This window comes from Eublepharis macularius, chromosome 4 (assembly GCF_028583425.1).
Source record: "Eublepharis macularius isolate TG4126 chromosome 4, MPM_Emac_v1.0, whole genome shotgun sequence".
NCBI lineage: Eukaryota > Metazoa > Chordata > Lepidosauria > Squamata > Eublepharidae > Eublepharis > Eublepharis macularius.
The window spans coordinates 42,021,882-42,166,060 of record NC_072793.1 but is presented as its reverse complement, the minus strand read 5'-3'; the positions used below and the strand labels follow the sequence as shown (position 1 = coordinate 42,166,060).

The 144,179-nt window shown below is 43.3% G+C and overlaps 4 protein-coding genes across 5 annotated transcripts in view; all 4 read right to left on the bottom strand.

Annotated features, from left to right (window-relative positions):
* CCDC42 (coiled-coil domain containing 42) overlaps nucleotides 1–7,573 on the bottom strand; it is an 8,693-nt gene extending 1,120 nt beyond the window's left edge. The window contains exons 1-6 of the mRNA XM_054976321.1: nucleotides 7,497–7,573; nucleotides 5,156–5,261; nucleotides 4,371–4,475; nucleotides 2,491–2,688; nucleotides 1,011–1,232; nucleotides 190–348 (exon numbers count right to left, since the gene is read on the bottom strand). Of these exons, the coding sequence (XP_054832296.1) occupies nucleotides 190–348; nucleotides 1,011–1,232; nucleotides 2,491–2,688; nucleotides 4,371–4,475; nucleotides 5,156–5,261; nucleotides 7,497–7,573 (867 nt within the window). The remainder of the gene's footprint in view (nucleotides 1–189; nucleotides 349–1,010; nucleotides 1,233–2,490; nucleotides 2,689–4,370; nucleotides 4,476–5,155; nucleotides 5,262–7,496) is intronic.
* Nucleotides 7,574–33,746: 26,173 nt separating this feature from the next.
* LOC129329334 (bMERB domain-containing protein 1-like) lies at nucleotides 33,747–60,328 on the bottom strand. Its single transcript, XM_054978849.1, has 6 exons — nucleotides 60,229–60,328; nucleotides 54,250–54,370; nucleotides 43,489–43,562; nucleotides 42,057–42,171; nucleotides 38,806–38,879; nucleotides 33,747–33,865 (listed from the first exon to the last, which is right to left on the bottom strand). Exons 1-6 carry the CDS (start codon nucleotides 60,305–60,307, stop codon nucleotides 33,747–33,749), a joined length of 582 nt encoding a protein of 193 aa, XP_054834824.1. The 5' UTR covers nucleotides 60,308–60,328.
* Nucleotides 60,329–75,385: 15,057 nt separating this feature from the next.
* Nucleotides 75,386–81,547, bottom strand: MFSD6L (major facilitator superfamily domain containing 6 like). The gene is made up of 2 exons (XM_054978160.1): nucleotides 81,489–81,547; nucleotides 75,386–77,582 (listed from the first exon to the last, which is right to left on the bottom strand). The coding sequence occupies exons 1-2, from the start codon at nucleotides 81,545–81,547 to the stop codon at nucleotides 75,635–75,637; spliced, it is 2,007 nt and encodes a 668-aa protein (XP_054834135.1). The 3' UTR covers nucleotides 75,386–75,634.
* A 3,628-nt stretch (nucleotides 81,548–85,175) lies between these two features.
* PIK3R6 (phosphoinositide-3-kinase regulatory subunit 6) lies at nucleotides 85,176–141,718 on the bottom strand. Of its 2 annotated transcripts, XM_054977796.1 has the most exons (20): nucleotides 141,273–141,718; nucleotides 121,658–121,787; nucleotides 120,934–121,017; nucleotides 119,013–119,104; nucleotides 116,759–116,827; nucleotides 113,741–113,873; nucleotides 108,546–108,615; nucleotides 107,149–107,332; nucleotides 106,063–106,216; nucleotides 105,320–105,412; nucleotides 102,968–103,397; nucleotides 99,461–99,560; nucleotides 98,981–99,103; nucleotides 98,411–98,521; nucleotides 97,986–98,076; nucleotides 97,346–97,416; nucleotides 94,279–94,369; nucleotides 92,930–93,000; nucleotides 92,038–92,150; nucleotides 85,176–86,096 (listed from the first exon to the last, which is right to left on the bottom strand). In XM_054977796.1, the coding sequence occupies exons 2-20, from the start codon at nucleotides 121,710–121,712 to the stop codon at nucleotides 85,940–85,942; spliced, it is 2,292 nt and encodes a 763-aa protein (XP_054833771.1). In that variant the 5' UTR covers nucleotides 121,713–121,787; nucleotides 141,273–141,718; the 3' UTR covers nucleotides 85,176–85,939. The 2 variants fall into 2 exon arrangements, with proteins under 2 accessions (XP_054833771.1, XP_054833772.1); XM_054977797.1 differs by lacking the exons at nucleotides 120,934–121,017; nucleotides 121,658–121,787; nucleotides 141,273–141,718 and having other exon boundaries at nucleotides 116,759–116,823; nucleotides 119,013–119,093.
* Between the last annotated feature and the right edge of the window lie 2,461 nt (nucleotides 141,719–144,179).

Genomic DNA, 144,179 nt, shown 5'->3' with positions numbered 1-144,179 from the left:
ACACGCTGGATAATGCACTTTCAATGCACTTTCGCAGTCCTTTGGAAGTGGATTTTTTGTTCCACACATGGAAAATCCATTTCAAATGTTCACTAAAGAGTATTGAAAGTGGATTACCCAACGTGTGTGGAAACAGCCATAGACTATCCGCAGCCCGTCACTTAGATAGCAAAGTTATCCATGACATACCATATCAAGCTGCTTGTGGGTGTCCTCTAAGGGCACCATTAAAGCCTCCTTCATCTGCTTGTTTACACTCTGGAAAAGGTTCAGTGTAGCCATCTTGATGGTGCCAAGCATTAGGGTTTTCTTGGCAGCAGTGTTTTGGATATGGGCCCAGCGTGACTCCTGTGAAGAAAGTAGAGGCAATGGAGACAATGCAGGAAGAACTGTGATGAAATTGATTTTCACTCACTTGTACAATAGTAACTTCAATTGAAAAAGTATTGCAGACTGTAGTTTGGGGAATCACCCTAGACTTGCAAAGCAGCCGGTTTAACTCAACTCTCTATGCTGCATTTCTTTTACACAACCTAGTGTGACACACACAAGCAAGAGATGTACCATAGGGGTGTGTACTTTTTTTTTTAAAAAAATCTGTTTTTAATATTTTTGTTTGTTTCATTTTATTGTCTGTTAATCATTTCCCATGGTTTCAATAGGAAGTACTTTCCTGGCTAAAACTGCAAACCCTTAGAGGTGCTATGAAGGCCAACCATTAACCTTCTCAACCTTGCAGTCTCAGCCAATTCCTCATTAATGACCTCTAACTCATCACACAGTTCCAAAGATTTAATGGCACTTAAGTTTTTGGAAGAGGAAGTGATGAGTTCCACCAATTTCCCCCTCCCTGCTACAGCTGGACCTGAACTTTTGTTCCAGGGGTCTTGGGAATGGAGAACATTGGACACTCAGAAACAGAATAAAGGGAGGGGTTTCAAGAACCCTTGAACTCAAAAGTAAGCCATTATTTCTCCTTGGGATGAAGAAAAACCACCACTGTCCCTTACCCAGACAATGACTTCGCTGCGTGCATGGTCAAAACGCATCTGCAGACGTGCCAGCTCATTGTTGTGTTGCAAGATCTCATCGTCTTTTTCTTCCTTGTAACGGGAAAGGCGGACCTTGGCTTGTTCTATCATCTCCAGCCCTTCCTGTGATGACTGCACGAGATCTTGGTGCATCCCTACTAGTGTCTTGTAGCGGCCAATGACCTCCCGGATCTCTTCAAACTGCAAGGGATGCCTTAGGTTACTATGCTGCACCTCAAGAAACTGATTTTTTGCTTATTTGGTAGCCCAGGAAAAATCCCAAGAACACATGGATCTTTAGAACCACTAACAGTATCTTGGACATGAAGATACTACTTGGCAGTGGACAGGTGCTGCAGGTCGTGCTAGCAGCCCAGGTGGGTTGGACTGGAAGGCTAAAGAAGCCCTAGAAAAGGGTCACATATCCATCATTGATACAGGGGTGATGAGCTGGCTGGGAAGAAAAGAGGCACCAATGTGCTCCTCCTTGCACTGCAGCTGTGTCAACGCAAGGAAAAGCTGGCCATCCCTAGGACCACGCTCCTCCTTGCCAGCTACACAGAATGAAGCTGGTGCCACTGTACCCATGCTCTTCCTGGCTGGCCACCCTATGTCCAAGCCAGCACGGCAAAGCCAGGCATTGCTACGCTTGTCACCAACTGCACAGAGCCCAGGCCAGCACAGGGGGAAGCCAGGCACTGCCATGCTCATCCTCGGTGGCCCTGCCACTAAGAGCAGTGTCCCCCCAGGATTTCTCACAGTAAAGTGAATGGCCAATCTGGCCCTGCAGCTTGGCCTGGGAAAGCTGCACACAAAAGAATAATACTGGCTGTCACCCTCTTATCATCATATAGGAGGTATCTGACCTAGGCCGTGCTACACAGTCTGGATCTACAACTTGAATGCTTGAACTCAATGAACAGTGGTAGAAGTAGTCATTCTCCAGCACTGCTTCATGAGATGCCTAAACACTTATTGCCTCAGTTCTGCAGTGCAGAACCCATGATTTGGATGGTCATCATCATTGCAAAATAGAGAGCCAGTTTGGTGTAGTGGTTAAGAGCATGGGACTCTAATCTGGAGAGCCGGGTTTGATTCCCCACTCCTCCATGAAGCCTGCTGGGTGACCTTGGGCAAGTCACGGTTCTCTGGAACTCTCTCAGCCCCACCCACCTCACAGAGTGATTTTTGTGGGGTAATAATAACACTTTGTAAACCGCTCTGAGTGGGCATTAAGTTGTCCTGAAGGGCGGTATATAAATCGAATGTTATTATTATATTAATCTCTATCTGCAAATTTGTGGTGTTCCAAAGTCAGACTCAACCAGGGCAAAGTTCCTGCTTGATCCACTTCTTCGAATTCAAAAAAACAAGCATCAAGCTAAAAAGTAAGAGCTTCTGTTTGGACAGACCCTGAGACTTGGCTTCCTTTTTTTGGCAGCCCCTCCTCCATACGTACTTCTGAAACCTCGACGACCTTCTCTAGATAGTTGTTGAAGATGGAGTACTGCTGTAGCTTGTTGTAGAGCCGCTGGTGTTGCTGCTTCAGAGTTGACATCTCCAGCTTGGCCTTGGCCAGCTCCTTCACTCGTTGCTTCTTTAGCTCCCTCTCCTTGTTGGCTTTCTTCAGGGCTCGGATACGCTTCTGATCATTCTCCTGATGTTGTGCCCCCAGACAATACATAGTTTTGAAACAAAATCAAGACAAGAGGTTACTAGGAGCAGCTGCTGCTGCTGCTTGTGGGTCTATTGCCTCCTTCTCATTCTGAATATATGGGGATGTCATGACAGAAAGCATCTGTTGCATGACCCTGCACTGGGTGAAATATTCGGATGTTGAAATGAATCTGCAGTTATATTTCCCTGATTAGTAGCTGGCGATGTCATATCTGCTGGATCTGCTGCCCTATTTATATCTACTAGTTTTACTTATTGTGTTTTACTGAATAAAATAGGCTTGCGAACCCAGCCTTGTGGGAGAGTCTTACTGAGTTAGGCTTTTATTATATGAACTGTAAAACATGAGTCAGGTTTATTTTATTTAAATGTAACGACAATTCTCTCTGGATCCAGACTAGTTCTATGCCTAGAAATGAATTGAAACACAAAGCCCCTGAGAAAGCTGGATCAAGCGAAACAAAAATTGCTAGCATTTTGTCGGGCTGGGAACAGTGTCCTCCTTGTTACTCCAGGGAAAAGAGTGCAACTTGGAACTCGTCTGCTGTTGTGGAGGCAAGGGGATTCCTTTGCACACTCAAGCCTGTGGAGGAAAGAACGTGGATTTGCACAGCACAACAGCACTTTCTTCACTTCTTCCCCACCTAAAGGAGGACCTTCCCCTACATCTTGAATGTTGACTATCAGGTTGGAACATTCTTTGGAGTTGAGAACATATTACAGACAACTTGTGGACATAGACAGAGAGACATTGTTCTGTATTGATTTCTACATATGCAATTCCACATGTAGTTCTTTATTCATTGACTGTGTATTGGTTAAAGTATTCATTGTGATAGATAAAATAGTTTTTGCTAGTGGCTGTGATTCATATATGAAGAGTGATTTAGCAGTAAGCAGACACTATTGGATTTTGGATTTTGTATACAGTTTAAAATTTTTGGGGAGACCCTTTTGGCAATGGTTTTTTACAGTCTTTCTCATAGCCTTTGTTTTTGCTAGCTTTTGAGCATTTCACGCCTGGCCTGAACTCACCTTTAAAGAGGCTTCATCCTTCCATTATCCCATGCCACTTTCAACAACAAAAATGGTGGTGGGGACAGGGCTGTTTGTCCAGCTGCTGGTGGCAGCAAGTTGTATCACTGTCTTTGACTGGATGTTCAGGTCTGGGCCTGGGAGTATATTAGCATAAGGAAGAGGGGAAACTCTAACGGAGCTTCTGGCCTGGATATCAGTGGCAGACCTGGCCAACACAGCAGCCATTTCTCAGCCTTCCAGACTGTTGCTAGTAGTGTAGTACAAGGATCATTAGAAACATGGCTGAGTAGAAGAAAAGTGTCTGACCCAACTACAATCTTCTGTAGGGACAGAACCCTGTCCTTTTGAATCTTGGGCAGGTTCTCAATGTTATATTCCTCCCTGACCTAGCAATGGGGTGAGTCAAGAATGGTTGTAGATCTTTCAAGATATTGCTGCTGAAATTCAGGGCTCCCCAGGGCAGTTATCCATTGCCACACTCAAGTTAACTCTACTGGATAGAGGGGTACAGCAGCGGTAATCTGTGTGTGTCTTCAGTCAGAGCCTGCCTAATGAGAAAAGATAAGGTAGTGGGCATTATTATGGTTTTGGAGGAGGAGCCAAGGAACGACAAGTGACCAATACCTGTATGAACTGCTCAAATTTCCTAATGTACGCTTTCAATTGGACTTCCTTTGCAGCAAGTTCCTCCCACCGGTTGTTCAGGGCTTCCATCCTTGTCTTGAATGCCTGGAATATTCAAAAAGAGAAGACGCCCGTCAGACATCTGATGCCAATGGACTTTGAAGATTCTGTATCCGCTACCGTTTCCTCCCAAGACACAGGTGCAGGTGAGGCAAAGAGATTGGTATTCTGGACCCTGTAAGATGCTGCAGCCACTCAGGAATATGCTGAGGTTATTTTTCAGGTGAACAGAGAATAACTTTATTCAGAACAGACACTAGGAAACAATAAGAAAAAGAAGTCCACCAAAGCCCTTCATTCCAGCTATCTTAGCTTCTGCCCAGAGAAAGAACCAGAGGTATAATTTGAGTTGGAACTACTCCCAGTTCTGATCCCTAGAACTGTAATAAAACATGGAATGGACTCTTGCATATAACTGTCCTGCTAGACCAGAAGACTGTTCTGGTATGGTGGATACAGATGGAATTCAACAACGTGTGATTAGCTGGCAGTTAACCATTAGTCATATGGCTCTGTGACTTATGATAGGCTGGCAATGAAGTGAGGCGGATATGGTTGGAGAGTAAAACAAGGCATCTGACAAAGAGAGCTGTGGCTCTCAAAAGCTTATGCCTCAATAAAGTTGGTTAGTCTTAAAGGTGCTACTGGACTTCTTACTATTTTGCTACTACAGACTAGCATGGATAACTTCTCTGGATCTATCATCTTTGGTTTGAGAATCTCACCTCCTTTTGAGCCTCCATTGCTTGATGCACCAATTTAGCTTCTTTTTTCTTCTCCAGGAGTCGAATGGAAGGAGATGGGGACTGCTCCTCTGATACTGGGAATTTCCTAAACACAAAGAACAATTATTTTCCCATGAAGAATGCAGACAGCTTGCCAAGTCAAAGGACTCTTGGGAATGGGCAAGTCTTGTATTGTCCGTATATCTTCCGATGGGTTGGAAAGAGAGATGCTCCAAGTAGGAGCAAACCTAGAGATGACCATCCCATGCCTTTGCCCAGAAAACAAGGCAGCGCATAATTGCAGTGAAAGAATACAACTAACAGTTCTGAGAATTATCAGGAAAGAATAAAACAACCAGATACATATGTGCCATCAAGTAGCAACCAACTTATGGTGACCCCAGCAAGGGGTTTTCAAGGCGAGTGAGAAGCAGAGGTGGTTTGTCATCACCTTCCTCTACAGAGTCTTCCTTAGTGGTCCCACATCAAGTACCCACCCTGTGGGATCAGACTATACTGTGTTGCCTTCCCTCCTGCACAATGCCTTTACATAAATATAATCGATGGTGTGACTGTATTTGGAGTACTTTCCATAGTTCTGGTCATCCCATCTCAAAAAGGATTATCATAGCAGTGAAAAGGATTCAGAAAAAAGCAGCTAAAATTATCAGGGGCTATGAAGGAGCTTACTGTGAAGAAAGGCTAAAGGGTTTGGAAGGGGGTTAGTTTACAAAAAGATATCAGAAGGATGACATGACAAAAGTTTACAAATGGCAGAGAGAGGAAGGATAAAGATTTTTCTCCCTCATTATACTGGAACTCACAGTTACCCTGTGACAGGGGTCATTTCGTAGAAAAAGAGCTGGAGGAACTCATTAGCATAACTCATTAGCACAACTTATTAGCATATGCCCCCCCCTTGCCACCACCGGAAGTGTGTCATTGGCATAACTGATTTGCATATGCCACACCCCCTAGCATCACCTGTCCTGGCTGCTTCCGTTACTGGAGCGTTCTACAGACGCTTCTGAGTTGGCCAACATAAATAAGCTTCTGTCTGATGAAAGTACGGAGACCACTCGGCAGGTAGTCAAGTTTTGCTCCCAAACAATTACACTTCGATCTTCTCACATCTTGCCTGGCAATGTTGATGAAGGATTGATTGTAATATCTAACACGTCATCTTAGCCATATTTTGTCTGGAGTTGTGCAAATCCTTATCTCCACTTATAGTAAGTCCTGATTTAAATTGTTAGATGTTAGTTGGCATATTCTGGCCTTTTAGTAGCATTGCATTAGTATGTTTTAGTTTTTGATTGGTCCTGATGGACTTCTTTTAATTTTGCAAGTTAGTGTTTGTTATGAAATTATGTATCCACATATAGTCTTGTTACACTCTTGCTGTGTTTTATATAAGCTATATTCTGGTATTCTGGTAGTTTTTATCTCATTCCTCTCTGGTCGCTGACTGAAAGAAAGAAAGAAAGAAAGAAAGAAAGAAAGAAAGAAAGAAAGAAAGAAAGAAAGAAAGAAAGAAAGAAAGAAAGAAAGAAAGAAAGAAAGAAAAAGACTCAATCCTGGCCATTCAGGGCCGAAATTGGTCAGGATTGGACCGCTGCTGAGCGGGAGAGTGATCCACCACCCATCAGAGGCCCAATCCGGGCCGTTTTGGCCCCAGTCCAGGCTGAAACGAGCCCAAAATGGTCAAGAGTCAGGTGGATGGGGCCACCTGACATGTGACCTCTTTGGGGAACTGCCAGAACTGCGTTCCTGCACATTCCCCCTCAAAATGAGCCCTGCCCTGTGAAATTGATCAAGAGTTGATTCCGAAGGTATGAAAATGGAATCACTGCCACAATATGTGGGGATAGCCACTAGCCTAAATTGCTTTTTAAAAGGGGTAGGGGATCAGACAAATTCATGGAGCACAGATCTATCAATGGCTCTTAGCCGTAATAGCTAAATAGAACATCCATGTTCAGCAGCAATTAACTTTTGAATGGCAGGTGCAGTGGGGCCATGCAGGGGAATGTGTGTTTGTTCATTCTTGCCCTGCTGGTAGGCTTCTCAGACTAACCACTGTTGGAAACAGGATGGTAGTTGGAGCCTTGGCTGGAATCTTCAGGACTCTTTTGTTATCATAAAAATGGATCTGGAAACTAATGAAGGAAGAACAGAAAGATACTTAAAATAGGGGAGTAGAGAAGAGAGGCAAGGAGATGACAAAGGTAAAATAGAGATCTGTGCTGGATGGGAAAGACATATGGAACAAGATTCCAGGTGGCACACGATTCACAGGTGGGAGATAAAGAATTGTGGAAGGGGAGATGGTTTAACTCACATCAGCAGTTTCAGCAATTTCTGCCCATATTGCATGCGAAAATACTCGTTCAGATCCTCTTCTTCCATGGTGGCCATGACGTCAGCTCACCAGGTAAACACCCCTTTATTCTTTTCAGCCAAACACTCTGGGGGGCTGAACACACCCTTTTCACCTCTCCCGTGCTCATCTGTGTAGTGAGGAGGGAAGCAGACAGATGTGACCTATCAGAGCTTGCTGCAGTTGGGACCAGAGAATCTTGAGCTATTGATATGGAAGATGCAAAAGGGTTGCTTAGCAACCAAAGAGCTTTGCTGCATTGGGAATGAAAGCACTATACTGCCCTTTTTGTATGATGGGTATCAGTGAACTCCTCAAGGCCTCTACCATTTCCCCTTTGAGGTTTACACCAAGAAACTCTGCAAAATTTCAGCCTATGTCTTCAGACCTTTCAAAATAATAGGAAGCAGCTGTCATTTGGAAAGCAGATCAAATTAACCTGTTCCTTTGACTGCGATCAAAACATAGGCCATTGTATTTCAATCAATATTGCAATACGGCATGAGTCCAGATCAACTCCCTTGAGAGCTGCATTTGGGATTCCCTTTGAAAAATGTGATCTACTGAGAGTTTCTCTACACGACCTCTTACACAAAGATGCTGAAGTGAAGGAAGATGCAATGTTAGCCGGAAAGCTGAGTTTTCAAAGACAGATCAGAGGCTCTGTCAATTCACTGGAGGCGAAGAGGAAATAAACAACCCCCCTGAGGAGCGATCTTTGTGGTTCTGTAGAGAGGGGAAATTGACAGAGCCTTCCAATCTGTCCTTGAAAACTCAGCTTCCTGGCTAACATTGTGACGCCCTTCACTTGAGCGTCCTCACATAAGAGGTCTCATGTAGAGAGACTCTTAGAGGGGAAGAAGGCTATGATTACCACAAGCTAAGTCGCACTAAATGACTTTGATGCCTCAGAGATGAAAAGTATGGCTCGGAAGGGTTCTCATTCTCTCCTCCCTGTTATATGGAAATGTTTTGTCTGAATTTGAACATCAAATTAAGTCTGCCAACAGTTTGTAGGGGATAGTTAACACCTTGAATTGAATCAAATGACTGATTGGTAACCAATGGAGTATCTGTAGAAAGGGGTGATATGCAGATTCCACTTGGTGCCTGACAGTAGCTGGGCTGAGGCATTCTGTACCAACTGTAGTTTCTAAGTTGTCTTTAAGGGCAGAGCCATGTAGAATGTGTTACAGTAGTCTAGTCTCACAGTAACTATAGCATGGATCTATGTGGCCAGGCCAGCAGGGACCAGGACCACCTTCCAGGCTAAGTGGAATGGTAGAAAGTTGGTAGTAGTTGCATCAGCTTGCTTCGCCAGCAGTAAAGTTGGCTCAGATATTATCTTAACCAAGCCAGTGAGTATTATTGTTGTTGTCTGTCTGTAGGTCTTTCTGTCTGTCTGTCTGTCTGTCTGACTGACTGACTGACTGACTGACTGACTGACTGACTGACTGACTGACTGATTGATTGATTGATTGATTGATTGATTGATTGATTGATTGATTGATTGATTGATTGATTGATAGCCTGCCCTCCACACGAGTGGCCTCAGGGCAGGTTACAACAAAAATAAGAAATACTGGCCTAACAATAAAATCACAATCTTACAATACCTCACTTCAGCAATTCACCTGCTCATCATGTATAAAAAGGGTGAAGGTGTGGATTGGTATCCTGAGTCTGCTTATACGTGGGAGGCAGGTGACCATATGCCCCCCTCACAGGTGGGAGGCTGGCAGGAAGATTCATTTGATGGATTTACAGTGCAACCCTATGGAGCGTTACTCCAGTCTGAGCCTATTGAAGTCAAGGGGATTAGACTGGAGTAACTCTCCATAGGATTGCACTGTTAATGTTGGCCTCAACCAACTGCCTGATGGAACATCTCTGTCTTGCAGGCCCGCCGAAAGGATGGATCCCATCAAAAGTGGGGAGAACCATGTCCTTCAGAACCTCAGCCTTCCTAACCAACATTACCTCTCTCTTGTCAGGATTCAGTTTTAGCTTGTTTATCCTTAACCATTTAACTACAGCTAATTCATTTTACATGTGGTCTATGGTACTGTTGTGTGACCAGTAATTGATGAAGAAGAAGGGGGGTCACACCAAGGCAAAGCAAAGAAGGAACAGCAATTGGTGCGAAGGGAGGAATTCTTTAATTATAAAGTAACCCCTACGCGTTCTACATCAGCTTCATCGGGGGAATCTATCAATAAAACAATATGTAAGTATGTAATTAATGCACCATCTTACAAATAATGAAACATATTATTAAAAAGCAGGACAATTATACAAAGCACATGCAAAGTGCAATTCATAATACATTTTTAGTATCTCAATATACCAATATTAACATACATACATTAACTCTTGTGGGACCACCGTTGTTCACTATTTTTCACTGTGATTTGGAATAAATATATTTTACATCTAAAAATGTTTGGGAACCTTTTTTCCATTCTTGAAAGTTGTGAGAGGAAGAACTGGGAAAGCAACACAGAACAACCCTGTCCCCATTAAACCCAGAACAGGGCATGGAGGCATGCAATAGAGCAGCTGCAATGAGTCTAAGTGATTCTAATTAGTGCCTAGATGGGAGGCTGGTATAAGTTGCCTTGCAAAGGGTTGCTACCCATGAAAACGGGAGAACAGCCAAACCTGTGCAACAGATTTGTGTGTTCTCCACACAAATTGTGTGTGCTCGCACACTATGAATAGTGAAGTCTATGCTTGCACTGATACTGCAAACAGCAAACCACCAGGGTTTGTGTTCCATTTTTGGACTGTGCAGCAATGCAAAATGTCACACAGAAACTGTGACATTGAGGACATGGAGGATGCCAGCCAGAACGCTCAGTAGGAGACCACACAGCTACAGGTTGGAGAAGAAGGTGGCATGGGAAGAAGGAACTGGAGCTGGTGGGGAGGAGGAAGAAAACGAGATTTCCCTTCTCCCAGAATTTGGGTTCCCCTCTTGTAAGATGTATGTTTGTTTCTGTGCTTTCTTTATTTTCTGTACAAATACTAAGTTACTTCTTTGTTTCTGAGAAATATTTACCAATGTTTTGTTTGGGTATTCAAGAGGCTGCATTCATGGTTTGAGCTTTGGTGATACAGATTTGCGAGGCAGCCAAAACCCAGTTTATGTGCCAGTGTGACATCTCTTCTATTTGCTCCAATTCTTGTGCATGTCAGTTACCCCAGTACATTGACCAAGTTAAGACAAGCACGGTGGCAGCTACGAGCGAGCGTTGTAGCAAATACATCTGAAGAACGCAGGGCCAGAAAGGATATTAGGTGGCTCATGTGTCCCAATCTCTCCACTGCATTTTCTCAGAGTCACTCAGGTGAAAATTAAAACTCTGGTGGTGGCCGCCTGATCAACCAGCATACAGTCTGTGCTTGCCTGGACTGGTTTTGTAAGTGATGAGAGCAATTCCCATGATGCATGGCAGCAACTTTGAAATAATGGGATTTTTATTCTTCAGGTGTGAAAATATCACTTCCTTCTGGAACGAGGAAGGTCTATCAGGCCCCCAAGACCTCCAGTGAGCATTCTGGAGGAAGGATGGCATCTGTGTGACCAATTTAGTCGCTGCCAGTATATTCTGTATCTGGGTATTTCTTTTCCTTTTGAAATTTTCTGTAAGTAAGTTGTGTGAAAGAGGGAAATGCTTGTTTATTTTATTCCAGTTACAGAAATTGTGTCAGGATCAGCAAGCGGTACAGAACTCAGTGTTGCTGGGAACTCGGCACTACTCAGACCTGCAGGTCCCTAGGTTGGACCAGTCAGAAAGTGATGAATCACAGACAAATGGTTAATCCACAGCAGCTATGGATTGTCTCCGGAGAGACTGATGTACTTCCATTTTGGCGATATACTAATCTTGGCTTCAGGTAGAATTTTTTTTTTTATTAAAATGTGCACATGCCAGTTTTCATCCTCAAGGGGCACCCAAAACAACTTACAAAAACCATGGAAGGGTCTCTCAGACACACATGGCCCTGGCAGGCCAGGCACAAAGTCTCTTTGTGAGAACAGAGATCTCTCTGCTGTTCTGGCCTCCTATTCTCATTTGCGTCCCTAGCATTAGTCCTCTTTGGGGTCCAGCACTATAGATGGTCTTAGCTTTTCCTTGGGCTAATCAAGCCTGGCGGTCCATGTGCTTTGATGTGCATGTGCTGCGAAATGCTTTTGTATAGAGACTGATTGTTCTCTCCTTGAACTCTATTCACTCCAGTGGCAAAGAAGGATTTGAGCTGCTTGTTTTCTTAAACAATTGCTTCAGTGCAAAACCTCAGTGGGTTATCCTTAATTGCCTTGTGCTTCACCCTCCTCTCAGCTTTATCTCTGTTTCCTCACCAAATGCTTACATCCTCAATACACTGTACACTTTTAAAAGCTCTGCTTCTTTCTCTTATGTTCTCCATGGCAACAGCATCAGCTACCCATGAATAAATTACCTCTGACACAACATCACTTATTAGAATAGAGAAAATGCCATTTCTGAGTCACGTCTTTCTGATGGGAACGTTTTTCACACACACATACACACATACACACACACCCGCCTGCCCAGTTCTCTGTGGGAAGCTAATGTCAGCTTGGCATCTCCTTGGTGGGCAGAAAGCACCTCTTTGGTCCGAGAGTGATTAAAGGCAGATAAAAGTTGCCTGGCATGACCCGAAAGTTCTACGAGTCCAGGGACCTGGCTGTGTGGGTAGCTAGTTTGGGAACAACTTATTTTTTACACTTGGATAACAGACCTAATAATCTCTGATTGCATTAACCTCAAAGTCCTTACTTTCATGGCACTATTTAATCTAAACCAAATTCCAGAGAAGTAAGTGTTAGTTTTAGGGGTGTGCCATTTGTATTCCCAAGCCAAATATATACCCAAAAATATTATTTGGGTATATCAGGATATATTTGACTTATTTGGGTATATTCAGATACAGTGGTATTTACACACCCAAACAATCTGGATATATTTGGGAATATCCAAGAGAGGGGAGGGAGGCAGCAGTACTGTGTGTGTTTGTGTTAGTGTTGCTTGCTTGCCGTATGCTGTTGCCAGGTTTGGCTGCTGCCTTGGTATTATTGGCACCCCTAGTTAGTTTGTTACAGCAAAACCAAAAAGGAATCATACGGCACTTTAAAGAGTAACAGGTTTGTTTTGGGCCAGAGCCCACTTTGTCAAATGCATGAACGTGTTGCCAAATGCCTGGAGAAAAATATCCTGTCCTTTTAATAGAGGCATAATGGGATGTTATTTATCAGGTGACGATGTTACTTACCTGCATGCCAACAAATGCTTCAACTGCCCATTCCCACATATTAAGCCTTTATTAAAGGGACGGGACATTTTCCTCTACCTCCAATGGCAACTCGGTGCATGAAGTGTTACCATCATTTGGTATAAGTCTGTACAAAAGAGCCAGTATATGGAGCAGTTCGGCCATCAGACTATGACTGGGGAAACCCATTCTGCCATGAAGCTTCCTGAGTGATTTTGGCCAGGTACTTTCTGCGAGCCAGTTTGGTGTAGCGGCTAAGAGTGCAGGACTCTAATCTGGAGAACCGTGTTTGATTCCCCACTCCTCCACTTGAAGCAGCTGGGTGACCTTGGGTCAGTCACAGCTCTTCCAGAGCTCTCTCAGCCCCACCCACCTCACAGGGTGTTTTGTTGTGGGGATAAAAATAGCATACTTTGTAAACTGCTCTGAGAGGGCATTAAGTTGTCCTGAAGGGCGGAATATAAATCGAATGTTATTGTTATTATTATTTCTCTCAGCCCATCTTACCTCACAATTGTTGTAAGGAAGAAAGGAGAGCATATATGCCACCCTGAGCTATTTAAAGAATAAAAAAAATTAAGAATTATTACAGTCTCCTTTAAATTTTTTAGCTGTGTGACTGCTGGTCACACAAAATGGATCCCTGTAGAACAACATTCATGTCTACGATAAGAACCAATTCAGCTGGTCTCTAATATGGTCCTTCTGTCTCTGTAGAGGAAAATCATGTCAAGGCAAAAGTCTCATTAATGGTGCTGAAATAGCAAACTCCACAAGGTGGAGCTGTTGCAAGGCGTCATGATGACTGTGGGCTGCAATAGATGCGCAGAAAGTTTTACTGGACAAATGTACAGTGGGATTGTGGTGCTCAGAAATGAGCAAATGTAAGGTGGGAGAGATTCTTCAAGGCTGTGTATTGAAATTTTGCTCTACAGCCCAGCTCAATCATCCTGAAGAAGCAGCAGAACACTAAATGAAGGAATGAAGACAGATCCTCACGATGGGAATGTCAAGAGAAAAGCTCTCAGATCTGCAGAGAAGGGTTGCTTCTTGAAACTGATGCTAGACAAGATGGAACTGGGAGGTAGAGAGGATGGATTGAGCTGATAATCAGTTCCCAGAACTGGGGAAGCCCTTGATTGAGGCAAACACTTCGTAAGGAACAAGCACTGTTTGCCGAGACGTTGTACAGAAATGATGTCTGGTTTCTAGATACAGTGCCATATTGAAAGCAAGTTTAATCTACAGGACCAAACTAAGTCATGTCAAAATCTCAACTTAGGTGCTGTAGTCAGGTGCTGTGGGGAGTTGAACCTGGGGCCAGTAGCTCTGGAGCCTTGTGCATGCCATCTAAGCATCAGCAAAAAGCTACTGGTCCACTATCCTCTGCATCACAGCACCTTTCCCCTCTGCCCCAAGTTCTGGTGAAGCCAACAGAGGAATTTCACCCTTCCTGGAGAGATTCAGTGATTGCTGCTAAAGGCCGATGGAGGAAGTATCCATTAATACCTAGCCTGAAGGAACAAAACTGCTGCCTCCATGTTAGGCAGACCAATGTCCATAGCATGAAGAATGTGCTACCTCTGCTGGTCCCAGTTTGGGATGCATGCAGTTTTGACCTTGTGCACCTTGACTTGGCCTCAGGGTGCTTTGTGGATTCCTGATTTCCTGACTGCAGTCATGTTTCCATCACACTCTACCAATTTGTTGCTGATCTCTGACTTCCTCATGCTTGACTCAGTTTTGGTCTTCCATTCTACCTGACCAGGCAATGGCAAAGCACCTCTGCTTCTCACTTGCCTTGAAAGCCCCAGCAGGGGTCGCCATAAGTCAGTTGTGACTCAATGGCACTTTCCACACACATTCCACTTGACCAGTCTTTGAGCCAGATAGGAATTCCTTTTTTTCCAGGTACTACCCATGAGGTCAGGGGCAGAGATGCTTCATTACCTGCCAGTGTGTTTACATTCTATCTATAAGTTACAGTAAGCACAGTTGAATGTTCAACAAACTGTATTTGAATAGTTTCCATACAGTATGTTTACTCATGTCCTCATGCTGTTCTCCCATGGCTCCCCTCACTACTAAAAATGCACCTCCATCTATTATTTGCCACATTCTTTACGTACATAAAATACTCACATTTCATTCATAATAAGTGACAGAAGTTAGGTGTCAAACTTTGTCCCCTATGGCTGCTAGATTCAGTGTATGTTAATGGCAAGGTCATACATCTGTTCAGATCGGGAACAGATTTTGCACTGCCTTATGGGAATTGGGTTGGAAAATATATATTCCAAGTCTGGATTTGTCATGGTCTCTAAAGACCTGGCCTGGTCCTGACAATGAGGATCCAACCTCCAGTTAAAAGGCACTGTGTCTAGATGCCATTTGGACAAGGCACCAGGCAGACTTTGAACCAGCTATGTATCTTGGATTGCCAGTCTCCCAATGGGGAATACCCCACCCTGACCTTCTTTCTTGCTTGGAGCAGCAATGGGAGAATTTTTTTAAAAAATGGCTATCAGGTCAATAGTATGACATCACTTCCAGGGAAAACCCAGAAGTGATGTCACACCTCTCTAGGAATTGTCAGAAACTGGAAGTGATATCACACCATTTCCTGGAAGTGACACCACACCATTTTTCCTGGAAGTGAAGTCACACTGTTGTAGCTGGCTGCCACTGCCTCCATATGTCCCCAGTCTCCTGCTGGCAGTCACACCAGTGGCTCATGTAGAGCAGCATCCAGGCTGGGCCTGGCAACCCTAGGTATCTGATCTATATAACAGTCTTCTATAATTTGAGCTTTCCTTCCAAATTTTAGCCCAGTCTCCCAGAACATTTTGTTGACATAGAACCAAGCCAAGCTGGTAAGTCGCTTAGAACTGTCTAGGACAGGACAGTTTTACTATGTTTACCTGGCTAAACACCAGAGGTGCTTAGAACATCAAAAGAGCTCTGCTGGCTCAAACCAGTGGCTCATGTAGACCAGCACTCTCTTTTACAGAGAGATCAACAGTTGCTTTGGAGGGCCAACGAACAGGTACAGAGGCCTGGTATTGCTTCCTAGCACAAGTATTCAGAGGTTTACTGCCTCTGTAAGTTGAGGTTCCCTTTAACCCCACAGCCAGTAGCCATTTCATCCTCTGTGAATTTGTCTAATCCCCTTTCACTGCAATCTATACAAATGGCCATCAATGCAACATATTGGTGAGTAAAGAAGTTCTTACTTTTGTCAGTCCAGAATCTATTTGCTGAGTATCCCCAAATTCTAATATTTCAGAAGAGGGAGAAAAAGTTCTCTCTATCCACTTTTTCTACCCCATGTGTAATTTTTTAAACCTCTATCATGCCCACACACTTAGAAGAGGAACCAAGATGATAAAATTACCTGTCCTGTGGTCAGCTGACCACATATCCCTCCTCTGAGGATGCGTGGCTTTAGAGGAGGTGCTCTGTTGAGAGACACACCCTGAAATGAAAGTCACTGTCGATGTGGCATGCAGCTTCTGGTTCTAAAACTGCCAGAGGATCTCTCAGGCCTTTCACTTTCTTAAGCAACCCAGACAGACGCCTGCTCGAAACCTTTGGAAAGGGATTTCATCAGCAATTTGCAAATTAGCCAGTTCATCTTTGCGCTTGTCTTTCTGTTAAGCTTCACCTCCATCTTGCGCATCTTCTAGACGTCGGCAGTAAATTTTAAACAAATTCCGCTCGCTAGAGAATTAGGGAGAAATGAGGTGCTGCTGTAGCTGAGGAAACTGCTACCAAGAATTCATATTCATGGCAAACATTCCTCGTTTGCTTTAATTAAAGCCTGGCAGTTCACTGTATTGAAAGAGCAAAGTAATGAGAAGGAAGCCTCTGCTGTTGCCCTTTATGCTCCTGCAGCATGGGAGGGTCTCAGCACCCAGGCATTTGCATTTGCTGTTTGCCTCTTGAGATCAAGAATGGGGGTGGGGTGGGGGGTGGCGGCGGCTTTGACTTAAGGCATCCTTTATAGAGATGTAAACTACATTATTCATTGGACAATGAGATGTATATTTGTGTTTTCTTGGAACCATCTAGATAAGGTTGTAGATTCATGATTTTTAAGACATTTTGAAAAATTAAAGCATGAAACAGCATCAGATTTTTGCACAATATTGCAAGATGTCTGGCCTTCAAGAATCCTGCCTAGTTCCTCCTATGTATTTCTGTGGCAAATGCCCAGTTAGTAGTCACTGCATAATTTTCTTGCTGCGGAACCTCTGCTCCTTTTGTAATGAAACTGACATTAGCATTGCTCGTCCTTTTTCATTCCTTCTGAATGTTCCACATCAGCTGGAGAGAAAATAGCTTGGGACTAGCCACTGTGTAGAGACAATCAAACCTCTCTTTTCTGAAGAATTGTCTAGGGTTGGAAATAATGGGCCGGAACCTGGCCAGCATGACTCAGCTTAGCTCTGATAAAGACTGCAATTTTCATTCAATTTTTGATAGCTTAGATCTGTCTACCATTGATGAGTCAAACATATATCCAAATACAGAGAAAGTGAGGGTAATAGTTCATCTTTGTTTGGAAAATAGATTTATTGGCATGCGGTCTATAGACTGCTACAGAAGTAGGTCATTATAGAGTTGTTCACATAGCAGCTGCCTGTGCTTCTGGTTTGGCTGCACATAACTGGAAGCATTTGGAAGTGTTCCCCAAAATGGGCCATTTAGTTTCTCCACAGACATAGCCCATATCAACTGTGGGATGTTTGCAACGTACTGGTCCCACAGAATCCTTGTTAGCCATATGGATAGCAGGAGACCAGAACAAGCTGGAGTCTCAGGCATCTATGGCCTACAAGGATGCTAGCTGTTCAGCTGGATTCAGTCAGCTTTTTTACTCTTTCTCACTGAATTCTCTTCCTTACGACTTCCACCGTCTCATCTGGCTTTTGTCCATGCAGATCTTATTCTCATCCCCAGCGTAGCCAGACCCTTTCACCTGTTTTCACTAGCAGAAAAACTGGTTAGATCTAACCCTTTAGATGATCACAGCGGATCCATAAATTAACTCTCATGTAGGTGCCTAGTGGCTAGAGGAGAAATAGATTTATAGAATTGTCAGGAGCAGTCATTGTAATGACAGCATTGCTTTCTCTCCACTGACAATTGTAGACTATCGGTGTATGGACACATATGCGTGAGACTGGATTTTAAAGACTCCTACCTTTTTCTATTCCATATGTCTGATGAAGGGAGTTTTGACTCTCAAAACCCTGGAAATCTAGTTGGTCTGTAAGATGCTACTGGACCCCAATCTTGTTCTTCTACTACAGACCAACATGGCTACCCACTCGAAACTGCTTCAACACAAGATTTTTAACATCTTCAAGCTTGCATAAAGTTGCAGCTATGATGCTACCACTAGACATGTACAAATGTACTCTCAGTGCTCTTGACTGGCTGAGTTGAAATCCTCCATCAGTCAGTAGGCCTGGAGAAATATGTCATTTCCTGTAAATAGAAGCTTACAGTCCAATCCTAAAAAGAATTACTCCAGTCTATTGAAATCACTATTAATAGGATATTATTACCTCCATGTTGGTTGCTTCTCTTCCCATTTATGAGGACTAGCATCAACTTGCACTTGTGAGGAGGTGTCAGTCTATGGAAAGCAGGATACTCTGATTTTGTCTCCCACCCCTTGCAGCAAGAAATCCAAGGTCTCTTGAGTCAAAGGTTCTTTATTGAGAGATTATGTATTCAGAAAGTACAAGTGTCCATAGGTTATCCAAAGGCTAAAGCAGTCTTCTGGCTGTACATAGATCTGTTGTTGAGAATGACGTATTAGGGGCTTGCTACAGCATATCAAACCCTCTAAACCATCCCCCACCCTCGGTGTCTACCCAGCTGTTCCAGAAGGTGGGAAAGTGAAAAGAGCTGTCCCAAGGCCGCTGTGGTGAGCCATCTCAGATAAGGCTGTCTCGGGAACCAAGCTGCTCCTGCTAACACACAGGGCAGCAGACCTGACAGGAGGGGAGGTAAAATGATTACCCTTAGTTACTAAAGTCCTGTACCCTTTGAAAACCTGGAATGTCCAATATACAGTTCTTTGACTGCAGTGAATTTTTAACTGTTTTTAAAACTATTCTGTCAAAAGCATCCCTTTAATTTGTGCACTCCGCTCCAATCCACTCTGTTTAGGATGAGGAATGCTAAAAGTAAGTTACAAATTCACTCAAGCAGTGATAATGAGCGTAGTATTGATTTCAAATTCTAAATAAAGAACCAGTCCATAAACAATCTACGTCAATACTGCAAACAACCAAAACTCTTACAGAATGACTCAGTGAAGCCTCCCGCCATTAGCATTCCACACCCGGGGAAACTCTTACAGAATGACTCAGCTCAACCCCACCCCTCCTGAGTAGATACAAATGACCTACATCTTTTCCACACTGTGACACTGAGAGATCTCTGTCTTTTGGTGCTACACCTCTGAAGATGCCAGCCACAGCTGCTGGCGAAACGTCAGGAACTACAATGCCAAGACCACGGCAATACAGCCCGGAAAACCCCCAACAACCAACCAAAAGGCTACTTGTCCATTGCTCAGTGAACCCAATAGAAATTGTGTAGTGGGCCTTAGGTGTAACCAGACCGTTAACATGGATGCTACAGTAATGTACTAAACATACAGTTAAGTGATGAGATGACATATCCCACACATGTTCACTTCACAGAGCAAGGATGCCAGCACTTAGGGCATAAGTGTGTCCGATGACCCTGAGTATGTTTCCTTGTTCAGGAGCATAAAAACTGCCTTGCTCGCCGCTTTTGTTGAGCATTCTGTATTCCACACTTGCCAGTCAGATACCTTCTGGGAAGCCCACAAATAGGGCAATAGCTAGTCCCTTTTGTTCATTTCCAGTTTCCAATATACAGAAGTGTACTACTCCTGAACATGGAGGTTTCATTTTGGGTTAGCTGCTTTTTCACAGCACTTCCTAGCCAGCCCCCCCCCCCAAAAGAGTAATGCAGACCTGCCTCATACAGCATGTAGTAATGGTCCACCAGAATTAGATAGATAGTCCACCCAAACTTGGTCAGTGTTCTACTGGAGGAACTTATGCCTGTTCCTGTTACAGTTTTCCTGCTTGGGGAAGACCATGATGGAATGAAGAGAGACTGAAGTTGTTGGAAGAAGATCTCAGGAACATGCTTCATCTTTTTTTTATGAGTCTTTCAGAGATGTGGTTTGTCCCCAGGAGAGGAGATGCTTCAAAGTCTCTCAAGGGACCCACCAAGTTCATTTATCCTTAAATTAGGAACACGCAGGGCTTTTTTTCACCTCTTGAAAATGGTCACATGTCTGGTGGCCCCACCCCCTGATCTCCAGACAGAGGGGAATTTAGATCGCCCTCTGCGCCATGGCGTGGAGGGCGATCTAAACTTCCCTCTGTCTGGAGATCAGGGGGCGGGGCCACTGGCCATGTGACCATTTTCACTGAGGTCAATTTAAATTTTAAACCCCTCCTTGTTCCAGCTGACCCCAAAGTGACATCATTGCGTGGTCCCGGAAGCATGTGCACACTTTGCGCGTGCACATGTGGTACCAGGGGCACCACTTCTTGCCAGGAGTTGCCCCCTGTGCTGGCAACCCACTGAGTTCCACCACCTCTTTTCCCAGAAAACTAGCCCTGGGAACATGCTATATATATCAAGTATCATATGCTGTTTTAGGCTCTTTTCTACTTTATTCATCAAGTACCAGAGGTCATTAACTAAACAACAAGGTCAAGATGGATCTCAGTGCATATTAGACCGCATTCCTCTCGCATTATTTTTGTCTAACCTGAGGAGTGCAAAAGAGTACTTAACTCAAAATCTGTTTTTTCTTCTTGTGTGCGCTGCAACTATAAAAAATTCTGTGAATTTTAAAGGTTACATAAACTGTTTGGAATTCAGAGAAACCAAGACATTAGTTTTTTAAATAGGTTTCATTTTTAAATTGGTTCTTTTCCATCTCTGGGCACACTCAGAATCCAGGAGCAGTAGGCACTCTAATTTCTAGATAAACTTCTGAAAAGAAGCTTGAGAGCTAGTCTTACCATGAAGAAATATGAAGCTGTTGCTTCAAGTCCAGACCAGGTGCAGTTTTCATATATTCACTCCCCCCACATGTGAGTGACATTTCAACATAAGTAAGGGGTGGGAAGAGGCAATTTTGACATTTCTAAGGCACTGGGAGTTTACTCTGTTTCCTGGAATTTGGAATCAGGTGCCTTAGAATCCTTTAGATAATTTTACCCCTTACCTAATACTGTGACAGCAGCTGAGTTTGCCAGCTGAACTATATTCAAATCCTGACATCATGGTGTCAACAGTTTAGGAACATACCCACTTTGGTAGCCCCACTCTGACATTCTGTGAAACCTGCAGAGTTTGACTGGACTGCATTTTTGAAGCAGAGAGAAGAGATGATTGAAGTGTTGAAATACACCCACAATTTGTTTGCCTCAGGCTTAAAGAAAACCTCACAGATCACAATATTTTGAAATGTGGTTTATTGGCTCAGTCTGGGCCCTGTCAACATTCATTCCAAAGCTCCTTATTATTATGTCAGCCTGTGGGGGAGTGATGGCGACTCATGTTTTCTGAACGGTAGGGCTCTCCAGACTAAATCTGCTGTGCTCAGCTTTGTGGCTGATTTGACAGACCAGGGACTTCTTGGGCAAAAGGTTACAGCTACATCTTTGGTCTCCCCGTAAGCTCAACACAGAGCAAAATAGCACAAATGTTATTTCTATACCAGATAAGAGATTGGAGGCGTCCATTGCTTTCTCCAGAACATGAGTGGTGCCCATATTTATTTAGCTATTTATACCCCACTTTGTTCACCCAAAGGGACCCCAAATTGTCTACTACATTATTCTCCCCTCCTCCATTTTATCCTTTCAACAAGAATCCTATGAGGTAGGATAGGGTGGGAGTAAATGGCTACATATCAGGGGTTCCCAACCTTTTTGAGCCTGTAGGCAGCTTTGGAATTCTGACACAGGTTGGTGGGCACAACTACAAAATGGCTGCCACAAGAGGTGAAGCCAACCACAAAATGGCTGCTGCAGGAGGCAGAGCCAACTGCAGAATGTCAGGGAGCAAGATTATATATAGTAACTCTTCAACATTTCAGGCAGCTTTTCTTAACAGGATGTCTTCTAATCTGCATAGCTAATCAGAAGAACCCCTGCTGGGTAAAAGCCCCATGTAGTCCCTCTCAATTTATAAAAGCACTTGGTGGGTGCTAAGGAAGGTGCCAGCAGGCACCATGGCACCCATGGGCGCCATGCTGGGGATCGTTGCTCTAGATCATCCATCGAGCTTCCACGCTGGAATTGGAATTCAAGCCTAGGTGTCCCATATCTTCACTTTTACCTCTACACCACACTGGTTGTTTCAGACTTTTGGTTTCAGACTTCAAATAGCAAAGAGACTTTCATTCTGGAGTCTGCATTTTATATTTTTACCAGCAACCATTGCCCCATATTTAGTTAACTATTAAAAAGCTACAAATGACAGGTGGTTAAACTGGATTGATTTTTGAAAGGAAAAAAATGCCACATTTCTAGATAGAGTAAATAATTAAAAGCTCCATTATTATGTTGGCTGATAGGGTGGGTAGCAATTCAGAATTATTTCAACCCACTAAATTCAGTCTTGCGAGTCATCTGAAGGACAGAGAGTGGCCAATTAATCAATGTTGTCCAGATCAGATACTCTGGTCAGCAATAAGGATTTCTTGGGTTTCTCATGCCTGGATTTATAGGGGAAAAATAATGAGCTCACATGGAAGATCAGCTTTTATTTTACTCCCATGAAAAGCAGCAAAAGTAACTGCACTGAAACATGTGAATGGATTCAGTAAACTATTGTGTTGATAGTCTTGACTGTTTCTTCACCAGTTGCGCATTATGCGTGCATTCACTAGGTGCCGGTAACACATTACAGCCGGTACAGGAGGGGTATTGGGTTACCTCCCCACCCTCTGACACACAAAACCCAATCAGACGTGAGTTGTGGATTCTCCTCAGCTACTGCACATAGTGGGTTGCCAGGTTCCCTTGCCCTCCCAGTGGGAGCAGGGACTTGGCACTCACCCTTTTAGACTCCCCATGCGAGTGCAAAGCATGTACGCACTCCCAGCACAGCGTGATGATGTCACTCCCAGAAGTGACATCATTGCACCTGTGGAGAGAGCACTGCTGTGCGGCGACCCAGGATGTTTTTTGCCTTCTGGGCCCAATCCCTAGGGCCTCCCTACACCAGCCAGCCAGCCAGTTGAGTGGTGGGTGGGGCAGAGGCTGAGAGTGGGGAATCCCCCACCCCCACTGGGGGGACTGGCAGCCCTATGCACATGCAATGCTCACTTCAGATCAAGACTGTTGTATTCAGCCTTCCCTACCCCATGCCTTTTTCCCTAGCCTGAAACAGTCTGGAGAAGTGTAGTTTGGGGAAACCTGTGTGTTTCCTGGGATGCACAAAGGTTTTCCCAACAAAGCCAATAGCTCACCCTGCTACCATAACAGGTCAGGGATACAGCAGTGGGGTGGGGTGTGTGGGAGACTTAAGCCTCTTCTGCATGTAGGACTGCCAATTCTGGCTAAGGAAATTCTTAGAGATTTAGAGGTGGTGCCGGAGGAAGGTGGAGTTTGGAGAGGGAGAGAGTTCAGTGGGGATGTGATGCCACAGATCCTACCCCCGAAGATGCCATTTCCTCCACGAGAATTGATCTCTGTAGTCTGGGGATCAACTCTAATTCCAGACATATTCCAGGCACCACCTGCAGGTTGGAAACCCTCTCTGCATGGGTGATAAGGTCAGGATCTTAACTGGGCACAGTATGCATGGACATGGAGAACCCACATATCGCACCTGACAATGTTACATCTGACAGAGGTTGAAGGCCCAAGCCCTATCCTGTGTAACGAGTGAATTGGCATTAATGCATTTAATCTAAGCGTAATCATTTATTTCTATCTGTCAAGGATTCTTTTACCTGTATATGTTGCTAGAGATGAGCTAGTAGTCTGGCTCAGTTCCAGAAGTGACATCATCATGCCAACCCCACTTCTGGGACAGGAAGCCAAGTGGGCTGGTGATTCCCACCAGTGCTGCACAGGAGGCCAGGCATCTGGGCTGGTTGGCCATTCTCACGTAGTGCCATGCAGCTGCAGGAAGTTGGGCTGGCCACTCATACTGGCACCACACAGGACACCGGGCATTCGGGCGGGCTGGCCAAACCCAGATGATGCTGCGCAGCCACAGAAGGCTGGCCTGGTGGGAGGGCTGGCCAGGTATCTGGTATTTGGAAACTGTCCAGGTGAATACTGGACACTTGGCAATCCTTGCTGGTCTGGATACATCTCCTGCCTGGAGGAGGCCTAGTGGTTGTCTCAGGGGATGGTGATGTGGGCAAGTTCTGGTAGGGTGGTTTCTGGTAATGCTGAGGTGTGGTCAGCAGGTGCCTCTGTACCATCAAGCCCTCCCTGATCAGGCTGGTCCTCCTGATTCTCTGGTCCAATCTCCTCAGGCCCTTCTACTGGATCCTCTAGGTCAGGCAATTCCAAGCCAGGATCCTCCGAGTCAGCAACTGGGATTGGTCAGAGAGCTGGGCAGAGGGGGTCATGACTAAAACAGTCTCTTAAGTGAAAGCGGGGGGGGGGGGAATCCAGGTGCTTTTTAAGCTGAACTCAAGCCCACGTGGTTGAACACAAAAGAATGGCCAGAAGAATTTCTGCTAACAGCTTGCCCTTGTATGTGGGGATAAACTACTAGAATGGTCTTCTACTGCAGACCAATATGGCTACCCACCTGAAACTTTCTTGATAGTGCTGTTATTAATCCTGATCTGGCAGCAGTTGTGTAGAAACAGCTACACAAATGGGAAAACAGGTCTTGCTGCAATACAGCTTCCTTTGGGTGGGGTGAAGTTCAATTTCTTCTTTTAAAAAGTTTGCCTTTGTGTGGCTAAAATAATGAACTCTTGTCTTTCTTCTGTTATTGTTTGCCTATGAGAGGGAATAGTTCAGATGGATCCAGTTACTTACCAGTGTGTCCAAAGTATTTCAGGCTTAAAATATTTAAGACATCTGCAAGCTTCCCTTTCCATTGGTGTTCGGACATTTCTAGCTCCTGGCACTTGATAACAGCAAAACACAGAAACAGCACCAAACCAGCACAGAAGAATATGCAACAGGTGCCAAAGAAAAATATATTGACATTATAAATCCCAACATATTTCAAGCAAATGGATCTACATTTTTTAAAAAAGAAATAATTTGCATCTGGAATAAGTTCTTAGACTTTGCTGAAATGCTTGCTATGTGTGAATAGTGGGTTTTAGTAACTTTTATGATGTTTTATGCTCTTATGTTTTATTTTGTAAGCCACCTTAGGCAGGTTCCTTGGAGAGGTGGTATGACGAACCCCCCTTCATTCTCCCCACTTTGAGTCAGATTTTCCCACCAAAATTCAGTTTCTCTGCTTCGACTGAGCAGACCCAAGTAGTGTGTTAATATTTGATGGGGAAAATCCAGAACCCTCTTCCTTTTTGTTGGAAATGGCACTAGAGACAGTATAACATTCAAAAAGAAATAACAGCTTTATTTAACAGGTAGGGATTGAGTAAGTGTAATCTGGAGATGGAAAAGCGGAGGTAAAATTTTGTTGGTACTACAGAATACACTTTGTGTAAAAGGCAAAATAGTATTATTGAAGCTTCTTTTCATAAATTCTTGGTTCTTAACAGTGAGAGGTGTTTTACTTAATAATTTAGGTACAGCAACAACGTTTCTTCGGGATGTTTCCTATGACAGTTCAGGTTTCCTGGAGTTAGTCACTTTTTTGTGCACCTAACTCATTCCTTTCTTGAAACTAGAGGATATTTCTATCTCCTGACTCTAAAAATGTTTTTCCTTCACTGCAGACCCAGGCTCCTCCTCAGAGCTAATCCCCCTTTGAAACTGGGCTAGAATTAATCTTCTCCTCAGAAGATATAACCCCTCTTCTTTTTGGCTTGAAAGAGATTCTCAACCCGCTACCCAGTCATTCTCACCAAAACGCACTCTCAGTTCTCCGGTGTCTGTGTAAAGCATACTTCAGCTTATGCTGACATTTACATTTTGAATTCTTAGAATTCTTCCTCAGGACAGTAATACAACAGTTAAGGTAATACTACATGTTCACTCTAAAGGTGAACCTGTCTAACTTCTTGTCAGACACCCTGACTCCAAATCCTGTCAGAAACCAACTGACTTCCTTCAGACTGGTTCTAACTGACCAATCAGAGAAAAAGAGGCCGCATGTCACTCAAGCTGTCCATTCTAGGGAATAGTTAACCCTCCCCTTCCTGGCTGTCTAATTTTGCTGCACTTCAGAAACCTACTGTTAAGTGCAGTCAATCACAGTTGGCATAGACATTTTCCATATAAATAAATAAATATAAAAAGAGCTGTTTACCTATTAACTGCCCCCATGATACCATGGTGATGGTAAAACCACTCCTAGCATGCAGCAGTGAAAAGAGTGTGAATAGGAGGGCCCCAGGCAGAGTGCACCAGCTTAAAGCAGCAAGCAGTATTCATTCACTGCTAAGAAGAATGCACCCGTGTCCACTTCACTGGACCAGGGCGTGGTTGGAGGCCACATGATATTGCCACCTGGTTGAAGATAGGTCGGTCTGGGTCTAGTCTGCACCTGGATGGGATAACTCCTAGGAACCCTACTGCCTTGAGTTCCATGAAGGAAAACATGTAGTATATTGACGTAATAAAATAATTCAAATTCATTGGCTGTGGGGAAAATTTCAAATTCACATTTGACCTCTCACTGCTACGCTAGGGTGGGGTTTCTTTTAGTGGCCAATGTTCCCCTTGACTTCTCTTTCCTCCATTCACATTCCATCCCCTTGAGTCTGTAAGTATGCATCAACAGAAGTTTCTTTGCTCAAGGCAGCCCCCTTCAGGAAATACCCCACGTGCTCCAAAGGGCACTAGCCAAAATCCTACCCCCAGCAATGCATACCCTATAAGCACTGGAGTCACTGGTTTTAATTATGCGCTTGATTTCCAAAACAATACATCAAAATATGTCTCTCCATTTTAGGGTGCAGTTATCATAGGTACAAAAACAACAACAGATGGACAGGTGTCAAAGAGCATTCCGTACAGATACAGGAACCAGTTTGTGCTAGGCAATACAGAAACACCAAACAGAAGATGCTCCGCCTCTTGCATCCCCAGCCACTTTAGACCTCAAAAATTTATGCTTGATATGGCAGATAATGGCACTTCTGTGGTTACAAGAAAAAGTGCTACAAGGAATTTACTTCAGAAGGGGAACAATTTAACAGGGCACAGCTGTTTGCACATTCTGTTCTTAGGAACGCTTTGTCCATACAGAGTTGAACCAGATGTGCCCTGAGCACATGGGACAGAAAATGCAATGTATTTAGCACAGGGCAGGGCTATTAAGACTGTTCACTACATGTAGGCTTTGGAACAAGATAGAAATACCAGCTCTTTTCTCAATCTCTGCCCCTCTATCTTTCACAGCGGCTTAAGTTTTAGACACGAAGAGATCACAACGTTTATTTCCATGCTGTGAAAAACTTTGCCTGTGGATTTATGTAGATCAAGATACTGTAAAAGGCCCCACATCAAACAGACCTTTTTTTGTGGACCGTATGTAACCCTGTGCGAGATCACTATGGATGAAGTGATATCTGAGGAGAAGGAGAAAGAGAGAGAGGTTGCATTGCTCGTCAGGGCTGTCAAAATACGTGGTGTGCGCTCTGGAGTAGAAGCATGTAACTGAATGAAGAATGGTGCAGGTAGAATGCGGCACAGATGACATACCTTATGGAAATTGTCCCAGCTAATGAATGACGCAAGAAGAATGATTATCTAGAATACGAATATACCTATTAGAAACAAGATCTTTGGAATGTCAGTTACACAACAGCATGTTATACATTGCCAGACTGTAAATTTCAAAGTCATGATATGAGAGGAATATTAGCAAATGTAAACATTTCAAGAAAAGTCAGACTTTCTCAAAGTCTATTTTCTGGTATCCAACTCAAGCCTAGTTTGCAGGTAGATATACTTTTGAGACATTTTCCAAGCTCACCTTCTAACACATTCTTTTCCTATATTTGAAAGCTCAAATTTGTTGGGAGCAAAATATCAGGACCGACTTGTAGCTGCACTCAACAGATAACCCCCAAACACTATCCTTTCCACATATTGCCTCACTCCACATAGTGTGAAAGCAGCTTATATAACCACAAGAGGCTCTAGCTGATGGAAATGAAAAATGTTCCTTTTTAAATTTGGGATGAGGCTAATTGGTGCTGTTTTGTGCGTGATTCTCATCTCCCAGTTGAAAGCCAAGTGCCTCAGATTCTGCACCTTCCTGTTCCATATTACAGCTTCAGATCCAAAGAATCCCCTGGTGCCTTTTTCCTGTACTGGCAGTGCATTCCATAGAACTTCAGGAGCACATGCTCCTTATTTATGCTGTTACACCGCCCTGAGCCTGTCTGACGGGGTGGGCGGTCTAGAAATGCAATAAATAAATAAATAAATAAATGGCACTTGCAGTTGGCCTGCACAATATTTTTATTCACTTTAGATAATCTATTTATAGACAATCAACTACTTTTTACCTTCTTGAACTTTTGGCAAGTGACTGCCATTTTAGAATGTATAGTTTTCCGAGACACTTCCTCATTTACAAATTAATGTAGTGTGGTGGAGATGAGCTGACCCTGCTTTTAAAACTCTGATAACATAATATTTTATGGAGTAGTTGTGGGGCAAATGACTCAAGCATACAGTAATTGATTTACAACCCGGTAGTGAAAGGAGGAGAAGGGGCAGTTTTAATCATTTGTGCATTTCTTTACCATTTGTATAGCAAGTGATAATGGAACACGGGGCAAGCTAGGGGAAAGAACAGGTATGCAGACTGTGGACCAAGTTTTGCAAAACGACCACTGGACTAAAGCAAATTGCCACATACTTTCTGCAAACCACATCCCATTTAAAGAGTCATACTTAGGGATCAAAAGGTCATTCAGAAAGCAGGCTCAATATTTTTTAGAAGAAAAGAGTGCTGGTGTCTGTGAAAAAGTTGTTTGATATCCACCCTACTGCAAGTGAGCTGACAGGCCCTTTAAGCACATCCATGCTCAACTACATAAAAAACGTAAGAAGAGCCCTGATAGATCAGATCAGAGGTCCATCTAGTCCTACATCCTGTTTCATACAGTGCCCAACCAGTTGCCCTGGAGAGCCAAACAAACAGGGTACAGAGGCCAAGGCATTCCCTTCATGCTGCCTCCTAGCACTGGTTTTCAGAGATTGCTGCCTCTGTATATTAAAGTTTCCTTTGTGCACCATGGCTAGTAGCCACTGATGGATTTATCCCCCAAGTAGTGGTCCTTCCAGAGAATAACCCCCCAAAACTAGCCAAGACATCTCCTAAAACTTCTCACATTGAACGGCCAGCAGTGCTTAAGAGGGGTTCAACCTTGTGTTTCTGTAAAATATAACAATTAATTAGTTGTCATGTTCACAACGGCTCAATTTAGCCGTTCTATCCAGATACAGAAATGTTACACATCATGGGACTCTTTCTATGTTACAGCAATAGCAATGGGCGACCTAATTTCATGTGGCTTCATCTCACATCACCGCTTAATATTCAAAAACCTAGCAGTACATAAATTAGGCCAACCAAGCAGATCCTTCTCATCTGATCTAGATGGGAGATAGTTGCATGAAAGTGTTAAGTTCAATCAGCTCTACACATATGGGACTGGGCTTTTAACTGTTACAGCATTGCTGAGGGAAGACACCGTGGAAAAGCAGTAGTTGCTGTAAAACATAAAGCCCACCTGAGGGTGAGAAGAAACGAATTTAATAATCAGCAGACCAGGTTTCACAAAGGCTAAAGAGATGTCCATTATTTCAGACACCTCTGCACAGATGGGAAGGAGCAGCTCAAAACTTTTAATAAGGTTCTTAAATTGTGTCTCCATCGTGGGCAATGAAGAACAAACTACCTGATCTATTTACACAGGGCAAAAAGCTGGCCATTAATCTTTTATAATTTAAGAATATGTATGATTTTTGTGAGAGAAGTTGGCATGTCAGTCATCAGACAAAAGATTCTGTCAGGAAACACATACTTGTTTGTGTATCTTGTGCTGGGACAGACCATCTTTATCCATTTGATCCTGTTGTGAATTTTGTTTTATATGATTGTTTCCCCTCTATGATCACAACATGTATGTACCTGCTTTTCTGAAATAATTGATAGCAGCAGGGCTTTTTTTCAGCTGGAACATGGTGGAACAGAGTTCTGGAACCTCTTGAAAACGGTCACATGACTGGTGGCCCCGCCCCCTGATCTCCAGACAGAGGGGAGTTTAGATTGCCCTCCGCACTGCTCAGCGGCGCAGAGGGCAATCTAAACTCCCCTCTGTCTGGAGATCAGGGGGCGGGGCCACCAACCATGTGACCATTTTCTCTGAGGGCAACCCACTGAGCTCCACCACCTCTTTTCCCAGAAAAAAAAGCCCTGGATAGCAGCACATTGCTTGCATAAGGGATTCCAAACCTCATAGACAGTCATTGGCCCTCATCCTCCCCTCTCCCACAGCCATTCAGAGAGAAAATAGCATGCAAATGGTACCCAAAGGTGGTACTCCTATTTGATGAAATGTTGAGATGAGCTCGGGAGAAATGTGAACATAAATGCTAGAGCATCCTGTGCTGACCATTCTGGAATAATCAAACTTTCGTCAGCCACCATGGCTCCTTATACCACTCAGACCTAACCCAAGCATCAACTGAAAAACAATCATATGACTTGCCAAGCCCCAGGGTGATCAGCCCCCCCCCCCCCGAGTATTGTTCCTCTAGCCCTTCCCCGGGCACTTTGGATGGCCATGAGGAAATATATAAATTTGGACTGCAGTCCTATGCATTGTAGCATATGAATCTTAGGGTGTGTCCACATGGGTTATTTGTCCCGAGTTTGGTGCTGTCTAGCAATTACAACTACCCTTTACAAAAATGTCACAGCCCGTATAGTACCGCAGTTATGGACTAAAATCAAGGTCACCCAGGTTCAAATCCCTACACAGTCACGAAACCTGTGTGGGACCTTGAGCCAGCCACTGTTTCTCAGCCCAACCTAGAAAACGGGATTTGTGAGGGTAAGATAGGTGACACGAGGACTGCAAGTGCTGCCATGAGCTCCTTTGAAGAATGGTTGGACTACAATAGATTCTTGGGGGGGAATTTGCAGATGGGGTTTCTGAAACCCTAAATATCCTGCCAGTTGAAGTGACACAAATGTCCCAGTCAATTAGTCATTTATCTTCCATCCTACTTCCTAGTCATCATGGCCCCTCAGCCATGCTAATCCAACGTATTAGCCTATCCTCCATGAAGCAAATATAAAGGCACAGTGCAAAGACAGAACCCCTATTTTGGAGGAAATGCAGCATGGAAATATTTTGAATGAATGAATGGCTAGCCGTGGCACTTCAGATGAAGACATGAATGCACAGTGATTCATCTACAGAGTTTCACCGGCCATTTGGCAACAGACCTCCTCAGCTAAGCTTAGGCTCATTGGTCTGGCCCTGGAATGCCCAGACAGAAACTGTGGCACTAAATGGCACAAAGATGGCCAGAGACCCAGAGAACAAATCCTGCTTCAGCCCCTTTGGATGTACATGCTCACCACCACTTTTCCTGCTGGCAGAAGCACGAGCAGTGGGCTGTTGCTGTTGAACTCCATTGGTGACTGCAGGCTGCCCAGTGTTAGGAAAGGGAAATGGGGAAGAGGAATCTGTGGGTCTTAGGTTTGCAGGGGGAGCGGGGCTATGAGGACAAAATTCCATAGGCCTACTCACCTTGGTCCATGGAGCCACATTAGTCACGTGCAGGGCTCATTTCGAGGGGGAAAGCACAGGAACGCAGTTCCGGCAGTTCCCCAAAGAGGTCACATGTCAGGTGGCCCAGCCCACCTGACCCTCAGCCATTTTGGGCCTGTTTCAGCCTGGATTGGGGCCAAAACATCCCGGATCGGGACTCTGACAGGTGGTGGATCACTCTCCCACTCAGCAGCGGCCAGATCCTGACCATTTTGGGCCGCTTTTCAGCCATTTTCAGCCCCTTTTTGCCATTTTGGCCCTGAATGGCCAGGATTGGGTCCAAAACAGCCAGGATAGGTGATGTCAGGGTGTGTGGCATATGCAAATCAGTTGTGCTAATGACACACTTCCGGTGATGTCAAGGGGTATGACATATGCTGATGAGTTATGCTAATGAGATCCTCCAGCTCTTTTTCTACAAAATGACCTCTGGTCATGTGATTTCTTTTCAAATGATATTTGGGCTGGGGTTGGGTGGTATGAGCAAGGGCAAAGAAGGAATCTTTGTCTGGGGCCCCACGGTGGCTCCTGGCAGCCCTAGTGCCCCTGTTTGCTAGGGACTGATTTCTCTGACGCTAATATTTTAAGAATATGGATGTGCTCACGTCCCACCCATTTCCAAAGGAGAAAAGTATCATGGGACTGGAGGAAGGGCTGTGAAGTAAAATGGAGCTGTTTTCAAATCAGAAGCTCCCATAAAACAGAAAAAAAAGAACAATTATTTACTTCTGAGGAGAAGTAGGGGATGCTGGTTGAAGCAATGGTTTATTTAAAGTTTTAAGGGATGGCTACCAGAGTTTTGAAACTGATTAGGAAACGGCTAGTGGTGGTGCTGTAGAAACAACCCCTGGAAGTTTCGAAAAGGAGACTGGATGTGCCATTAGGGATGGTTTAAGACTTGAGAGTGCATAATTTTTGGGAATCTTAGCACTCATTTATGCATGCTCTCCCCCCACACAGATGTAGGAAGAACATCTGTATAGCTGAGAAGACCATTCATGTGAAGGCTGTGCAAGGGCCTATATTACCACCTATATCATGTGTAGCAACTTTATGCACTTGCATATGCCTATATACACATAGCAGTATACACATGGATATCCTTGACACACATTTACCTTTATAATAATTCTGTTGAAGCATCCCTTAATTAGTCACTTTTCCTTCTCGTAATCTCCCAAGAATGAAGGACTGCTTTCTGTCTAGGATTATTACAGGGTGGTAATTAATAATGTTCTCACTTAAGCAGATTGCTGACAGTATGCCCTTTGAAGTGTTTTTTGCATTTATGATATGGAACAGGGAGGGGCTCTGTGCACTACCGTTGCTAGGTAACACCACTGGAATATGAGAGTTTGGCTGTAACCTCCTAATGAGGGAACAAATGGAGAGGGGCAGCCTTCCACATCAGTGGACAGGGGAAGGTCGTTTTGCTTATTCCTACTTTTAGATTGTCGGGAAACAGAAGGAAGAATACAGTTCTTCTGAACTGTATGGGATTGTCACATCTATAACAGTAACTTTCCACTCCCAACCCCACCAAACCTTCCTTGTTTTATTATCCTGTAGCCTGCTAGCAGATACTCTCTGGATAGATGACCATCTGCTTGTGGTATTCAGATGTGGAACAGGCAGTAATGTCAGTCTGTCTTTGAGTTTTCTTTTCTGCTCTCTGCTTGTGATCCACTGTGGTCCGAATTGTGTAGGTTGACTAGATATAGACATGAGCGCTGTGGTCTTGCCTTTGGGCTCGTGACAGTCTCCATGCTTACTTTCAAATTCCACGTCATCCACCAGGAAATCCATCTCCACAAGCTTGTGAATCTGCTATGGTTTGAATGGATCCAGTTAACTGGGGAGGGGCAGGGCTTCCCCGTGAACGTATCTTGGGTTGGGAAGACGGGGGCAACAGCCCCATTCTACATGACTGAGCAGGTGAAGCCGCAGCACTCTTTCAGGAGGGTGAGGCCTGTCTTTGTTACATAAGGGGTAGAAGTTTGCTGTCCTCTTGACATCACCTTCTTTTCTTTTGCAGGAGCTGTGGAGAAAGAACTGATTATTGTCATGGAAACAGTGGCTGTGATAGGACCCCAGTGTGAATGATGGATCAGCCTAGGATGTGGTGTGTATGTGTACACCTTGTAATGTTGTAATTTGAGCTGAGGGACCTCACCTTGAAGTTGAGGCATAACTAACTCAGGTTTGTTCTGAAGGCCATTTTCCACATTATGTGGCAGAAAGCTTGGGCAGCAACCCAAGCACGCTCAACAGTGAACTGCTACTAGTCTTGGCTTTCTGATAAGTACACTCATCCAAATTTACATTTTTAGGTGTACAATTTAAGCGCATAATGTGTGACCTGGCAGTAGGGTTACCAGTCCCCCACTGGAGGCAGGGGATTCCCTGCTCCCCTCCTCCGCCCCCTGACACTACTTACCTGGCCAGCGGGTGGGAAAGGTGAGGAACACGCATCCCAGGGCACGCTCCAGAGCAGCCCCACTGCGGAGTGCTGCTGGGAGGGCCCTAGAGAGCTCCTGCACTTCACAGCGGTCCAGTTTAGGTCCCAGATGGGCCCGATTCACTCCCAAATAGGCTGAAATTGGCCCACTGTGGAGCGTGGGAATGTTCCCAGGGGCAGCACGATGCCTGCATGATGACATCACTTCCCAGAAGTGAAATCATTGCACTGCCCGGGACAAAGGTGAGTGCTGCGTCTCTTGCCTCCCACCTGGAGGGTGAGGGGACTTGGCAACCCTACCTGGCAGCAAAATGAGTCCACTACAGGCCCATTATCAAGACAAGGACCCTGGAGGCCTCTGACTGGTTATGCCTTGTAGGCAGTCTGGGAACTCCCAAGCAAAGTCACAGACCTGATTGAAACGGTCAGTTTTTGGTACGGTCTTGAGAAAAAAACAGACTGGCGCTTCTCCATTTGCAAAGCCATTTCTTTAAAAATAACAAATGACTGTAACTATCTCAGGAACCTTTTGGTTAAGTGATTGTAAGGATCAAGCCTATTCAACCCTTAAAATCTTGGTCAATGTCACTGAACTTTTATTCATCTGTAAGTTCTTGCAGGCTGGGCTCCGGCCTAGCTGCGAAAAAATGTGCTGGTCTGTAAATTTCCAACCCTCTGGGCCTCTGCCTGTTTTCAAGGGAACTGATCTTGAGAAGCCTGGCTTTCACCCTTCCTAGCTTACTCCTTAATTTCACACCACTAGCATTGCCAATTAACCAAGTGTGCCCTGATTGGCTCTTGGCCTGATAGTATGATGTCGGCAGGGCAGAAAAGATGGCTCTCTACTGGACACTGTCCCCTTCTCAAGGCATCATTCCATTACCATCATGTGTGAGAGAAAATGGCTTCCATGCCTGTTACCAATAAGATGCCTTAACTTGCTTGGCATGGAAATGGACTCCTCTGCTAAATCTAATGGTGAGAACTTGTCAGCCGAGAAGCTATGTCAGAGAAGCTAAGATAGCAAGCTTTTAAGTGCTTACTCTGATAGGTCTGCCAACCAGGAAATAAGAGGGCTAAACCAATGAAAAAATAGAATAGTAATTCAATGTGGAATACTCAAGCAATAAAGTGCATAAGAGTGCAATTTTGCGACAATAATTTCAAAGTGCAACATAGAAGGAACAGCGGCAGCCATAGGGTACACAGAAGGAGTGCAATCAAGAAAAACCACACAAGGGCTACAAAATGGGACCCTAGGGTGGTACAATGTCTGATACTATTATACAAACTTATTTTTAACAATGTTCTTATATATTTCTTATAATCACAGGTGCAAAGAGGCAAAGCAAGGGGCACAAGCCCCCCCCCCCCCCGACTCTACAAGATGCCAGCAATAGCTTGTTTCGATCCTTCTTCCTCAGGAGTCGTGGTAACAATTACACCCGAACTGTAAAATAAAATAATTGTATCATACAACTAGTCAGCTCTACCTTACGTGGCTACCGCTGTTCCTTCTATGTTGCACTTTGAAATTATTGTAGCAAAATTGCACTCTTATGCACTTTATTGCTTGAGTATTCCACATTGAAATACTATTCTATTTTTTCATTGGTTTAGCCCTCTTATTTCCTGGTTGGTTCACTTTCTTGAGGGTTCCTCCCTGTTTGTTACTCTGATAGGTCTAGCTAGCGATAGTAAGTGATATTCGTTTTATTGTGCCTATTGCCTAAAAAATGCTTCATGCTTTGCTAACATTCTCTGTAACCTGTATCCAATAAACTAAAAGAGATTTCATTTCAGCCTGTGTCTGGACTCTGGAGTCACTTGTTGCACATAGGTAGAACCTCAGAATGGACCCTGAGACTGAAAAGTGTCACAGTTAAAATGAACAGGCACCTTCCTGCTGCCTAAGAAGTCTGGAGTGAGTGCGGTTCAGTGCCCAGAACAGGAGTTTGGGGGTGCCTGCCATGCAGTACCAGGGTCTCCTTTCCATTCAGTCACATAAAATTACTTCCCATTTTTCCTTGTGTGTGTGCGTGCGCGTGCATGCGTGCGTGCTGACTGGTTGGATGACAGAGAATTCAAATTGCTTCTTTGCAATTGCCAAGAAAAATCACAGGACACTCAGCTACCTGAGAAGGTTCGTTTTCATTTTTTTAAAAAAAGCAAGCTGCTAGCATTTATAGCTACCGCACATACTTTTCAGTGTGTGCTGAAATCTCAGAAGCCTGAAAAATGGGTTTAATAAAATTTTCAGCAGTTGTTTGGGAGCAGGGCTTTTGTGTTCTTGCCTTCCCATGATTAGAAAGATAGCATTAATTTATGCAAATGAGTAACAGCTGTGGAATCAAATTGCAAACAAAGAGAAACTATGCACATTTGATCAGTGCTGCTTAAGTTATACAGCTTTACTTAGTGCATAAATTAGTTATTTTCCTGTGTCACTTGAATAACAACTTTGTCTATATCCATCTCCCCCCAAGAAGTTGAAAAGATGCCTCATGTCCCTGAGAGAGATGGTAGTGGGCGATAATCTCTGTCCTGATAAAAGGAAGAAAGGTTAAACAGTTATGAGGTTCCCCCTCTTCTCAATCTTCTTCCAGCCAGAGTCACCCTCCTCACCATGTCACTATTTGTTCAGACTTCCTGTTGCAAAATGTCAGGTCAGTCCAACATAAAACAGTAGATACCTGGTTTGCACTGCACTGTAAGTTGCCTTTTCAGAAGTGATGGGAGGTGGTCTCCGCTTTAGTGCTGGAGACCACTGAGCTATTGGTTGGTCTTGGAGGATTTCAGTCAAGGTCCCATTGTCTGAGGCAGCACAGAACTGCATGCTGTAGCATAGTGGTTAGGTGGCTGGGCTGAGAAATGGCACTCTGCTGGTTTAAATCCCACTACTGCCATGAGCTCAGCAGGTGGCCTTGGGTAAGCCACTCCTCTCAGCCCCGGCTCCCCAGCTGTATTGTGGGGATAATAATAAAATTGACCTTGTGCGCCGCTCTGGGTGCTCTATCAAGAAGAGCGGTATATAAGCGCACTGTTGTTGCTGTTGTTGTTGATGACACCTCTAGGACTGTCCCTAATGGTCACTGGCCCCACCAATGGCCCCTCGTATTCTCTTCTGGGGGTGGTGGTTTTCTTGTTATGGACAGATCCTGTCTAATAAGGTTTGTGCTAATGGGGGTACCATGCCTCAGTAGGAATGGAGGACTCCATTAGTTGGTCCACGCTTTGAAACTGATGGATCCAGATGGCTCTTAGTTTTGCCACAAGACATGGTGGGCAGTTCTGTTCCAGGTTAGTTTCTGGAACAGAAAACAACTTGGGCAATTAACATGATCCTTCCGACACACACACACCACTAAACCAAGCCCATGTAGCATTCTAGTGTATAAGGGAGCAGTGAGGTAGGGGAGGTGTACATTACGAAGCAGCAGAGAAACATGCAAAGCAAAACTGGAGGCAGTCTTAGAATGAACATGACCAAATGCAGGCTGGAGAGACTACTCTGTGATGGTGATCGTAGCAAAATAGAATTGTTTCTCTGCCTCCATTGCAACTGTTCAGACATGTCCAACAGAATTGTTTTGAGTGGTGAAAAACCAGAAGCCGGTCATGCTGAAAGTCTTTTGAATTCTCAGTAGTGGGACATGTTTACCCAGCTCTTTGCATATAAAATAACTCAAATAAGTACTGAATTGGGCCTCTTCCCCTACAAACCTGCCTGTCTATTGACATATTCTGGAATAGATTCAAACTCTGAATCTACTGACCTTCTGAGGTAAGACAGATAGTTACTGAGGCATCTGTGCAGTGTTGGTGCCACACTTGCCCCCTCCCCACCCATAGTTCACCTGGTGTTTTCTTTGTAAGTACTTGCCTGCCAGGGAGAGACCTTATTTTAAAATCATGCTTATTTCCCCTGATTTTGCTGTACTGGCAGCCTTATTATTATGTGGAGGGCAGGGAGCTGTTCCAGTTGGCAGCAGAGGGTAGGACCCGAAACAATGGGCTTAAATTACATGCACAAAGGTACCGGCTGGATATTAGGAAGAACTTTTTCATGGTCAGATTAGTTCAAAAGAGGAATCAGCTGCCTAGGGAGGTGGTGATGAGCTCCCCTTCACTGGCAGTTTTCAAGAAGAAGCTGGATGAATATTTGTCAGAGATGCTTAGGCTGATCCTGCACTGGGCAGGGGGTTGGACTAGATACTGTATGACCCCTTCCAACTCTATGATTCTATGTTTTAGACTGTGACCCTGGTTCATCAAAAGGGCTGGAGCAGGCTTATTTTTTGTTGCCGTTTTAAAAGTTTATTCTTTTAAAAAAGATCTACACAATGCCATATTTTAACTACTATTGATCTGACTAAAGTAATTGCAGTTATGCATGTTATGCAGTTATGCATTTTTAATGCATATTGTGACAGTGTTTTCTAAATACAATAATTGTAAATCACTGTGAGCAACAGACATAAGCAGAATAGAAATATTTTAGATAAGTTTGTAATAAATACTTGTTTTCAGAAGGCAGGCTTTGGAGAACTTGTTCTTCAAAAACTCAGCCATCTCCTTGTCTTCTTCTCGTTCTCTGTGAAAGAAGGAGCATGGTTATGGTCCTGTGAGTGGGACATGAATCAAAAGCTGTCATTACATGCTGTGAAAGTGAAGGTGTCTCCAGATACACTGAAGGCTTGGAATCCAGGTCTCCTGACTAAGGGCCCTTCCTTAAAGGGACGGCATACTCACAGAACATGGGCAGCTTTTCCACTTCACTCCACACATCTCAGTTAGCAAAAAGGGTACAGGGTGTTTACCAATCATTTTCTCTAGTCTTTCTTTTTGGCACAGCTTGATGGAGCACTTTTTCTTAGTTCCTTGGCATGTGAAAGGCAAAAGAGCTCCAAGGAACCCTCTGACTGGTGCCCAGCTCCTCCCCACAAGTGCTCAGCATGCAATCATGCATGTGCAGAGCTAAAAAAATAATGAAAGGGAGGAGGGCAACAGTGATGAAAGAGCCCGACCTCCCCTCCAAACTTGTTTTGTCTAGGAACTGCTGAGGCTGCCTGTGAACACAAAGCGCAAGGTAAGCACTTGTGTGTAGGGTTGCCAGCTCCAAGTTGGAAAATTCCTGGAGATCTGGGGAGTGAAACCTGGAGAAAGTGAGGTTTGGGGAGGGAAAGGACCTTGGCATGGCATAATTCTATGGGGTTCACCCCCCAAAGTAGCCATTTTCTCCAGGTGAACTGATCTCTGTGGCCTGAAGACCAGTTGTAATTCTGGGAGATCTCCAGCCACTACCTGGAGGCTGGCAACCCTAAGTGGGTGTGAATGCTGAATTTTCAGAATAACTCAGGAAAACACACACAATAGGCGGGACAAGGGCAGGAAACAGCCGAAGACTCTTCAAATCTTCCTACAGAACAAGCTGCTGTCTTGCCCTTCTTTGGTTCACTTGGTTGCTATTTATTTAGTTTAGGTCAATAGTTCCCAGACTGAGGGTCAGGAGGACCCAAAAGTGGGTCATGTCTTTCTTGCGGGTGGTTCATGAGGCCAGGAGGGAAGACAGTGAGTTGGGAGAGGAGGCTCTGGTCATGGAGGTTTGATGGCAAATTTGGGCTTTCCTCTACATAGTGTGTGAAACAGCTATGAAATACAGTCTCTTGCTCAGTTTATGTATAAATGTTACAGATAAGCTGGTTCAATGTTAATTGATAAGAGATTTCTGTATCTGAGAAGAGGGGAAGAAACATGGAGTTGATTTTTTTAATCAGGTCCCAAAAGGGACAGTAAGTTTAAAAGTGGGTCCCACTTCAAAAAGTTTGAGTACCACAAAGGTTGTCATGCTGCAGGTATTTAAGACTGTGAGGGGCCAGAGGCTCTTCTAGCAATGGAGGGGAATTTCTGGCGGGGGTGTCTGCTAGCTGCATCTAGGATGAGCTTCTGTTTCTGTTGCCCTTTCTGTTGCAGGCATTTAAGCCTGGGCCAGGCCATCCTTTTGGTGTGAGCTGAAGAGCAAGGAAAGTCTTACATTTCCTTTCTTAGCCCATGGCTCTCAACCTATGGCCTTGTGGATCCAGCTGTATGTGGATCCAGGACCAGCTGCAGATGTAGTTTATTGTGCTCTTTTGTTAGCAGTCATACCTCTTCTCCGTACTGAAAGGACAGTTTATGAATATGGAATATCATAAACCCATTTTTCCTCATGTGCCTTAAGCAAAGTACACTGCCTGGCCAGGCAGAACAGATGCCAACCCTAGCTGGAGTTGGAAAATTACCAGAAGGTTTATCAGACTGCCCCTCCATGCCTTGGAGAAGCACTTAAGTTAAACAAAGAGGTCTTCTCAGAGTTCCTGCTTGATCTCATCAACACCCTTCCATACCTTTCCTCACCCACTTTCTAAATTAGGGCTATATCTGATAAGCCCTTCCCATCCCGCAGTCATGGGACATCAAGCACCCTTCTCATCTATAATTCCTCCCAGATATGTATAATCAAGCCTTTCCCAATTTATTGTTTAACCTCCAGACAAGCCATCAGGTTATTGTTTCGGAAGCAGAAGACATAGTTCTGCCCCAGGATATGTTTTGCTCTAAGGCTGCCCCCAGCCATGTGCTGTGTGTGTTCCTTGGATCCACATGCACACCATCAGATGTGTGTCTGAGCCTCCTTCTTGCGGCAAAGCACTGGCCGCTCATGCTGCTGACTCTACGCATGTCTTCTCTCTCCCTTTCTCCTAGACTGGTAAATATCACCCTACCCTGAACCTCTGTCCCTCTTCCTCCATGATTTTCTAGTTAGCCCTCTGTGTAAGTTGTGTATGATTTTCTATGTGTTTGCCTTTACTGCTTCTTTAATAAAAGCCATTCCTGTTGAACACCCACCTAGTTCACTCAGGGAGTTCTCTAAAGGAACAATCCTGGTATATGTTAGTGGAGATATTCTAGTTATGCCCCCTCCATGCATCTCCTTGAATGCTAATTCCCCCATCTCACAAGGAGCCCCCCCCCCCCATTTCGCATAACACTTTGATTTTTCCGTTTAATCTACTCTGGGTTCCCACTGAGAAGAAAAAATTCCTCAATAAAATTAATAAACAAAGGTACCCTTTCAGAATGCATAAAAGGTGGTGAGTCTACCCTGTATCTTTTTGCCTACTCGTGGCCCTAATCCCTGTTCCTTGTCCTTTTGACTAGGCTCCTCCAAACCATTGCAAAAGCTGCATGTCTCTCACAATAAATGACACTGTCGGAACTCTTGTGGTCTGATTTGAGTTCTTGCCTTGCCTTGCCTATTCTTCGCTACCCATTCTCATTTTCATCCCATGTCCTGTTGCTGCCTCTTGGAAAAGGCCCAAATACTTCCTTACCTACATATAATAATAAAATTCTAAAGTATGCAGATTAAAAATGATGTTTGGACGTTAATTGTGAGGGAAACAAATTCTGTCTTTGTATCAAAGATTTTTTTTTTTAAAAAAACAAGCTGCTTTGATACTCAGGCCGTGTGGTGTCGTGAGTAAAAAGGAGACCCTCAATCAAAACCTTGCTTGGCGGTGAAGCTCACCAGGCCAGGTGACACTGGGCTAGTCACCCTTTGCCAGCCTAACCTACCTTACAGGGTTATTTTGAGCATAAAATAGGATTACCCCCATGGATGCTGCCTTCAGCTCCTTTGGAAAAGGTTTGGATACAACTGTGAATAACACCAAAATCATCACTTGCTTGACTCCAGAAAACTGGCCCAGCAGTTTTTTGGCATGCGTACCTGAGCCTTTCAAACTCCACATCGTCCACAAGGAAATCCCGAGTCTCAACAAGTTTGTGAATCTGTTGTACCAACTCCTCCTCCTGCTGCTTGTCATCTTTGGATTTTTTATTCTCTGTAGAGGGGGAAATAAAATAATAGGTCATGGCAGAGGACCACGAATATGAGGACTGTGCAAATGGTCGACTTTGGAGCTGCTGTTTGTCCATGGCGGACAGCTTTCCTCAACCCCATTCGTAAGGACAATGGTCCTTCAGTCTTAAAGTCAAGTTTTTCAGATGTTCATCATAACAGTGATGGTGTAGGGAAGCAGATGGCAAGGGGCTGTGTGTTGTAACTAAATGTTTTTGTCATGAACTGGAGAAAGCAAACCGATATTGGGGGCACCATCCTATGCCAGGAAAGGGGACTGAAGCTAAATGAAATCATAAAGAAAAGGGGAGTTTAAACCCAGTGCCAAGGAACACAAAAGGCTGTGGTTCAGGATGCAGAACTTCCAGATAGTGACTTCCAATCTCAATCCATTCCAGATGGAGGTGTGTCTGCTGACAACCACCTAATAAATCGTTGCCGCCTCTGCCTTCATAGTTTCCTTTAGCAGCATGACTCTGTTTTCATAATGATCTTTCTCAGTTATAGTTTCAGTTCTAATGTTCGTTATCCCTTAGCAGGGACTGAGAGTGACAGTGGATACTACACTTAAGACAGAAGGGCCCGGGGTCAGTCCCCAGCATGTCCAGTTAAAAGGAGCTGTGATAATAGGTGATAAAAAGACCTCTACCTGAGACCCTGGAGAGCTGCTGCTAGTGAGAACCAGCTTTATTTGTTTATGTGACACAATTTGCTATGCTATGTCATTTGAAAAACAGGTATTAGGACTGCTTCGTTGTCTTGTTAATGCAGAAAGGTTTAGTTTTGACCTCTTTGTACATGTGAGATAGGTTAAACGTGCTCTGAACTTTATTTACTCTAAGGAAACCTCCTTGCTGACTGCAAAGCTTTTGCTTTCAATGATGGCTGCATCCTTCTTAAGTGGGAGCCACATTACAGAAATAAGGAGTGTGTGATAATATATAGTCACAATTACAGCATATGTTTAAGCCAGATCTGTTGCACTTGGGCTTATATTTCAAGCTTCCACCCACAACATGGTTTTCTCATAGTCTTTGGTCAACATGAACATGAAGATTATCAAGCTGGTCAAACATTCTGATGCAGAAATAGGGTTTTCTTACTTTTCTTTTAAGCCCTTTCTTGGTTTATTGGCATTTGGAGACAGGAAGTGACTGTTGCTAGGTGACTCCAAAAATGGTAAACTCTTGTCTTTGTCGAGGTTGAATTGAATTGGTAAATTTGAATTTGGATGGACCAGAGAAGAGCAAGTTCTTACATGCTGATCCCCCAAAACAGTATCCATGAATATTGGCCTTACCTGGCATTGCAATCAGTTTCTGCAACTCCTTTTTCAATCGGCTGATTTCCTTACACAGCTGTATGTCATCCATCCTATAAATGGGGGTGGGGGGGGTGTGCACAAGAGACAACACAGGCAGGATAATTGAGCACTTTTTGAGCTACAGATCTGGAATTTGCTTTCAAGCATTGTGCCTTAATAAATAGGAGAAGAGATTGTTGTGCAATGAAAGTACTATTGGCACAATAAACATGTTTTTAAAATAAAAAAGCAGGATTCCAGCAAGGTCTAATGAATGGGATTCAACCAATTTTGGGTTGCATCCCTAAGAACACTGTCCTGAGAGTAAGTTCTCTAGAATAAAATGGGACTTGCTTCTGTGTAGACCTCCTTAGGATTGTTGTTGTGGATTTTCTGACATAGAGAGATCTCTGTCTTTCGGTGCTACACCTATGAAGATGCCAGTCACAGCTGCTGGCGAAACGTCAGGAACTACAATGCCAAGACCACAGCGATACAGCCTGGAAAATCCACAACAGCCATCGTTCTCCGGCCATGAAAGCCTTCAACAATATCTCCTTAGGATTGTTCTCTTGCTTCTCTAATTGTTTATCCATCAGATGAGCTGCTGGGTGAATAATTCAAAAGAGTGTCTTTCTATAAATAAGCAGTCATTTAATTTCCCTTGGTCAACAGAGGAATCCTATGAGAGTACAGCTGCTACCCACTTAAAGCTAAACTATACAGCTTTGCAGCAGACTATGTTCTAGCACCGGAGGAGAATCTTGGAAATTTGACCATCAGCTGGTTGTCTTGATCCTGCTGGGATGGAAAGTGGGGGATGCTTTGCCTCTATAATGTTCCAGTCTTGCCCATTCCACCTGCCTGCCTGACTTCCAAAGCAGCACCTAAGCCATAATGTAGTTGACTTTAAATGGTGCATTTCCCGCCCATACCTAATGATGACCCTGGGACATCTAGTATCCAATCAAGCCAGTAAATGTGAGTGGATGTGAGTACCCATTCAGCTGCCATGCACAGATGCAAAGCTACTCAAAGTGCTGTTTATTTTGAATTGCGAGTAAAGTGTCAAGGCAGTTTTATGACATGCTCAACTTGGCACTAAGCAGATGTTGCAAACAAGCAAAGTTCCAATGTCAATCACAGTGTTTTCTCAAAGTTGTCAGCATCCCAGTTGAAGCATGGAAATAGTGCAGAGGATTAGGCTACATTAAGATACTTAATTCACCTGGGTGAGGACTAAACTTGTAAAAGTTCAGGGGATACTTTTCATACCAGCTGTAGTGCTGTTGAGAATCAATTTCCAGGTAGGCACAAGCTCCAGGGAAGCTATCGGTAACTCTAGCTGCAAATCCAGTTTGGGGGATATTGATGACTAGAAATACAATCCAGACACAAGGCCGATGGGAGCACAGATGTATTGTTAGCCCCTGGTGGTGCTAAATTCTATTTTATGACCAGCAAACCCTGTGGATTATATGAAATGGGATTATACTTGGTGTCCAAGAAATTGCATGTAAACATAGCCTCAGGTGAGTATCAGGGATATAGTGTTCCTTTTGTAATACAGCATAACTTCTGTTCCGTCACAAGATAAGAGGTCAGAGTCTAAGCATGCCTACAACAATGTCCAGTGCCACACATCATCAAGACACGTTGGGCCAAATGTTGTGGGGTTTGATAGTAAGTGCAGAGGACATTAACTACATTTGTGGTTTGCTGGACTGCATTTGGATTAGCTGTTTGTGTGTGGTTGTGTTGTTTTTTCCCTAGTATCTGCTATAGCATAATCTCTGCAAATAAAACAAGAACTCAGTGTGTAATGCACATGGACTAGATATATCAGAATTGCATCTAATCGTATTATATTATATAACTTCCTTGGCAAATGCTGCTTTCTAGAATTTTTTATTTCTCTCCAGTCTTTATGTATGCTAATTAATCCATGTAGCATAGCACAGTCCATTGTTAAAAAGCTGTGATGTTGACTGAAAGTAACATTTTATTCCTAAATATTTGATAGCCACTATGCTCATGGTAATAGAGGGTCTGCACCATTCCCTGTCCCACTCCGTTTTGTAGCCTTCAAGATTAGAAACATAACTTCTTTTTTTGCAGGAATTTCCCAGGAGGGATCAGATTCTGCATTATGAACTGTATTCCAGAATTCTTTTCTATAATATAGAGATGGTCAACTGGCAGCCCATGGACCCAGTCTAGAGTTTGGGAATAAAACTGACTTCTGGAAATAGCCTTGCAAACCAAGCAGTTATTTTGAAGTGATAAATGCCTGTCAGTCTGCATTGTTGTGTCTCCTCCCCCACTCCTCACTGGATACTCCCTGGGCATTTCATTGATACTATCTAAGGGCTTTTGCAATCAATATCTTTATTAATTCAGTAATTTCATAGTTGTTACTCTGCTGGTGCATAGAATGCAAACATCTTTCCTGTGACAATGTTGTTCTCCATTACTCTCCCTTGCTCCAAACTAACGTTCGTTGTGATTGCAAATGTTTTAGGGGGCATGGCTGTACAAGTGCTATGAGCATCTGTTGGATACTCATCCTGCTCTAAGTCCTGCTGTAGCAGATCCAAGACAATATTTTGTGCTTCTGGACACACACACCCCAATTGACAAGCATACTACTATTTAAAAATTTCATTATGAGTTATTTTATCATATTCTTAGAAGTTGCTGGGGAACTGTCCATGGTTCTGTCCTCTGACTGGGAATATGGCTGACCTGGCACAATGTCTGATTTAAGGTCTTTGAGGCATTGTGACATCATCTTGAACTTATAACACTATTTTCAACACTTTGAAAAACTATTTTATTGGAAAGTAAAGCCTACATTGGCTAAAATGTGCACAATTTCTAAAAAATGCATCTGCTTTTTATACTATACTAACCATGTTGATAAATGACATATTCCAGAATAAAACGCATTGTTATTTTTTGCTTGTGGAAAGACTCTTATTCTAATGCATCTGTTGAACTCAAAGGCTATTTCACTTATTAGCTCATTAGTCTTATAGCTGCTGGCTAGGTTGCAGTAGCAGAGATTGTAGCAATAAGGTGAGGCAGTTTCTGTCATGAGCTCTCATTCTTACCAGAGCAGAGTCTTGAGATATCTCTTTGCACCTCTGTTTGTGAACCGTCTTTCTAAACAGACTCAAATAAAGTTCTGGCGCTCTCAGCGTTACTGTTTTGGAGAAGCTCCAAATGGAAGAAACAGTAGAAAGGGAAGCAGAGCCACCATCCCAGGGGACTCTGGGATGTTCAGAAAGTACCATCCCTGAACACAGGAAAGGAGTGTCGGCATGCACATTTTCTCCATGTGGAGGAACATTGCTGATGAGCTGGCAAGTACATGGAGGCAGGAGGTGGTGCCAGGGTACTCATTCCGCAGGAGTAGCCAATGTTAGTCTATCACACCAAAATAAAACAAAAGTCCAGTTGGACCTTAAAGACGGACATTAACTCCATCACAAGCTTTTGAGAGTCAGAGCTCGTTTTTTCAGATGCTATATGCCTGTTCTTTCTCTCCATGAGTTGTGGAGAGATCATGAGCATAGGGCTACTGTCATAAATTAAAACAGTCTAGAACATATAAATTATGAAAATATGATGAATAAACAAGGAAAAATAAAAACAAGAAATTCAAGCTCAAAGAAAAATATTTAATGGCTGATGTATTATCAAATGGTGTCTAAACTTAAAAAGATCAACTTAAAAAGATCAACTAGCCAAAGAAGATACCTCGTTATTGGATATTCAAAACAACTATTAGGAAAAGGATATAAAATCTTATTGCAATATGCCACAGAATCAGAACAAGTGAAAAACTGTATGATAAATTGATGCAAAACTTCAGAGAAAATATACGCATGAGCCAGTGGGGAAATTTATGGACTAAAGAAACCAAATTTACAAAATGTCAAATATTAAGGCAGAATTGGTATAAAATGTTCTTCAGATGGTATGTTACACCTAAGGAATTGCAAAAGCTAATAATAATTATAGTTGGAAGTGTTGGAAATGTCAAAATATGGATACAATGTTTTATCACATGTAGTGGTCATGCAAGAAAGCAAGGAAATATTGGATAGAAACATATGAAGAAATATAAAAGATAAAACGTTTCACTTTGTACTGAACCCTAGAAATATGTTATTAAATGTTTTACCAAATAATACTATAAAAATACATAGCGAACTATTTAAATATATGGTGACAGCATCAAGAATAGAAAATGCAGCAAAATGGAAGGCAGAATGTTGTCCCGATTTGGCAGAATGGACGAATAAGTTATATGAATATGCATCCAATGGCAAAATTAACATCTTATGTATGTAATAGGCCAATCCTAGAATTTCAGGAAAAATGGAAAACATTTTTTGATCATCTAGCTGAAAATTAAGAATAACTAAGAATAATTATCAGTAAAATAGTTTAGTTATTAAGTTTGTAATTAAAATGTTCAATATAAATGTATTTTAATATAAGTATCCTTGTATTTCATAGAAAGTGTCTTAAGAAATGTGATGATAGGGAGAAATACTTTGTGTTTTATATATTCCGTTATATATCTTTGATTTATGCAATTATGGTATACAATCCATTTTTTCTTTCTGTATCCCTCTTACTATTATTCTGTTTTTCAAAATAAAAATATAACTGGAAACATTATTAAAACACTAGAGACAATTTTTAAAAAAACAGCCTAAAACATGTCAGAAGTAATTTCAATTAACAAAATCAAATGCCTTTTTGGAATGTAAAAAATCCCCCACACCCATAAACTTTCATTTTGATTCAGTTCTAAGTCAACTAAATAAACTTATTTCTTAATAATAATAAAAACTAAGATCTACCCGCTACAAACCCTAATATGGAATTATCCTTTTAAGGCTATCTGCTGTCATAGATGTCTATAATTTAAATTCTTGATTTAAAAGGCCTATATGAACTACAAGAAGATGGTTCCCTCTCTAATTTAAAAGTTACTGTTATACAAGTCTCCTTTTAAGAGGGTGTTATTTGCTGACTAAAGTTTAAATAATTAATCGTTAGAAGAAAAGGGTTCAAGATTTTATGCAAAGAGTTTGACCATCATTTTGGTTGCTTTGGCTTATGTAGGCAACTCAAATTATATCACCAAACTGTCATGTGAGGGAGGAATTTTGTGAGTTTGTTCAAGAAACCCAACAAGACATACGTGGCTTGGTGTGTTTTCTTTAAAGGGGGCTGTGAAAGTGAGGAAGCAATGAGGATTAGCTGCTTTGCACGGTAACTGAGGTAACGGTGAGTGTGTGTGTACAGGTCATGATTAGAGGCAGACATGAACCGAAAATTTGAAGGTTCATTGAGGTTCATGGTTCATTGCGTTTCATGAACCATGAACCAGCATGAAATTGTCCAGTTCAGGAACCAGTTCATTTGGTTTGTGAATACATCACTTCCAGAGCAGCAAAAGGTCTGCAGAAAACCCGCCCCCTGTTGCCTAGGAAACTGATTGATTGGCACCAGGCTGTCTGCAATGACGAACTGAAAAACGAACCAAATGAACTGGTCTAAAAATCATCATAGTTCATTGTGGTTCATCAGAAAAGCCCTCCAACAAACCGTCGGTTCCCAAAAACAGCCCATTTCATGACAAACTTCGGTTCATATTTCAGTTTGTGCTCACCTCTAGTCATGATCAAACACTTGGAGGAGGGGGCAGGCAGCTCAGGTGCAAGCAACAAATGTCTTTAGTGGGCACTGGTGTAGAATAATTAAATTATCCGCTTTTTATAATGACAATATGGCACCATTTATTTTTCCATGGAGGCACTTAGATGCTGCTGCCTGAGCCACTAACAGCAAAATATTGTTTGAGAAAGAAGCTGATGCCCTCATGTTACAACTCAACTATACATTTATTGCAAGAGCAAAGTTATTTATAGAAGAGTATGAATAAAAGAAATTTCCTGTCTTTGGAAAAGTTCAGTCTGATGAGTGAGGAGATATATTGCTGCATATTTTCCTCAGGTGGGAGGACAATCCTGGGCTAAGCTGCTTTGAAAGGGATGCATGTGTCAGAAGGGAGACTCACATGGGGTCAATCAAGAGTTACCCGTGTGGGTGGCTGTGTGGGAGAACTTATTAGATGTCAAATCTGTTTAAGACATACTCAGAAGAAAAAGGCAATTAACAACTAACAAGTCTCTACACTGAACAACAATAATAATCTGGTGGAAGTCTCAGCTATTGTCAATAACAACTTCAGAGGGAGCAGACACCAGCCCACAAATTTGTTTACTTAGGAGATGCCAGAACTTTTAACTAGTGTGGGGTAGACAGCCTCAGACAGATTCAGGAAAGGCCTTTTCTATGTCTTCATCCGTTCCAACCTGAACCTTTGAATTAAAAGCAATAGAGAAACCAAGGAGCTGCATGGTAGACAACACCTACAGGAATGCAAACCACTGAAAGTTGCTACCAAGCAGTTCTCTTTTGAGGCCACAGGCTGTATTTATTGAATCGAAAAACCAGTCTCTTGTTTCTCCACATGCTATCCCTACTCCAATCAGTTCTTCAGCAAAACCAACCAACCAACCAAAACTTCAAGCTCTGTTTTGTGCCAGAATATGGATAGGAAAAGCCATTCAAATGAATGCCAAAGCTGCCCACCCTCCCTCCCTTGCCCAGCCTAGCCAGTTATTTACTACAGATCCCTTTTAAAAGAAATGTAACATTCTGTAGCTCCAGGTTCAAAATGGGAATAGGTGGTACTATCAAGGGAAATTTTAAAAAGAGAGTCCCATTAAATCAACAGACCACCAGTTGTCTTGGATGACAGCTCAACCAGAGCCTTTTCTGACTCACAGATCCAGAGGAATTAGCCATGTTAGTCTGCAGTAGCAAAATAGCAAAAAGTCCAGTAGCACCTTTAAGACTAACCAACTTAATTGTAGCATAAGCTTTTGAGAGCTACAGTCTCTGACGAAGACAGGTGTGGATCTCGAAAGCTTATGCTACAATTAAGTTGGTTTTCTGGCTCAAAACATCTGACATTTCTCCATTGCCATGAACAAGAACAGAACAGGAATTACACTGATCTCTTGTGTTAAGTTTCACATTGCCAGAAATTGGGGTGAAAGTAAGTTGTTATGGGCTGGAATGGAGTACTGTTAAGAAAGTGGCTGAAGTGATACTTCCCATGATCTGCTGAAATGATACCTACTATGATCTACTTCAAGCCCCAGAAAGAGACAGCACTGGTTAAAAATTTAAGGTTCAGGAATGGAAGAGATCTTTGATTGGAATGACAGTTTTGCCACCTCGTGCCTCCTCTGCTTTTTCTACCAAAAAAGTTTTGTTTGGCATCTACTGTCTGTACACCGAGTACCTGTCTTTGGCAGAGCTGTCTTCTGTGTTGCAGGGCCTCAGCTTCTGAGCTCAGGTGCTTTAGCCAAGAAGTAATTCAGTTTGGAGGAAATAAAACAAAGAGGATTTTGCCTAGCATGGAAGTCAGAACTATAGAAACTTCTTTCCTACTGCATTCAAAGTCAGCTCTCGCTGCAGAGCCGAGAGAGAAAAAGCCAGGGAAAACCAGCGCATGAGAAGTCTTTCTGTAGATGCAGGCTAGTATTAGCTTCAGTAATGACCTCATATTATTAATTTCAAATTAACATACAAGCAAAAGTAATGAGATCCATACTTTGTAGTTCACTGCAAGTATAGGTATGTCACCTATTTGGTGACATTTCTTCTCTAATAGCCGAGCAATACCCTAAGCCTCCTTAAGCCAAAAGGAAAGGTGATGTATATGTATATGTATATGTATATGTATATGTATATGTATATGTATATGTATATGTATATGTATATGTATATGTATATGTATATGTATATGTATAAACAAACAAATAAATATGCTAGGATTTAGGATCTGTTATTGCTCCAAAACATATTTTGGTCTGGGCAGAAACTAGAATTATGCTGCACAAAGGCCGCCAGATGTATCACTGGGATTATTATATCACTTCCCTTCAACTGAGCCCGAGTGCATGCTTTGCAACTTAGAGCAAAAATATAGAGCCTTTGACAAGAGTCTCTTGGAAGGAGACCATATTTTGTTAAAAGTATACTCAATGAGTCATGCTTACTCTTAGAAGAACACAAAAGGGACAACCCTTTCATCTACATCTCTAATAGCCTCTGACAATGATCATTCTTCGCATGGCATGGGGGCAAGAAGCAGAACTGGATCATATCAGCTATTCTTAGCTGAGTCATTCTTGATCTGCAGTACATTTGGCACAGACTGGCAATCTCTGCATTACAAATATTGGGAGACATCATATGCATGAACAGACTTTGGCAGATCATCTTGGGGGAGCAAGGTTAGTTTGTGGAGCTTTCCGTATTCTCTTTATAGCATATAGTATATCACTCATTGACATGCCTAGAAAATGATTGTATCAATCCTCATATGTCAGATCAGCTTGTGCTTTTTAAATCTGACTGCCCCTCCCTTGTGGTTACTCCTTTCTATCAGGCTACTAGTGAAGGGCTGCCCTGCAAGTCATCATTATGTAGGCTTTGGACTCCATACTTTATTTCAGCAGCCTTGTACTGGAGGCTTTAATGCAGAATTAGAGCCATGCTACCTAGTAATATAGTATAATCCTTTCAGAGATGTGACTGGTCAAGTTGATTTAACATCACTGAAAGCCTGCAATTTCAACAGGCTTGGACAGGCCGGAAGAGACACTTCTTCACATATTGCACAATTAATTCAGTGCTGCTGCAGTTTAAAAAGGTAATCTCGTTATTAGGATTGCTAGGAAAGGGATTGGAAATAAATGAGCAAGTATCATCATGCCACTACACAAACCTCTGGCGAGGCCACATTTAGAAGGCTGTGTACAGAGCTACACATCCTGCCTCAGAAAGAGCACAGAAAGAATGACATGATCAGGAATTTGGAGCATCTTCCCTAGGAGCAAATGCTAAAGAGGTTGAGATCTGTTAGTTTACAGAGAAAGGTGACTAAAAGGGAATATTATACTGCAATGTTATTATGTTATGAAGGAGGTGGAGAAAGTAGATAGATACTGAGAAGTTTTCCCCCCTCCTGTAATTCTAGAACTCAGATTCTCCCAATGAATTTGCATTGTGACAGGCTGTGGAAACTGTGGAGGAACTGGCAGCAAATGGCTATTGCCATCATATCATTTGTGAGCTTTCAAAGCCACTGCTTGAAACAAAAAAGTGGACCTAGAAAGACCTTGGTTTGAAGCAGGAACGCAATTCATACTTTGTTCACAGGAAGACCCAAATCTCAGCTCAGGCGATGATGATGATGATGATGAAGAAGAAGAAGAAGATAATTCGATTTCTAGCCCACCCTCCCCACAAGCAGGCTCAGGGCGGGTTACAACATCATGAAACAATTAAACCATTTAAATACGTTAAAAAACCAGAGTCCCAAGAGAGCAGCTCCCTCCACTCATCCCAGCCAGATATAAGCAAGGGGGGAGGAAGTATGAACTGGTGTCATTCTGTGACTTCACATATGTACATAGTACAATGCCATGGTAAATGAGCTGAGGTTAATGCCACCTGTTTTCATAGTTCTTCTTCTGCCTCTGGCTAGGAGAATAAAACACATATTTTGTCGAAGGCTTTCACGGCCGGAGAACAATGGTTGTTGTGGGTTTTCCGGGCTGTATTGCCATGGTCGCCAGAAAACCCACAACCACCAAAACACGTATTTGTCACACATTTAATTACATTGCTTGCCTTTCCCCTGACACAAGATCACGGACTTTCTGAAGCTAAATACCTGCCAGTTTTCATACCTCCATCTCCACTTGATAGAACTGTTGAAGCTTCTCACATGGACAGCCATTAAGTGAAAGTCGCTATCATTTATAAATGATTTTCACATTTTAATGACCTTGACTTTTGTGTGAGTGTGAAGATAAATGGTAAAAGCAGAAATGATAAGCGGGAGCCATTTATGAATGGTCAGGAAGAGCTGCAGGGTCTCAATCCAGACCTCCCCAGGGACCTCATTTGTCCTTAATGATAAAACACTGCCCAGTGCAAGAAGAAAGGAAAATAAGTATTTCAGAAGAATCAACTGGCAAGTATTTTCATAGCTATATATTGTCATCTACCCAGTCTACTACATTTTATGGATAATGGAGGATGAGCAGGGAATCATTCCTCCTCTCACTCTCCTGGACCGCTATACATTTTTACATAGAGGCTATGCATGTCCACACTGTAGTTTCTATTTGCAGAATCTGTACCCTGGGAAAAATGCAGAGACACAGCCCATGTAGGAAGTCCACTTTAAAGCAGCTTGTATGCATGTAGGCTCCCTGGAGAGGTTTGGGTGAACCTGTAGAGGTCTGGAAGGGCAACTCCAGTCCTCCATGCTCCTTGAATTCATGTTGGGATGCCTTGCTGTTACCCCACACAAACTGTGTTCACTCAGTCCCCCCGGCTACACATTGGAGGCTCTCATCAGTTTGAGGGAGCTTTTTTTGTTTGTAGTCCGAAAATTCCTTTATGGTGACAGGTTGTGACTGCAGACCTGAATTGATCTAAGGAGCTGCCGTATGCTATCTGAGAGAACAGCTCTCTCTCTCTTGCAGTTTCACAGACTAGGATGAAACGAGACTAGAGATGAAATGAGACTTCATATCTTGCTCAGCTCTCCAACACGCACCCTTGTTTCCTTAGCTCCCAACTCACATGTATCTGAGCTCTGACTCCCGCCTCACCAGGACTTCACGGATCCTCTCAATTTTGAACAGCTCCCCTTCGATGTCATCAATGGTGGTTGTGGAGTCAGCCATGGACACTATTTCATCCTCTAAAAGCAACAAGAAAGAACTGTTAGGCGAAAGGATGGGAGAAAGAAAAGAATACCAGACTGGTATATAGTGCCTTGAGTCAGTGGATCTCAGGCATCGGTTAGAGATTGCCTCAGTGATTCTGCTGAAGTTGTTTCAAATTTATCCCTGCACAGCTGGATCCAAGACTAAGTTGTCAATTCTCAGCAGCATGTAATAGAGAGAGAATATTGCAGAGTGAACAGGAAATTCTGTGGCCTATTCCTTATAGCTAGAGAGTTAAGTGAAAGGCAGGAGCTCCTCAACCTTTCCCTTCAAACTCCCCTGGGGAAGACAATCTTCCACTGCCATTTCTCTAGTTATCTCTTTATGTCTCTTTTGCAACGTGTCTTCAGTTGTCAAGAGAGTGGCAGTAATTTTAGACTTTTTTTTTACTCTTTCTTGGCTGCTTGAGCCTGAGCACAATTCAAAGTGCTAAATCTTATCATTAAGGGCTTTAGAGCTGTGGTCTCCTTGGTGTCCAGTCCACCAGTTGAGATCTCAACCCTGCTATCATGAGTCAGCCAGGGCTCAGCAATAACAGAGACTCCTCAAAAGAAGAGGAACCCCGTGTAGCCAGCCCTGAGTCAACAGAAGCCGACCAGCAGGAAAACGAGCTGCAGGCTGGTCAGGATTCACAACAACAGCTGGTGCAGAGCCCTTCCAGCCCTAATTCAACTTAGGTGAAACTTAGTTAGCCATTCCCAGCCCTCCGGTATCACCTACACCCTTAGAGTGCCACAGGCAGAAGCTGAGAACAGAGCTACAGGCAAGATGGCAAAGTGCATGCCTCCTGGCCCGATGCCAGCTGCTTACTGATGATGGAGATGAATAGCTGCAGGATTCCTTCTGGGCAGCAGGCTGGAAGCATGGCCCTTAGGCATGTGGCTATGAAACCGGCTGAGAGATGCTGTTAGGCATGGATGCAAGGTGTACGATAGCGAATAAGTCACTGACCCTGCCTTGCCTAACTTATAGAATTCTGACTTGGACTAAATGCCACTGCCTTGCCTGACATTTGAGCCTGCAAACCAGTACACCTGCAGAGGTGGGGTAGGTGGTGATCGGGAACAGGGCTTTTTCAGTGGTAGCTCCTCACCTTTGGAATGCCCTTACCTTTGAGGCTCACCTGGCACCTAATTTACTCTCTTTTGGTTCACCCAAGCTTTTATCCCATGTTCTGACTGACATATTTTTATTATCTTTGTCTGTATTTTTCACCACATTATATTTTATACCTCTTTCAGGCTCTTGAGGTTGGCTGAAGTGGATACTTTTATTGGCATCTGTAGATGGTTTTACTGTGTTGCAAAAGGAGATTGGAGCAAACAGCCGTGGAGCAAGATGAGTTGGTGGCCCCTGTAGGACTGGCAGTGCCACAGGGAGTGCTTGGCTTGAAACCAGGATATGATACAGCCTGGGCAACAAACCCCTCCCCCGCCCCCCGCCCGTGGAAATGCAGTCAACAGATACTATCAGTTCTTATACAAAATTCCTATATTCATATAAGTGCATAGAAAAGTGCAACCGTGCAAAAGTGCAACTTCAAGCATGAATGATACAAATGGTACAATAAATAATTTCCAGTCAGTATCACAACCACACAATATCCAATCTCTGTATGCAGTTCTGCCTTTGGAGACGTCAAGCTATGCTCTGCCTGTTATACATCAACCAAGGAATGCTAATGGCAGAGTCCAACATCAACCTGGGTAAGTATTGCTGTAAACTCTTCTCTTACAGGTAACTCCAGCCCAGGGGACGCCACTGCTACAAGCTCCACCCAACAGACTGCTAGCCCCCCTGTCTGTTTCACAATGCTTTTTCAAGGGCAGCTTAAATTTTAGCAAACACAAAGACACAGTTCAGAAATACACAATCGTCTCTTGCTCCATTGAAAGGCGGTATCTCTTAACTGCATTCCCTTGGGGGAGGGGGATTTTGTTGCCCCCACTGTATCAGGTTCATTCCTGTGGGAGCCTCATTCCAATTCAGCATTGAAACCAGGATATGACAATGACAACAACGGGGTGGGGGGGCAGGCTTGCTTTGTTCCTGGCTTCTAGTGGTTCTCCAGGGCAGTAGCCAACCAGAAACTTTCCTGGCAAATTAAAGTGATACAGCACCACTTATATCGTGTCGAAAGGCCTGCTGAGACGCCTCTTTTCTAGAGACAGGAGAAGGGAGAGACTGAGGAAGGGCCTCCAACTGCCAGTCACCACTGAGCTGAGATTGTGAATGCATGATCAACAGCAAGACTATCTGCAGGACCACAGTGGATTTCAGCCACTGCGTAAAGACTTAGAACGGGATCCTGATTCATATTGCACAAGCAATACATAAAATAAAGCTACTACAATTTGGTGATATGTAAGGAATGGGATGTGAATTAAAATAAAAGCTTTAGTAGTGTTACTGTCTATATTCCTTAGAGGAGCAACACGCCTCCAAAGGGATCAAAATAAGAAATATTAAGATATAACCCCTCCCCCTCCGCACACACACAATAAACTAGAGCAGTGGTGGCTGATGAAGGCACTCGGAGATAATAATGCAAAACTTCCCATGTTTCTAGAATCAACAGTATGAATCAACAGTGATCCTTCCTCAGGAGGTGCCAGATCAGGAAGAATACTGAAGAACAAAATGTAAAACAAAATCGTGGAGAAAATCCACAAAAGAGATAAGAAATGGGGCAGTTTCACACTTTATGTATGCCACTTACAGTCTGTCTTTCTCACTGAGACTCAAGGCAGATTACACAGTATGAGGCAATATAAATTAATAGGGATGAAATACCCAATAAACACTGCAATAGATTTTTGGAATGCAGAAATCTGAAAACAGATCTGAAACCAACTAAAACAAAGCATAACCCGTAACATGACATGTTAAATGCTGCAGAAATTACATACTGGGAACATACTTAGAGCAATGGACAGTACATACTAGACCTGGCAATGTAGACTGAGGTTTACCAAAGCATTGTTCTGAAACATTTCATTGCAGCATAGTCTTGAAGATGCAATGAGGCTCCATTTTTCTGAGCAGCCAGAGGAGGTCTATCTTTATATATTGGACATACATATACAGCAATCCAACAGTGACTAACAGTACATTGGGAACAGGCAGGTCACTGATCCAAAGTTGTACAGTCATGCTTCTTCCAGTCACATACTGTAGAGTGGGGAAAGTGCTCATTTGGCAAAGGTACTTTGTCACAGAGCTTCCTTCTAGCTTCCTCCACCTTTGCCTTCTATTAGCAGGTTTAAAGAGCCCAGATTGAGGAATGGAAGTTATGGCTGGTCTGTCATTTTCCCATAGCAGGAATGTCTTAGTGGAAGACATTGCCTTCCCACCTCCAACAAAGAACAAATGGAAATAAAGGCTCCAAAAATAATTAAGAAGCTCATAAAGGGTAGAATGAGCCATTACGAAGCCCTGGTGTGTCCCAGGATAGAGCTGCCAACAGCCTGTAGAAAAAGTGTCCTGTCCCTTTAACAGAGGCTTAACGGGATATCATTTATGAGGTGATGTCATTTAGCTCTGTGCCATGCTTCACCTGCCCATTTCCACATGTTAAAGGGAAAGGGCACTTTTTTCCCCACGGTGTTGGCAGCCCTTGCCATTAATTGCATGTAAATTTAACCAGCAATTATAATACTAGCTAGTGAGAGAAACTGGACCCACCTATGGCTGAATATTAGACTATCATCATTCCTCTTTCTCTCTTCTCCTCTCCACAATCAGATTACTTGGCTGCATGTTCTGCACTAACTGGAACCAGGCCTGTGGGATATAGTTTCTCCAAACAGAAGGGCAAGCTTACTACTACACCATCTTTCTATGAACGAAGGCCAGCTATGCTAAATTTGCACGTACTGGCACAGCCAAGCAACAAGATCAATACTACATTACTGGAGCCAAATGACCTCCCAACAGGGCCTGTGCCAGTGAGTCAGATCCGAGGAAACAGCAGGTGTTTGAGCTAAACGCGGCTTTGATCAGTGCCTAGGAAATGACTGCCACCAATGAAGAGAATGAAAGTCCAAAACACCCTCTATAGGGCTTCAGATGAATTCAGCTGCAGGATAAGTGCCTAGTATCACAATCAAGGATGAACCGTCCTGTCCTGGGTGGCTTAGTTGATGGTGAGGAGGGGTGGTTTTAGTGATTCTGGGAATAAGTCTAGGATGGGGGCCACAGAATCACTGCCACACCCACTGGGGCCAAGCAAGGAGTGGCCCTTGGACAGGGGCCGCTACTGCCATGAGGTCAGCTGCCTGAGCCCCAGACAGGGCAGCTCCAAGTAGTTGCAGGAGCTTGTGCTTTGAGAAGGTGCAGCTATGAGTAGTCTAAGACCCCCGAAGCAGAGGGACCAGAGCAGCTGTCCCTGTTGCACACTGGCTAAGGCCCCCCCAACGGTGAGCAATACCCAAGTGGTTGATTCTGGTCCCAAATTTTGTGAGACGCCAAGAGCTCTGGAAGACTTTTTAGGCCTACTGAAATGGATGCAGTTTAAAAGCATCCAACTAGATGTGGTTCATACAAGCCCCCCCACACACACACACACACAAATGCATCCATGCTACCTGTGGAAAGCAATCACAGCCTTTTTAAAGCTAAAGCAGTAATTTCTAAATGCTTTTTTTGTTGTTGCTAAGATGACCTACAAGCAGAATGCTACACTTGCTCAGAAAAATGGAGTGTCATGGCCCTTTAAAGAGTGCCATCTTCCTGACTATGTATTGATCTAGCAAACTAAATACGAAGTTTAATTTTAAAAAAAAATAGCAAGGAAAGGGATGTATTGCGGAAGAGAACCCCAACGGCGTGGTCCCCTGCTGCTGCTTTTAACCACTCACCCACTCTGTACTCAGGGTCTGAACAATGGCTCTGCACTTTCAAGGTCCACTGCCACTCTAAAGTAGTGGAGGTGGAGGCAGAGGAAAGAAAAGGTGTCATTCTCCAGGTCTTGCTGCCAATCAGGAACAGGAAGTTTTCCATTTGCTCCATGGCAGCTATTGTTAGAACTCTCTCACTGCTTATCAGGTTGTGCCATTCACAAAAGCAGGGATCTAGAATGGGTGGTATTTAGCTGACCAGAGAAGTAGTAAATCTTTGCCAGGTGCACACACAAGGAAGTGTTCTTAACTATACTATCAGTAAATAAATGAAGCCAGTTATGGGCACCAATTAACGCCCCCACCCCAGCTTGATCCTGGGAATGCTACCTTACCTGGGGAATATTAAAATATGTGATTTCCCTCCAAGGACGCCCATAGCATATCTCATTTCTTTATTCCCCTCAATCCATATACAGACACTACTATAGTAGCACCCATAGTAGTGATCCATTCACAGACATTCCCCAAGACGCAGGAGCGTTGCCAGTTCCGTGTGCCCAGCAGAGAATCCCGCCAGATGCTTTTTTTGTGAATGAGCAGCAGGGACTGGAGCTTTTTGGTTCCCAGCCAGCTTTGCCTACTCGGAAACTCCGCTTGCTTCTCCCTGTGCCATCACTAGGGAAAACAACCCTGCTCACTTTGCACTGCCGGTGAGCTATATGGGCGGGGGGGGGGGGACAGGAAGCCCCTGCTGTTCTCATAGGGGTGAGGGAGGAGGAGGGATTGACCATTCCGCCACAGGGAAACTTTAAAAGCAGACAGAAGACCACTGTGGCAGGAAAAGAGTATGCAGTTCATATGCAGGCACATTGATACACAAACATAACCTCCTCCCGCCGCTCTGAGTCCCGGGGCAAGGGGAGGGCGGGGGGAGACAGAGGACAAGGAGCTGGTTGGTCCCAGTTGCTCCCCAGATGTTGTAAGTATCTCACCTTTGCCTGCATCTGCGGCTTTCCACTTGGTTGTCTCCAGGGATCCATAGTGGGGGGGCGCGTTGCTCTCCTTTTCCATCCTCGCCCCCTTGCTTGGGTCTTAGAGCTGCTGCTGCTGCTGCTGCTTTTGATTGTTTTAATGCTCCGAATTCCCTGGGCAGCAGGGGGCGGTTCTAAGGAGCCCACGTTGCAGGGAAGCCAGCGCCCATCCTTTCCAAGAGCAATCACTACACTAAGGAGCGGAGGGAAGCCGAGCTTGGTACCCGCCAGGCAGCAGCTGCCGCCCGCCGCTTCCACGCCGAGATGCTTTTGCACAGCTGCCGAGAGAGGGAAGAGAATCCGAGGCTGCGGGAGGCGAGTGGGGCGCCCTCTAGTGGAAGTAGCCGCCCCTCGTTCTCCTTTCCCGCGCCGAGGCTTTCTGTGCTCCTCCGGGGTCTGGTGGGCTTCGGCCACCGGTTGCTCTGCATTTCCTCCCGAACTTAGCGCGCATTCCCCCCCTCTCGCTCTCGGCACGACCCTGCTAAATAGCCTGAAACGACATTTATTTGCCCTTTCTGAGTAAATTCGCGTCTGCGGTCCTTTTCAAACTGACCCCTCTCGCAAAGTGGAAATCTGCAGAGCACCGTCCTAAGAAACGCTCTGGATCGAAGCGTCCGAGAGCTTATTTGTACACGTGCTCCCTCCGTGCACACGGAGTTTCTTGAATGAAGGACAACGAAGACGAAGAGACTGAACAAGGATGCCTTCGTTAAGAAAAATGCATTTCTGCACTAGCAAGCTTTTCCCGGTAAGGTTCCAGTGCCTTCACCAGCTTCATCACAGCTTCCACCAACAGCGTCTACCTTTGACCACTCATTCCCAACTACTACAAGCACCTGGTTCCAAAAAGACGGTCCCAGTTGCTAAAGCTGGAAAGTGAAGGGATGGTCAATATACCCTTTCTCTTTTTATTCGCATAGCACAATGACATTGGTTCTGAGGTGGGACCATGAATCAGTGGAAGAGGTTCTGCTTCACAGGCAGAAAGTCCCCATTTCCATCATGAGCATCTCTGGACTTGGAGAGCAGCTGCCAGTCAGAGCAGGCAATACTGTTCTTGACAAGCCCATGGTCTGACTCAGCTTTATCAGCTTATACCCAATCAATCGTCCATAACAAAGCAGACTAGTAAACAATTATTCTTGTGCCTTGAGAGCAGTTTTGGGTTTCTATTTTTCACCAGATTTTTACAAGCATTCTCATTTATCATCCAGAACACCCTCTGGGATGATTTTGATACTAATGAGTGGTTATCTAAAATACTTCTACAGAGACAACTGGAGGAGGAAATGGAATAAGAGGTGTCAGGGCTTGTCACAGGTTGCCTGGCTCTGACTTCAAAGGGGTGTCAGGGATACTGCAGGACTATGCTCTGTGGAAGGAGGAGTGGTATACATCACCCAGACTCCCTCTCAGTCCACTTGCTGGCCTGCTCAACCTGCTCCTGTCACCCTCCTTAATCTCCTCCTTCATCAACTTTCCTCCGTGCCTTCTCTCGCTCCTCTCCACTCCATCACTCCTACACAACCCACCATGAACACTCTCCTGAGCCAGCTTTTATAGGGTTTCCTTTACATGCCACCCCCACACCGCGCCCTTCCTTCCAAGCGCCTTCCCTCTCCTGATGCTGCCCAGCTGTGTCTGCCCTCAGGTGTTCCTTCCCTTTCACTAACTCCTTCTGGCCTTCCTTGCCTCTCTAGCAGGGTGCGGTTAAATGCAAACGTATCCCAGCTGAGGCTTCCCCCAGGTGTGCCTCTTTTCTTCCTTCTCCCTTTTCCCTCAGTCTTTCCTGCAGGACAGGGCTGGCAGGGCCTTTCCAGGTGATGCACCTTGGCCGTCTCTGCCTCTGCTCACGAGGTGCTGCCCCGGGCCACGTCTGAGCTGTCTGTCCATTGGGGCTGGGCGTGGCTGCGTTTCCCTGGCCTTGCTCACGAGGTGCTGCCCCAGCCAGTGTCTGAGCTGCCTGTCCCTTGATGCTGGGCATGGCTGTGCTTCCATGGCCTTGCTCATGAGGTGCTGCCCTGGCCAGCATCTGGGCTGCCTGTCCCTTGACACTGGGCATGGCTGCCCTTCCCTGGCTGGCTTCCCCCTCTGGCTCTCCCCCTCCCACACTTGCTGCTGGCTGTGCCATCTGTTTTGGAGCCTCTGGGCTCCCTGAATCTACTGCTGGGGTGCTGGGACTGCTCAACCCCGGACAACTGTCTGTTGAGGCAGCTGGGCAGTTGTCTCCTGGGGGTTGTCTCCCATCCTCTTCTCCAGGTAAGTCCAGGGGCTGGGCTGTGGATCCCGGACAAGAGGAACTTATTCTTCAGTTGACAGAGTGTTGTCTAGACTGCACTGCCATGTCAGTTGCCTGTCTAGAGCATTTAGCAACTTGAATTCACGAAAGATGCAGCGCATCACAGAAACTATTAACACATGCTGCATTCTGTCTTGCTATGATCAATGGTCTAAACCAGTGAAACCAACACATTCATTCATTCATTGTATTCTCTCTTAATACCTTAAGGGGTTCTGGGGTGGGGTGAATCTTAAGGGACCTTTGTATTAACACTGCACTGGGCTTTTACCGCTAGCACTGCTTGTGGAAATACCCCCTTCCCACACACACACCTTTCCATCTTGTCCATCCAATCAGATTTGTTACCCATGGAAGAACTATTAGGCAGTCCCATACCTCGAAGTGTAGCTTGTACATAGCTTTAATATTAAAGATTACTGGGAGGGTGCAGAACTGAGCAAGGTTACTTGTAATAGTGTGCTGTCTTCAAGGAACTGCATAACAGACACCTCTCCACTGCAAGTCCCTTATGCAAAATGCTTCACATGGAGAAAAAGGGCTCAAAATTAAGGGCTGCAAATATCTCGATGACCCTCAGAGTGAAACAAGAGCAAAGGTTGCTCTTGAGTTGCAACTTTTGGTCTTTCCAGAGGATCCTGCATTGTCATTTTGGTAACACTGCACACACTTGGCTTCCTTGCTCCTTTGAAATGCACCATATCCCATGAGCACACAGGTCATCTGCACATGGTTTGCCATCTGCTCTCGCTGTAAGTGCCTTTAATAGCTACAGTTGGTAACAGCTCAACCAGAGCAGCTTTTCCCATCATTCCTTTCCCATGAAAGGGGGAAAGCTGTTCCTGGTGAATAACTGAATGTTATGCAGTTGATAAAGGCCAGAAAAATTAAAAGCAACTCTAAGCTCATCATCTTCTGCACTAAAAGAGGTTCGTTAGTAGGACATTATGGAGATCTCCTCAGTCCGGCATCTAATAAGCAGAGGCATCTCCTTTCTGCAAAAAGAGCTGGCACTTTGGCTACTATGACCTCTAGCTGGACATCTAAACTATTTGTGCTCATGTTCAGCTACCTCAAATGTGTTGCAATAAGCTCCACAGAATGTTTCTGCATTATGTGAAGCCCTTTCTCCATTTGCTTGTGCTACCTTGATCTCTGTTTCAGTAGGCAGGTGACTAAACACATTTCCGTTTTGAGGGTAGATAATTGTTCCCTGTTCACTCTCTCCAGCCACCTGATCAGCCAGCCTGTGGTAGAGAGTGCTACGTGTGCACGTGAGTTGGTACAAACAGGCACTTCTTGTCAATTCTAAGAAGCACTATCCCTATAGTTATGGGGTGCTGGAAAGCCCAGCATCTGGTACAGGTTGAGAAAGACAGCTCAATCCATTACATTTATCTTGGAAATAAAAGCAGAATGCTAACTATCCCTCATATTGTCAAATGAATCAAACTTCTAGTTTAAAAAAAGATCAGATATACAACCCAACCTTAAGTAAGTTATTGAGAAGTAAAGGTCTACTGACTTCAATGAGACCCACATGCGTGGGAGTATGCTTAAGGTTGCAACGGTAATGAAGCAACACTTTCAAAATGAGAGCATCCAAGAAGGAGTAAGGGGAGGCTCTGTCAGTTTTTGCAGGGGACAGAAAGAAGAATTCAGGCAAAGAAGCAATTTTGAGGAGGAAGATTTCTTATTCTGATGTAACACCAGGCCAGAATGGACAGAAATAGATTACAAAAGTGCACAACAGGTGTAAGTCAAGGTTTCATTATCTTTTCCCCAGTGAGGAGCAGTGCAGTATAGTGGTTAGAGTGATGTACTAGTACAGGACAGATTTGAATCTTCACTCAGCCATGAAGCAAACTCGGTGACCTTGGACTCAGCTGAAGTCTGGAATTCCTCAGCCTAATCTACCTCACAAGGTTGTTGTGAGGGTAAAACAGCAGAGAAGAATTATGTATGCCTGTTTCCTTGAACTCCTTAGAGGAAAAGTGGGGTAGAAATATAATAGACAGTGGGGGGTAAAAACATTCCTGGGGGCAGTATGAAAGAAAAAGTTTAAGAAGCACCCCTCTCCCTCCCTCTGCTGGACTCCTCCTTCAAATTGCAGTAACAGCTAATACATAAAACACAGAATTGTAAGTCCACAAAGGGCTCGAATAACTCCCTTCTCAGAAAAAGCCGTTGTTTTACAAATAAAATATCACTAATGTATGAAGCAATCCCATTTTTAGGATTACTACAAATCACTTTAAAACGTTTGTGGGTTTTATGCTCTATTATTAAGTCTTTGGAACACCTTCATATGTACGGAGGCAGCATCCACTTTAGCTGCTTCATAGACTAAATGTCAAAAGGCAGAGAGAGATGTTAAACCTCTGGAGAACCCAAATGGCTATTTCCTGTTGAGTCAAACACCTGTGAGCTTCTTCCTTCTGAAAAACAAGATACCTCTTATTGCACCTTAGTGACATACATAAAATGGGGAAACAGCTCAGCCAATGATAGTGACTCGTCTCATTGAAGGGAACGCAGCATAAAATGGTGAGCGCTTAATGTTTGTCATCTTACACCTGCTTTGATTCTTCAGCTTTGCGCTGGAAAGAATACAGCATAATAATTCACATTAATGAAAGAGTGGAATGTCCCCCTTTTCTAGCCTGGCAAACATTGCTAGCAGAATAATGTTAGGCATTTATTGTAAACTATTTACAAGTATAGAGATTTAATCTCGTAACACTTGTAAGCACCAGGACTGAATTTATGAAGCAATCAGAGCCCACAGTTCAATTTGCCTTATTCAATACACTGTCACTGTGCCTAAAGCACTCAGCAGAACCTGACACTGAAGTGGAAGATGGAGAAGGAGAAATTCAGAAGTTTTTTTCTTGTACAACCAGGGAGTGGGGGTTGGAATGTTCCAGGTTAGCTTTTGACTTACACAGGTCAATAATTTAATAATAATAATTGTGCTTATATACTGCTCTTCTAGACTGATTAGTGCTCCACTCAGTCATGGCTCCCACAATACAATACAGCTGGGGAGCTGGGGTTGAGTGGCTTACCCAGGGGTCATTTCGTAGAAAAAGAGCTGGAGGAACTCATTAGCATAACTCATTAGTATAACTCATTAGAGTATGCCACGCCCCTTGACATCACCAGAAGTGTGTCATTGGCATAACTGATTTGCATATGCCTGACATCACCTGTCCTGGCTGTTTTGGATCCAATCCTGGCCATTCAGGGCCGAAATTGGGCCCAAAATGGCAAAATGGGGCTGAAAATGGCCGAAAAGTCACACAAAATGGTCAGGATCGGGCCGCTGCTGAGTGGGAGAGTGATCCACCACCCATCAGAGGCCCAATCTGGGCCATTTCGGCCCCAATCTAGGTTGAAATGGGCCCAAAATGGCCGAGGGTCAGGTGGGCGGGGCCACCTGACATGTGACCTCTTTGGGGAACTGCAGGAACTGCGTTCCTGCATGTTCCCCCTCGAAATGAGCCCTGGGCCTACCCAAGGCTACCTGCAGAGCTCATGGCAATAGGCAGAGTCTAACCAGCAGAGTGCTGACCATCTCATATTAGTATGAAAACAGCCAGTATTTGCAAATCAATTTATTAGAAAGCATAAAAATAATCAAACAATGAAATATGCAAAATAAAATAAAGCACCCGGATGCTGTTAATTTATATCATGGGTTTTTTTTCTCTCTCTAAAGAATGAGGAATCACCCATACAAAATTAAATTCCAATGGCACACATTTATGCTCAGAGCTTCATACACTGGTCAAATAAAGAGCCATCATTCAAACATGATTGCAAAATGAATGTAGCAACTTGAGAGACCGAATAACATATTCCATCAGAGAGAATCCGCGCTTGTTATTTTTTAAAAAAACCTCTTAGCAATGTATTAAAATAAAAAAACAACCCAGAATTATACAGCTGTTTTCATAGATCCAGAGGAGTTAGCCGTGTTAGTCTGTGGTAGCAAAATCAAAAAGAGTCCAGTAGCACCTTTAAGACTAACCAATTTTATTGTAGCATAAGCTTTCGAGAATCAAGTTCTCTTCATCAGATGCATGGTACAGAAACTGGTCAAATATAGAAGAGGAGGGGGGAGGAGAGAGAAGATGCAATTAGGGGGGGAGAGGGAGGATGCAACCAAAACATTCCTTTGCTAGTAAATGTAAACATCTCCTTTTACAGAAAAAGATTGAATGAGATCAGTTTGCTAACAGTGGAGCCAAGGAAAATTCTATTTATGCGGTATGGATCTTGGAGGGTTTTTAAACATATCAGATCTGTTACTTCTTTATAAATTCCTTGCTGAAATCTCTTTAGTGAAAATCTTAGTTGATTATGCTGAATCTTTTAAAGACCCTGGAATTATACAGTTTCAGAACAAATGTAGAAAAATAGAGAATATCACCTAAACTAAAGTCAACTAGGTTGCCAATTGCCTGGAGGGAAAAAGTGTTTAGTCCCTTTAAATAGAGGGTTAATGGGCTATTATTTACCAGGTCAAGTCCACGCTGGTTCATTCCACACTTTAGGGCACACTAGCGTCATTGCATTTCAACTTGGAGCCTTGGCTTTGTGGCAATGTGTGAACCTCCAGCCTCATAAGGTATTTGAATCCCATCAGAGAATACATCAAGTGGAAACATTTGCCAGTCTTACTCTGTGAAACAAAAGACCCAGCTCAGGTTTATAGTTCCAGTTAGCAAGCCAGCATGCATGTAAGGCACTGAGAGAAAGCGGATAGCTAAAGCATTGCAGGAGGAATTTCTGTGGGTTTCGTAACAAAATTATGTCTTGTGTAAGAGGATGCATGCGATCATTAAACTATATTTTAAATAATTTGACTTAGAGCAATCCATGAACTATGTTATATATAAGCTGACTTTGAACCATTCAGCAGCATCCCAGGCTTTGAATTAGGGAACAAAGCCAAGGACATTCTATTTGTCTTGCACATACGAGGCAGTTTGAAGAAAATGCTTTATTTGAAAAACATGATCAAGTAATCAAGGGCTACCAAGAAAAAAACAATTAATACGATAGCCTTCTACTGTCCCCTTTTGTATAATAATTTTGCTGTTTTAAATAGATTATTACAATCAATAATCAGAAATGAAGACAATCCATGATTCTTTTCGGTGAGCAACAGACATTGTACAAGTTTAACCCCATTGTTTTGACATAAAATTCGCTCATGATGTCCTGTATTTTATTCACATATGCTTAGTGCTCCAGCAATCAGGAAATTCTAGACAGTCCCGTTATCTTTCTCTGATTTTTTAAAAAAAAGCACTTCCAAGCATAGTTAGACTGAGATCTTAATATGTGATCAAGTTGCAGTATTGGGAAATACACCATGATGTATTTTAAGCAAGAATGAAGAAATCACCTTGCAGCAGAAAAAATGAACAAATTGAAGCTGAAAAGAGGCATGCAGTGCAATCCTAACCAAAGTCACACCTCTCTTTTTAAGATTGCTCTGGTAACGTTTTACTCGTGTCAGCATGATTTGAAAACAATTGTGCTACCTTGAAAGCACAGTTAAATGTTGATGCCCTGGAGCAAACCCTAGAAAACAGAGTTCTGCTCCTTGCAGGGCTTCTTCAGCTTTCACAGAATGTTGCCTTTGTGACATCACAAGTGTTCGTTCTATTTATAAAGTGAAGAATGAAAGCATACATCACATTAGAATGATATATAAGTTAAAGCACAATGACAGCAGCAAGACAGAATGGAAGTAATGTTCATTTTATATACATGCAATTATATATAAAAGGTTACAAAATCAGTTTCATCCTACAGTTCAGTGTAACCAGTACATATGAACATGATGATTAAGTCCGAATGCCTTTTGGTATTAAAGTGTGATAAAACTCTTCCCTCCCAGTCCTTACATTTTGTAAAAAAGAATCATAGAGCTGGAAATCTAACCCCCTGCACGGTGCAGGAAATTCACAACTATCTCCCCCCGCCACACCCGGTGACCGCTGTTCCATTCCCAGAAGATGGCAAAACACCTCCAGGATCCCTAGCCAAACTGGCCTGGAGAAAATTGCTTCCTGGCCCCAAAGTGGTGATCGGCATTACTCTGGGTGTATAAGAAGGGGCAACGAGAACTAAGCACTGATGTAACCCTTCCTGCCCTCCGTCTCATGATCTGCCCAGGTTCACAGACTCGGCATTGCTGTCAGCTGTCCATCTAGACTTTGCTTTAAAACCTCCAAAGAAGGAGAACCCACCACCTCTCGAGGAAGCCTGTTCCACTGAGGTACCGCTCTAACTGTCAAGAAGTTCTTACTAATGTTTAGCTGAAAACTCCTTTGATTTAATTTCAGCCCCTTGGTTCTGGTCAAACCTTCTGGGACAATGGAAACCAACTCCGCACCATCCTCTGTATGACAGCCCTTCAAGTACTTGAAGATGGTTATCATATCACCTCTAAATTGTCTTCTCTCCAGGCTAAACATACCAAGCTCCTTCAATCTTTCTTCATAGGACTTGGCCTCCAGACCCCTCACCATCTTTGTTGCCCTCCTTTGGACACATTACAGCTCGTCTATATTGTGGTGCCCCAAATTGAACATAATACTCTTAAGTGAGGTCTACCAGAGCAGTGTAAAGCAATACCATCACTTCACGTGATCTGGACGCTATACTTCTGTTGATAACAGCCCCAAACTGCATTTGCCTTTTTAGCTACCACATCACACTGCTGAGTCATGTTCAGTGTATGGTCCACTAAGACCGCTAGATTCTTTTTGGACATACTACTGCCAATACAAGTCTCCCCATCCTATAATTATGCATGAAAGAACTAGCCCATGCAATAACAGGGAACCAGAGTCAATTGCTCACATATTGCTCCGATGTGCATTTTACATCCAATTATGTAAAGCCCTAATTAACCCTATTTTGTATAACAGATACAGTCTCCCAGAAGTGAGGTTTGTTTCCCTTCTTTTATCGGATCAGTGCACCCATATTACCATCTCAGTAGTGAGATTTCTTTGGATTGCTATGAGAATTAGGGAATACAAGATTGACAGTGCAATCCTAAGCAAAGTTACTCCAGTCTAAGCTCATTGATTTCAATGGGCTTAGACTGGAGTAACACTGCATAGGATTGCTCTGTTAAGCCCTGGAGACATGACCGATTTTGGATAGTATTTTGCATTTTGTGAATTCAAATACTGATTTTATTTTACTTTATTTTATGCCAATAAGGTACCAACTGACTATAATTATGCATTTGATTTTTCCTACCTAAATGCAGAAATTTACATTTATCTCTGTTGAAATTCATTGTTTCAGCCCAGTTTTTCAGCCTGTCAAGATCATCCTGTCTCCTGACACTGTCTTCTACCATATTTGCTACCCCTCCCAATTAAGTATCATCTGCAAATTTAATAAGCTTTCCATCTATTCTTTCATCCAAATCATTATAAAAATGATTGAATAAATGATTAAATGAAAATGATTAAAAATGTTGAATAAAACAGGTCCTAGGAATGATCCCTGAGGCATTCTATTTGTCACTCTTCTCTAAGAGGATAAGGAACAATTAACAAGCTCTCTTTGGGTGCGATCTGTCAACCAGTTATAGATCCACCTAACAGTCATAGGCTCCAAAGCACATTTTACCAATTTATCAACTCGGATATTATGTGGAACCTTATCAAAAGCCTTACTGAAATCGAGATAAACTGTGTGTAGAGTATTCCCCTGATCCAGCAAGATAGCTATTTCTCAAAAAAAGAGATAAGGTTAGTCTGACATGACTTGTTCTTGAGAAATCTGGTTCTTAGTAATCACAGCCATCCTTTCTAAATGCTCATGGACTGACTGTTGGATGATTTTTTCTAAAACTTTTCCAGGTATAGATGTCAAACTGATTGGTCAGTAGTTACCTGGATATTCCTTTTTCCCCTTCTTGAAGATAGGGACATTTGTCCGCCTCCAATTTTTTTGGCACCTCACCTGTTCTCCAAGAATTCTCAAAAATAATGACAGAGGCTCAGAAATTATATCCACAAGTTCTTTTACTGCCCTTGAATGCAATTCATCTGGCCCTGAGGACTTAGTTTCAGTTAAATAAACTAGGTGTTTTTTTGCTGATCCTAGGCTGTAACTCCCTTCCCACATCATGTGTTTTGTTATTGCCATGTTGAGCACCATTTCCCTCGCAGGAGAAGATTGAGGTAAAGTAGGAATTGAGCAGTTCTGCCCTCTCTTCATCGCCTGTTACAATTTCGCTTTCCTGTCCCTGCAATGGGCCTACCATGTCCTTGCTCTTTTTCTTACTTTGAACATAAGCAAAGACCCCTTTTTTGTTGTTTTTAGCATCTCTTGCTAGCCTAAGATCATACTGAGCTTTAGCTTTTCTAACACTCTCCCTACAAGCATTGGTTATTTGTTTATATTCACCCTTGATTATAAGGCCTTCCTTCCATTCCCTAAATGAATCTTTTTTTATTTCTCAGGTCTTTAGAAAGCTGTTTATGGAGCCAGCTTGACTTCTTTAGGCTCCTCTCATTTTTCCCTCTCATAGGAATTTTGACTGTGCTTTCAATATTTTGCTTTTAAAAAACTCCCACCCCTCTTGAACTCTTTTCTCCTTAAGTATTTCTGACCATGGGATTCTACTCAGCATAAGTTTGTTAAAATTTGCTTTCCTGAAGTCCAGCCTTTATGTCTATGTACAGTTTTTACCTTCCTCAAGACTGTAAATTCCAAAATTACACAATCTGGTTAAGCACGTGGAAGGGAAGCTAATTTCAATGGAAGAATTAAACATGTTCTTAACCCTCTACCGTCAAAACCAGTGACATGTAAAAGTGCATAAGTGCAGTCAGATAATTCCATTTTCTTTATATGTGGCACAAATATAAGCATTTTTCCTCAGAAATTAATTGCACTGAGTTTAATGTAACTCATTCCCAGGTAAATAATGGATCCAAGCACTTACCTAGCACAACATCATTATTGATTTGCAAATTATTAGCACTAGATAAGTAGCATTTAATATTGCAATCACTAAGGGTCAGTGCACTGCTGATATTACATTTGCACTTTTGAAATGAAATTCTTTTGAAATGAGTTCCACAGGACAGGTATGAAAAATTACCGGATTGAGTCATCCATCCAATTTGTTTGAAGATGGATTCCTGCAGCTGGAGAGAGCAAGAGTTCAGGATCCAGCAATCATCTTTGTACATACTGTGTGGATGGCATATTCCAACAAAACATCTTCACATGTATGCCTTTCCAAACATAATGCCAAAGGTCATCCTTTAGATAAATGATACCATCAGAATTTACTCAAGAGGCATCATCATGTATTTAAAATCCAGTGCCTGGGCCCCATATTTTTGCCATATTTTAAGATAGCCAAGAAGCAGAAAATTGAGTGGAGCTAGGCAGATGAGAGCAGGTCTATACAGAAACATAGAGTGCTTTGGTTGTCAGTGATCCCCACTGAAAATGTTACTACGTAAACTACAGTCTAATATGCAATGGCAGCCAAAACCTGCCTCAGACCTGTGCTCACCAGTATGTAGGGTGAAAGACAAGTTTTGTTCCTGCACTCAATCATGTATCTGATTGCATCTGGTTATGGACTATAACTTCCATTGGTCAAGAGCTGCCATTGTAGTGGATTTCATTCAGGACTATCGGAGAAAAAAAGTCTGCTCCTATGTGTCTACAGGGATGAAAGGAGCAATTGTAGCCCACACAACAATAAATACCTTTACTTTCTTCCATGTGAGTAGCAGCATTTAATTTCTATGGAAGACACAAACAAATATTGCATTTGGGGGCACCATTATATTAAAAGGAAAACCTTTCTACCACTAGCAGCCACGCCATAAAAACGTAAGAGTTCTACTGGATAAGACCAGTGGTCCATCCAGCCCAGCATCCAGTTTCACGCAGTGGCCAACCAGTTGTTCTGGAGGACCAACAAACAGGTCATAGACCAAGATCCAGGTCTAATAGCACCTAAAAGACCAGAGCCTGCAATAAATCATGATGCCAGCTGTCCCCATATTCACTCCAATAACAAACAATGGACCTAACAACAACAGCTATACCATCTCATGCTCATTCACTTGTTCATCTTCCAACGTTATAGGCCATCAAGAGTCAGCAATGCCCGTTAGCTCTTTATATTAGACAAACAGGTCAGTCCCTTTGCAAAAGAATAAATGGACATAAATAGGATATTAAAAAACTCACAACATTCAAAAACCAGTGGGAGAACATTTTAATTTCCCAGGACATTCCATCGCTGACTTAAGAATAGCAGTTCTCAAGCAGAGAAACTTAAAAGGGAAACTACAAGAGATTGCTGAAATTGAGTTCATTTGCAAGTTTGGGACAATGGATCCCCCAGAGTTGAATCGTGGCATAGGATTTTTCTCACATTACAGATGCTAATTTTCTGAATTTCCACCTATGCTCTATCAACCTAACTACAACATGTATTATAGCTAGCTTCCTGACATTCTAATTTCCAACACCCTTCCTACCCTCTACTTGGATTAGAAAGACTCCTTTCTTCTTCCACTCCTTGTATCTGATGAAGGGAGCTTTGACTCTTAAAAGCTCATACTTTAGAAATCTAGTTGGTCTTTAAGGTGCTATTGGACCTGGATCTTGTTCTTCAACTGCAGCTCAACATGGCTACCCACCAGAAACAGAGTACAGAGGCTGTGATGGTGCCTTCTAGCACCGAATTTCACAGGCTTGCTGCCTCTGAACATGAAGGCCAGTGATAGAAACCATATGGGAAAGGGTAATGGTACCATTTGGTGCATAGCATAGGGATCCCTGTAACATATAGGCATTCCTACTCCCCCAGCCCCACCTCTCCCCAATCATAATGACAGGCATTTTGCTCCTTATGGAGTAAAAAGGCTGAGATGCAAATTCACAGCAAAATTGCTGCTAGGTGGCTTGGCTTGGATTCCTATGGAAAGACAATGTTTATATGACCATAGAAAGAAACAAAAGCTTAAAAGACTGTGGCATCATAACAAATCAATTCACAGATGAATTTTACTAGGAAACTGTTGAGAGTAAATATAGATTGTAGATTACTCTTAAATCTGCAGTCTGCAATGTGATTTTTTTCTTATCAACTAATGATTAAAAATACAATTGTTTCTTGAAGAATCATCATTCCTTAATACTGTTCTTCCCATCACTCTCAGCTGATCTGAGGGCAAAATAACCAGCAAATGCTGCTTTAAAATTCTCTAAGGTCAGTTTATATAATTCATTTTGACAGCTATTATTATCCCTACTTACTTACAATGGCCACTCTCACCCCAGCAATGTATTTAATTTCTCAACAACTCAACCAGAGAAAAAAACCACCAATATGGAAAGGCTAACATTTTGTTTTTTAACCAAAACAGAAAAAACAATGTCTAATACTCATGAAAGACCCATGAGTGATAACTTGATAATTCAATTAATTAATTATGCAAGTAACATCCACTGCGTAGAATAAGACATACTCTGGCATTTTAAATAGTCCAGGCAAGAGTGGCCTTAACACTTACTCATGTAATTTTAATTTCTATGAACTATGAACACGTTTTTTGTCAATCTGCAGCTGCAGAGCAGTAAAACTTTCTCCAGTTAAAAGGCAACTATTGTGGCAGCATTGTTTCATTGGACAAATCAAGAGGTTATTTGCTATGAGTCACAAGAAGCAGGCAAAATTTGTGGCAGTTGAAAGGTAGATGATTTCTCCACAGTGTGAGATCTGAAAGATCATCTCTTCAATTCACATGAGGCTTATAGGATTGCTCTGAAACTTGATTTCTCTTTAACACACAAACGTGTGGCTTCTGTAAGAATATATTCTGTCAAGTTAACAGAATGTTGGTATCAGGAGGACCACTGTTGTGAGATATGGCTAAATCTATCAGTTGTAATAATGAAACTGAATCAATCAAGCCAGATGCGTTTACATCTGTGTGATCAGCAAATTCACAATTCGAGTACTTGCAAAAGGTTCCCATTATATACAGCCCAATTGAAGAAAATTACTACATTCTGGAAAGGTGCCTCCCGTATCCATTATGTGCTTAAAAGAGGCATGAAGCTGATCTGCAGACCTCATCATGGCATTAAAAGTACTTCTGAGCCCATCTTGTGCTATTTGTGACATATATGAATGCTGTCAATGCAGGATAGAAAGCAGAAGAGAGCCATTTGTCATCCGTATGTGCATTCTAATCAATATACATTTTATATTTGCATTAGATATGTGGGAAAGCAAAATCTTTTTGTGTTAAAATGGTTTCAGGTAAATAGCCATGTTGGTCTGTAGTAGCAGAACAAGATTAAGGTCCAGTAGCACCTCTAGGGTGCTACTGGACACGAATCTTGCTGTGTTAAAACTGTAACCGATCAAAATATATTTTAATTCTTTAAAAAATGCTGATTGAAAGGAAGCTGGGTGGTTGCCAACAATAAAGCATATGTAAGACTATTCAACAAATGCACTCCAAAACCACAGTCCATTTCTGGAAACCACTGGATTTATAAAAAGCAAACAATGTTTTCTTCCTTAACATCTCCTGCCCAATCAAAGACTGAAATCCACAGGAGAAGCAATCTGTCTACTTTGTAGTATTAAAAATGGTTTAATTGCTATGTGTTACAACTTCTGATACAGCCTGCTATGTCTCTAAATGTACAACCAAATTTTGTCATAATCCGGAAGACTAAAATTAATTGATTTTAGCAGACACTATTTGATGTCCCCTTTCCCTGGATCTCTGAAACATAAATTTTAGAAAAGTAAAATTGCTACAGATATTTACAATAAATTAATTTTAAGAAAATAAAATCTTTATAAAATCTTTATCATCTCCTTCTGAGAAAATATGTACATTGTAAATCCCACTGATAGTAGAATAGTTCCGCAGAGATTACATGTGCAGAGTTTTGCTTTATTTCTCATAAACACACCCTATTTCTTCCAAGTCTGCATTTTGGCCAACAGACTGAAGAAATGCAAGACTGTTACCAGTTCCTACTGAAGTTCTCATCTTTCATAGCTTTCACTAGCCAATCCCTTTCTTTATCATCATCAGAGTCACTCATATCACTAGAATCTGCAGCTAGGAGACGGGAATAGTTAATTTTTTTCTGCCGTGGCAACTTCGACTGGACAATCAAGAACAAGATTAGCCAGAGTATTAAAGTAATGGAGCATGCTCTGTAGAGTACTGCCAGGCCAAAAGTGTTCACAACAAACCCTCCTGCAAAGCTGCCCAGACTGGCTCCACATCCACAAGATAGGCCTTGTAAGACCAGAGGCAGAGATTTCTCTGTGTCAGGAGTGGCAATGTCATCTGCTACCATGTTCACAGCCCACCACAAGGCACCATTGCTGAAGGCACAGAGGATCTGGATTGGCAGTACTGCCCAGGTGTTCCACAGGAATGAGTAGTACAGCAGCTGTGCAGCCAGGCAGCTTAAGCTCAAAGCAACCGTGCCAGCACCTGAGAGTGCCCTTAGCAACTTGCTTTTGAAGACGTAGAGCAGAATTTCAGCAATCAGTCCAGTGGCCACCGCAAGGCCCATGTTCAACTCACTGCTGCCTTGATCTTGCATTTGCCAGAAAAGAAAATTCTGCACTGTTGAGCCAATGACTCCCGTGAGGAAGATGGTGACAGCACACAGGATGGTTCGGCCATCACTCCCAATAAGGTTCAAAGCTTTGCCCGTTTTATTGATATGTTCATTTTTTTGGGACACAGGAATGGGAAAGAAGACACTGACAAGTAATGTTAAGGTTATCAGTAAGGCATAGCCATAAAAATGTACTGCAAACCGTGGGATATTGGTGCTCAAAAAGCAGTTCAGATGATCAACAAATACTGTTACACTGCAGGCTCCCACAGATGCTCCCAGGTAACTCCAAATCCAAAGATTCTCGTATTTATCTGCAGCATCAACAAAATCAAGGTACTCATAGAGGCTGTCATCAACCATCCACCCAAGAGGTGCTGCCAGGAGCTCCCAAAGCACAACCACACCTAGCACCATGAGAAAGACCTCATGCTGGTTGTTTAAGAACTCAATACCTTGCAGAAGGTGGGAGCTTACATCCTGTGCTCTTCCCCATCGGCCTGATAAGTTTTTGAAGATGGAGGAAGTCTTTGTAAAAGGCGCTGTGTGAAGTGTGAAGTGAGTTCTCTCTGAACTGCTGTTTCCCTCAGAACTTTCATTGATATTCATGATGCCACTTGTTGGGTTTCTGGTTGCCTTCAAGGATCCTTTCACAGGAAGGGTCGTTAACTTTTGTTCCAGTAGGAGACTTTCTTTCTCAGATGTCTCACCAGAGGAGCCATCAATGAATTGCTGTTTATCAGTATTAATGTCAGTGACTAGATGGTTTATCTCAGAAAGAATTTTTATAGAGGAATTTTTCTTTAGTCGTGTATGTGCTCCTGTTGGCATTCTGGCAGTCACCATATCATTAGAAGCCATTCCAACTGATCCAGTATCAGTGATGAGTCTGAAATTCACTGCACTCAGATTATTTGTACTAATATCAGGCTCCTGGGTTGTGGTAAGTAGTTTCCCTGAGTGCTGGCTCACATTACAGTATTTATAGGCAATGTCCTTGCTCACAGGTGGAACAAGAGTAAGAAGCAAACCTGCTCCAACAGAGCACAACAGAGATCCAGTTATGAGAACTTTCCTTTTATCGTGGGTTTTTGCTAAGTAGGAACATAGCGGGGCCCAAAGAGAAGCGATTAAGTGTTTCAGCCCAATAATAATCCCTACTAAAGGTGCAGTTAATCCCAGCTGCCGAAAGTACAGAGTTAAAAATGGGGCTGTGCAGGCATTGCTTGCCCCATAAAGAAAATGGAAGAGGCTTGCAAGAGTTAGTGCTTTGTTCACATCCCACTGGTTGTTTTTACTCATGGCTTCAGGTACAAGCTTGCCTCCTAACGGTGTCCTGCAAATAAAGCAAATAATTAACAGAACTGCATGAATAAATTAGGAACAGCACAAGAAATATTATTTTACCTTATCATTGAAACATAGTGTTGATAATCAAACAAGTAACATAATTATAGACTGGAGGGAAAGATTTTCTGCTAGTGTTCAGTCACAAACATATTCTGTATCAGATACAAATTATAGGACAGTCTAAACTTTGAGTCAAATAAAACTTTCTTTTCCTGATGGATTTTGATAATTTGAATTTTTCTGGATTATTAAAAAAAAACCTTGATCCAGTGCCAGCCACACAACATTCCATTCACACATAATGAAGGGAAGGCAGGTAGTAATCTGCTTCTTCTAAAATAATTTTTTAAAGTCCAAAGGGATTTAAGCAGACCATGAACAGATTTGCAGCCTAAAACTTTTAAAACAGAGCACCCCTCTCCCGATCTGAAAAGCTCAGGCAAGCCCGATCTCATCAGATCTCAGAAGCTAAGAAGGGCCGAATCCACACGTCTCAAGTTTTCCGCTTTTCCCCCGCCCATTATTTGCTTCTCAGAGGGCTGTTCACATACTTTTACCTCAATCCCGCCATTCTCTCGCATCTTTCGCGTTGCACCTCAGATGAATTTGTCATGCGTTTAAACGCTTCTCTTGCACGGTTCTCACCGTGGATGTGGACAAATAGAAGCGTTTCACAAGGAGACCAGACCACCCCTTTCAAACCACCCCACTTCCGTGTTTGCAGCCTTTCCGGAACACCATCCCTCTTTGCCGTGCAATTATCAAGCTTTTCCACTCTCTCCGCAGCATGCCTTCCCTTTCCCTTTTTTTCCCAAAGGGGACTTTCCCAGCATTGTTGCACAATCCCAGCCATAAATCTTAATCGGGGTGCTCCAAAATCCCCGCGGAGACATCAAGGGGTGGCGTCATTTCCATTTCCGTGTCATATTTAGGATGCCGAACAGTCAGAAATATCAGTGGCTGTTAAAATTAATTTTTTTTAAACTGTTGAAATTACTGTTATAGCGGAAATCCGTCATTCTAACATTACATTCAAGCGTCAAATAATTAGTCTGCCCGTTTGGAGAGTTTGGATCACCCCCCACCTTAAATATCAGTTCAAATTAGCCCACCAGAATAATGGTCCAATGGATTTCAAAGAAGAAGGCATAGAATAACATTAACCAGTCACAGGCATCATAGGGGTGTGGCTTTGCCATAGCAATTTAGCAAAAAAACGCTATAGCGGAAATCTGATGAAAAAATGGGGGGGGGGGGAATGAACATGATGTCATCGGCGACGTCGGATCTAAACCCGCCCCATATTGCGCGATTCTACCAGGGATGTGGGCAAAGTATAGCGCGAGGCAGCAGCAGTAAGAGAAGGGATGTGAACATAGACTGGGACATTGTGGGACAGAATCCAGCGCGATTAATGCATATGAAAAGCGGAAGGTAGGGAAGTGTGGATTCGGCCAAGGTCAGCTTTTGTTAGTAATTGGATAGGAAACCTCCAAAGACAACCAAGGTTGCAGGGGTAGAGAAACCACCTTCGTTAGTTTCTTGCCTTGAAAACTCCAGCAGGAGTTGCTATATGTCAGCTATGACTTGATGGCACCTTCCACCACCAGCGTCCCCAAAAGTATATATTTAAAAATAAATAAAATTATCTGGGCAGAGTGGGAACAAAATTACTGTTCAGCCAAGGAACTATCCAATAGGTGCCTGTGACAATTATGCAATTATATACCATCTGACACTCACAAGAGCAACACCATGCATATGAGAGATTAATATTTTCCCAGAAGTGCTCTAGGTGAGTAGGGAAAATATCTGGATTCTGCAGAACAATTTTGTTAACACTAAAGTATCTATAAACAATTAAGATATAACATTTCCAGCCTTTCTATTTTATTTTGATTTGCAGATTTTAAAAGATTTTTCACTCAATTGCTATTTTAATAGGACATTTCACTGGCTGTTTTTATTGCTGTATATTTCCCCCTAGTTTTATCTGTTGATAACTGAGTATTTTTGGAGACAGCAGGCAACATGATTTTGAAGAGCTATATGCATAATACATACACACAAATATATACATATAATTGAGAAATTTACTGGGTGAGGAAAAATAAAGCCCTGAAAAGTATGTGTGGATATTCAGTTTTGTGAAGCTATTTGAAGTTCAGGCTGTTTTTTCCCCATGTGGTTAGACATATTTTCAAAGCTCCCTTGCAGGATAAAATGACTGTGAACATTGTGATATGGTCAAAATAAATGAGCACTAAATATGTGAGGATTCCTGAATCAAACCAGGAAGTGAAGAGCACAAATTTCCTCCATTAGTCAGCGCCCAGAAGTTCAGTCAATATCATACATAAATCAAGGGGCATGCAGAATGTGTGTGTGTTAGCTTTATCTTGCAGCAACATGAATCTTTTTGAGTTCACCATCTCTATATATCACCTCAGAAAATCAGCTCCAGTCCAAATCACGAGAAATGGGCATCGTTTTGAGTTTATACTTCACAAACGAAAAAGCATCTAAGATGAACAATGTGGTCCAGATAAGGGCCAGCAGAACTGAATTTAGGTTTATTTTTAGAGCCAGTTATTTTTGATAAATGTGCTCACTAGTTCTCTGGATAACATATAGTATAACTGCAGGTGTTTTAAGTCTTTAAAAAAACCCAGAGGAATAAGAATATCACCCTCCTTCGAACTGAAAACTCATTCCTAATTTCAAAGCTAATGCACATCCTGACTCCAACTGTGATCTCACAATGGTGCCACCCTGGATGGACAATATTTTACAGAGGGTTTTTACCCATTCACACTCAGAAACAGATGATGAAGAAATATTAGAATGCTATCATGGCATCTGATGAAGAGAGCTGTGACTCTCAAAAGCTTATGCTACAATAAAGTTGGTTAGTATTAAAGTTGCTACTGGACTCTTTGCTATCATGTCATCTGTGGATGAAAAAGGTCAATTACTAAAAAAAAAATGCTGAACAGTTTCAAAGTACAAGAGGAGTGCTTTCTGTTCATTATTTCAGACTTTGGATCTCAGGAAGAATAACGACAGCTGAAAGGAGCCAAGGATCTTGCCTCATTAGAAGAAATGGGGACACTAGCAGCTCACATTGTAAAATTAGGCTGCAGGCAATGATTTGCAAAAAGTACAGATACCTAGAAAAAAACTTACAGCAAGTATAACCCAGCAGGGAAAAGATGCAGGGTTCTTTGGTACCCCCATCTGCCTTAGGGCTGTCAGTCCATAACATCGTATGTTTTTCGTATTTAGGTAAGTGTTGTCCATAATAGATGGAAAACTTGTAATTTCTATCCTTTGTTTTATGTTGTTTCGTTTTGTGAAGGCAGATGGTGAATTTCAATCAATGCTAATTCATATTTCAAAACGTGTCAGAGAAGAAACAGATTTTGCACAAAAAAGGTAGTTTTGTAGCACCACAACACCCCCTTGTTTTTGAGCGCCAAGAACCATTAGTTAGTGACCTATTTCCCAACTCTGTGTTAAAACAATTAAATGTATGGGACTAGATACTGTGAAAATAAGAGTTGCTGCCAGGAAGGCCCGTGATTTCCTTCTTGTCTGGCCCTACTCGAGGGAGTGAATGATTGAACTCTGCCTGATAAGGGGATAACCCTACTCTCCTCAGGATCACGAGCCAGCTGCCATTCACCCCGGCGACCACCACCTCTTGGGTAACACGCCCCTTGGCCTGCCTCAGCCGGCCTAATCAGCCCAGGCCACGCCTCCCCTTCACCCCGCACGGAGCTTGGGAGCCTTTCTCCCTCTTCCTCGCACTTTGGGGAGGTTGCCATGACGACCACTACTGCCTCCGGCTTCTCTCGCGCTCCCTCTCGCACGCGCACAGGGATGCTCCTACCTGAAAGGAGGGGTTGAGCCGCTTCTTCCACGCGGAGCCCGAGCTCGGCCTGCTGTCATGGGGAAACGCACTGCGCATGTGCAGAAAGCACCTGTCTGTGGAGGAAGCGAGCGAGATCGGCTCGGCCCCGCCCTCGGCACCTGCAAGCCCTACCCCTTCGTCGGAAAGCCCGTTTAGGGTCGTCTTGAAAAGTCCCTCTCCGCCTCGCTTTTCTCGGAGGATGACGATGGGCCTGGGGAGAGTCTCAAGGGAGAGCGCTACTCCGTTGCTAGGAGACGGCGGGTGGCTTCGGAGACTATGATGAAGGCCCAGCGTCAGGCGTGAGGAAGTGCTGCTAGCGGTTTAGCGCGCCTGCTTGTGAGGCTGGCTTTCCCTGCCTGCTGTTACCTCAGGGCGCCTTTTGCCCCTCCAGAGTCTTTTCCCGCGACGTCGCGTGGTCGCGACCGCGGTCCCCCCGTCCCCCCTGCCCATGGCAGAACCTTAGTCCCTACACTGAAAGTTGCTCACACGCTCGCAAAACGAAGCTACTCAGGACTGCCAACTATGGATTGGGAAATTGCAGGAGATTTGGAGGGGGGAGCCTGGGGGTGGTGAGTTTTGTGGCAGAGAGGGACCTCGGCAGACTATAATGCCATAGATTAGCCTCTACCCTCCAACGCAGACATTTTTCTTCAAGGGAACATATATCTGTCGTCTGGAGATCCGTTGGGGCTCTGGGAGATCTCCAGGTTCGACGTGGAGGTTGGCAACAATATGAACTTCCCCTAAAACCCAATTAAAGTGCCTTTTTTTTTTTACTGTGCCACGCTTTTTTGTGTTCCCCTGCTTGTGCTTTTGTAATTCTGATTCTGCTTTCACTAGAATTTCATATATTTTTCTCTGATTTAGCAGTGTGATATTTGATGCAACATGTGAAGTCTAGTAGATTGGAGGCATCTAATAGGAGCTAGACTTTAGCTCCTTACCATCAAGCTTTAGTTCCTTACCATCAAGCATTACTGTTTGCAAAGCCATATTTTAACTAATAGTAAAGGGAAAGCACAACATTGTCTCAAGGTTGGTAGAAGAGCAAAAAACATCCTTAAAAAGATACGTTTGGATCCTCCTTTCCTCCACAATATTTCCACAAATGAACATTTAAACTCTCTCAAAACCTTAAAGCTTATTTTACTGATATCCAGAAATGACAGTATATAATTCCCTAGTTGTCTGGCTGCATGTTATCTCCAGAGCCCTAATACCTTCATTCAATTTCCACTTAGGAAGCTAAGGGTGTTCTTAGCATTAGTTGATCAGATGAAGGCTGCAAGGCCATTAAAACTTTGTTCTGGGGAATATTTGCACTGTCCCCAGTAGGGTAATACAATAGAGACGGCAAGCACAAATGAACAAGGAGAACAAAAGTTACTTTGACAGGGGACTTGTCCAGTTTATTTTCCTCCTTCATTCAGCACTCATAAACATACACAATATCAAATATCTCTGTAGTTAATTTAATTTTGACTTTCCAACGCATAACATTACATCTATACAAATAATTTATAGTTTGTTTACATAATGTACATATGTATTAGTTCAAATATATTCAATATAAAATTCAAAGCAATCACATAACTTTCTGATTTGTAAACATTAATTGCAGCACCATGCATGGAGAACCAATTAAAACTCAAGATTGCATGTTATTTAAAGTGACTGTTCTTCATAGTTACTCATCGTAGTATTGGTGGCATATCTGTGGCTCTACCAGGCATTGCTGGATTACAACTTTTATAAAAAAATTTCTGCAGTACATTTTTGACATTCCAATATACCTTTACACATAATGCTCTCCTTGCAATATCTTATAGCTCTGCTTCTCAATTAACTTACATTTAGATCTTAGGCAACTATAATAGAAAGGCAAGATTTTTGAGTCTAGTAGCACCTTAAAAGACCAACTAGATTTCTAGGCTATGAGCCCACCTGAAACTGTAGTAGAAATTTAATACTTTTTCTCTAAAAACCCTGAATGCTTTGTTCTGCAAAACCTCTCAATGTGTGCATATCTTCTATCATATTCTTGAAATATGTGGTGATGTAACTTACGGAGCAATGGATAAATCCTCAAGCCTGATTGGAGGGTCATTTGTGCTACATTTCAGAAAAGTAGTCTGTATCAGCAAGCAGACAATATTCCATGACACCTTGGAGACCTACCAGTTTACTGTGGCAAAAACTCTCAAGGGCAACGGGCTATTACATGAGATGCTAGGTACAAACACGAATGTTGACTGAACGACAATGCAAGTAAACAAAGTATGTTCTAAATATAAAGGGAATATAAAACACACCCTGATTATTGGAATGCTAAAACTGGATGCAACAGGGCAGAATAAAACTTGGCAAGATAAGTCAACCCATTGTCAAACTATCTGTGGGATGACACTAATGGAGGCACAGTTGATAAACCTCTAGGAAAATTCCCAGGTTAACAAATGGACCCCACCCTCCAAAAGTCTTCAGATTATCATGTGAACTGTACAGCACAAGAGAATTCACATCTTTTGGTAAAGGCAATGTTACCACCTTATTTTTTCAAAATAGAACAGTATGGCACCAGGAGGACTGGTTCCTACCAATGTTCACAAGGGCTCAAAACACTGTGCAAGAAAGCATTTAAGCATATCTAAGTGGAGAAATTTTAGTAAGCAAGAGTTGCCATATTATGTGTCTTTCAGACACAATAAATCTTTTTCCAAAATGCTAAATAACCTTTTTTTCAGTATCTCCAGAATGCACCAAAATGGAAGGAAGTACATTCTATTTCAATTGCTCCATTCTTTTATGAAAGAAACTGAAGCCTAAGCTGTAGCTTGGCTTTTGTTACAATCTCAATTAAAAAATTTACTTTTCTGTGAACCGGCTTGATATGAAGGGTTGAGAATCTTATGCAGAAAGAGTTACAGAATTAATTAATGATCATTATTCTAGATACCACCCTATTAGTCCTGGAACCACTGGTACTATATGTTATTGTCTGCCAGAGAACAGAGTGTCAAGACCTTGATATTACAAGAAATTTCTGGGAAGTGGAGATAATACAACCAAGTGGTTAGAAAAGCAAGCATGAGACAAAGTAGGGATTGTTCAAAAACACAATCACCATGGAACAGGGTTATGCTGCTCAGAGTGCCAGACAGAAGCTGAAGCCAGAGAGCTTATGTGAATTAGAAAACGACAGTTTTAAAACACACAGGATATCTCCATATCCTGGTTGGTGTGTTGTTTAGCAAGATTCTGGCTTAGAAGAACAGCTGCAGATGAGAAGATGAACAGCTGATGGGATGGATGCAATCTGTGCTCTAATTCATGGTGGCCAAGCGTGCCACAAGTAAAGTTCAAAGATAATTCCACTCTAATACACACTGCATTAAATATACAGTCTCCTGAGGCTTGGGAGACCTTTTAGTCTATTGAGCTGCAGTGCACTTACAGAGAGAGAGAGAGCAGTGCACTTACACAGCACTGCTCTTACTGAAAGACATCAGGAACCTAGAGCAGACTCATCAGGGCAGTCAGTCACATCACCCTCCTGTTCCTGAACTGAAGTTCCATGACCTTCTTCCATCCATGCCATCTGTACTGGAGGCTGCTTATCCATTTTTGATTGACTTCCAAGCCAGCCAAACCGCCCCCCGCCCCCCCCCGCCCGTAAAACAGCATATTCTAGTTCTCACAGGAAAATGCTTTAGTTTTGCCACAGTGATTTTGTCCCGCCTGCGGTACAGGTCATTTTGTGCAGTTTCAGAGAGCTACTATAAACAGGGAAGTTTCCAAGTATTCCTTCCAGTTTCAAAGTATTTTTGTGTGTGCATTTCTTTGACAGGTAGCATCTGATGGGAATTCATGAATATGTATATACAACCCTATCCCAATATGTTTCTAACAAAATACTTGAATTTGCTGTGTGGATTCAAAATCTTTGTATTTGATGAGCATTATCAACCTGTAGTTCTACAGAACAGCATCCATCTCTCTAGCATATTTAAATAGGGCCTTACTCCATAAAGCTACGATCTTGAGATCAATCCCTGAGGACGTATTTTAATGAAAATTTATTTTCATTTATAGTTTCAATTTGCCGAATGAAAGGAAAAACAAATTATTGTCCTTTCCTTTCATGATGTAAGAAAAACTTGAGTAAATTATCCTAACAAGAATTTTTCCTGGGTTTATGCAAAACACTCTTGAAAGAAGGTTGAAAATCTCATACCTTATTTCTTCTTTCACCTGCTTCCCAGTTTGTTATCTGCCCTATTATAAAACCTTTCACCTTCTCCAGATTGGGCTGGGCTACTTCAGACTTGTTTGCTTTCCCCCTGGAGCCTTTTCTGTTTAGTCCCCAAGCTGTGGGGCATTCCCCAATGATACCCAATAAAGGACTGGAATAGCTGCAATTACCAGCTTCCTCATTGAATTATGCCTGCAAAAGTATTAATGGGTAGTAACAAAGACTTGGGTAAGTATTTGGCCAGTCCCACGTCTTCATCTCCTGGCAAGCTGGTCCGCCTGTCTCTTGTCTTTTGCAAGCAGTAACTAGGTTCCAAACATGGGGAAACTTCAATGCTGCAAGAAAAGAAATAATTGTCCGTTAACCAATGAGAGCTGTACATCAAAATCGGATGTGATGCTTAAATAATCAGTTCTGAAGAAATTGCCTAATGAGAAAACCCCTGAATTTGAGGGTATTTAAAATTCAGAAAGAGCAGGTCATACATCATACAGTGTAGAAAAGTAATCCAATGTATCCTTAAAAAACCACTGATTTGCAGTAGAAAAAAATGAGTTGGCAGGAGCTAAGGCTACTTTGTACTATCCACTGCTTAAACTAGGTGTGACTGGGAGATGTGATAAGGACCTCTCATGTTTTAAAAAAATACTTAGCAGTCTAATTAGTGCAGCTACAGGTGTTGCTATACAAATGTACTGTGTTCAATAGCAATTACTGAGTAGGAAAGAGAAAAGAAGAATGGACTGAGAATTGAGGCTACAGAAAAACCTGTAGGGAGATAAAGAGAAGAAGAGGGGGGATAACAGTGGAGGAGAGAGTACAGAAAAAAGAGACTATTATTTACTTATTTAAAACATAATTATGCCGCCTTTCCACCCAAATAGGATCTCCAGGGTGCTGAACATGAAAACATTTGAAAATTAAAGCAGCATTTAAAATAATATATACAATAATTCAATAATATATGCAATAATTCAATAAAAAACATATAGACACACAATGCTAAAACCAGGGGAAAGGGCCATTGACAGCTGTTGGGGAGTATGCCAAATGAAATGAAGAAAGCAATAGAGGGGGACAGACTAATCTCCCTGGGGAAGGAGTTCCAAAGTTTCGGCACCATGACTGAGAAGGCCCTTTCTCAAGTTGCCACCCATCTAGCCTCAGATGACGAGGGCATCCAAAACAGGGTCTCTGAAGATTTATTTTTATTTTTATTTTTTCAATTTATATACCGCCCATCCCCAGGGGCTCTGGGCGGTGAACAGGTAAAATCGATAAAAACAAAAACTAAAATCAATATACAAATAATAAAACAAATTAACAAGGTGCAGTGGTGGGGAGAACCTTCCCCACCCCAAAGGTGGGAGGCCGACATGGCACCACCCCCTTCAATCACCAAACGCCTGGCGGAACAGCTCTGTTTTACAGGCCCGGCGGAACGATAATATGTCCCGCTGGGCCCGGGTTTCCATTGACAGAGCATTCCACCAGGCTGGGGCCAGGACTGAAAAGGCCCTGGCCCTGGTTGAAGCGAGGCGGGCTTCCTTAGGGCCGGGGACCACAAGTAAATATTTATTCGCTTATCGAAGCGATCTCTGGGGAACGTACAGGGAGAGGCGGTCCCGAAGATATGCCGGTCCCAACCCACTCAGGGCTTTAAAGGTAAGAACCAACACTTTGAACCTGATTCGGAATTCAACCGGAAGCCAGTGCAGCTGGTGCAGGACAGGTGTGATGTGTGACTGGTAAGGTATACCAGTCAGGACCCATGCCGCCGCATTCTGGACCAGTTGTAGTTTCCGGATCAGGCCCAGGGGTAGCCCAGCGTAGAGTGAGTTACAGTAATCTAGCCTGGAGGTGACCGTTGCATGGATCACTGTAGCCAGGTCCTGGGGCGTCAGGTAGGGGGCAAGTTGCCTGATCTGACGAAGATGGAAAAATGCAGACTTGGCAACCACCGTGACCTGGGCCTCCATCGATAGGGAGGCATCCAGGAGCACACCCAGACTCTTTACCACTGGCAAAGTTGCCAGTGGTGTCCCATCCAGGGCAGGGAGCTGGATCCCAACATCTGGCAGCCCCCGTCCCAGCTGCAGGACCTCCGTCTTCACTGGGTTCAATTTCAGCCTGCTCTGTTTCAACCATGCCGTCACAGCCTCCAAAGCTCTGGCCAGATTGTCTGGGGCCGTGTCTGGCCGGCCGTCCATCAACAGAAAAAGTTGGGTGTCATCCGCATATTGATGACAACCCAGCCCAAACCTCCGCACCAACTGGGCGAGGGGGCGCATATAGATGTTAAATAACATCGGGGAGAGTATCGCCCCTTGGGGAACCCTGCACACCAAAGGGTGACGGGGCGATAGATCTCCCCCGAGCGCCACCCTCTGTCCCCGACCCTGGAGAAAGGAGACCAGCCACTGTAAGGCTGTCCCCCTAATCCCCACGTCGGCAAGGCGGCTGGCCAACAAATCATAGTCAACCATGTCAAACGCTGCTGTGAGATCAAGTAACACAAGCAGCGCTGACCCGCCTCGATCCAGATGCCTGCGAAGGTCGTCTGTGAGGGCAACCAAGGCTGTCTCCGTCCCATGGCCAGGACGGAAGCCAGACTGGAATGGGTCCAGGACTAGAGCATCATTCAGGAATTCCTGCAGTTGTACCGCCACCGCCCGCTCAATCACCTTGCCCAGGAACGGGAGGTTCGACACTGGGCGGTAACTGGACGGGTTGGTGGGGTCCAAAGATGTTTTTTTCAGGAGGGGCCGCACCACTGCCTCCTTTAACACTCCTGGAAAAACCCCAGAGCTCAGGGAGATGTTAACAATGGCCTCCAAATTGTCCCGTAGCCCCTCTGAGCTGGCCTTCACCAGCCAGGATGGGCAGGGGTCCAGAGGACAGGTGGTTGGCCTCATCCCCTGCAAGATCCTGTCAACATCGTCCTGAGAGAGCAGCCTGAAATGGTCTAATACGGACCCAGAAGACGGCCAAGGGGTCTCCAGTTCCCTTACTGTATCAACAGTGGGTGGCAGGCCACGGCGAAGGGACAAGATTTTACCCGCAAAATAGCTCGCAAAAGCCTCGCAGCCAATAGTTGAATTAAGAATTTGGTGGTCTCCCTGAGAGAGGGAGACCAAGGACCAAACTGTTCGAAATAATTGAGCCGGGCGTGAGCTAGCGGACGCAATGGAAGCAGCAAAGAAATCCCTCTTTGCTGCTTTCACTGCCACCTCATAGGCTTTCATAAACGTCCTATAAGATGTTCTTGCCTCTTCGTCGCGCCCCCGCCTCCACACTCGCTCTAGTCTTCTCAGAGACCGCTTCATCTGGCGAAGCTCCTCGGTAAACCAAGGAGCTACCCGTTTGCGGGCTCGGAGAGGATGGCAGGGGGCAATAGCGTCGATGGCTTCGGAAAGACGGCCATGCCAATCATCCACCAGCTCATCTAACGTACTGCCAGGGGCCATCGGATCCCGCAGAGCTGCCTGGAAACCAATTGGATCCATAAGCCTCCGCGGGCGAGCGTAAATCCGCTCACCGCCCACCCGGGAAAGGAGCGGCATGCTCAGACGAGCCTTCAGAACAAAGTGATCTGACCATGGCACTGCATCATAGGCATCCAGGACCACCATCATCCCTGCCCCAAAAATCAAATCCAGCGTGTGACCTGCTTGATGCGTGGGAGCCGAAACAAACTGGGAGAGTCCTAGGGCCGCCATGGAGGACACCAGGTCAATGGCCTGCATGGAGGCATCGTCGTCAGCATGGACGTTGAAATCCCCGAGAACCAAAAGTTTCGGGAATTCCAAGGCCCAGCTGGCCACTGCCTCCAAGAGACCAGACAGGGAAGATGCAGGTGCAGTAGGCGGTCGGTACACCACACATATTGCCAACCTCTCCTCGGCCAGATGACCAGATTGGATGGGTGGTTTTATATGGGAGAAGGTGGCAATAAGTTATCTAGGTTTCAAGGAGTATAGGGTTTTAAAGGTCAATGCCAGCACCTTGAATTGCACCTGGAAGCAAACTGGAAGCCAGTGTAGCTGGAACAAGATATGCTGTATATGGCCCACTCAAGTCAACATTCTGGATGCAGCATTCTTTACCAGCTGTCGCTTCTGGACAATCTTCAAGGGCAGCGCCATGTACGGGGCACTGCAGTTATCTAATCTAGGGCATTCACAACAGTGACAAGATGGTTCCTGCCAAAGCTGGTGAAAGGCATCCAGGGATCATTTCGTAGAAAAAGAGCTGGAGGAACTCATTAGCATAACTCATTAGCATATGCCACAGCCCTTGACCTCACTGGAAGTGTCATTACCATAACTGATTTGCATATGCCACACCCCCTGACATCACATATTCTGGCGGTTTTGGACCCAATCCTGGCTATTCAGGGCCGAAATTGGGCCCAAAATGGCAAAAAGGGGCTGAAAATGGCTGAAAGGGGGCCCAAAATGGTCAGGATCGGGCTGCTGCTGAGCGGGAGAGTGATCCACCACCCATCAGAGGCCTGATGCGGGCCATTTTGGCCCCAATCTAGGCCGAAACTGGCCCAAAATGGCCAAGTCAGGTGGGCGGGGCCACTTGACATGTGACCTCTTTGGGGAACTGCCAGAACTGCATTCCTGTGCGTTCCCCCTCGAAATGAGCCCTGAAGGCATCCCTGGTCACCGCTAGCACCTGTTTATTCAACATGAGACCTAGGTCCAACGGCACCCCCAAGTTATGAACTTGCTCATTTAGGGGGAGTACAACCCCACCCGGAAGAGGAGATATCCCATGTCCTGGGTCAACCTGCCTGTAACCCCACAAGATAATTTCGATACAGCTCATCTCCAATGGCTACACTTTGAGTCTGTTCCATGAGAAACAATCCTTTGATGCCTATTTCTGTCTTCAAGCACCTCAACAGGATGGCATGGTCCACTGTATAAAAGGCTGTTGATAGATCCAGGATGGAACCTTTTAGGACCCCAGAACCCAAGAAGAGGAGAAGCAGTCCCCAGCCCCACACTCTGAAACCTACCAAGGTAAGACTGAAACCACTGCAAATCAGTGCTCCCAGTCCCAACCCCAAAAGGCAGCCCAGAAGGATACCACGACTGATGATATCAAAAGCCAGCAACAGGTTCAGAAGAATTAACAGGGTCACACTCCCCCTGTCCATCTCTCAGAGCATGTTGTCTAAGGCTGTTTCAGTCCCATAATCAGTCCCATAATCAGTTCTGAAACCAGACTGGAATGTATGTAAACAATCCACTTCATTAAAGAATCCCTGGAGCTGGCCAACCACTACTCGTTCAATCACCTTGCCCAAGAATGATACATTTGAGATTGGATGGTAGTAGTTATTTAAATATCCTGGGTCCAGAGTAGGTTTCTTTAGGAGCGGATGCACCACTGTTCACTTCAAGGCAAGAGTGACAACCCCATTTCTCGGGAGGTATTTACTGTTCCCCAGACCTAGTCCACCAGCCTCACCCCCTGCAGACTTAAGCAACCAGGAGGGGAAAGGATCATACAAACATGTAGTAGGTCTCAAACTTATGAGAATTCTCCACATCCTCAGACTGGACAAGCTGAAAGGTATCTTACACAACTGTGCAAATTGGCATCCTGGAAGCATCCAGTCCTGTCACTGCTAACATACAGCCCAAGATATAGGTAAAGAAATGAAAAGTGGTAATATAGGTTACAGACAGTTATGGGCAGAGCTAAGAGTGTCTAGCTGAAAGACATAGGTGTAGAAAGATGTATGGGGTTGGGAAAGAAATAGGGAGAGTATATATGTGGGGAGAAGAGAGTGCTAGAGGGTGCAGAGAAGAAGAGAAGGTACAGTTAAGAAATGGAACTGAAGAGAGCTGTGGGTTGAATAACAAAAATGGCAATAACATGAACACAGAGAAAAGAGGCTTTAGTGGCACAGAGAAAAGAGACTGCTATGGGGTACAAAGTGAAAAGGGAACAGAGGCTGTGTTCAGATGTCATAAAGAAACTGATATGTTTATGTCTAGCACAAATCTGTCTTCTTTTTATATATCTGAATTCCCTTCACTCATGCAGAATATGCCTGAAAGGTTTCTGAATTTAGAAGTCTTCAAACTCCAATTTGCCGCAACCACTGAATAAATTGGACCTGTATAAATTGGAGCTTGTTTCTTCTCTGCTAAATGGATATTAAACCAGGATCATGCTGCAGTCTGAGGATCTGAATGGAGGGAAGAGAAACCTGAGAGAAATATTAATAATAAATAGCTCCTTAAGTAGTTTTACCCAATCACATTCCTGTAGACTCTTCTGGAGTCTTTGTCCAGGCACACAGCGAAGGACCTTTGTTCTGTACTTTGCATGTTGATGTTGCGTGTTCGGATCTTGTTTGTAACTAACTGTTATAAAAATGAAACAAGAAACTGGCATTAAAATCTCAAACTTTTCTCAACCAAGACTGAATCCAAACAAATGATACGGTATATGCACGAAGGCTTTGGGCTGGTAACTTTTTAGTGATTTTCTTGAGTATTATGACACTATCCCAAACTCTGTTTTAACAAAATAAAACAAAATTTGCTACACTAAAAAAGCAATGGTAGATAAATGAAGGCATAATCCAGCTTTATAAAGCTGCCTTTATTATAAAGCTTTGGAATTAAAAACAATCCACAATGAGATGTATCCAACCAGCTAATGAAATCTAATAATGTAGAGACCGGGTTTGGTCAACATGATGGAGAATCAAAAGTTGCAGTGTTTATGTAAAAACCAAAGATTATTCATTAACAAAGATCTACCTTACACTGAATCAGATAATTGGTCTATCAAGGTCAGTACTGTCTACTCAGACTCCCACTGGCTCTCCAGGATCTCAGGCAGAGAGGTCTTTCATAACACTACCTGATCCTTTTAACTGGAGATGGTGGTGGTGGAGTCTCCCACTGAGCTACAGCCCTTCTCCTAGATCTGCAATTTTTTTACCTCAGAAAATGTTTACAGCTGCTTCATAGCTTATCCTAGATACCTGGGATAAGTTCCATAAAGATTATTCAACATGTTCTGTTTTTCTCTGAATTTCTATTACAGATTGCTTAGGAGTCCCCTTGGTTACTCCTTGCAGGCCCTAATCAACATCACCAAGACCATAATTCTGACAAGTCAGAGTGCCACTTACTGAATATGACCGTCCTGAGAGGTTGGAGGTCTTTAGAACTTCAGCAATATTGACATTCAAGCACACCAGATCTGCAATGGAACAATGATGAGACAGTGAGACATCATCACATGAATGCTTCCTTCCTCTGTTTAGCAGCAACACTGAACCCTCCCAATGTTCTCTGCACAAGCACTGCTGACCCTGTTAAGAGTAACAGGCTGACAAAGCTCTGTACAGTACAGCGCCCTGTTGGTCCTTCATCACCAGATACAATAATGCTGAGTTCCTTCTCTGGTTCATTAGCTTCCCCTCGTCCAAAGATCTCTAGAGATGATTTGTAGGACTGGACAATCACAGATGCTATCTGATTCTTTAAAAGTAGAATCAAACAAACAAATAGAAAGACATGCTACTAAATGCATGGGCAGGGAGGTGGAATTGGTTAAGCAAGTCAACATTAACTGCATTTATGTATGTCATTTGCTGTGTGAAGCTGAGGGGAAATAGGACTTATACCCTGTGGTAGTAAAAAACTTGTTGGCTCTTGTTGTGTCAATCTGTCTGAACCTTTTAAGTTAGGAGGAGTACCACAAAGTAAAGCAGGACATCCCTCTCATGTAACAATTTCCGGGCATTTATAATAATAGTAATAACATTCGATTTATATACCACCCTTCAGGACAACTTAATGCCCACTCAGAATGGTTTACAAAGTATGCTATTATTATCCTCACAACAAAACACCCTGTGAGGTGGGTGGGGCTGAGAGAGCTCCAGAGAACTGTGACTAGCCCAAGGTCACCCAGCTGGCTTCAAGCGGAGGAGTGGGGAATCAAACCTGGCTCTCCAGATTAGAGTCCTGCCACTCTTAACCACTACACCAAACTGGACCTTGTTTCTTTTTCATTTGTTTGAGCATTTGATCTAATCTTCAGAATGGAAGTAGACATATCCATTTTTATTGCAGAAAAACTCCTATTTGCTTCTGAAAGAAGATCATCCCCTTTATCAAGGCTGTTATTTCAAACTCCATTATAAGTATGCTGCATCAGGATGTCTTAAATAATGTATTTATTGATTGCTACCAAGTTTTTATAGTGTATGTATTTTATTATGTTGTCTATCTGCTCTGAGTCCGCTTGTGGGAAGGACAGACTACAAATCAAATCAACCAATCAACCAATCAACCAATCAATCGAAACCAGGTAACAAGAGCTATCTCAGCGAAACTGCATGCATAATGCTAATGGGGAAAATGACTGTGGGAGGGGTTCATCTGCAGTGTCCCAATTCACAGCTAGAAGCCTCAATGAACACACACTGCAAGTTCAGCATACAGAAGTATCTGCTAGCCCCACTGTCTTTACCTTCAGTCTCATCTGAGGGAATGGCTTTCATAACCAAGCCAGTGGATCGCAAAGAAACTGTCTCCTCTTTCTCACGGTTACTCAGCAAAACCTAGACAGAAAGACCATCTTTATATTTCACAGGGATAGATGCCTCAGTCCTTCATGGAAACCATGTACCACACAGCCCAGAGGTCACCAGTAAAAAACCCATTAATTTGATGTTTATTACTTTCTTCTAAGTCCTCCATAATGTTCTAATCTATCAGTCAGTTCCACCGCTTTGACTTCTTAATTCTTGTACTTCCTTTTAAGAAAATGAAGCAGTATCTATGTACCAGCCAACCCACATTTTGGTCCTAATGCAAGTTTTAGAAAGTGAGGGATTTCATCTATGGCATAAATTCAAAATGTGCCCCTTAGTAGTTTACCTATTTACCAAGAAATTACAAAACAATCAGTAGGGGAAAATCTCATCCTATAAAAGGGGGTAAATGAAAAAAAAATGTAATAAAGAACTACATAATAAATAAAGAGCTGAGGAGAGAACGTCTGTCATCACTGAACTTCTTCAAAGCCCAGCTCCTTCAATTACTGCCAATTCTGAATCTAGATGAATTTAAGATTTGAAAAAAGAATAATTTGGATGTAATAAACAATCTATTAGTAATTGATCCTCAGGTATTATGATTTTAAAATCAGGGGACAGACAACCATTATTCCAGTTTTTTTCCCCTAGATCATCGACTTGGTTAACAGGCTATTGAGGAGGAATTGTAATGATTTAAGAGCAAAAACCACCTATGAACTTTGATCAGATCAGTTACCTGATGGTTTAATTGCTAAAATTTGTTCTTTGTAAATCTAGAAAATGCTTATTTAACTTACATTAGAAAATGGAAGAATGACTTACAAATAAATGCTAATATAGAGGAATGGAGGTAGATTTGGAATTATACAATATCTGAATGCATTTCTAAAAGTTTAAAAGAGAATTTCTCTAAAAGTTTGTTTCACTAGTATCTTACTGCACATAGATTAACTGCTATATACAGAAATATGTGGGACCATTGTTGGCTGTGTGGCAGATTCTTAATATATTTTGGGTCATGTTCAAAAATCCATCATTCTGGAAATTGGTAGTTTAGTTCATTAATGAAACACTGGGTTAAAATATACCCTTTGATTCAAAAGCTATTCTGATGGGTTATTTAAAATGTCATGTTGTGCTTTCAGAAGTAGAACTGGTCCTGAGCTTACTCACCACTGCTGAACTGGTAATAGCACTAAAATGAGAAAAGTTAGACTCTCTTTCAGAGGGTGAATTGGAATACTACATTAATTAAATCAACATATCTTCAAAGATCCCAGAGAAATCATTTTCAATGTTCAGATAAATGGATTTATTGTTTATAATGTTTTGGAATAATAAGAGAGAAAGTGCTTCCTTAAACACTTTATGAGATATTATAATGCCTCTGTTTCTTTCCGTAGCTGGGAGTAGGAAATGTGTTGTGTTATATTTGAAGAAATCTAATGAAGTCCAGCCCCTGCTTCTCCTTCACAAAGTGGACAGCACAGTTTCCCAATGCGTAAGTGGTCTTGTCTGCCATATAGCCTCTCCAGCTTCCTCTGTAGCTATTTTTCTTTTAACATTTGAGACCTATTTTCCATCACATAACCCTTCCTTCATCTGTTGCTTTCCTCCTCTAACTTTGTTTCTTCTTCCTGCTGTTTTTCTCCAGCAAGCCTCACAGATCTAGATTATCATTGCAAACATGGGCCTGGAATCGGAGCAGATGGTGAAACTGATGGCAATTATATCCTAAAATTCTGGACTGAATTCTGGCATCATGTGTGATGGATCATGGAACCCATGGAGTAAATTCTATATTGTCAGAAAAAAGGAATTTAAGGAATATGTACCAGGATAAGATACTGAAGTTTCAGTTTTCAAGTCAAAGATAAAACCAGCAGGTTGCTCTTTGCAGAAAGAATAAAATTTCTATTCATAGGATTGGATCCATTAGAGCATTTCTGCCTGTGGACAATGATTTTCTCACCTCTTCCCCCCTCCCCCTGCATCTGGGGAGAGAGGAGCTCCAGGAGGGGTATGTTTGTCTTCAGAAGGAAGGGGGAGCAGAGAAAGTCATATTCCATAGGTGGAAATCCTGGTGGATCCAAGTCTTACTGTTGTGAATAATTGCTTTTACTTCCTCTATACAGCATTTTTGTCTACAGTAGTAATTCTAACAGAATTATTCAATAAAATAATCACAGGTTGTAATCACTTTGGTTTTAGATAAAATGTCTTTATTACATTTTGAAATGCATCTCATTTCTTACTTAGTAACCCTTTATGCCTATAACATGATAATTAGCACAGTAAACAGAAGGGGAAAGAGAAGTGAATCAAGCTAATTTGCAAAAACCTTCAGGGCATTCTTGTGAGATAAGAAGACAAGGCATGCCGCCATGTTACCAAATGTTATGTTATCATTTAAGTTTTCTGACCACACGAGTGTAGAAAATTAACAAAACCGCATAGTATCTGTACTTTCTGGGCTACTGATGAAAGCAAATTACAAGTTATGAAAAGTACTGTGAACTAAGTTATTAATGTAGGCAGGACTTTTCTGGGAAAAGAGGTGGTGGAACTCAGTGGTGGAACTCAAGACCGCACAATGACATCACTTTGGGTCAGCTGGAACAAGGGGGAAGTTTTTTAAAGTTTAAATTGCCCTTGGCTAAAATGGTCACATGGCCAGTGGCCCCGCCCCCTGATCTCCAGAGGCAATCTATACTACCCTCTGTCTGGAGATCAGGGGGTGGGGCCACCAGCCATGTGACAATTCTTAAGAGGTGCCAGAACTCCTTTCCACCACGTTCTTGCTGAAAAAAAAGCACTGAATGTAGGTGAAATATATTGCTGGAACTCCTCTATATTGTTCATTCATGTCCAGTTGCACCACTGTTTTTACCTGAAATTCTGAGCTACAAAAGTCCTTTGTGGCTGGCAATTTCAGCAAGGAATTACTCATATTGATGAAAAAGAGCTCAGTCTTTGTAATACTTCTAATTCTCTCACCTTTTTATACATAAGTGTAACATCAGCTCCAGGAACCTCTACACCTGTTTTCTTCTTCATCAGGAGATTGTCTGGAAAAGAGGATGGCAGTGAGTTGGAATGGCAACACTTGGATTTCCCAGTTAAGGTACATTGTGATGGGTGAATTTTGAAACACAGGACACTTCTGCCCAAGGTATTTTTTTTCCTCCTAAAAAAGGGCATTATCTGGGGTTGGAATAAGAACACTGTATTGGATACTTCTCCATGGACATGGATATGACGGAACCAATGAGTTCTGTGACTGGTGATGTCACAAAAGAACACACACTTGGCTGTATGCCCCAATGGCCAGTTATGTTGCTGAATCCTTTTTCAGCCTTTCATGTACTTGAGGAACTACGTGAGTGACAAAAACAAGGCTGCCTACATGTCTCAGGAAAAGGCTAAACTGCCTTTGATGCTCTACTATGATTTTTATCTGCTATTTGCTGCTCAGCTTTCTTTTCTCATGTAATGGTTGATTGAATTAATAGCAGGGCTATTGTTATTGTGAATTGGTTTGGAGCCATTATAGTTGAAAACTGTTGAATAAAACATTGTAAATGAACATAAGCTGAAAGTTGTGCAAAGCTGAGATGCTTTGCACTAAGAGACAGACCTCTGGTGGGGTCGAATTCTTCCAGGGTTACATGCAGTTGAATGAGGAAGATGTCCTCAGCTGGTTCCAAAACTGCATTCTTGAAGAAAAGCTGTAAGGCAAAAAGAAACCAGCAGGGCATCATTCCTTCTGACAGCACACATAGCCTTGAATTCTATAGAGTGCATATGTAAGGACGTAGCCCATTCCTCCCCACCCCCCTGCCCTCCAGAAGGCCCCTGAGATTTCCACAGTGCTAATGCTGGTGTTTGAGGGGCTTTCATTGACACAAAGCCACACAACGGATGCAGAGAGAACCAAACGAAACAGCTTTCCCATTTTTCTTCCATACAAATGCAGAGAATGTAAATGTAATGCAATGTAATGTTTTGTTCAACTGGATAGCAAACTTCGTAACACTTAAATGACAAGCAGAAGAAACTCACCTTCACTGCATAGACTTGGAAGAAGATTGGTTGCAAACCCAGACGGACGTAGTATGCTATCACGTCAATGATGAACAGATCTGAGACTGAATTTTTGCTTGGAGAAGAGGGCTGCATGGAGTCAAAGACAGTTGCGTCAGTTCAAACCACCTGTACAGCTACCTGCCATTCCTATACCTGCTAGGTGAGTTAGAGGGCCATGAATAAGAAAGGCACCCACTGACAATTCAAATATCTTCATCTGTATGTGATTGTTAGTTCTTGCTGTTCTCCCCTGAAAGTTTAAAGGCCTAGCAAAGCCAAATGCAGGGACTGGAGCTGGGGAGGAGGAACTGGCCTGACCTGCCTTTCAGAATTCTGACCTGCTAACAGAATTAGACTTAACTGTAGACAGAAGAAGGCTTTGTCCCTAACGAGCCTATAGTTTTAGTGCACACTTCACATTCCTGACCAAGTACCATTCTCAGTGAGGGATGCTTTGGTTGTTTCTTTAATCATCTGAAGAACATGGCAGAAAGCCTCACTGCTGTTTCTAGGGCATACAAGCAGAAGGAAGGGCTCCTCTCCTACCATGGTGGCCAGCTTCGGAATCATGTGACACAGGGTGTTGATATTGCTCTCGTACCATGGATCGACTCTTCCAAGGTAAGCAGACAACTCACAAGGCTGTGTCATATCAGGCAGAGCATATTCCTGGAACAGAAGAAACATGTCAGAAGATATTCATAGCACAGAACTGTGGCAAAAAGAATTCCTTGCCCCCATCACAGTTTGAACACACTCTAAAAGTTAGTCACATCCCTTCTGCAGCAGTGTGGTTAAGTGGTTGGGCTGCAAATCCACACTCTGCTGGTTTGAGTCCCACTACTGCCATGGGCGCAGCAGGTGGCCTTGGCTAAGCCACTCCTCTCAGCCCCAGCTCCCCAGCTGTATTGTGGGGATCATAATAACATGGACTTTGTTTGCCACTCTGGCACTTATTGACCTAGAAAAGTGATATATAAGTGTGTTGTTACTATTATTGTAATTGCTATTGTTGTTGTTATGTACCTCCATGGGGCAAGAGCTAGGCTGTTCTTCCATCACAGGCACATAATAAAACTGCACTTTTAGCCTGGGTGTAAGGTATGCACGTCTGCTCTCCCGCTTCCTGGGAATAAGAAAAAAATATATAGCTCTCAGGGATTAGTGAGGCCACTCCAATAACCTACGGTCTTCATATAGAGAGAAAGTTACAAGACACTTGTATACAGTGTTCTGGTCATCAAGGGTTGGAATTCAGAAACCCAAGTCATATTTTAACCAGGGAGAGAGGTATTTCTATTCTCTGCAAAGCCTCTTGGCATTTTCTCCCCTTGTGCTTCCATTAGACATCTCAAAGATCTATTATTTGTTTGTTATTTAGAACATTTCTTCACCACCTCTCCAGGAAATCTGCTCAAAGCAGCTTACAAGTAAAATGTGATAAAAATACCAACAAGATTTTTAAAAGTTTTAAAAACTTGAAAACTATTACACAACATTTTTTAAAAAACAGCCATAGTGTAAGTATAGCACACATCATTTAACAGCTTAAAAGGAGTGTTATAAAACAGACTGAAGCATACTGTAAAAACAATTTAAAAGATAAACCCTTAATAAATAGCCCAAGTAAAAAAGAATGTTTTTAGCCTGGCTCCTTAAAGACAGTACAGTCAGCGCCATGTGCCCTCAAAGTGAAGCTACCTGCAGGCAGGGGGCAGAGAGCAGGGCTTGGGAGGAGGATTTTAACTGGCTGGTGGGTATGGGAGGAGGCGGTCCTTCAAGTACCCTGGTTGCAAGCCAAGAAATCCTATTAGTCATGAAAAATTTCTTAACATGACCTTTCTGCTTTGCTATTAATAACTAATTTTAACCAAATTATTACCATGCATTCACATTGACAGTAGGGGTGTGCAATTCGGGTATATGATACCTGAAAAAAACCCAAAACAACCTGTTTTGGGTTGTTTCGGGTTTTCCCGAAACATTTCAGAAAACCCGAAACGTTTCGGGTAATCTGAAACAGCGATTTCCGAAATGTTTCGGGTTGTTTCGGGTTTCTTTTCAATAGGAAAAAGCCTCCCCCAGGCTTCCCAGACGGCTGGGGGAGGCATTTTCCCACCAAATCAAGCCAGAATTGGTGGGGACCTTCCTCTAACTCCCCTCTAACAACCCTCCAAGTTTCAGAAAGTTTGGACTTTGGGGAGCCAAGTTATGGCCCCCCCAAACAGGTCCCCCTATCCTCGCCTAAAAGGGAAAGGTTTTTGCTTGCTGCTGATGATCTCTTACGTTGTGGACGTTGCTGCTGATCTCCATGTTTCCTATGGGGGGAAAATGAAGAGGCAGGTTTGTCTTTCTAGGGGGGACATTTTGCATGCAAAATGCCCCCAACCCTCAGGGGCCCTTCTCCTACCTTTCCTCCCACCCCCCACCAAGGCTCAGCCTGCTCCCACTTAGGGGGCCTCCCAAAGTAGGTGCTCTTCCTCCCCTTTCTCCACTATTTCCAGCTGGGAAATAACAGAGGCTTGTCTTGCTAGGGGTGGCATTTTGCATGCAAAATGCCTCCAACCCTCAGGGGCCCTTCTCCTACCTTTCCTCCCCCCCCACCAAGGCTCAGCCCCAAGGCTCAGCCTGCTCCCACTGGGGGGGGGCATTTCATGGCCTCCCAAAGTAGGTGCTCTCAGCCCCCAAAGTCCACCCCCTACAGCCCCACACATACCCAATTCTCCCCCAGCTGCCACACACAGATCCAAATCCCCACAGTAGCTCCTCACAGGCCCAAATCCAGCCCCAGCAGCCCCACACAATCCCAGGAACAGGCTGGCCATCCTTCTCTCTTTGTTTCCTATGCTGTGAACTATAACACTCTGTTTTCCAGAGCAAATGTGCACAGCCCAGGGATGCCACAATGGTGGACACACTTCTGAGTGCCAGCTTGTCCCTGTGAAAGAGCACCTGAACCACAGACACCCTCCCTCAAATTCCCCCACCACCTACAGAGATGGCTGCCTAGCCACCCCCATTGTTCTCTATGATGGGAACCAACTGGACAACAAAGAATAAAACACGAACAACACAAAGTTTTTTAAAAAACATTTCTCACTTTCAAAGTACAAGTAGGCAAAGCATTATGACACATTACACCAGCAGACCCCCACACAGAAAAATAACATGACTCACTTAAGATCGGAGAATCACAAAAACACAATTCCTGTCAAAAACACTTTATTTCTTGAACAGCTTTATGTTACACAGCAGGGGGGCACACCAAAGGGCATTCCAGCATTCCACCTCACAAAAATAACACAACTCACTTAACATCAGAGAATCACAAAAACACAATTCCTGTCAAAAACACTTTATTTCTTGAACAGCTTTAGGTTACACAGCAGGGGGGCACACCAAAGGGCATGGCTGCAGTATCTTACACAAAAATAACACAACTCACTTCACATTAAACAATCACTCCAAAAAATTGCTGTCAAAAGCACTTTATTTCTTTAACTGCTTTAGGTTACACAGTAGGAAGGCACAACAGGCCGTAAAAGCAGTCTACTACACAAAAATAACACAACTCACTTCACATCAGAGAATCACTCAAACACAATTGCTGTCAAAAAAGGTGAAGTGGGCTGTATTATTTTGTGTAGTATGCTGCTTTCATGCCCTGTTGTGCCCTCCTACTGTGTAACCTAAAACAGTTAAAGAAATAAAGTGTTTTTGAAAGCAATTGTGTTTTTGGGTGATTCTTTAATGTGAAGTGAGTTGTGTTATTTTTGTGTAAGTTTGCATGCAAAATGCCACCCCTGGCAAGACAAGCCTCCCCCAGCTGGAATTGGTGGAGAAAAGAGCACCTACTTGGGGAGGCCATGAAATGGCCCCCCCAAGTGGAAGCAGGCTGAGCCTTGGTGGGGGGTGGGAGGAAAGGTGGGAGAAGGGCCCTTGAGGGTTGGGGGGCATTTTGCATGCAAAATGCTACCCCTGGCAAAACAAGCCTGCCTCTTCATTTTTCCCCATAGGAAATAATGAAGATTAGCAGCAGCAAGCTAAAAATACGTTCACGTTTCCCTTTTTTAGGCGAGGATAGGGGGACCTGGTTTGGGGGGCCATAACATGGCCCCCCATAGTCCAATAGGTCTGAAACTTGGGGGGTTGTTAGAGAGGAGTTAGAGGAAGGTCTCCACCAATTTTGGCTTGATTCGGTGGGAAAATGCCTCCCCCAGGCGTCCGGGAAGACGGAGGCGTTTTCCCATCGAAAAGAAACCCGAAACAACCTGAAACAACCCGAAACGATACCCGAACCACTAAACCCGAAACGGCTTGCTGTTTCGGATTTAGCTGTTGCTGAAACAGATTCTCGTTTCAGGTATACCTGAAACGAGAATCCCGAAACAGTGTGCCTTTGCACACCCCTAATTGACAGTGTTCAGAAGGACCTGCAGATTCCACGGACACTCTGTCCCAAAGGCTGCAAGACCCTTTCCTACCACTGCCTATGAAATGCCTTTTCCAAAATGAACAATGAATGACTATTACCTTAATGAGTAATAGGCCTGGACAAGGCGTGCCAAAACTCTGTCATCCCCTAGCACCAAGACTCGAGCCGTGTGCAGCCGTTTCATTTGAGCGATGGGTTCCATGATACTCCCACCACACTTCCGGTGCAGTTTCCCAGCAGGCTTTGTGCCTTGCCCATTGGAGCCAGTCTGCAGGAGTGATAAGCAGTCTAGAGTAGAAGCCCTCTTCTTTATGCCCCCCTTCCTCTGGAGACGGGGCTCAGCTTCAGGAACTTCATCACCTGGCATAGGGAGGTCCCGCTCAATACCACTGTCGGTGGACAGCACAGAGAAGCGTGCCTGCTCACAGCAGTCAAAGTCTTGAATCTCAAAGCTATCCAGTTCTTGACTCAAAGAGTCCTCCTCACCGGACTGACTCTGTGGACGGATGAACAGCACTAGCTCTTTCCCTACAAGGAGGAAATGGTTGTGAGGTTTCTAGAAGGCTGTCACAGTTCATATTGTCTTACCCTATGTAATCTGCCTTGAGCCTCACTCAGAAAGGCAAACTATAAATAGTGTTAATTTTTTAAAAAAACTGTCACAAAGTCTGGAGCCCAACAGGACAAAGAATGGAATTGTGCCAATGGTGTTTATACTGATACAGCTTTTGCCTGTATCTCCAGGCCTGACTATCCAATCTTGTGTCCCAAAGGGGTGAAAGTATACAATGCATGTTAAAATAATGCAGACTGCTTCCTGCCACCAAGACATTGTGTCACCAAGGTCCCTTTCACACTGCCACCTTAAATCTGTTTCTGTCCCATCTATTTTTAATAGGGATGGGAACATTTCTTTTCAGACAGGAAATAATTTGGTTGGCAAAACACACATGGAACATTTCATCCATTTCAGATGCAGTGCCTATCTTTTTTTTTTTAAACACTTTTCACTGTATTGAAATAGCATTTTTAAGCAATTAACTGACAGATTAGTTTCTTTCTCTCTTGTTACTTTGCCTCCCCATTTCTGTCGCCTGTGGATTGGACTATTGGTTTCTCCCCTACTCCCAACTGATTGGTTGCCCCCCTTTTTCCTTTTTCCTGTCTGGCCTTTATCCAGGTGGTAAATGTATTGCTTTTTACACCCTTCCATTTAATGATCATTCAACGAGTGCTTAGTGTGAAAGTCATTTTCCTTACAAAAGGGTCACTGGGTACTGATATCTAGTTAATCGACTGTGTTAAATTGTTTAACACTTAGCAAGTGGTCAATGGGTGCTTATTGAGGGATGAATTTAGAACCAAATACACTGCTGGGGGAGGCTCACAGAGTATTAAATGGTTGGTATAGAGATTTATTGCTATATGGTCCGTGTTTCTTTTTTTAAAAGGTGAACAGCAAATGATGAGAAGAAAGGGGGGCTGAAATTTTTGAACATGCTGTATGCTTTTCAGATGACAGGCACAGTGATTCCATACCCAGTTGGGCTGTAAATCAGCACTCTGCTGGTCCAAATCTCACTACTACCATGAGCTCAGCAGGTGGCCTTGGGTAAGCCACTCCTCTCAGCCCCAGCTCCTCAGCCGTATTGTGGAGATAATAATAACACTGTTCACCACTCTGAATGGGGCATTAATTGGTCTAGAAGTGTGGTATAAAAACACTGGTTTTAAAAAGAAACTTCAGATGTTAGTTGGTTTCAGAAACCTTGTCAAAACACAGAGAAATGGAGGGAAGTAAGAATCCTCAAGCCAAGTTTGTCTGAAAGCTGCCCTCCCTCCACTTCTGTTTAGAGTTTAAAATGCAGTACAATGTCTATGTGAAAGGGTCCTGGTTAAAGGCAGGCACAAACTGGGAAATGGTGGTTTGTTGCAGTTCATGGTTCATTGCGTTTCACAAACCATGAACCACCATAAACTTGCCCGGTTCACAAACCGGTTCATTTGGTTTGTCAGTTCGTCACTTCCGGGGATACAGAAGGTCTGCAGAAAGCCCATTCCCTCCCGTTGCCTCGGTAACAGATTGACTGGTGCCAGGCTGTCTGCAGTGACAAACCGGAAAATGAACCATACAAACTGCTCTAAAGATCATAGTAGTTCGTTGCAGTTCGTTAGAAATGAGCTCCAACGAACTGCCAGTTTGTAAACCGAAAAAAATTGGCCTGCTTTGTGACGAACTTTGGTTTGTATTTTGGTTTGTGTCCATCTCTAGTCCTGGTTCATACCCAGGTCCCTCAGAGGGCTAGAGTTAATCTGAATGTCCAGGGAGGGGGAAAGATGGACCCTATGGCATTATGCCCCACTGAGGTCCCACCCCAAGCCTTGCTTTCCCCCAAATCTCCACGAATTTCCCAACCTAGAGTTGGCAGCCCTAGGTATAAGACACTCACAGAGCTGGTCTTCATCTGTCCACAAGTGGAAGCTGATGTTGGGATTGGGCAAAGGGATGCCAGGGCTTCGTTCTGCTGTAGCCTCCTCTTCATCTGCGGGAAACAAGGGGCTAGTATCATCCTATTGTAGACTGCACCGTGCAGGCCAGCCAAGCAAAAGCAGGCGTACGGAACTACAGTATAGGGATATGAATGAGAGATGTGAAAGTCCAGGACCTTTTGCCCTACATTTAGTGACAAACAGACTCACATTTAGTCCTGTACTGAGTTACTTTAATATACAGTATGGAGAAACTATTGAGCAGAAGTATGAACAACAACAACCTCAGAGAGTCTGAAAAAGACTTGTGGTTTTCAGAAACTTCATTTTTTAAATTATCTTTTCTATTTAAAAAAAAAATCTTGGTTTTGTTTAGCACAGCCTCTACAATCCAATAAATAATAATAACAACATTCGATTTATATACCGCCATCCAGGATAACTTAATGCCCACTTTGATCTAAAGTGTTATGCAACATAGAAGTAACATTCTACACCAGGTATGGTGTGGGAAGACTCTAATACCCTCTTACATTGATTTAAGGATGGAAGAATATGGTTTCACAAGAAACCAAAGCACTAAACACTGTCGCTACAAGCAAGCCAGGAAGCTTAGTCCGTAGCAGTTGGTTGGGACTCAGTTCTAGGCACAGCCAGAGTTTGAGGGCATCATGTCATTCTCCTCTCTTAGGGATGTACTTACCCTTCTTTGAACTTGAAGTGCTTAATAATGCGCTATAGATTTTCTCTAGTTCCTCAACATACTGATTGCATTCTGCACTCATGTCTCTTCCTGCATGTTCAATGGCTGCCACAACCTGCTGGAAACAGTGTTCAATCATATCTAGGGGCTTTTCCTGTCACAAGGAGAAAAGAATGAAAATCATGAACTGGAAACACCCACTCAGCTTTGCCCAACTAGAAAATATAGCAGTCATTGGTCAGCAATGAACACAAGCAAGAGGGATTTGTTTGTGAGCTTATGACAAGCTGACCAAATCTATCAAGGTTTGAAATGTCTTTTAAAAGCCTGTACTTTTACGTCCTTGGGGCAACCCTACCTTTGTGCACCTTGCAAAAGGTGCAAAATAATTTTTTACCCCCCCAAAAAAGCAATTAAAAACACAGCTCTGCAGCTTTTGGATAATGCTTTTATCTGTTACAATGATCTTGTGTTTATATGATGTTAATTTGGGGTGGGGGATAAAACTGTTTTGGCTGTGCATGCATATTCTTGTTGATAATGCTGTTTTAGTCATGGACTGTTTTAAACCACCTTTTTGTTGTTGCTATAAACTGATTTGAGTGTTATAGAAAAGAGGTGTATAGATAAATACATTTAATACTTTAAAAATAATTGATCAATATTTCAGTATGTCTCTAGCAGTAGAAAAGAGCAAGAGTCCAGTAGCACATATAAGACTAGCAAAATTAGTGGTAGGGTATGAGCTTTCATGAGCCACAGCTCACTTCTTCAGAATCAATATTTGATAGCCCAAACTTATTTTGACTGATCAGATGCTCCGCCCTATCTACAGCCTTTTGGGGACCACATAGAGTACTGCCACAGAACAAGACCTAGTTGTTTATAGAATGACTGAGTAACTGGACTCTGAGCAAACAATCCCCCTAGTAGGAGACAAATGCCTTAGAAGGTCTTCATTTCTCTTTGTTCAGAATCTCGTATTGTTTAAGTAAATCCCTTTATTTTTTTAGTCAAGTCATTTATCAAGTGACCAGACAGAATTTGAGACAGCCTCACAAGTGTTCCTGGTGTGCTTTCCAGTACCTGAAGAATTGCTTGCAAAGTCCTAAAATCACAGTGGTCCTTTAGCCCTTCTCGGAGGACATGTTCTACCACATAGATCATGCAGGACCTGATGCACTGGGATGTCCGAGCAGCCTTGATTTCGGTGACAACTGCCCTGCATACAGCGTCAGAGAGCAAATACGGATCTGCAAACATGAAAACCCTGGAGAAAATAAGAGTTAATAGTATTTATGATACAAGTTGAAGTTACTAACAGAGCAGAATATAGAAGGTGAAACCAAGTTTTTGCATGGATTGAAGATACGGAACTCACAATGGAAATGAGAAGGGATTGGAGGCACTTAATTTTATGTTCCAGGCCAATCATTGCCATTTTCAGGAATCCTTTGCGTCACAAGGCTTGGAGCTCCTGAAGAGGCCAGCAAAGGCCCTTGACTTGGGTTATATGTTGTATCTTTTTTCTTTTATAATATCACTTTATGCTGACATTTTTTTCACATCCACAGATTTAGTGAAAGTTGGTTTCCACATCCACTAACATCTCTCAGTAGAACTCAGTAAAGTAAAGGTCATAAATCTAGGCAAAAGAACTGTGCTGTACAACAAACTCTGGCTGACTAACAGTAATCAGAACAAAGGCGGTGCCACAAATTCTGTTGCACAGGTGTCAGACCACTGTTCTCCACACCAAACATCACACACAAACATGCACATCACACACATTTCAACTCCCATTTTTAAACACCTGTATACACACACCTGGGAAGCTGTTTGGTCTAGGGTTCCCAAATACACATGCATGAGTGTCTGAAGATGCAGCAGGATGCTAGACTAAGATCGGGGAGGCCCAGGTTCAAATTCTCACTCAGCCTTCAAAGTTTCCTGGGTGACTTTGACCCAGTCACTCTCTTTCAGCCTAACCTACTTCGCAGGGTTCTGGTGAAGATAAAAAGAGCTCCACAGAGGAAGAGTGGGATGAAAATGTACTAAATAAATGTGCATGCATGTGTGGATGCAGTAATGTGCAGCAGTAATCAGAATATGTGGAGCTGCCCTAAATGAAGTCGGGTAAAGGCTGCACCACTGAATTCAGTGATGAGAATATATTGTACATGCATTCGTGCGTAATCTGATAAATTCTAGCAAGGGAAATCTGGTTATCTCTTGAGACAAGATATCTAAAGGCTTGAAGCTTGACAAATCCTTAGTGAACTCAGCAGATGCATGCTGAAAATAACTGTGTGTATGTGTACTGGCTTCTCGCATGCTCTTACAGAGTTTGTTTCTTGCCCTGTGCTTTGCTTTGTATGATTTCTGAACTCACTGCCCAATGAAATGAAATATTCATTTCAAGACATAGCAGGAAGGCATGTTTTAGTGCAGAATCAGAGTCAAGTAGGAAGCTCAGTACTTACTTTTCCTGGTAAGGGAACGAATCATTCTTGAGACTTTGCTCTGCAGAGACCATTCTTTGATATAATATTCCTAGTAAACAAAATAAACATGTGTGTTGCTATCAAACTAGAAAGGATTACGGTGTTGTTAACTGTACAATTGCTATCATAAATCCTGTTTACAAGGCAATGAAGTTAATAATAAAAATAAAAGTTGATGTATGGCCTAAAAGCAGAACAGAACCACAAGTGACAAAAGGCATAGATTGGACACTTGTCAGCTTCCCTCAAGTTTTGATGGGAAATGTAGGCAGCTTGGCGGAATGGTGGACAAGTGACAGTTGAAAAGTCCATTGGACAGCAGTCAGAGAGCCAAGCTTCAAGACTAGGATGCCTACATTTCCCATTAAAACTTGAGGGAAGCTGACAAGTGTCCAATCTGTGCCTTTTGTCACTTGTGGTTCTGCTCGCAGAAATCTCTAAAGCAGTCCTACCAAACCCACCATAGTACAAAAAGAAAAAGTCAAGGCAGTTTATGCTGCAAATTCAGCCATGAGGAAGTTGTCTGTAACACCTCCCAACAGATGGCAGGTCAAGGGTGTATGGCATTATTAGGTTGACTAGGCAGATCCTCTGAATCACAGATGGTCTCTTCATGCTGGGCTGGCTAACACAAAGCCCTCTCCATGATTTCGGGATCCACATCACATGCAGCAAGGGAGGGGAATTTTGGGGAACATTTCTGTCACTTGCATAACACCTAGGCTGAGCTTCTGTTTCCCTTCCTGCTCGCAGGCACTTAGGCCTGGCCGTGGCCAGAGACACAAGTCTTTTGGAGTTAGGTTCAGGGCAAGAACCAAAGCGGCCTTGGTTCTTAGCCCATGGCTCACAGCCTATGGCATTGAGTGGGCGGACTGGTGGATCTAGGACCAACTCAGGGTGTAAGTTCTTCTATTTTTCTTTAGTTTGTTTAAATTCTATTCTCATCATTTTAAAAACTGCTTTGGATTCGCACTGGGGAGAAAAAGCAGGATAAAAATACCTTTAAAAATTCTACAGTATGTTCTTTACATAGAGTTGCTGCTACCATAAGAATTTCTTGATAGCTTTTTGAGGGGAGGAGGGATACACAAGAACTGCAGGAGCTTCTGCTTCCAGGATGTGTGCTTAGTTTAGTTTATCTGCACAAAAGTGGATAATGTACACAGGAAGTTTGAATGTAGTTTCCTACATGAAAGTGTTACTGATGTAGGAAAATGCATAATATTTGGTAAAATTTCAGGTCTCTGGATACCAAAAGAAAAAGAAAAAGAATGTTCAAGCATTGTCCTTTTGGTTCTTTGCCATCTCCATGAAGGAATGAGTTATTAGAGCGCTAAATCAAAGATATGAGATACCAAGGTTCACTTAGTCCTGTGATTTGATAAATTAATGTTTGGAAATGAATAAGGATAGAGATATTTTTAATAAGATAGTTGCTGAATAGCTTTGTAAAGAGACTCCTTTAAGGATGTTTTTACATATCCTTCAGGCAGTTTCTATTAAAAGGAACTCAAGATGTCATTTAGAACAATCAGTGGTTTTCTCAGCATGGCTGCCAAGGAATCGCAGCCAGCGATTTTTGGCGTGGTACTGATCAGAGCTGAGGAAAGTGATCAATAATGAAAACATACACTTTCCCTTGTTTTTCCTTGAGATGATTCAGTGGTAGACTACAACAATAGAATCCTCATACTCCAACTTTTGGCCAAAGGCAGCACACAACATTTTAGTGCTTGAGGCAGAAAATTGCTGATGGTAAGAAGAAGCTAAACAATTGACAATTTGATGACTTTTAAAGGTATCTCTGCAATATGCCCCAGGGAGAGGGTCATATCACCCTGCCTAATGGGAAGGGCACCTCTGAATTTGGCCTTTCTACATACCAGAAGGCTGTTTCATATGTGACGAACATCCTACATATGAAGCATATTCATTTGCCTATTTTACTTCATGTACACACTGTAGGAAGCCATCTCTAGTAAAGGCTTCCAAGTAGATGAACATGAAGGGGAAGATACATGCATGCATTCTTCATATGGGATGGAATATTAGACTTGAGGGGTACAACTTGTTGAAAAGGAACAGAAAGGATAAGGATACGAATAAGGAAGGATGGAGGAGTAGAATTATATGTCAAGGATGAATATACTTGTGAGGAAATACCTGAATCTGAGTAAGGATGGACAGTTGAGAGCCTATGGGTAAAACTAAAAGGAAAAAGAAATAATAGTGATATTGTGGCGGCCGTCTGCTACAGACCACCAGGCCAGACAGAGGACTTGGATGATATATTCCTAGACCAGATGACAAAATTTTCAAAGAGATGGAACATAATAATCATGGGAGACTTCAACTACCCTGATATCTTTTGGAAGTCAAACTCTACTAAAAACGTACCGTCTATTAAATTCCTGACTTGTCTTGCTGAGAACTTCATCTTCCAGAAAATAGGGAAGGAAATAAGTGGGGGCTGCTATTCTGGACTTGATTCTCACCAACAGGGAGGAACTGGTTAATGAGGTAAAAATAGTGGGTTCCTTGGGTAGTAGTGACCATGTAATTTTGAAGTTTAAGATCTTGGGTAAAGGAAAAGCTGAATGTAGTCAGACATACAGGTTGGATTTTAGAAAAGCTAATTGTAACAAGCTCAAAATTATGCTGGGGAGAATCCCATGGTCAGAAACACTCAGGGAGAAGGGAGTTCAAGATGGGTGAGAGTTTCTTAAAAGTGGGATATTGAAAGCATGGTTGTTAATGATTCCAATGAGAAAGAAAAATGAGAAGAACCTAAAGAAGCCAGTGGCTCTATAAACAGCTTTCTAAAGATCCAAAAATAAAAAGACACATTTCAGAAATGGAAGGAGGGCTGTATAACCAAGAATGAATATAAACAAATTGCCAATGCTTGTAGACAGAGCATCAGGAAGGCTAAAACTCAATATGAGCTTAGGCTAGTGAAAGAGATGCTAAACACAACAAAAAAGAATTCTTTGGATTATATTTGGAGCAGGAAAAGGAATGTGGAAGTAATAGGCCCACTGCAGGGAGAAGAAAGTGAGATTTTAACAGGTGATAAAGAGAGGGCAGATTTGCTCAATTCCTACTTTGCCTCGGTCTTCACTTGCAAGGGGAACTGTGCTCACCCTGTCAAAAAGAGAACACATGAGGAATGAAGGGAATTGCAGCCTACAATAGACATGGTACAAAAACACCTAGCTTCTTTAAATCAAGTCAAGTCCTCAGGGCCAGATAAATTGCAACCTAGGATACTTTGGTCATTTTCACACGTGCCCCGGGAGATCACGCAAACTCACAGCATGAAGCATCTTCCTAGCATGATCTCCTGGCACGATCCCCTTTAATGGCCCGATGACATCAGAAAAAGCACCATTAAACAGGATCATGCTGGGAAATCGCGCTAGGAGGACACTTCTTTGCCGTGAGTTTCGCTCGATCTTCCGGGCAAATGGCCGTGTGAAAACAGCCTTTGGTGCAACTTGCTGATGTAACTTCAGAGCCTCAGTCTATCATCTTTGAGAATTCTTGGAGAACAGGTGAGGTGCTAGAAGACGGGCAAATGTCCGCATCTTCAAGAATGGGAAAAAGGAGGATGCGGGTACTATGAACCCATCAGTTTGACGTCCATACCTGGAAAAGTCTTGAAACAAATCATCAAACAGTTGGTCCTTGAGCATTTAGAAAAGACAGCTAGCATGGGTTCCTAAGGAATGAGTCATGTCACCTCATCTCCTTTTTTGAGAGAGTTACTACATTGGTGGATAAGGAAATCCTGTGGACATAGTTTATCTTAATTTCAGTAAGGCTTTTGATAAGGTTCCATGTGATATTGTTGGGATTTTAGCAAGTGTTTCCATTTCAGTCATGAAAGAGTTAAACTGTGTTACTTAATTAGTAAACTTATTTGCATGTAACCACTTAGGCCTCAAATTTAGATTCCCGTCATAGAAATGGGAGTCTCTAAGCATAATGAAGTAGAATTAAGATTTTCTATTGGACACCTGTTTATTGGGGGGGGGGGAATTAAGTGATGCTATATGCTGAAGTTTTATTACTCTTTGTCTCAGTTGCTTGCTCAGTTGCTTTCTCACTCTCTGTTACTTTTCTAGCAAGATGTAGTTAGTTTAGCAATTTATTATTTTTCTCCAATGTAACCCTATTTTTATCCTTTAGTAAAGTATTCTTACTGAGCTACACTGTGTCTGTTCTCATTAATTCCAATGTGCAATCTCTGCATTAACTGTGCAAATTTCTCAACAGATATTCTTTTGGACAAGTTGATAAAATGTAGTTTGGATCCTGTTAGGTGGACTTGTAACTGGTTGACTGATCATGCCCAAAGGGCGCTTGTACATGGTTCCTCATCCTCTTGGAGAGGAGCAACAAGTGGAGTGCCTCAGGGATCTGTCCTGGGACCTGTGTTGTTCAACATCTTTATTAATGGCTTGGATGAAGGAATAGAGGTGATGCTCATTAAATTTGCAGATAATACTAAATTCAGAGGGGTTGCAAACACAGAAGACAGAAGCAAGATTCAAGGTGATCTTGACAGGCTGAAAAACTGGGTTAAAACTAACAAAATGAATTTTAACAGAGTAAATGTAACATCCTGAATTTAGGTAGGAAAACTCAAAGACATAATTATAGGATGGGGAGACTTGTTTTGTTTGTAGCACATGTGAAAAGGCTCTAAGGGTCTTAGTAGAAGATCATATACTGAACATGAGTCAGCATTATGATGCAGTAGCTAAAAAGGCAAGTGTGATTTTGGGCTGCATCAACAGAAATATAGCATCCAGATCATGTGAAGTGATGGCATCACTTTACCCTGCTCTGAAGTATTGAAATACTCACTTTTGGGCACCACAATATGGGGAAAAACAGCTACAAGGGAGTGATCATAGAACAATGGCCTAGATGTGGATGAAACCTTCAAAAATGCATACCTTCCTGTCCAAATGGTACAATAATGCACTTGAACAGTGTTCTTGCCATGATGTTCCAAAAAAAAAAAAAAAAGGCATTCTACTTTGGATGCAAAGGCAGGGAAAAACCTTGGTGTGGAAGCAGTCTCATGCACAAAGGTATAGCACTCAAATAATTCCCTCTCAGGAACAAGATAAATGAATCAAATAACAAAAGGAAATATTGTATACCTGGTATTGTCCTTTCCAGTTTTAACTGCCGAGCATAGTGCAGTCCAATGGTGCAGTAAGGTTTGGGCAGGGTAAGTAACTTCTTGCAGAAATCATATACCCTCTCATACAAATCATCAGGAATACCAGGTGCCTACAGAAACGAAGGAGAATCAACTTTAGATCATCTTCGGTCCAGAGAAAAGCAGTTTTTGTCAAGGAAGAAGATGTGCTTCCATGTTGAAGTCCAATGGCTGACTTCACTCTTGGGTTCCATAGAATAACTTTAATTGGAATTCACTAGAATTATGCCTATTAATACCTCCTGTTCAATGGAGTCGGGATTCAGCACAACAGCAAAATAAAGTACATGGTTTGACCAAGATCCATATGCTGCTTTTTACAGAGTAGCTGTCAAAGATAAATGCTTGTTTTTATTTGATTTTTAAGCCACCTCTTTCCATGGTCTCAGGAGATCTTAAAAACATACATAAAAATTATTTTAAAAACATAAGTAGAATTGGTGACTACAAAAATCTCATTCACATAATTTCCCTACATGGAAATGGGGCTTGGGGAGGATGACTTTGAGCTGAAAAATGATACGTCGGGAAAGAGCTCAACAGGCTCTTTCCATCTAGCTTGTCTTCTCCTCAGGTGCAAGCTGTCCCTAGCTACTCTGAGGTTAAAAATGTAGAAGAAAAAAGCGTATTTGTTGTGAGGTCATACTCATCATGTCTACTCAATGTTTGTACTAATAAAAATGCTTTTTCACTATCTCTACCTGACTGGAAATAACAGATTGCAATATCTGAGAGCCAAGCTACAAGTAACGCCTGACACAGGTTGGACACTTGTCAGCTTACCTCAAGTTTTCATGGGAAATGTAGGCGTCCTGGTTTTACAGCTTGGCTCTCCATTACAGCTGCAAGACAAGGATGCCTACATTTCCCATCAAAACTTGAGGGAAGCTGACAAGTGTCCAACCTGTGTCAGGCGTCACTTGTAGCTTGGCTCTAACTGAGCAGCTGAATGGGAAGGGCACCTACAAAAGAGCTGTAGCATGTGTAATATGCTGTCAACAAGAATCCATACAGAAGGCAGGAGAGAATAGATGCACCCCAGTTCACCTTACTTACCCAACCAAGCATCTGACAGTGATTCATTAAGAAACAACTTAAGAATTTTTAGACTTAGTTACTTCAGTGGTGATGTTCATTAAGGAATATTCTGAAGGAATATCCTCTGCTTAACTAGTCACTCATGTCTGAAGAAGGGAGCTCTGACTCTACAAAGCTTACACTCTGAAAATCTTGTTGGTCTCTAACATGCCACTGGACAAAAATCCTGCTGTTCTGCTGCTACCCACCTAACTCTTCAAGGCACATTAGTCCATTATTTATAATTTCTGCATCAAGCAGTCACCAGCTCCAGAGACTATTTCATTTTTTATTGGTAAAAAGTGTGAGCCAACAGGCATCAGGGAAAAGAAATGGGCCATTTGGTGGTTAATTAGATCTTTAAGAATGCAACCCCAGAGCCACTTTTGAATACCAGTGCTCAGCTCTTAATCACATGAAGACTAGAGGAAGACAGTGCCTCTGAGCATATGCATGATTTCCAAACAGATTTAAACTCCAGGTCATTTAACATAAATTTGCCACTGGCCCCATAAAGTCCTCCAGTACAATTTCCCCAATAACTTTTCATTTACATTATCTAATGTAGAGAGGCCTCATATTAGAGAGACCCAGTGTGGTGAAGTCATTAGAGTGTCAGACTAGGATCTGGGAGACCTAGGTTTGAATTCCCCATCTTTCATGGAACCTTTCTGGGTGACCTTGGGTTAGTCCCACACTCTCCATCTAACCTACCTCATAGGGTTGGTGTGAGAATAAAATAGAAAAGAATAATGTAAGTTGCTTTGGGCCCACAATTAGAGAAAGGTGGAGTATAAATGAAGCAAACAAATAAATAAAAATAAAATTATGTGTAAGATTTTCCTTCTATGTACAATAAACTCTGGATGTCTGTCTATGCTTATTCTAGACTTGCTTTATTGCTCCTGCCATGCCCCTACGTGTTATGGTTTTCTATCTCAGACATCTTTCCACAATAAGAAAATTTAAATTCAGCTCTCCTGAGGTGCCTAAATACAGAAGTAAAAAGAGGATATGAACATGCGTTTACAGAACATTAACAAGTGAATTACGGATATTATAAGCATGTAGACAAACAACTTTTATAAAAGTCTAGTTATCTGTGGATCATTAATCATCTGGATTCCAATGGGGTTTTTTTACTATTGATTTCTAAGGACATCAAGAATTGATTGTTTACAAAAGACGAATGGAACAGCGGGGGGCGGGGGGAGTACGTCCATAAATCCTTTTCACCCTGTTGCCTGTGTCTGGAAGGGTAATGTCAGCAGCACCTAGTGCTTCATCATTCCTAAACAGCAGGGCTTTTCTTCTGGGGAAAGAGGTGGTGGAACTCAGTGGGTTGTCCTTGGAGAAAATGGTCACATGGCCGGTGGCCCCGCCCCCTGATCTCCAGACAGAGGGGAGTTTAGATGGCCCTCCGCGCCACTGAGCGGCGTGGAGGGCCATCTAAACTTCCCTCTGTCTGGAGATCAGGGGGTGGGGCCACCAGCCATGTGACCATTTTCAAGAGGTTCCGGAACTCCATTCCCCCGGGTTCCCCCTGAAAAAAAGCCCTGCTAAATAGGAAGGTTCTAGAAGTTAACAGCATTTTGACTTGAAAATGTATCCCCCAATCTTGAAAGTCTATTCCCAACTTTATTTTGGCTGTGCTTTCTAAGTGGTGACAGAATACCACACCACACATGCTCAGAGCCACTATTGGTTTTACACAGTCATGGAGTTCAAATTAGATTCCTGGGCTGAGCCCTGGCATCCCCCATAGTTATCTGGGCTAGAATACTGGGCCATAGCATAAAGTGGCACGTCACATCAACCTCAGAGAAGTCTAGCACTGAATTCCCCAGCTGTTATATAACTCCATTAATATGCTTCTCACCTTCACCAGTGTGTACATCAGCGTATGAAGCAAGGGGATGATATATTGTCGATAGCCACATCTTTCTGCCTGAAGAAAGCAAAGGATTAGGTTCACACTTCTCTAATAAGTTGAAGCTGAATTTGGGACTTGGTAGCTACTACGGCATGTGACGGAGAGCAAGCAACCAGGTCACTGCAGCAGCAGAACTGTTTAAAAACACAGGAGCACCACCACAACTGGTGGCAGCTCTACATGAGACATCACCATGGAGGTGGTCAGATCTTTGCTACTGAGGTATGTGTTCAGAATAAGGTAACCTTCCTCTAGGGTTGCCAGCCTTTTGGTGGGGGTTGGAGATCTCCCAGATTTACAATAGATCTTCAGAACATAGACATCAGCTCCCCTGGAGAAAACAGCTACTATGAAGGGTGGAACCTATGGCATTATACCCTGCTGAGGTTCTCTCTCCAAACCCTCTACTCCCAATCCTCAGGAATTTCCCGACCCAGGGCTGGCAACCCCACCAAGGAACATGATTTAGGAGATTTAGAAGAATTGGAGAGTTGTTAAATTATGAAGATAAATCCAAGAGGAAAGGTTCAGGGAGTTGGGCTTATGTCTCAAGACACGGGAGGGGAGCTAATAACACTGGAGAGATTCCAAACCCTATGTTCAAATTCCTACAAGGTCATGAATTGGCCTTGGACAAAATGTTATGTTTTCCTGGTTGTCTAACAGGAATAGCAGCTGTTACCACCCATGCTGTTGTAGAGATAAATGAGCAAAATATTGGAAAGCACTTTTTACAATAATACTGCTGCATAACTTATGGATAATTCTTGTAAAAGGCAATTATGTGCAAACATGCCATACTTTGGTTTTATAGCTTGGGATAAGCAATAGTTTTAAGTGCATGGAAAGGAATATGATGGAAGCATTTGACACACTGTAAAACATTGCTGAGTTTATGTTCAGCAGTGACCCTATTCACACAATAACAGTGCAATCCTCTGCAGAGTTACTCCAGTCTAACCCCATTGGTTTCAATGGGCTTAGACTGGAGGAACTCCTCATAGGAGCACACACTGTAAGTCATGTAGAAGAGATACATGGGGATGATTGTGTCCACTGTCTTCAGCTCCAACTTCCACACATTCAGCCAAAAGTCTTAACAAAGTCTGTGCACACAGTCACTCTTCTTAGTGTCTGCATCTTGTATGTATGAGAGTATTATTCCAGCCTTTCGATGAGTCAGAGGTCAAGACCACTCCCCCCTCCCCCATTATGTTCATTTTTCATGATATATTGGCTGAATTTTCTAACTGGGAATGAGCACACACACTATCGGTAATTATTCCTTTTCTGATTGTACCTCCAATAGATCAAAACACATCTCTAGTTAAGCTAAGGAGATCAGTTGCTCCCCAGAAAGAATTACCACTGAAGACATAATTAAAGGGCTCGAACATCAGGAGGACGCACAATAAACATTAACAACATTTCCTGGTTGCAGGACCAGCTGGTCCCCAATAAACACCATTGCAGAGATCCTGCATGAGACTGGGAGCAGGCTGTGTGAAGGACAGGCCCTGCCTGTCATGTTACCAGGCGTGCTCTCACTTTTGTTCACTGCCCACTGAAGAGGGCCAAGGATGCTTCGTGTAAGCAGTTCTGCACTCTGAAGTCCCTGAACTTGTCCCCTTGTGACTTTTGAAGGTCATTCACTGGGCAAGAGAGCTTTCATACAGAATGAAAAGGATGAACATGTATTAGCACAATACTCAGAACTCAGCAGGGAGAAATCAAGACAAGGCAGAGGAAGGAAAACTCTATTGTTCCCTGGCTGATTGACTGAGATAGTAAACCTTGATACAGACACTTATGTTGCTCCTTCTCAAATCTTGTCTCTGAAGTCTGCGGGATCCAAAAATGGCGCTATTCCAAACCTTTTGTCAACAAGGGCATTGGGATACTTGCTGTTAAAGTCAAGAGACATGTGCTTAGGCACTTTTCTGGCAGTGGATGGGAGCAGGTAAAAAGGATGTCCACATGCAGGGATTGCAATGAAAGGCACAGTTGTTGACTTTTTATATAGCTGTGATGCCTCAAAAAGTATTCAAAGCACTAGCAGCACAAAGCCAGCTTGATGCCCCATTTGAAACATGCAGGAAAAGGGTGAGCAATAAGCTGTAGATTCCTATTTTTAGAAAGGGGTACCTATGCGCTGCCAAGAGTACTCCAAACTATACCTCTTTCTGCTGCTCATTCTTACCCTTTCCAATTCTTTCACCAGGATTTTGACCAAAAGGACTCCATTGCTCGGATTCCTGTCGATTTTCTTGTGCAAGGTCCACCGCAGCATTCCTACGAGAACAAAGCCAAAGCAGCTGTCAAAGTTTTATTGGGGCAGTAGGTGGGAAAGAGTGGAACCTTGTGATCATGGTACAAGGGGGAGAGTCAGCAGCACCAAGGAGATGTTTCTTTACTAAGAAATGCCAGAGTGTATCGTTATCCTAGTAAGTTCACTCTTGCAAAACCATTTGCACAATTAAATGGATTAACTTCTATGGCAATCATAGTTTATTCAGGTCTCTATAATGAAGTGCACTATTTCTATTCAGTAGAGGAAGTTTCTGCTATAAGTCAAAGAAACTCTGGTATGAGAACACAAACACAGAAACTTAACTGAATTGAACTGCAACACGTCAAATGAACCACGGCAGCCTTTCTATTGACAAGCTGCAACAGGCCCTGCTGGGCAATATCAGAGCAGGCCAGGGGCAAGAGCAGTGGAAGCTCTTCCCCAGGGAAAAGCTACCTGAGACCAAGGGATTGCCCACAGGAGCTGCCCAGGTGTGACCAGGCTCCAATCAGCTGGGCTGCAGATGGAGAGCCTTTACAGCAGCAGTGGTGTGGATGGGGGTGGGGGCACCTGCAACTAAGGGATGGGTCCAGGCCCTGGGCCATTCCTGAGAAGTCTGAGGTTGGCAAGGGAAAAGAGAGCTGGAAAAAGGGAGCACTGGAAATGAGAGAACTTTCCTGGGAGGACAGTCAGTTCCCTGAAGAACTGTATTAGGAAAACTGCAGAATAAAGGAAAGCTTGCACGGCACCTCTGGGTATGAGTATCCTTTCCAGAAGCCAGGCAGGGTAGAGTTGCTATCCTCTAAGTGTGGTCTGAAGATCTCCAGGAATTACAACTGATCTTCAGACTATGGCTGAATCCACTTATTGGCATAGCGCTAAACAGTCGGAATGATAGCGTCTTCCTGGCGCTTTTTCTGATGTCATCGCACCATGAGAGTGGCATCGTGGCGCGATGATGTCATAAAATACGCCAGCAAGACGCTATCATTCTGACTGTTTAGCACTATGCTGGTAAGTGTGGATTTGGCCTACAGTGATCAGTTCCTCTGGAGAAAATGTCTGCTTTGGAGGATGGGCTGTATGGCATTATATGCTGCTGAGATTCCCTTCCTCCCCAAACCCTGCCCTCCCCAGGCTCTACCCCCAAATCTTTAGGAACTTCCCAACCCTAGGGAAGGGCCATGGATGATCAGCCACCACCCAGCCTCTCCTCTTGCACCTTCCAACACTCATGCAAGCCATTATATGGAGATGACCAATGTGCCAAGATAAGTCAACAGAGAAAATAGCAACGCTGAGGTGTAACACTGATGGTAGCTGGAGACCATAAAGGTCAGTGGACATTGAGATATTCTGTGATTCACTGGAATTTTCAGTGATCCCACTTGACCATATGGCCACCATAAGTGAGCCACAACAATGTTCTATTTAGTGTAGTCTGTCACCCCTAACTGGCATCTCCCCTTTGTGTCAAGCAAAGACTTGACACTTTACTGCCATCTGGAGTCTTCATACTAGCAAAACATATACTATACCATTGAACAATGGCTCCTCCACAGACTGATGTGTGTTTGAAATAATTTGATTAGCAATGTTTTGATCCCTGGAATCAGAACAATTACACCCAAACAATACTTCTATGAGTGTAGCAATTCAGTGAGGCAAGTACTGAAAACTGTAGTTTTGGGGCTGCCAACACATCAGCCTGTTGACTCAGAAATCAAGGATTCCTCTACTCTGACTGGCTTGCTGTGGGTAAGGAGGTCAAAGACTTACAGCTCAAACTCTCACGAGCTCAGAGAGCAGTTGGAGAAGAGTGGTCCCTTACCTCGCTCACTCTGGAAGGCTGGATGGTGACCATCAAGTTCTCGGAGAAGAGCATGCACACTTCGGAGAAAGTCTGACTCCACCTCTTGAGAAAAAGCAGAAGTATAATGTAAGGAACTGAATCACTTCAGTCTCTCAGTCTTTGTACCTTACAGATCCAAGCTTTTTGGCCTCAAATATACACAAATCCCATTAAAAAATGGATAGACCCATTAGCATTGTCATGTTTGAAGCATTTACATGATGAAATAGCACAGTGCTTATTACCAGCAGATAACTGTTTTGTTCCCTGATTGAAAAGTACACCTGTATCTCCAGTGATCATGGGATAGCACCATTCATACAATCAGTTACCACAGATATAATACTTCTCTTATTAACTCCCGGGCAAGAATATACTGACAACTGGTGCCCATTGTTATTACCAGTGATAATCTTACTACAAGTAAACATAAATCCTACTGTGAAAATGTATACACAATTAGTGACCAGTTAAAAAAAAACTACTAAGGGTGATATATGAAACCTTTGAAGTAGGTGATCTCAAATTAACACAATCCAGTCACTTCTGATATTGCTGCTTTGTGCAGCTGAAGGACCCATTAGGGCTGACACAAAGACTTTTATTATCTAGTTTCTCCCTCCACTTTGTGTGGTGGTGATGAGAAGTGGGGCACTTCATCCTTCCCAGCCAGACATCTTAAACCTTAATTACAATCACAAACCTGGGTTCTCCACTGTTGGGGGAAAACTGCTGCAACTGGCTGTGGGCTTATCCATTGTAACACTTGTCGGAGAACTGCGTGACTAGAGAGTTGGGTTTCGTTCAGCATGGCCTTGTGTCCTCTGTTGCTTCTGCAAAACAAGATATTACTAATTGAGCACTCTGTAATGGGACTACCGAGGGACTACATTCCCCCAAAGCCCTGAATCTGATTCTGACTTAAATAACAGTTGCCTTTTTTTCTGAAGGGAGGAGGGAGATGGCAGGGGAAAGGGGAGGGAAAAGGGAGAGCAGAGGTCTAAGGGGAGAAAAACTGCAGGAGAGAGAGGCCTGTAGGAGCTGCAAGGAGGACACCAGTGCGGCTTTTGGAAGCTGAAGCAGAGGATTTGGACTCCTGCTGTCAGACAAGGTTTGCCAACTTCAAGTTGGGAAATTCCTGAAGATTTAAGGGTGGAACCTGGGGACTGGAGGGTTTGGGGAGAGGAGAAACTTTAGCAGGTACACTGCTATAGAGTCCACAAAGCAGCCATTTTTGGGGAACTGATCTCTGTAGTCTAGAGCAACATTATAATTCTGGGAGATCTCTAGGCCACACCTCGAAGTTAGCAGCCCTATGTAGACTGAAGCTCCAGGAGGAGGTCTGACGCAGCTCCAACTGCGGAGCTGACCGGACTGCCGTTTTAACCGGCCGGCGGGGGCAAAATAGCCCGCGGCCGACTGCTCTCAGGCGGAGAGCAGGCAAAGAACGCTCAAGACCTCAGGGCGCGTTGATCTCGGGCGAGGGGGGGCTCTACGCGACGGGCCCCCTCACGACCCTTGAGGTCCCACCCTGTGACAGGTCGGCAAAGATCTCTGCGGCAGTTTCGGGGCCAATGCGGTTGGCATAAGACCTACGTACCCAAGCTTCAACAGGGGAAAGAGGAGTGGAGGAGAAACGAAGATTGAAACAGTGATTACAACCCACGGAAAGTGAATGGGAAGGTAAAGATCACTATCTCCTGATACGGGACAGATTGTTAAAAGTAAAGAAGATTAAAAGTTGATTTTAAAACTGCAACAGGTTAATTATAACGGGGAGAAGACTCGGCAAGAGTCAAAATAGAAAAAAGACTAAGTTTAAAGAAGTTATTTCAGAATTAGGACTATTGTTTTGAATACTTGCGGTTATGGAGCTGTGAGAAAATTCTGCCATCGCGAGAGCTACTGCGGGAAGTCGGGAAACAGGAAGTACGTAATAACAATAGAGTTGCTGGAGAGAAGCGGCCCCTGCCGGAGGGCAGGAAGAAGGGAATCGCCATCTTTGAAAGGGGAAAAGCCGCGGCTTCAGCGGAAGAGGAAGTAAGCCATTTTGAATTACAAAAACCATAGAAGAACCATAGAGAAAAGACACCCGACATTTTGGATTCTTTAAAAGTTTTTTCTTTGCAAAAAAGACTGGGACATTTAAATTAAAAAATAAAAAGACGCTTAATTTCACGCCACGGAGTTAAGGAAGAGGGCGGACTCGTGGGAGCGAGCCAAGGCAAGCCCCACGATGTCGAAAAAAGAGTGGCAATCAGCAATAGAGAATCTAGATAAAAAACTCTTAGAAGTGATCAAAGAGCTTAAGGACATTAAACCGGAGCTGATTAAAGAGGTTAAACAGACAGTGAAAAGTGAGCTGTCAGAAGTAAAGAAAGGTATGGAAATAATGCAAAATGAACTGCAAGGAACACAGCAGAGAGTTAAAGCAGTAGAAGGCGCGGTGGAGAATTTAACTGACACGCAACAAACAGAGATGAGGCTGATGAAGGGGAGAATGGCGGTTGCGGAAAGCAAACACATGGAGAAGCAGCTAAGATTTCGCGGTTTGCCAGAAGTGGAAGGAAAAACAGCGCAAGAACAGATGACGGAGGTGTTAGCTGAATACCTGGGGAAGGAGAAGGAGGAAGTTGTGGCTATCCTGGACGTGGCATATCATGTAAATTCAAGAATTGCGACCCAGAGGAAACTACCAAGAGATGTGATTGTGCAATTTACGACCCGAAATATGAAAGAGAAGATTGTGACTAAACAGTTTCAAGATCCATTGGAGATTGACGGCAAGACGATTATCATTATGAAGGAAATACCCAGATCGGTGTTATTGGACCGGAAAAAATATAAGGCGCTAACTCAGATTTTGAAGGACATGAAAATCAGGTACAGATGGGAACTACCAGAAGGAGTGTCCTTTGAATTTGGAGGGGCCAAAAGACGCATCAGATCGGAACGAGAGATGGAGCGATTTATAAGAGACAATGAAAAGGACTTACCAGCAACAAGATTATGAGTATGGAGTGTAAAGTTATATCTTGGAACGTAAATGGACTTAACTCACCGAATAAGAGAAAAAGCATCTTTCACTGGCTATTAAAACAAAAATGTGATATTGTTTGTTTGCAAGAGACCCATATTCGAAAACAAGATGTAAAGTATTTAAAATCAAAAAAATTGGGCAATGATTTTGCAGCGGCCTCCAATAAGAAAAAAAGAGGGGTAGTGCTTTATATTAAAGAGGAGCTGCAGCCAAAGTTTGTAATGAAAGATGTGGAAGCCAGATTTATAGCAGTGGAATGCGTATGGAATTTAAAGAGAGTGCTGGTAGTTGGAATTTATGCACCTAATGGAGCAAAAGAAAGCTTCTTTGAGGACTTAAGGAAGCAATTAGATGAACTTTCATATGATCAGATAATACTTGCTGGAGACTTCAATGGAGTGACAAATCTGGATTTAGACAAAAAATCATCAACTGCACAAAAGAAAAGAGGATTGCTACCAAAGTTGTTTTTTGAACTGATACAACAGGAAACCTTAGAAGATGTATGGAGAAGACAAAACCCGAAAAGCAGACAATTTACGTTCTACTCCGCAAGACACTTTACACTATCGAGAACTGATATGATCTGGGCCTCAAAAGACTTAGCGTTATGGACTAAGGAAGTGGAAATAATGCCGATGGTAGGCTCGGATCATAATCCAATTATGTGGAAATTGGGGAGAAGGAGCAAAAGGAAAGGATGGAGAATAAATGAGGACTTACTTCAAGAGGGAGAGAATATGGAGATGCTGAGAAGAGAGACAAAATTCTTCATACAATACAACATGAATAAAGAAGTACCAACCAACAAGGTTTGGGACACCTACAAGGCGGTAATTAGGGGCATACTAATGGATTTAAATGGAAGAGCCAGAAAAAAGAAAGAGGAGAAGAGACAGGAGATTATGGAAAAAATAAAAGCCAAAGAAATACAGTTAAAGAAGAGACCAGGGAAAAAGAAAATTTATCAGGACATTAAAATATTACAAGAACAGTTGACAGCAATGAATAATAAAGAATTGGAGTGGAATCTCAAAAGACTGAATCAAAAAGGATTTGAAGGTGCAAACAAACCTGGGAAATATTTGGCATGGCAATTGAAAAAGAGAAAGGAAAAGAAAATAATAAACAAAATATGTGAAGATAACAAAACGTATTTGGAACAGACATCCATTAGTAGAGCCTTCTATAAATTTTATGCTAAATTGTATAATAAGAAAGAGGTCAATAAAGAATCAATAGCGACATATTTGGAGAAAATGAAGCTCCCAGTAATCTCGGAAGCGTGGAGAGATAGACTGAACAATGAAGTAACGGATGAGGAAATAAAAATGGCAATACAATCAACAAATTTGGGAAAGGCACCAGGGCCAGATGGACTTACAGCTAAATTTTATAAGACAATGGCCAATGAACTGGTACCATTCCTAAAAGAAGTGATCAATGGAGTATTAAAGGATCAGCGGATTCCAGATACCTGGAAGGAAGCCAACATTTCACTGATCCCCAAAGAGGGCCAAGATTTAACTAATGTGAAAAACTACAGGCCTATATCCTTACTTAACAATGATTATAAAATTTTTGCGAAGATACTGGCAGAGAGAGTGAAGGGGTGGCTTTCGGAAATTATTGAGGAGGAACAAGCAGGTTTTTTACCTGGCAGACAAATTAGAGACAATTTAAGGACAGTGATCAATGCTATTGAGTATTATGATAAGCGTTGTGACAAAGAGGTTGGTTTCTTCTTTGTTGATGCAGAAAAAGCGTTTGACAATTTGAACTGGGACTTTATGTTTGCCACTATGGAAAAGCTACAAATGGGAGAAAAATTCATAAGAGCAGTTAAAGAAATTTACAGAGACCAGAATGCAGCAATTGTGGTGAACGATGAGACTACCAAGAAACTGACTATAAGTAAAGGAACAAGACAAGGTTGCCCGTTGTCTCCGCTGTTATTCATCTTGGTACTGGAGATACTGATGATACAAATACGACAAGATGAAGAAATCCGCGGAATAAAAATAAAGGACTTTTCTTATAAAGTTAGAGCATTTGCGGATGACATAATGTTAATTGTGGAAGATCCAACGGAGAATATGCCAAAAGTGATAGAGAAGATCAAAGAGTTCGGAGATTTGGCAGGGTTTTATATTAACAAAAAGAAGTCAAAGATATTATGTAAAAATATGACTAAGCAAAAACAACAGCTGTTAATGGAAATAATGGACTGTGAAGTAACAACCAAGGTGAAATATTTGGGAATTGAACTGACTGCAAAGAATATAGATCTATTCAAAAATAACTATGAAAAATTATGGACTCAGATTGAGCAAGATTTGATCAAATGGAATAGATTGAATTTGTCATGGTTGGGAAGGATTGCAGCAGTTAAGATGAATGTGTTACCAAGAGTAATGTTTTTGTTACAGACAATACCAATTATCCGAGACTCTAAGCAGTTTGAAAAATGGCAGAGGAAAATATCAGATTTTGTTTGGGCAGGCAAGAAGCCTCGAGTGAAAATGAAAGTTTTACAAGATGCAAAGCAAAGAGGCGGAATGCAACTGCCCAATTTAAGACTTTACTATGACGCAATTTGCCTAGTGTGGCTGAAAGATTGGATGACGTTGAAGAATAAGAAATTATTGGCCCTAGAGGGATATAAAAAAATATTCGGATGGCATGCATACCTATGGTACGACAAAGTAAAAGTGAACTCTATGTTCCTACATCATTACATACGGAAAAGCCTATATGCAACCTGGAAGAAGTATAGAGACTTCCTACAAGAAGGAACCCCCATGTGGGTAGTTCCGTATGAAGTAATAGATCCGAGAGCTGTCTATACTGAGCAACAGTGTTTAACATATAAGGAGATAACCCAAATAGAATCTTCCAAACTTAAAATAAAGACACAGGACGAGTTATCACCCAACTATGATTGGTTCCAGTATAGGCAGATCAGAGATCTCTACAACTCGGACTGTGCAAAGGGAGGCATAAGAACAGAGAATTCGGAACTAGAGCAGACACTTTTAAAAGAGGATAAGAAGGAAATTTCCAAGGTATACCAAGTACTGTTGAAATGGTATACTGAAGATGAAATAGTTAAAGTACAAATGGTGAAGTGGGCCATAAACTTTAATAAAGAAATAACAATGGAGGCATGGGAACACTTGTGGAAAAACACAATGAAGATTACAACGTGTACTAATATTAAAGAGAACATTTACAAAATGATCTATCGTTGGTACATGACACCAAAGAAGATTGCGCTAGGGAATCTGAACACTTCTAATAAATGCTGGAAATGTAAAAAACATGAGGGCTCTCTGTATCATACGTGGTGGACGTGTGAGGTAGCCAGGCAGTACTGGGGAGAAATAATAAAAGTAATAAGTGAGATTCTACAATTTCAAATTAATAAGAACCCAGAACTCCTGCTACTGAACCTGGGAATGGAGAACATTCCAGCCCAATATAGAACACTGTTATTTTACATGACAGCAGCGGCCAGACTTTTGTATGCGCAAAAATGGAAAATACAAGAAGTGCCAACTATTGAGGATTGGACTTACAAATTGCTGTATATGGCCGAAATGGACAAAATGACAAGAAAACTGAGAAATCTGGACCCAGGACAGTTCAACACAGACTGGGAGAAGCTGAAGCAATATGTGCTGAAGAAATGGGAGGTGGGAAGAGAACTGTGGCAGTTTGAGAACTACTGAAATATGATAAAATGTAGAGGGGGGTGACTTTACCGGAGGGTAGAGAGAGAAATGAAAATGTCTAAGCAGCTATTTTGTTAGAGTGTTATATATAGAAAAATATATAGAAAATGGATAGAAAATAATTAACTATAAGGACCGACTAATTAACATTGTTTCTGGTATAAACGTGTAACATGTTAAACTGAATGAGCCTACCTGAAGAAATATATGGATCAAATTGATTGATAACCTTTGAGGATAGTTATACAAAGTAATATACGGAATATAAGTTAAATTGGTTGACTTATATGAATGCATGGGTTATATGGTTTATATGGTATATGGTTTATAGAAATATTTGAAACCAGGAAACTATGAAATTATGTTAAAAAGCGACAAATTGTTTGTCTAATATGGAAGAAGGGACTCCAAGATAAGGTATAGAGTAATAAAAAATACTTAAAGAATTATTGCTTAGATCAAAGGGAAAGTATATGTTTGTTAGATAGATGAATTTAAAATGAGTAAGAGAAAAGGGACAAAGGGTTGGAAAACTGTTGGAAGTCAAAAGAAAAGGGGGGAAAGGGAGGGGGTTAGAAATTGGGAAACGGGAATTGATTGTAATGTGAAATTATATTATTCTAATTCCAATAAAAATTTTATTAAAAAAAAAAAGGGAGAGCAGAGGTCTAAGGGGAGAAAAACTGCAGGAGAGAGAGGCCTGTAGGAGCTGCAAGGAGGACACCAGTGCGGCTTTTGGAAGCTGAAGCAGAGGATTTGGACTCCTGCTGTCAGACAAGGTTTGCCAACTTCAAGTTGGGAAATTCCTGAAGATTTAAGGGTGGAACCTGGGGACTGGAGGGTTTGGGGAGAGGAGAAACTTTAGCAGGTACACTGCTATAGAGTCCACAAAGCAGCCATTTTTGGGGAACTGATCTCTGTAGTCTAGAGCAACATTATAATTCTGGGAGATCTCTAGGCCACACCTCGAAGTTAGCAGCCCTATGTAGACTGAAGCTCCAGGTGGAGACTTGTTATATTGATTGTGCCAGAAGAGGCCTGGGAAGAAGGACTTGGAAGCTTCAGCGGGCATTTCTGCAGCTTAACTGGCAAGCCTAAAAGTCCTAGTTAAAGCTTACCTTTGGGACCCAGTTATTACTTCCCAACCCTTCTTAGTTGAAGCTTCTGTTTACTTGCCTTATTAAAGTTCTTCTTGCTATTAACTATGTGGCCCTATAGCTGCTGGAACCATCCAGGGTTGATTATAGAAGTGCCAGCCCTGAAGTGCCTTCTGCACTTGCCTCAAAGCTCATTTGCCCAGGTGTGCTACTGATTTGTGTTGATACTACAGTACATTAAATCATTGGCAGGTATCTGGGACGTGCCACCAAACTATAAGAAAATTCAAGGGATAGAATGTTTTTCACAACCCCGTGTTTATTGGGCATCTGTGTAATAAGACCAAGGCTATAGTAACCCATTTTGGCTAATATGCTCAGGAAAGATGGTCTTGATCAAATGTCATACAATCTCAAATTAACCATCACTGCACCAAATGACTGATATTCAGGGTGTTGTCATGGCTGCAAAGTCACAGACGAGGCTGCTCCCTGAAGGAAACTAACCCTTCAATTAACATATTGAAATGTTGTGTCTGCTGACCTGGGGGTGCACTGTACCGAAATGTAGGATAAACGCATTTTAAAATCAATTTTAAAGAATCACATTCCAGATGAATGACAGCAGGAAACATATGAAGGCAAGAGTCTGGGCAGAAAGTCTGGTGCCACTTACCCAATGCGCTGCACTGTGCCTAAGAAGAATGAACAGCCATAGGCAGCAGACAGCAATAAGACAGCTGCCAATAACCACACCTTCACTGTCAGCCGGGATAGCGCAGGACTACTTTTGAACCTGCCAATCTTTCTCACAGGTGAGCACACCCCAGACAAACTTGCTTTACCAGCCTTGCCAGTACTCGTCAATACATGCAAGCACATGAAAAAGATCAGAAAGTAGAAAGCATAGACTCCTTCTTACCCAGAAGCCCCCATCTTCTACCACACTCGTTGCCCTTGCTGGAAGGAAAGCCAGTGAAACTAGGTCAGCTATTTTAACATTTTCATTCATCCTGAAACTGTTCTTATGTTCAAAGTGAACTCCTGAGACGGGAGCCACGGCAAGGAAACTTGACTCCCAAACATTCTCTACACCTTTTGACACAGAAGCCCTTTTGGAGCAGGCTTTGGTTAGCTGGTTTGGTGTCACTCAGTTGCCCTCCCTCCCATATCAGGGTTCTGGCTTCCCCGTGCATTCTCTCTGGATGCCTAGAGGCACCCCAGCACTGCTTCCCTGTGATTTTTATTAAATGCAAGTCACATATTGCAAAATAACAGTAGCGTTCCTGAACATAAAAGGTGGCTTGCACCCCAGGGATTCCTGCAGTTCTTTTCCAAAACCAATGCATAGTCCAGCCCAATAGGCAGACATAGAGAGATGGCTTCAGTTTTTCCACAGGAGCAGAACTAAAAGTGCAGCCTTTATAGCCTTTGAAATATGAATGAATATTTTGGATATCTGTCTATACAGAGATGGGAGGATATCAAGTATAGGAACAACCTATATAGGTTGTTCCTATACTTGATATAATTCGGTATAATACAGGGACTCTTAGTTACTATCCTTCTAATTTAACTTTATCCTTCACTGCTTAGTAGTGTCTCATTTGGCTAACATGCAGAAGAGCCCAAGATCATAGACACCCACTTCACTTAAGGGATCCTAACTTGTTTGTACCACTGGATGAAATCAAGTGCAAAAGACAATCGAGAGCACCTGAGTTAGTGACCCAAAGGAAATTACTCTCCATGGTTTTACTGAACTCTCTAACACTTGTACCCTATATTACAAGTTAATATAGGTAGAAGGCTGTACCACAGCTCAACCACGAACCTGAAAATGTCCCATTCAGATTTAGGATGAAGTACTAAGGAGCTCTCATAGTGTTTCATTAAATAACTACACCTCCAAAACCTAGGGGAGTTATTGTTAAATTAGAATTTCAGGACCACACAGAAAACAGTAGCTTTGGATTCCAACTGCCAAGATTTTGATTTTTTTTTAAAGGATGAATTATACATAATATTTGAGTGAATACACTTGAAAATAGCAAATCCATTTACATCTCTGCTTGTAGTAGCAACATCTACACCTTGAGGGAAAGAAAGCATCCTTTCCTGTCAGATGGTCAGCATCAGTTACTAATGGGTAGCCAAATGACCTGTCACAAAAACAGCCCAGTACAGCCTTTGTCACCTCAGTATTTCCGCAGTTCTATTTTTAAGGCCCTGTTCAGGAGGAAATGAATACAGACAGCCTGGCTTCCTCTTCACACCTTCCCTACAGTGACCACCAAGACTACAAATAGCCTCCATCCCACAAAGCCCTCATGTTACTCAGCTCTGTCATAATAAAAAAAAATAGACTAAAAATGTTTTTTCTCATTTTCATCTCCTCCATCAGGCCAGAAACATTGCAGGGAAACCACAAACTATATAGCAGCAAAGAGACTATTTCCCTGCATTTACTGGGCATTGTGCTATGAGGGAAGCCTTCTTGGATCTCGTCCTTTCCCAAGACCTTGGTTCATAGGTTTGCCAGATGGGACCCAGAATAATACAGGACACGGGGGGGGGGACTTATATTTTTTCTATTTACTCATGTGTGCCTGCACTGACTCTGTTCCCAGGCACCCGGGCTGGGTACACCTGGGCGGCACCATGCAGCCATAGAAGGCCAGGTGCCTGGGCTGGCTGGCCACTTCTTTGGCTACTTCCCAGGCCACTGGCAGCACTCAGGAGGCTGAGTAGCTGGGCTCAGCAGGAAAGCTGCCTGGAAGCAGGGGGGAGGAGGCATAGGCGGTGCCAGGTGTCTGGTATTTGGAGAATGTTTCCCCTGGACAGTTCACAAAAATACCAGACTGTCCGAATGAAAACCAGATACGTGGCAAGCCTATTGGTTCATAGAAAATGTGACTATAAGATAAGTAAGAGATAATTTCACTGATTTATTACATATTCACCTCTGCTATGCCCTATGAGAAAGAATCCTATATGACATACTTGAATTGAAGTCATTTTCCACAAAGGACAGAGGAAAAAAGTTTGGATGTACAGTTTGTTTATAGGACCTAAACCACATAGGACATAGGAGAGCCAGTTAAATATTTCTGTTTAGTTTTAAAAACAGGGACAGGAAACTACATATTTGATTGGAGTGGTGTGAGGGGTGGGGTGGGGGGCTCCTTTTCTTTTTTTCACCTACATTGTTTCCCCTATCAGAGCCATGAATGGAAAAGACAGATCTTCCTACACTCCTGAAAAATGCCCCAGGTTTGCAGAAAAATATGAAATCTAAAAAAACAAATAAAAAAACGCCCTCAAAAAGGATAAAAGGAACCCTTGTAATTTTAAGAATCAGATACCTTCAGTGGCTGTTGCTAGGCAACTATAATAGTATTCCGGGCTTGGTTTCTGTCAGTAAAAGGCAGGGGTGCCTGCCGACCGGCTTCATCCAGCTGAGATCAGGCGTGGAGCAGGGGGTGATGCCTGCCCCCTGCCATCACCCAGCTTGGATCAGGAGTGGAGCAGGTGGTAATGCCCACCTCCCCTTCACCCAGCTGGGATCAGGAGCGGAGGAGGTGGCAATGCCTGCCCCCCCTTGATTTCACCCAGCTGGGATCAGGAGGGGAGCAGGTGGCAATGCCAGACCCCACCTTCAGCCAGCTGGGATCAGACACAGAGCAGGTGGCAATGCCTGTGCCCCTTCACCCAGCTGGGATCAGGCACAGAGCAGGTGGCAATGCCAACTCACCACCTTCACCCAGCTGGGATCAGGCACAGAGCAGGGGGAAATGCCTGCCCCCACCATCACCCAGGTTGGATCAAGAGGGGAGCAGGTGACAATGCCCACCCACCCCCTTCACCCAGCTGGGAACAGCAGCAGAGCAGGTGGCAATGCCATCCCCCACCTTCACTCAGCTGAGAGTAGACACAGAGCAGGTGGCAACACCAGCATCCCTTCACCCAGCTTGGATCAGGATTGGAGCAGGTGGTAATGCCCACCTCCCCTTCACCCAGCTGGGATCAGGAGCAGAGCAGGCGGCAATGCTTGCTCCCCCTAGATTTCACCCAGCAGGGATCAGGAGCAGAGCAGGTGGCAATGCCTGCCCCTCAGCTTCACCCAGCTGAGATCAGGCACAGAGCAGGGGGCGATGACTGCCCCCGCCATCACCCAGGTTGGATCAGAAGTGGAGCAGGTGGCAATGCCCACTCCCCCTTCACCCAGCTGGGATTAGGAGCAGAGTAGGTGGTGATGCCAGCCCCCGCCTTCACCCAGCTGGAATCAAGAGCAGAGTAGGTTGTAATGCCTGCCCCCACTTCATCCGGCTGGAATCAGATGCAGAGCAGGTGGCAATGCCTGTGCCCCTTCACCCAGCTGGGATCAGGCACAGAGCAGGTGGCAATGCCAACTCACCACCTTCACCCAGCTGGGATCAGGCACAGAGCAGGGGGAAATGCCTGCCCCCACCATCACCCAGGTTGGATCAAGAGGGGAGCAGGTGACAATGCCCACCCACCCCCTTCACCCAGCTGGGAACAGCAGCAGAGCAGGTGGCAATGCCATCCCCCACCTTCACTCAGCTGAGAGTAGACACAGAGCAGGTGGCAACACCAGCATCCCTTCACCCAGCTTGGATCAGGATTGGAGCAGGTGGTAATGCCCACCTCCCCTTCACCCAGCTGGGATCAGGAGCAGAGCAGGCGGCAATGCTTGCTCCCCCTAGATTTCACCCAGCAGGGATCAGGAGCAGAGCAGGTGGCAATGCCTGCCCCTCAGCTTCACCCAGCTGAGATCAGGCACAGAGCAGGGGGCGATGACTGCCCCCGCCATCACCCAGGTTGGATCAGAAGTGGAGCAGGTGGCAATGCCCACTCCCCCTTCACCCAGCTGGGATTAGGAGCAGAGTAGGTGGTGATGCCAGCCCCCGCCTTCACCCAGCTGGAATCAAGAGCAGAGTAGGTTGTAATGCCTGCCCCCACTTCATCCGGCTGGAATCAGATGCAGAGCAGGTGGCAATGCCAGCGCCCCTTCACCCAGCTGGAATCAGGAGCGGAGCAGGTGGCAATACCTGCCCCCACCTTCACCCAGCTGCGATCAGACATGGGCACAACCCCCAGAATCTCCAGGAATTTCCCAACCTGGACCTGGTAATCCTACCCTCTGACCAGCCCTCTTATCAGGCCAGTGACTCTGACATGGAGGGCTCAGCGGAGGAGGCTGAGGAACCAGGGCCAGGGAACCTGGGGATCAGTGGGATCAGGGAGGGCCTAATGATACAGAGGCACTGACTGACCATACTCTAGCCATGCCATAGTTTGCAAGTGAGTTCTTGACACCTGCCCCAGAAATAGGGATCCAATTCCCTGGTGGGGTGGGGGATCCCCCCACTTTCACCCTCTGCTCCCCGTCTCCTTTTACTTGGCCGGCAGGGGAGGAAGGCATGGGAATGGGCCTCCCTGGAGCACTCCCAGGGCAGTGCAACGGCGTCATTGATGTCATCACGTCGCTCCGAGAACACTTCTGCGCTTTGCCACAGGCCAATTTGGGCCCGCTGTGAAGCATGCATGTATTCCTGCACCTGCACGGTGATGTCATCAGAAATGACATCACCAGAAATGACATCATCATGCAGTCCTCATGCACTATCATTGCAGGAAGACAAGATGGCCACCACAAGAAGCAGTCCATCTTCATTTCCTAAATCTTGCCTCAGTGTTGTGGAATATCTTGTTGTGGAAGAGCCCCTGAGGATGGGCGGTTTATAAATCGAAGTAATAATAATAATAATAATAATAATAATAATAATAATAATAATAATAATAATCTTCACAGAAGTAGTCCAGTAAACATGTCCTTGACATCCCTCAGGGGCTGAGAGCCAGCGAGACTAATCTTTTTAACTTAAATAGCTACAAAATTTTGCCACAGATCACTTTTTATCTATTCAAGGTTTGTGTCCTTATCTTTTTTGGTTGTTATGGATTTTGTTTTTAAAATCTTATTATAAATTGCCCCCGGTGTAAGACAGGTAGGATACAGAGAAAGATAGATGGACAAACAGATAGATGAACAGACAGACAGCTGTCTGAATGGTATGAGTTCTGCTGCTTCCCACATTATTCCAGCAGTGTTTCAAAAGCAGCAATCACATAAACAGAGGCTAGTAATGTGGCAGGTTCCCATACTAATGGGGCCACACCATACTTGTAACATGTGGCTTTTACTCCTGTTTCCTTTACTCACAATCATTTAATGTACACACATAGCCCAGGGTCTTATTTAGAGAGCATGCGGAGAAAGAACTCATTTATTTGTTTAAAATATTTGTACTTGCCTTATCTCCTCAGACTCAATGTATCTAACAAAACAGCAAAAGTTTCAAGGACACAATCATCATAAGCAACAAGTTAAAACCAAAACAATTAAAACACAGTTAAAAAAATACAACTATCCTTGGTGAAGAGCTAGCAGACGTTAAAGGCAAAAAATTGCATAGCATCTCATTTTGAAAAGGAAACAAAGAGAGAGAGAGATGGTGGTGGTGACCTTACAGAAATGTGCAACCTTAAAATGGTTTCCACAGATATGTGGGATATTAAATCTACAGAGGCAGAATTTAAATAAACAGCGAGCTCTTGTGAATACAAGTGGTACCCAGGATTTGATGCAAGGTGAGTGCACTCACACTTAAAATGTGAATTCATTTGGGGTTACCCCATATTAAACATGTGCTCAGAGTACTTGTAATTAGGCCCTCAGTGAAATGTTTCACAGAAAAAAAGAAACTTCTTAAAAATGAGATTAGTTAGAAGGAAACTGAAAGGGAGAGTCTGACCTCTTTAGAATGTTTTGAGGTTATTTAAAACTCCTGTGAACAGACACTCGAATATAATTCATGGCAGAAGAGAAGTACAAGCAAGGACAAGAAGATGCCAGCTAGTCTAGACTAATGAACAGAGTCAAAGAAGCCATAAAGGCAAGAAGGCTTCCTTTAACAGCTGGAGGTGTTGCCAAAATGAGGGGGATGGAGAAAGGAAGTAAAACTCCATCAGAAAAAGGAAAGGGAAAATTCTGTCACATTTTAATCCTCTCTTACCTTGGAGATATTTAAGAAGAGGCTAGATGGTCACCCGAGAGCTATGATGATTCTCTGATTTAAAAATGAATGTACACAGATCAGGAGACAGAGAACATGAAGGGACGAGCTGGTGCTTGGCTGTCATGGCCCTTTCTTACATGCCCAAGTTAATGCTGATCACCACTTTGAGGTCAGGAAGGAATTTTTCCTCCAGGCCAGATTGGCCAGGGATCCTGGAGGGGTTTTTCCTTTCCTCTAGGCATAGGGGGCGGGGGGCAGAGGATAGTTGTGAATTTCCTACATTGTGCGTGGGGTTGGACTAGAAGACCCTTGGGGACCCTTCTAGCTCCATGTTTCTATGAATACTTATCGGGTGCTTTAGAGGGTTCCTGCATTGGACAGGGGGTTGGACTAGATGTTCTATGAGACCCCTTCCAACTCTACGATTTTATGGTTTCTGTCAGGAAGTTCAAGGAAGTATACATGGTTCTTCCCTCCTCCATTTCCTCTTTACCTTCTCATCCAACAACCTTTGAGATATTTGAGGCTGAGAGAGAATGACAGGCCCAAAATCGCACAGGGACCTTCATTGCTGAGGGGTTCAAACTCAGATCTTCTCTATACTAAAATGATACTTTAACCACTTCATCATAACAGTTCTAAAGATGAGAATCATATGAAGTAGCTCAGATTAAAAATATCTTAGTTTATAATTCATTCAATAAAGAAGAAGCATGGCTCCAAATATTAGACTTAAAATTTGGCATCTCTTAATATTAGACAAAATAACTGACCAAATAGCTTCATCAGAAAATCCTAATTATCAATCCTTCTTTCTTGAGAGATGGCGTCCCTTTTTGAACAACATTGCTAGATTTACCTCTAAGGAGACTGTTGTGCCTAAGAAATATATTGATTTTTATATATATTAATCATTTGGTTTTGTAATTGAGTTGTTTTTCATATAATTTGTACTATACCAATACTTGGAACACAATTATAGTTGTATTGTTATAGTTTAATATTGTCATTGTTGGAAAAGTTTATGAATAAAAAGATATTTTAAAAAACCCAAATGTCTATAAATGCATCAGAAGCAGAAAAGCAGGCAGGGCAGTGAAAAAATATTGTGTGACGAAGGAGGACAAAAAGACTGCAGAGAAGCTGTGTGAATTCTTTCCATCAGTCTTCACAGTGAAAGATATTGTACAGATACCCATAACTGAATAGCTTTTGGAGACTGGGGAAGGGCATCTGAATAATAAAAGTGATGAGATAATTTTAGGACTCATTGACAAACTAAATATAAAAGAGTGATGAAATCTGGATGGCATACACCATACCCCAAAAAATGTGAAACTGTTGATTTTGCAACTGAAACATGTATAATGTATTTAACCTATAGTGCTAAGAACAGTTTATATTGTAAGGTGGGCAACAAAACCAAGTAAGCATACAATAACACGAGTCTTAAAATGCAGCAGATATATTTAAAATTCTTAAAAACCATTAAAGTCTGCATGATAATAAAGTCAATATAACCCACTAATTTGCATACAGATTAACAGTTGTTATTGTTGTTATTACTTAGATTTGTAATCTGCTCTCCCCACCAGGCAGGTTCAGAGCAGTTAACATGCATAAAAACAATACAATATATAAATATCTACAGTTAAAATAACCTTATATAGAATATAAAACAGCATCCAAGACTGGTAGCAGTACAACAACCTTCTCTAGCGGCACTATAGCGCAACCTGCAGCTTATCATCCTGAGTCCCAGGTGGCAGATGGTGACAAACCACTGGAAGGAACCAAGAAGGGGAGAGACTCCCTCTCCTCAGTGAGAGGCTAGAGAGGAGGCCCATTCACCTCAACCACCAAAAGCCCGGCAGAACATCTCTGTCTTACAGGCCTGGTGGAATGAACACATAGGTATTTCGTTCCTTCAATATGTAGACACAACATGTATATATATATCATGAAACACCAATCTATATGAATCTGGGAAATCAGATTGGAAATGTTTACTGGTGTTTAAAGATGTATGTACCCTTGTATATAATGACTACATGTTACGTATGTACTACTGGGAACAACAATATTTTCCTCAGGGCTTTGACAATTATATTTCTTAACAGACAATAGATAGACTTTGGCTTCTAGGGCAAAGACTTATATGGGCTCTGCAATCAGATGCACTCTCTCGGCAAGGAACATATTAAAAATACAAGTTTCACCAGCTGCTGCCTCCTTGGTACATACACACCTCACTGAAATATCAGCACACACATTGCAGACAGCATCTATGCAACATACACCAGGCAACAGTGCAAGTTCTTACTGACTTTTTGCTGTGGAACACCTTAGCTGTGACATCTGAGGTTCTTGAACACACCTCTTATAAATAAAAGGGGTTATCCTTCTGTGAAGCAGACGCTAATCATTATCAGACACCACACCCATAAGCAACGTTAAAGCCTTTCAGGATGATACAGGAATTTCCCTCCATTTGTTCTCGTATTTTCCCAGTAGCACAGGTCCCATTCCCTGTAACTAAAGTACTCTTGCAGTAGCTTAAAAGACTGGAGCAACCTAGGCACATTTGTAAACACCAGCTATTCATTACTAATACAAGATGTATTAGACAATCAGCCCAAGGGACTACAGGAAACAACAATTATCCCCTCCTTTTTGAATCCTGTATTGTCCTCCCTTTCCTATGTTCTTCAGAAGCAGAAATATTTGTTTATATGTTCATGCAGTCCAAAGACCAGTATCTTTTGTGGAAGTACTAGGAGGCAGTATCCTCTTCACCTAGCTTGTAGCATTGATGTGAAGTTCATTGAGCGAACGGGTGTGGTGAATTTGAAACAGATCAAGAGCATGAGATGAAGGCTGCACATTATTATCGCTACTACTATGTACTTTTTACAACATAGGTTGTTTCTTCCAATATATTACATTCTAAGCATAGTGACAGCAGGAGGGAGGGGAACTAAGCAGTCTGCTGGATTTTGAAGCTGTCATAGTCTGAGGCTAACTGAAGAAAGGTGGCACTGTTGCCCTGAAGAGGGCAACAACCTGGTAGACAAAATGCAGAGGCTGTGCTGTTGTCATCTGACAGCAAGCCCCATATCTAGTGCCAAGCGGGTGAGGATGGGGGGGGCAAGTTTGGGTATAAGGAATGGTGGACGTTTTACTATTTCTTCATGTAGTGTCAAAACACCTATGGCCATTTCTGTCTAACAAGCATTCTGTAGACTATATTTCTGTTGCCAGAGTGAGACGTGAAGACCAGTTCCTGGACATTAATGGCTCTTCAGAGAATTCCTCCAGCACGTCATATTTAATTACTTTTAAGAAAAAGGAATGAGCTCTCAGGAAGCAACCGCTGGTTAAGAGTTAGCACCTCCCCTCCCATTTCCAGTGACAGTTTCAGAAAAACAAGCAAGGGGGGGGGGGGCGGTGTTCCAGTATTGGCTGCCAAATCAGTTCCATTGAAAGCAACTATAATTTGAGATTACACACGATTAAAGAAAACCGAAGGCAGGACAGAGCATCATACTTTTGCCTGCTGCATGCCTCCCCCAGCTCCAAAGCAGAAACGAAACACTCTTTTGCAAAAATATTTAAGTAACAGCTACATGCAACTCATATCCCACCCAAGTGCCCACAAAGTTGGAATGCAGCTTGTGCACAAACACAACTGTTCAGTAGCACAACATTCCTTGGTATTTTTTAAAGAAGAAAGTGAGCCCAGCAGCGTTTTTCCTAAGTGCTGTTTACTTCTTCTGAGGCCTCCCAGCACATGCGGCAGTCTGACCTCTTGCTCATTATTCTGGGCTGATTCCACTGGTTTTTTTGCAAGCTCACAGAAACACTGCTGTCCACAGCACTGGTCCAGGTGGTGATGCAAGCTTTAGCCTGGCCTCACTCGCAACATTTCTATTTCAGCTGTGATGGCATGACACTCCCCCACCACCACTGTGCCCAGACACTAGTCAGCCCTTTCGTTGCAGTGAGTTGATAAGAAGTTAGTGTAGTGCAAATGAATCCACAATTGCCAGAAATCATGTGATGTCCCAGAGTCCTTTGAAATTAACCATTTTTGGACTTTCGATCTAAGTTGCGCATTAGAGCCGATCCCAACAGTTAACACACTTGGAGTGAATATTAGCACACACCACTCCTCTGGCCTCCATCCATTCATTGTGGACTGTGAATGTGCACAGCAACTCTCCTGCTGTCCAAGTGCGAAGTACCTTCAGTTTTCAAGACACCTTTGGCTCGTTCACACATCCATGGGAATCCATAAATGTCCCATCACAGGGGAACTTACATGTGGGAATCAGCCCTCAATAACCAAGCCCAACAGGCAGAACCAAAGCTCTGCAAGGAGCCAGTTCACACATTCGTCTATGATCAAGCAAGTTGTATGTGCATTTGTGAACAGGCCCTTGGTGTATTATAAATAGCGCGGGACCCGGGAGGCCCAGCAGCTGCCATGTGGGCTGCTTGCAAGAGGGCATCATTCCAAAGAAATGTGCTTCGGGAGAAAAACTCCTGTAACACAAGCTAGCAGTTACGCAACTCTGGGGAACAAAGTATTCTCAGGAGCTTGCTGCCAAAAGCAGCCACAACCTTTCTCACACCTCTTTCAGTCGGGTCTGTATGGAAACAAGCCCGAAGCGCCTTTGCAGCAGACAAGAAGCGCCTTGCAAATCTCCTGGGCCGGGGGAATGTTTTGGCCAGCCCTCCGTCCGCTTGGGAACACCTGCTGCGAAGCATCGGGCGCAGCCTCTGCCGCTTCGACCTTGTTTGGACTGGGACGACTGCGCGGATGTCAGGCGCCCCCCCCCCCATCTCCTCCGCTTGAAATTGACTTCGGAAAAGGAAACAGAGAGATCCTGTTTGGGTGGCTTCCTTCCAAGCCATTCCCGGGACAAACAGCCCCCCTCACTCACGACTGCCCCCTCCCCATATTTGCCCCCTATCTGGCACGAGTGTCCTCCTGCAACTGGGCAAAGAGCGCGGTGGGACTGCCGCGGCGCGCCGGGAGAGAGTTGGAGCTCCGATCCCGTCCTCAGCTCCTTCCCTTCCTCCCTCCGCTTCCACGCCGGACGGAGCAGGCTTTCTTGCGCGATCGTGATCCCTTGTTCTCAAGAGGCGCCAAAGTCGCCGTGAAGCCCCCTAAAGAGAGCCCTCCCCCCGGCCCGGGCCAGACGCCGGTGTGTTCCCGGGCAATTGCTTCGACGGCGCACACACACAGACACACACACACTCGCCTCGCGTCTCCGATCAAAGAAGGAGAAAGTTCAAGCCCAGGCCAGCCTACACACATTGCCCCCCGCAAGCCCCGTACCGGTGCGAGCTCTTGTCGGTCCGTCTGGCTCCGGTCTCATCGCGGCGGCGGGCGTCTCTTGCCTGGGGACGCCTCGGGTCGCTCGGGAAGTCACCCGGCGCCTTTGAAGCAACCGGCGGGCCGCTCGGCGTCTCCTGGCCTCTCCTCCGACAGGACGCAAGGGCTTCCGTTGTCGTCCCGCCAGCAGAAGGCTGCGCCGACCTCCTCGGCCAGTCAGTCCCTTCTCCCGGCGCCGAGAACTGGCCGAAGAACCGCTGAGCTCAGCGGGCGGCCCTTTGGCTGCTCTTTGGCAGCCACACGCGCGAGGCAGGCAGGCGGCGGACGCAGCCGCAGCCAGAGAGGGAGCCCGCGCGAAGCACGGAGGAGGGGAGGCGGCCCGCGGGCTGGGCACTGCCCAGGCCTTGCGGGGCTTGTGGAGGAGCTTCTTCCAAGGAGAGGTGGCTGCGCTGCTGGGCACCGTGGGCATGACATCGCCCTGGCGGGAAAGCAGCTTTCCTAAACAGAGACAAACAAACACAATGTTGCTATGAGGCAGGCAAGTGCCTGCCCTCTGGAGCTGCTGGACCACATTTTTGCCAGCCTGCCAGCAACACCTGGCACCAAAAGAGCTCCCCTGTGCTTTCTGGGGCATCCCACACCATCCCAGTTAATTATCTGGGTTTTCCTTCTTCCTTCTCCCAGAATCGTAAACATTTTTTAAAGTTGCATTAGTGCTGCTACACTGGTATAAGCTTTTGAGAACCACAGCTCTCTTTGTCAGATGCATGCATCTGACAAAGAGAGCTTTGGTTCTCAAAAGCTTATGCTACAATAAAGTTGGTTAGTCTTAAAGGTGCTACTGGACTCTTTACTATTTTGCAACTACAAACTAACACGGCTAACTCCTCTGGATCTATACTGGTATAAAGAGAGTCAGTAATATACAGCATACTGAAAAAATGCCCTCAGAAAACAGGAGGACACCTGCGATGGATCTTCAACAGACCAAGCTGAACTTCAGATTAAAAGGAAAGGAGGTTCAATTAGCAAGGTGTCTATATAAATATTAATAATATACCTCAACAGTCATGTGCTTTATAGAGTGACAAACAGTAAGACAGACCTCTGCCCTAAGGAGCTTACATTCTAAAAATTAAACACCATAGAGACAATACAAAGTGGGGAGAAAGAAGGTAAAGAAATCAGCACTCCGTTCAGTTTAGCCTCTACTGCAGAGTTTCATGGAAAAGGTGCACTTTGAGGAGGGACTGGAAAGAAAGGGAGTTGGCATCCTGTGGATGTTTGGGGACAGGCATACAGGCATCATGGAAAACAAGGGAGAAATCACTGAATAGAGCAGGAAGGAAACCTCTGGACTGCTGAGGAGGGTGGAACCGGAGTTTGTGGCTTAGGATATATTGGGATATAACGGCAGGAAAGGAAAGGCTGTTGAAGAAAAGGATAAGGAGTTTGTGCTGAATCCAGAAGCAAGTAGGAAAAGTGTGTAGTAGAGATTTAAGGAGCAGTATCACAGGGAGAGAAGGAAGTGACTGGTTTTAGACAGAAATGAGAGAGTTAGGAAGCAACACGGTCGATCATAACCTTCTGACCCACTGCCTTGCCAATGTGGGGATTCGCAGGACAGCCCTGCAATGGCTGAACTCCTTCCTTCGCAATCGGGGACAGAGGCTAGCACTCAGGGAACAGATGTCCGCTCGCCATTCTTTGGTATGCGGCGTCCCTCAGGGGATTATTCTTTCCCCGATGCTATTTAATATATGCACCCCCTCACCCAGTTAGCTCACAGCTTTGGGCTGGGTTGTCACCAGTATGTGGATGACACCCAGCTCTACCTGCTGATGGACGGCCAGTCTGATCTCGCTCTGGATTCCTTGGCCAAGGGTCTTGAGGCTGTGACGGTACAGTTACATCAGAGTTGCCTGAAATTGAATCCCCAGAAGATGGAGGTTCTGTGTCTGGGTCATGGGGCGATCGAGCTGGGGACCTGGCTCCCAGCCCTCGACGGGGTACAATTGAAACCTTCGCTGACAGTGAGGAGCCTGGGTGTGACCTTGGATGCCACACTTTCAATGGAGGCCCAGGTTGCAACCATTGCCAGGTCTGCCTTTTTTCATCTTTGACAGGCCAGGCAACTGGCACCCTATCTTTCGCCCCAGGACCTGGCAACAGTAATCCATGCAACGGTCACCTCCAGGCTAGACTACTGCAACTCACTCTCCGCTGGGCTGCCCTTGGGCCTGACCCAGAAGTTACAGCTGGTCCAGAACGCAGCGTCACGCATCCTTACTGGAACGCCAATCTGAGCGCACATTCATCCTGTGCTGTGCCAGCTTCACTGGCTCCTAGTGGAGTTCCGAATCCAGTTCAAGGTGTTAACCTTGGGGTTTAAAGCCCTTCACAGACTGGGACCTGCATACCTGCAGGACCGCCTCTTCCATTACGTCTCCTGCAGGGTGTTGCGCTCTGCAGACAAGCAACTCCTGGTGGTCCCCGGCCTGAAGGACATCTGTCTGGCCTCAACCAGGGCCAGGGCTTTTTCTGCCCTGGCCCCGGCCTGGTAGAATACTCTCCTGCTGGAGATCCAGGCCCTGCAGGACCTGTTATAGTTCCGCCGGGCCTTTGGCCAAGTGCCAGCAGGTGTCCCCTTTCTTCCACCTAAGACCACCACTTTTTCTGGGACTGCCCCTGGCCATGTGCTATGCCCATATATGGACTCCCAAATATTTATTTAAATAACCTGCACTTGGACTATGTTAATGACTCTTTTAAGATTATTATTGATTTTATGGTTTTGTGATTGATTCGCTGTGTTTTGTGAATGTTGTTAGCCACCCTGAGCCCATTTGTGGGGAGGGTGGGGTAAATCAAATCAAATCAATAAATAATAAATTGATTAAGTAGTCCTTA

Excerpts from the sequence above, each read along its gene's own strand:
- MFSD6L (XM_054978160.1), bottom strand. The coding sequence starts at position 81,547 with ATGACAGCAGGCCGAGCTCGGGCTCCGCGTGGAAGAAGCGGCTCAACC. Across the intron at positions 77,583-81,488 it reads GGCTCAACCCCTCCTTTCAG|GACACCGTTAGGAGGCAAGC; the intron begins GTAGGAGCATCC and ends CTTTATTTGCAG.
- PIK3R6 (XM_054977796.1), bottom strand. The coding sequence starts at position 121,712 with ATGGATAAGCCCACAGCCAGTTGCAGCAGTTTTCCCCCAACAGTGGAG. Across the intron at positions 98,522-98,980 it reads TTCCGAAGCTGGCCACCATG|CCCTCTTCTCCAAGCAAAAA; the intron begins GTAGGAGAGGAG and ends GACTCCATGCAG. Across the intron at positions 97,417-97,985 it reads AGAATTCGACCCCACCAGAG|ACAATCTCCTGATGAAGAAG; the intron begins GTCTGTCTCTTA and ends CCTCTTTTCCAG.
- LOC129329334 (XM_054978849.1), bottom strand. The coding sequence starts at position 60,307 with ATGGAAAAGGAGAGCAACGCGCCCCCCCACTATGGATCCCTGGAGACA. Across the intron at positions 43,563-54,249 it reads GAGTCAGAGCTCAGATACAT|GATGGATGACATACAGCTGT; the intron begins GTGAGTTGGGAG and ends CCCCATTTATAG. Across the intron at positions 38,880-42,056 it reads GTGGAGTTTGAAAGGCTCAG|AGAACGAGAAGAAGACAAGG; the intron begins GTACGCATGCCA and ends CTTCTTTCACAG.